Below are 124,688 nucleotides of genomic sequence, written 5' to 3'. Positions count from 1 at the left end.
AAGAGCCATTAATCCCATCTGATTATTAACTGCCCCCAAAGAATGCCTTGGATCAAGGTCATTATTGCTATTACAAGCCGTTTCGTTTATTTCCCTCTCCCCAGCACCAGCTAGTGCTTTTCCTCTCTGGTCTTTTTTCTGGTAACTGAATCCCTTTGTGGTTCTCCAACATGCTGCTGACGCTGTTCTAAAGAATGAATAAATGCCCAGCACAGCAGCTAAATCAAATTTGGCTTTGTGGGTGTGGGGAACAGAACATTTGTCACCATGTTTACATTCAAAATACCCACCCAAAGTTTCTGTGCTCAGTGGGGACTCTTTGTCCCCAAAGAAACAAAAGCAAACATCACTTTACACTTCTGCCACACCCTTGCCACTGAGCGTATTAGTATTGTCTATTCTTTCCACAGGGCTGTAAATGGGCATGGGGCTTTACAGACAAAAGACAACAGGGTCAAATTCTGCTCTCGTTTACACCATACTCCCGAGTATAATGGAGTTAATCTGGACACTCATGTAAGTGGAAAGAGAACGTGACTCAATGTTTCTGCCCCAAAGTTTACAACTTAAATTACAATCAGAAGAAAAGTAACAAGGGATCGTGACAAACACTGCAGTGGGGTAGGGAGAAGGGCACATGAGGGCTAAAGCAACAGAATCATGCATGTTATCAGGCTAGTGAAGCACATATGATGAGGGTTATAGGCTTCCACCCCACACACCTCCCTCTCATACCTTGAGGCGAAGATTCAGGTTTCATAACCTTAAAGAAGGAGTGAGTTTAAAAAGAAAATCAAAGAGGAAAAGGAAACTGTGGTACCACCATGATTTTGTCCAGCATACAGCTGCTCTCTCTCAGGTACTTATATGGCCCCTATTCCTGTGATATCCAAGCACCTCACAACCTTTAGTGTATTTAGCCTCGCAGCATCCCAGCGATATTGGGACGATATTTACCTCCATTTTACAGATGGAAACCAAGACTCAGAGAGGCTAAGTGACCTATCCAAGGTCACACAGGAAGTCTATGGCAGAGCAGGCAGTTGAACGCTGGTCTTCCAAGTCTTAGGTAAGTTCCCTTTCACTGGACCATCCAATTCCAATCACTCTCTGGGGTGATATTTAAAGAACAAGAAATAACTTTAGATCAGCTACCTGCAAGAATGAACTCCATATTTACTGCACCAGAGAGAGCCAGTGTGAACCCAAATGCCTGCTTACCCATTACTGCACTGCTCTGACTGCCCAAAGATGGTTGGATGGCTCTGCAGGTCTTTGGTTCCAATGAGTCTGTTAAACTCAGTGGACCAAATTCAGCCCTAGTGTAGTGGGGAGCAATTCCATCTTGAGCTGCACCTGCTTACAACAGAACTTGATTTGGCCCAGTGAATGGAGGATTAATTGGGCATACTGGTCACTCAGCAGGATGGCTGCCAGAGGCTCCTCAGGACCAAAATGTAAAACGATACAGGGCAGCACAGGGATCTGTACAAGCAACATTTTGTAGGAAGAGTTTCCATTTTGCCAGCTTCCCCCAGAGCTGGTGCCTTCCGTACAGAATATAGTTCAGCCTTTTCCTTCTTCCCTCCCTCTGTTGTTTTCTAGAGGTGGGGCTGAGTTTAGATCTGTGATTTTGGTCATTATAATAATTGTTAATTACTTTATAGTACCTGCAAAAGTGCTAGTTGCTTCTAAGAAAAGATCCCTACTCTGAAGAGCTTGCAGTCTTATTGTTGGACTGGAGTGATTAGAGACAATAAAGCATGCACCTAGGTGAAAGGGGAAGGTGTGTAAGGGTATGTCTACATTACGAAATTAGGTAGAATTTATAGAATGCCTGATGGGGCAAAAACATTGTCGCGGGTGGTTTGGGGTACATGTCGTCAGTTGCCCCTCCCTCCGTGAAAGCAATGGCAGACAATTGTTTCGTACCTTTTTTCTGTGTGGACGCCATACTGCTGTCAGCAGGTGGTGCAGTAGGACTGCTAACCATCATCATCGAACCACCGCTTCCACTGCAATTCTGCTCTCCTCCTCTTGTCGCGATAACGAATTTCTCCATGTTAGCTGTCATGGGCTTCTACTTCCGCTGCAACTCTGCGCTCTCCTGCTCACATGAATCCACCTCGCAGGTCCTCTCGTCGTTCTCTATAAACATCTATTCTCGTGACATCTGTCGTCAGCCACCGCTTCCGCTGCAACTCTGCTCTCCCGCAGACGCCATACCACAGCAAGCATGGAGCCTGCTCAGATCACCGCAGCAGTTATGAGCATTGTAAACACCTCACCCATTATCCTGCAGTATGTTCAGAACCAGAACCTGCAAAAGCAGATGAGGAGGCAATGGCAGCGCAGTGATGAGAGTGATGAGGACATGGACACAGACTTCTCTCAAAGTATGGGCCCTGGATATTTGGACATCCTGGTGGCAATGGGGCAGGCTCATGCTGCGGAACACCGATTCTGGGCTCGGGAAACAAGCACAGACTGGTGGGACCACATAGTGTTGCAGGTCTGAGATGATTCCCAGTGGCTGCGAAACTTTCGCATGCATAAGGGCACTTTCATGGAACTTTGTGACTTGCTTTCCCCTGCCCTGAAGCACAGGAATACCAAGATGAGAGCAGCCCTCACAGTTCACAAATGAGTGGCGATAGCCCTCTGGAAGCTTGCAACACCAGACAGCTACCGGTCAGTAAAGAATCAATTTGGAGTGGGCAAATCTTCTGTGGGGGCTGCTGTGATCCAAGTAGCCAATGCAATCACTGAGCTGCTGCTATTAGGGTAGTGACTCTGGGAAATGTGTAGGTCATAGTGGATGGCTTTGCTGCAATGGGATTCCCTAACTGTGGTGGGGCGATAGACGGAACGCATATCCCTATCTTGGGACTGGACCACCTTGGCAGCCAGTACATAAACCGAAAGGGCTGCAATGGTGCTGCAAGCACTGGTGAATCACAAGGGATGGTTCACCAATATCAACCTGGGATGGCTGGGAAAGGTACATGACGCTCGCATCTTCAAGAACTCTGGTCTGTTTGAACAGCTGCAGGAAGGTGTTCTGGACTTACTCTCCAGACCAGAAAATAACCGTTGGGGATGTTGAAATGCCTATAGTTATCCTTGGGGACCCAGCCTACCCCTTAATGCCATGGCTCATGAAGCCATACACAGGCACCCTGGACAGTAGTCAGGAGCTGTTCAACTATAGGCTAAGCAAGTGCAGAATGGTGGTAGCATGTGCATTTGGACGTTTAAAAGCTCGCTGGCGCAGTTTACTGACTCGGTTAAACCTCAGCGAAACCAATATTCCCATTGTTATTACTGCTTGCTGTATGCTCCACAATATCTGTGAGAGTAAGTGGGAGAGGTTTATGGCGGGGTGGGAAGTTGAGGCAAATCGCCTGGCCGCTGATTACGCGCAGTCAGACACCAGGGCAGTTAGAAGAGCACAGCAGGGCGTGCTGCGCATCAGAGAAGCTTTGAAAACCAGTTTCATGACTGGCCAGGCTACGGTGTGACATTTCTGTTTGTTTCTCCTTGATGAAACTCCCCCCACCCCTTGGTTCACTCTACTTCCCTGTAAACCAACCGACCTCCCCCCTTCGATCACCACTTGCAGAGGCAATAAAGTCATTGTTGTTTCAAATTCATGCGTTCTTTATTAATTCGTCACACAAATAGGGGGATAACTGCCAAGGTAGCCCGGGAGGGGTGGTGGAGGAGGGAAGGACAAGGCCACACTGCACCTCAAAACTTATTGAATGCCAGCCTTCTGTTGCTTGGGCAGTCCTCTGGGGTGGAGTGGTTGGGTGCCCGGAGGCCCTCCCGCCCTCCGGTGTTCTTGGATGTCTGGCTGAGGAGGCTATGGTACTTGGGGAGGAGGGTGGTTGGTTACCCAGGGGCTGCAGTGGCAGTCTGTGCTCCTGCTGCCTTTCCTGCAGCTCAACCATACGCTGGAGCATATCAGTTTGATCCTCCAGTAGCCTCAGCATTTCATCCTGCCTCCTCTCATCACGCTGCCGCCACCTATCAACTTGATCCTGCCACCTCTCCTCTCGCGCGTCCCTCCTGTCCTCATGTTCATTTTGTGCTTTCCTGGACTCTGACATTGCTTGCCTCCATGCATTCTGCTGAGCTCTTTCAGTGCAGGAGGACTGCATGAGCTCAGAGAACATTTAATCACGAGTGTGGTTTTTCGCCTTCTTATCTGCGCTAACCTCTGGGATGGAGATGATAGGGGGAGCGTTGAAACATTTGCAGCTGCGGGAGGAAAAAAAGGGAGAGTAGTATTTAAAAAGACACATTTTAGAGAACAATGGGTAGACTCTTTCACGGTGAACCAAGCTGTTAACATTACATAGCAGATGTGCTTTCGGTACAAGGTTGCCCCCTCCCACCCCAATTCTCTGGGATGATCACTTCACCCCTCCCCCCACCGTGTGGCTAACAGCTGGGATGATTTCTTTTCAGTCGCAGGCAAACAGCCCAGCAGGAATGGCCACTTCTGAATGTCCCCTAAATAAAATTTCCCTGTTTCAACCAGGTGACTATGAATTATATCACTCTCCTGAGGATAACTCAGAGAGAGAAAGAACGGATGTTGCTTGAATGCCAGCAAACACCGGGACCATATGCTGCCATGCTTTGTTATGCAATGATTCCAGACTACGTGCTACTGGCCTGGCATGGTAAAGTGTCCTACCATGGAGGATGGAATAAGACTGCCCTCCCCAGAAACCTTTTGTAAAGGCTTTGGGAGTACCTCCAGGAGAACATCACTGAGATGTCCCTGGAGGATTTTCGCTCCATCCCCAGACACATTAACAAACTTTTCCAGTAGCTGTACTGGCCGCGAATGCATCCCAAGTCTTCAGGTCAAATTAATCATTAAACACGCTTGCTTTTAAACCATGTATTATATTTACAAAGGTACACTCACCAGAGGTGCCTTCTCCTCCTTCAAGGTCTGGGAGCCCGCCTTGGGAGGGTTGGGAGGGTATTGATCCAGGGTGATAAACAGTGCTTGGCTGTCGGGGGGAATGGTTTCATCTTCATCCTCCTCCTCATCTTCCTTGTCCCCAAAATCCTCATCCCTGTTGCATGAGACTCCCCCCTTGCAGGAGTCCACGTACAGGGGTGGGGGAGTGGTAGGGGCACCACCTAGAATTGCATGCAACTCATCATAGAAGCGGCATGTCTGGGGGTCTGACCTGGAGCGGCCGTTTGCCTCTTTGGATTTTTGGTAGGCTTGCCTGAGCTCCTTAAATTTCATGCGGCACTGTTGCAGGTCCCTGTTATACCCTCTGTCCTTCATGTCCTTGGTGATTTTTTCAAATATTTTGGCATTTTGTCTTTTGGAACAGAGTTCTGATAGCACGGATTCGTCTCCCCATACTGCAATCAGATCCAGTACCTCCTGTTCAGTCTATGCTAGAGCTCTTTTGCGGTTCTGGGACTGCATGGTCACCTCTGCCGATGAGCTGGCCACGCTGGCCAAACAGGAAATGAAATTCAAAAGTTCCTGGTGCTTTTCCTGTGTACCTGGCTAGTGCATCTGAGTTGAAAGTGCTGTCCAGAGCGGTCAAAATGGAGCACTCTGGGATAGCTCCCAGAGGCCAATACCATTGAATTGCGTCCACACTACCCCAAATTCGACCCGTCGATGTCGATTTCAGCGCTAATCCCCTCGTCGGGGAGGAGTACAGAAATCGATTTTAAGAGCCCTTTAAGTCGACAAAAATGGCTTCGTCGTGTGGACGGGTGCAGGGTTAAATTGATCTAAAGCTGCTAAATTTGGAGTGTAGACCAGGGCTATGAAAGCACGGGTGAGGGAGCGATGAGTACTCCATTACTTACTTTTGGCAGTCAAGCCTCTTGGTAGCTCCATTTTTTAGCATAAAAATGCATTTTTGTAGGCATTGCTGCAGATGTGGGTCTTTAGGATTTACTAAAGCAATGCATTGATGAAGAGGTGGTGAACAGATTTGAGAAGGGCGTTCCAAGCATAAGGGGCCAGGTGGGAAATGACACAGAGAAATCTGTGAGGGAGGGAAATGAAAGGGGGATTGAGGCTGGCATCCATGATGGAATGGGGCATGTGCTCTGGGAGACATGAAAGGAGACCAGGTCAGAGCCACAGGCAGAGACTGCATGGGGCAGGGACTGGAAAGCACAGAGTTTGAATTTGATGCACAGTGTAATGAAGAGCCAGAAAAGCGACTCAAAAGGAGGAGGGAGGCAAACGTAATTGAAATGATGGGTGAGAAAGCTGCCGGATGGACTGGGGCAAGGCAAGGCTGGCATCAACAAAATCCCACCGGAGGAAAGGGCAGCCCAGCACATATAGAATCATAGAAGGGCAGGACTGGAAGGGACCTCAAGAGGTCATCTAGTCCAGTCACCTGCACTCAAGGCAGGACTAAGTAATAATGAGACCATCCCCAATAGGTGTTTGGAGGCTTTTCAGAACAGGTTAGACAATGATGGAGATTCCACAACCTCCCTGGGCAATTCGTTCCAGTGCTTAACCACCCTGACAGGTAGGAAGCTTTTCCTAATGTCTAACCTGAGCCGTCCTTGCTGCAATTTAAGCCCATTGCTTCTCAGTCCTATCCATCCCATTACAGACAGGGGTCAGCTCTGAAGCTCAGATCTGGGTCCTGGCCTCTCCATAGATGAATGGTGTTTGGATTCATGTTAAACCTGTAAATAACTTTCTTGATGGGTTCAGAAATGACCTTAGAGGGTGAACTCTGAGCATGTTGCCCTTTGCAGAACAGACGGGAATGTGAATGAAGGAGGAGTTGAAGGCTGCAGACATTTCCTGCTTTCAGTTTTGTTCTCACACTCACCTGGCAGTGCCCTCCAGAAATAGCCCGTGAGGCCCCATCAGAGCTATGTGGCAGGAAAAGGGTGGGGACTCCACAAGGAGACACCCTCACAACAAACCCCACAGAATTAATAGCAAGACCTTGAATTACCATGGGGTAATACCATAATTAAAACACAATCAAGATATAATTAAATCTCCCCTCTTGATATCCTAACAAATAATTCAAAGTGTGTATATGTGGGTAGGCAGATTCTAAAGCAAAAATAAAAGGAAAAAGGAGAGATGAGAAAAAAGTCAAAGTGCTATGTATGTGTGAAGTATTATTATCATGCCCAAATGCCTTCCATCTCAGGATCTCAAAGCATTGTACAGACATTACATTCATGCTCACAGCACCCCCGTGAGGTAGGTACATCATATTCTAGTCATTTTACAAATTGAGAAACTATGGTACTGAAAGGTTATATCATTTACAGTAAGACTGTAGCAGCCATGAATAGAACCTAGGAGTCCTGACTCCCATTCAGTCCCAGCTGTCACCATTAGACGAAAGTAGTTTTGCAAGCAGTTGAATGCTTTGTATATTGTTTATTTTAAAAGAAATTAATTAAATAAGAGTGACTATCTTCATGCACAGGTTATTCCTAAAAAACACACTAAATCAAGATGCTCACAACTCTGTAGCAAAGCAATGGATGCCACTACAGTACCATATAAACATACCCACCCAGGGAGCCAGACCTAGAACCCAAAACACAGGCCACCAGCGCTGGAGTTAAGTGAAATCTCCCTTAGTGGATAAGAATAGCAGCTTCCTTATTCTCTCTATGGGCCATAGAGAGCAACACAAGATCATGCTCACAGTCACACTCCTATATTAACTACGTCTCTATAGCCAGACTTTGCAGTTCTACAAACCCAAATATTGGGCCCTAATCAAACAATCTCACCAAGTCCCTTCAACGAGGACGTGTCAGCTAAGATTTTTTGCTGCACCTACAGTACACACACACCTGATAGAGGAGGACAAGTAGGCTCCCTAAATGATTGTCTCTCGTGTAAGTGAGGCAGGATGTAAATGTGTGTATCACAGCACAAAGGGCCAGACAGTGTGTTCTGGAGCCCATAAGGTGTGGCAGTGTTTCATAAGGGCAGAGGTATAAATGACTGGACAGGTACAAGGCAGGGCAAAATCAGGCCCAGAGAATATCACTCTGCAATAGACTCAAGGAATTGTTACCATTAGAGCTTTGTTGTCCTCCTTTTCTATAGAGGCAGGACACATGGTACAGTCTTAGGGCTGGAGTCTCCTCTCACACCAGCATTACATCGGTGTAACTCCACTGACTTCTGTGCTCCTGATTTACACTGGTCTAAGTGAAAGGAGAATCAGGCCTCACTGCCCACACATAGAAAAGCTGGCTTCTAAATTTCCACCGATGATAATAAAATGATTTGAGAGTCACACTGCTGGGGCAAATTTCATAGATTCATAGATTCATAGATATTTAGGCCAGAAGGGACCATTATGATCATCTAGTCTGACCTCCTGCACAATGCAGGCCACAGAATTTCACCCACCACTCCTAAAAAAGACCTCACACCTATATCTGTGCTATTGAAGTCCTCAAATTGTAGTTTGAAGACCTCAAGGAGCAGAGAATCCTCCAGCAAGTGACCCGTGCCCCATGCTACAGAGGAAGGCGAAAAACCTCCAGGGCCTTCCAATCTGCCCTGGAGGAAAATTCCTTCCCGACCCCAAATATGGCGATCAGCTAAACCCTGAGCATATGGGCAAGATTCATCAGCCAGATACTACAGAAAATTCTTTCCCGGGTAACTTGGATCTTACCCCATCTAAAAACCCATCACAGGCCATTGGGCCTATTTACCATGAATATTTAATTACCAAAACCATGTTATCCCATCATACCATCTCCTCCATAAACTTATCGAGTTTAATCTTAAAGCAAGATAGATCTTTTGCCCCCACTACTTCCCTCGGAAGGCTATTCCAAAACTTCATACAGGGATGAAAGATATTTAATTTGCAGAACATAAAAACAGAAGTCCCATTTCCTTTCTAGATTCCTTTTCATTAATATTTTAATTAAAACCCATCTTCTGAACAGACTGCATTAACGCAGAGTGCCTTGCAAATAGTGCACCAGATTAAATATAGCCAGCAGTGCTAATTGCAACCTAGTAAGCCAGTGAGGCTGTGGAAAGCTGTTAGTAATGTTAAAAATAGAGAAATCTATTCTTAGAGTGACAGCATGAGGGGAAATGGCTTCTACCTATGAAGTATAAAGATAGAACAAATGTTAGGCATTTACACTGGCAACCGCTACATTTAGGCTATTGGTGCAGAGATATATGCCATAGAATCATAAACATTAAAAATGGAAATGACCCCTTAGGTCCCATGCAATCAAGCCTCCTGTCCTGGCCAATGCAGAACTGTTCTCTACAGCATATGTTCTAGTGATTTCTCCAGCCTAGTTTTAAAAGTCTCTGGCACTTCCCTTGGAAAACTATTCCACAATCATAGGAGAAAATCCTGCCCCCTCCACCATAGCTGTAGATGGTCCTAGATGCAGCACAATTCTGCGGCCAGCGAGTGGAGACAGAATTTGGGGCTCTTCCACAAGGGATCTGCAATCACTGTGCATGCTCCCTGCCTGTCCCCATGCAGCATGGTTCAAGGGATGGGTTAGAGGTACACAGAGTGGTTAGCAATTGCCCCAGCAGAACGGGGACTGAGGAACAGCAGAGAACTCTAGCCTGGGGAAGGTTCCTTTTCTCTCAAACTTCTATGGAGGAACCCTGTATCAAATGCAGCTACTCAGGTTTTGCAGGCGGGAGAATGTAGCCATTAATGAGCTCGCAGACAGGATGATTTTCTCTGATATTCAGCCTAAATTAGCCTTCCCTTAATTTAATCCCATATACCTTGCTTTATCTCTTTGTACCGTGCTAAGGAATTCCTTTCCTCCCTTCATATTCTTTCAGATAGTTCTAGACAGTTATATCCTACCTTAGCTATTGTCACTTAGCCATTCTGTGCAAATGTAGATATTTGATTCTGTCTGCATAAATCAGTCCTGCCCATCCCTCAATCATTTCTGTTGTTCTCTCTAATTTTCCTCCTGTTTTTTTCTACATTTTTCTTGTAGTGACCCCAGAATTTGACTCAATATTCCACTTGCCATCTCACCACAGTCATACAGAGAGGGATTATAAATTGACTCTTCCATATTGCAATGTCTTTGCAGCGGTAGTCCAAAATTGCACCAGCCTTGTTTGCTGCCATATATTGCAAACTGAGCTCCAGTTTGCTCCCACTGCAATCCCAGCTCTCTCTCTCTCTCTCTCTCTCTCTCTCTCAGAGATTACTCTTTTCCCGGTTTACTTAAGAAAACCCTCTTCATTACTTGGAAAACATTTTTAGAACATGAAGATGAAATATCTTTCTCCAAAGACCTCCGTCTGCCTTTAGCAAACACGGTATTTTGCTCTTTTTCTAGCACAGGTTTTTTATTTACTTATCTGCATATGCACCATCATCAGAATTTCCAGTACCTGTGCAACACTGAGAACAGTGCTGATTAGTTAGCTGCAGTTGCTGTATCAGCAGAGGGTGCACACACCCACTGTGTTCTCATGTGTCCCACCAAAAACAGTGGCTTTTAAAAATATTTCTTGGTAATGGAGTGTTGGATTTAAAAAAAAACCCATACCTGACTCAATAAATGACTCTAACCAGCCATCCATAGGCCACAATTTTACAGACAGTTACATGCAGGTGGACCTGTGTCTCGAATGGAGCCCAATTAAGTCAACAGGGCTCCATACAGGCCCCAAGACATACTTATTGCATGCCTCTGATCCAATGCTCAGGAAACAAGAATGGCAGCATTAGTAGTAAAGATCATCAATTATTTTATGCTTTAAATTCCCACTCAGTCCTGCCCCTGTTTGAAACTGACTCACTTAAGGGCATGTGAAATTAGGTGGCCTGACAGGATTATCCTGAGACACATATGAAAGCTTAGTCAACATAGCTCTGCCAATGCACCTCAGACCAGCACTCCTCGCTATGCCAGTCTTGGCTACCCACGCAGCCCTGCTAAGACACTTCCACCCTGGCCTGTGGCACCCCTTCCTGTTGCAATCTTGAGCCACTTCTGAATAAAAAATACCAGTTGCCCCAGACCAAGGTGTTTTTGTGATTGTGTACAGAATTCTGAGGCCAAACTTGTTTTCACTTTTTAACTCAGGCTTCCTGAGTTGAAAATCTAGTCAGCTATTCCTCCGCCTCACTGCATAAGCCCCCAATCCTGAATTCTTGGACTCTCCTGCTGAAGAACACTCTCCATCCTTGTATACTGTGTTACACAGAAACATGGAATTCTACAAACTTGAAGCCTTCATCAGTGAGCTGAGGCCAACAAACTCATTTCACTTTCAACTCCAGAATGAACCTCACCACAGTCTCAGGGAGTTTATTATTTTAAACAACCCAATCCCCAGCTAACCAGCTTCAGAGTCTAAGTGGACCAGTATGGCACTCACAAGGATGATGAACATTTAGACAGGCATTCTGGACATCATAATCTAGTTCTTCCCTACCAGGCTCATAGGCAACAGAGTAACTGAACAGTGTTATAACTTATCAAGCATCTTCTGTGTACATGGTGGTGTAGAAAATGTAGAGGAAGACTCTCTAAGGAGTTTACTTACATTCCAGATATTAAACCATGAGCCTTGTCTTCAAATTGAACAGGATCATAAAGGGTTTTCTCCTGCACCCAGCACTCTTAAGGATTGCTGAGTAAGATGCTCGGGGAACAAGAAGAAGAATAAAATGCCTCACAATCAATTCCAACAGGCCATTTTCTCAATCTGTTTCTGTAAAAAGAAACCAGGTTGTTGCTTCATGTTAACTGTCCCATGAATGTTAATTTACTTAGTATGTATTGCACTTGTGCTGCTCAGAATGAATTATTACACCTCACGCTGTATGTTGCTCTGTGGGATTGTATTGCTAACAGACACACAAACAAACAAAAAATACTTTAAAATGGGATTTCTCCTGACCCCTGAAATTTCTAAAAGCTTTCTGTTCCCAGAAAACCAAGGCACTGTACAGTGGCAACCTTATCACCGTCCGGCTGGAGAACTGTAGTGTTTGAGTCCTAGAATAGAAGATTTTATTTCAAGAAGATGCAGGCTCCAGATTGTACCAGGGTAGAGACAGGTGGTGGGGCAAGGTCTGTGTAGCTTCAAAGTTTGTTTCTTTCACCAACAGAAGTTGGTCCAATAAAAGATACTACCTCACCCACCTTGTCTCTCTTTCCGGGACCAACATGGCTACATCACCACTGAATCTCTATTGTGATTCAGTAAGAGAGCTACAATGAAACTACAATCTCTGCAGTTTCTGTGTCAAGTCAGGTACAATACAATAAATTCTGATGGTTGGTTGCTGATTACCCGAGTAGTCTCACTGGCTTCAGACCCACAGAGCCAACCTGGGAAAATAAAACTAATCTCCGCCCAGAGTATACTTATAAAGTAAAAACAAAAAACCCCCAAACAAACAAAACTCCCAATTGCAGTTATCCTATAGGCTCAAACAAAAGCCTCAACTTTAGGCTGGAAGAAGCTGCTGACTAACCCCAGCACACGTGCGGCATTTCCTCTCCTAGTGCATCTGAAGGCTAAATTCAATTTTCTCTTGACTGCATCTAGTCATGATGCCTTTGATAGGCAGATAATGCATAGTAGCCCCACTGACCATCCTGTCAGGCAGGCTCCCTAATACCTAGCATGAATTCCCTTCTTCCTAGCTGGAGGCCATTGCTCTTCTGCCCCCAGCTGTCCGGCATGAATAATTCTGCTGCTTCCCTTCAGCCACTCAGATGTGCTGTTCTCTAAAGTGTGTTCCTACGGGCTGTCTGTACTCCCAAAAAACTCCCACTGAGGATCCCAAGTAGAGATGAAACTCCAGCAGCTTCCAGCTTTTCCCACCTTGTTAATTAAACCTGATGCTTTTAACCATCCTGCTAACATGAATGTGCTTTGCCATGGGCTGCCTTTGCAGCTACACCCTGCTCGGGACTACCTGAGATGTGCCTGGGGTAGTTTTCCTAGCACTGACAAAACCAGCAGACCCCACTTACTCCCAAATCTTCAGACAGTTGCTAACACCTCGCACCCAATCTCCATCATTTAGCCAAGCTACACAGGGCCCTGTGGGCCTGGTTCCTAAACTCCAACCCCACCACAAACGAGGAGCCTCTTCAAAAATGGGGCTGGACTGGGGAGAAGGGATACTTAGGCTGTTGCCACTACCAAGATGGCGGACTCCATGGCAATTACTGCCACTACCAAGATGGCGGTCAAGACAAGTCAGTAGGCGGGGACAGACGGAGCCCTTTAGCCAATGTCTGGTGACGACCTGGGGGCGCCGTAGCCAATGGGAGCGCAGGGCGGGCTGGTTGGCTGGTTGGTTGCAGACCCGGCGCCGTCGCTGAGGAGAAGGCGGTTGCGGCGCTCGGCTTAGCGGGGATGGCCACCAGCCCGAGCGGGCGGAGGGGCAGCCGGGCTCTCTCCGAGCTGCTGGGTAGGTGACCGCCAGGGGCCTTCAACGCCCACGGGCTGCCCCGGCCGGCGGAGCGGGCGCCCGAGGGGAGCGCTCTGGAAAGCGCCGCGTCCGGGTCCCCCAGGGGGCCGACCCCGCCCGCCGCCGCGGGAGGTGGGCGCGAGTCGCTCGGCTCGCCGCCGGGGCGGGGCTCTCCCCGCAGAGCCGTCCCGCGGTTTCCCGGCGCGGGCGGGCGGGCGGGAGCCCGTCTCTCCGTCTCTCCCGCCGGCTCTGCCTCGCTTCCTGAGCGCCACCTTTCCTGAACTCTTTATTCCCCCAATCCCTAAATGGCCCCCTCAAGGGCTGAACTCACAACCTTGGGTTTAGCAGGCCAATGCTCAAACCGCCCAGCTGTCCCGCCCCCGGATACCAATCCTGGGGTTGGATTCAATTCAGAGTAACCCTAAAACTGTCTGTGTCAGTCTCGCTGTAGCGGGTGCAGAAGGTGTTTTTGCAGCACCTGGAACAACCCCGCCTGTCTCATTTAAAAATAATAATCTTATAGTCCTCCTCTTTGTCTCCGTTTTGGCACAGTTGGCAGTTTCTGTATAAAGGGATCTGGTCCGGATTAAGGAGAGGCCTTGGGGATCAGAGGGCAGACTTTGGCAGAGCTGTAGCATTAGCCCACACTGTGTCTGGCTCTTGCCTATGTCAGCCATTCCTTTTCATCAGCACAACACTTATGCATTCTAGAAATAAAACAGCAGAAAACAGGCCGTTTAGTAAACCTTTAGTTTATTTATTTTTTTAAAATTTTCTTAGCAGGAAGAGTCAAGAAACAGAAATGCACGTTTGACAGTGGACAGGAGTTTCAGAAAGCAGCTGTTCACCTTCTGAGTTGCCATCAGAACTTGAATGACCTCTTGCTGGAGGTAAGACAGCTGGCAGTTTTGAATTTACCAGTCATATCTTGGGTTTCTGTAGAACCCTGCTGAAGTTTGGTCTCCATAGGTCTAAGGTGCATGTTGTGTAAGCAGAATATCTTCAGTAAGTGAACATGTGGGAAACCGGTGTAAAAGAAAACTAAAAGACTAGTGGTTTTCCTTTTAGCAATGAGATTTACATTCATTCTTTCTTTTATTACTGTGGCCTAAAAGTGCAGTTACGGTTATATAGAGCTAATTAAGATTTGAAATATGGTGGTGTGATGTTCCCCTCTGGTATTATCTGGACCGGTGATCTGCTCAGCCACTCCAATCCTTGTCTCTGGGAGCCAGCCTTACCCTGCTCTGCTGTGAGATCCCCCACTCCTGGGCTGTTCACGCACAGCCTCTGGCATATAAGTTGCTCCTTGGATTGTGCAACCCAATGACACTAGCTAATATCTCTGGTCCCAGACACAACCCTAGGAACCTCTGTCTTGCAGTGTCCCGTTATGCCCGCTGGACACTGCAAGCTTATATGAGTTCGTCAGTTTAACAAAGAAATTGGTATGTACCAGGCTTGTTATCCCAAGGGGAGCCTCTGATATGCTTTACATCAAACGTACTGCTTCAAGTAGAATAAACAAACAAATTTATTAACTACAAAGATATGCTTTGACTTATAATCACTTAAAATATACGTCAGATTTGGTCAAATGAAATAAAAGCAAAACACATTCTCAGCGATCTTAACACTTTCAGTGCCCTTACAAACTTAGATGCTTCTCACCACAGACTGGCTGATTGCCCTTCAGCCAGGCTCTCCCCTTTGATAAGCGCTTTAGTCACTTGGTGGTGGTGTCTATAGATGAAGGTGGAAGAGAAAGGAAGAGTACGGCAAACATCTCTCCCTTTTATCAAGTTCTTTCTTCCCTCTTGGCTTTAACCCCTCCCCCTTCAGAGTCAGGTGAGCATTACCTCATTGCAGTCCAAAACAGAACAAAGCAAGGGGGGGTGACTTACTCCAGAGTCCAACAGATCCTTTGTTGCTGCCTGGGCCAGTGTCCTTTGTTCCTGTGAGGCTGGGCTGGGTTTGTCCCATACATGCCCTAATGAAGTGTGAACTGCCCCTCTGCTCTTGGAGAGTTTTGCCTGGGCCTGTTTTAAGCCATGAGGGCACATGTTCAGCCTCATAACTATATACATGAAATTACAACCTATAACATTACTATAGCAACAATGCTCAATGCATCATGAGCCTTCCGAAGACACCTGACATGAAAAACTTTGCATTTGATACCACACAATCATATTATAAGGATGAACCTGGGGTGCAGGGTTTTCCCCTCAGGTACAGAATGTCACAGGTGGTAAATTACCCCATCCTCTTTGTTGGGATCAGAACTGGCTTCGTCTATTGCAGAGGTTCCCAAACTTTTTTGCTGAGCTCCTCCTTTGGAGATTCATGTCCCATGCATGCCCACCTCTTTCTAAGAAATGTGGTGGGAGGAGGGGTGCTTGGTACCCTTGCGGGAGGGGTGCCCTGTACTCATGGGGGGTGTGGAGGAAGGGGTACTCACCAGGTTGCAGTTGAAGACTTCTTGCCCTGCAGCGGTTGGGCAGTCTCAGCTGCTGGGACCCAGTTTCCTGCTTGTCTGGCTCCCATCCTACTCAGAATAAAGAAATGAGGCCACGTTGAAGAGCCAGGGTCAGCAGGGGAGCCAAAGCCTGTACCCTGTGAGCACTGGGCCATGTACTGACACAGCCCCTTTCTGAACCTGGCCCTTCAGTATGGCACTGTCCACTTCCCTTCCACAGGCTCCCTCTAGGAGGGGAAGCAGATGTGCCCAGGAGCCATGCTGAAGGGCCAGGGTCAGGAGGGGGCTCTGTCCAGCAGGGGGTCAGCAGTCCTGGGGTGCAGCCTTTGGCTCTCTCCTTGCAGAGTCCCTGCTGGCCTACCCAACAGAGGAGGGTAAGTGCCTGTCAGTGGCTGCTGTAGCAGTGAGGGACTAAGACAGGTAGGGAGCCTGGTCTCAGTAGTCAAGACCACCTATACAGAGTCCAATCTACTTCCCCTACCAGACAGAGCCCCATCCTGACCCTGGTCTTTTAGCATGGCTTGTTACTGATAATTCATCACTCCCTCCCCACCCCGAAAGGTGCACGCCCCGCACTTCAAAAGCCTCTGATTTATAGTGAACAGAGTAAAAAGTTATTGGAGATTATCAGCTTTCTCTTAATAGCCACCCATGATTCCATAATGTGACCGTCTTTATAGACGTGTGAGATACATGCATGCACGTCATGCCAAGTTTCTGACTTCTTGTGAAAAGAAAAGGAGTACTTGTGGCACCTTAGAGACTAACCAATTTATTTGAGCATGAGCTTTCGTGAGCTACAGCTCACTTCATCGGATGCATACCGTGGAAACTGCAGCAGACATTATATACACACAGAGATCATGAAACAATACCTCCTCCCACCCCACTGTCCTGCTGGTAATAGCTTATCTAAAGTGATCATCAAGTTGGGCTATTTCCAGCACAAATCCAGGTTTTCTCACCCTCCACCCCCCCACACACAAACTCACTCTTCTGCTGGTAATAGCCCATCCAAAGTGACAACTCTCTTCACAATGTGTATGATAATCAAGGTGGGCCATTTCCTGCACAAATCCAGGCTTTCTCACCCCCCACCCCCTTTTCCCCGGGGACGGACACACACACAAACTCACTCTCCTGCTGGCAGTAGCTCATCCAAACTGACCACTCTCCAAGTTTAAATCCAAGTTTAACCAGAACGTTTGGCGGGGGGGGGTAGGAAAAAACAAGGGGAAATAGACTACCTTGCGTAATGACTTAGCCACTCCCAGTCTCTATTTAAGCCTAAATTAATAGTATCCAATTTGCAAATGAATTCCAATTTAGCCGTTTCTCGCTGGAGTCTGGATTTGAAGTTTTTTTGTTTTAAGATAGCGACCTTCATGTCTGTGATTGCGTGACCAGAGAGATTGAAGTGTTCTCCGACTGGTTTATGAATGTTATAATTCTTGACATCTGATTTGTGTCCATTTATTCTTTTACGTAGAGACTGTCCAGTTTGACCAATGTAAATGGCAGAGGGGCATTGCTGGCACATGATGGCATATATCACAGTGGTGGATGTGCAGGTGAACGAGCCTCTGATAGTGTGGCTGATGTTATTAGTCCCTGTGATGGTGTCTCCTGAATAGATATGTGAGCACAGTTGGCAACAGGCTTTGTTGCAAGGATAGGTTCCTGGGTTAGTGGTTCTGTTGTGTGGTATGTGGTTGCTGGTGAGTAGTTGCTTCAGGTTGCGGGGCTGTCTGTAGGCAAGGACTGGCCTGTCTCCCAAGATTTGTGAGAGTGTTGGGTCATCCTTTAGGATAGGTTGTAGATCCTTAATAATGCGTTGGAGGGGTTTTAGTTGGGGGCTGAAGGTGACGGCTAGTGGCGTTCTGTTATTTTCTTTGTTAGGCCTGTCCTGTAGTAGGTGACTTCTGGGAACTCTTCTGGCTCTATCAATCTGTTTCTTCACTTCCGCAGGTGGGTATTGTAGTTGTAAGAAAGCTTGACAGATCTTGTAGGTGTTTGTCTCTGTCTGAGGGGTTGGAGCAAATGCGGTTGTATCGCAGAGCTTGGCTGTAGACGATGGATCGTGTGGTGTGGTCAGGGTGAAAGCTGGAGGCATGTAGGTAGGAATAGCGGTCAGTAGGTTTCCGGTATAGGGTGGTGTTTATGTGACCATTGTTTATTAGCACTGTAGTGTCCAGGAAGTGGATCTCTTGTGTGGACTGGACCAGGCTGTGGTTGATGGTGGGATGGAAGTTGTTGAAATTATGGTGGAATTCCTCAAGGGCTTCTTTTCCATGGGTCCAGATGATGAAGATGTCATCAATATAGCGCAAGTAAAGTAGGGGCTTTAGGGGATGAGAGCTGAGGAAGCATTGTTCTAAATCAGCCAAAAAATGTTGGCATACTGTGGGGCCATGCGGGTACCCATAGCAGTGCCGCTGATCTGAAGGTATACATTGTCCCCAAATGTAAAATAGTTATGGGTAAGGACAAAGTCACAAAGTTCAGCCACCAGGTTAGCCGTGACATTATCGGGGATAGTGTTCTTGACGGCTTGTAGTCCATCTTTGTGTGGAATGTTGGTGTAGAGAGCTTCTACATCCATAGTGGCCAGGATGGTGTTATCAGGAAGATCACCGATGGATTGAAGTTTCCTCAGGAAGTCAGTGGTGTCTCGAAGGTAGCTGGGAGTGCTGGTAGCGTAGGGCCTGAGGAGGGAGTCTACATAGCCAGACAATCCTGCTGTCAGGGTGCCAATGCCTGAGATGATGGGGCGCCCAGGATTTCCAGGTTTATGGATCTTGGGTAGTAGATAGAATATCCCAGGTCGGGGTTCCAGGGGTTTGTCTGTGCGGATTTGATCTTGTGCTTTTTCAGGAAGTTTCTTGGCCACCTTGATTACCATGCACATTGTAGGGAGAGTGGTCACTTTGGATAAGCTATTACCAGCAGGAGAGTGAGTTTGTGTGTGTGGTTTTTGGAGGGGGGTGAGGAGGTGAGAGAACCTGGATTTGTGCAGGAAATGGCCCACCTTGATTATCATACACATTGTGAAGAGAGTTGTCACTTTGGATGGGCTATTACCAGCAGGAGAGTGAGTTTGTGTGGGGGGGGGGGGGGGTGGAGGGTGAGAAAACCTGGATTTGTGCTGGAAATGGCCCAACTTGATGATCACTTAAAATAAGCTATTACCAGCAGGACAGTGCGGTGGGAGGAGGTATTGTTTCATGATCTCTGTGTGTATATAATGTCTGCTGCAGTTTCCACGGTATGCATCCGATGAAGTGAGCTATAGCTCACGAAAGCTCATGCTCAAATAAATTGGTTAGTCTCTAAGGTGCCACAAGTACTCCTTTTCTTTTTGCGAATACAGACTAACACGGCTGTTACTCTGAAACCTGACTTCTTGTGCATTATCTTGCGCTCTCAGGTTGGAGAAGGCATTTGCTTTTGAGGACTTTTATAGGTAGACCAGGTACTTCCTAGAATTTATTCTCTGGGAACTTTTGTTTTTCTAAGGAGTACTATAGAATAATCACCTTTTAAAAGGAAACTGACTTTTTCTAGTTCCTAACATTTTTTTTGTCACATTTTACCAATGGCATAGTGGAAGGAGCACTGGACTAGGACTCGGGAGACTTGGACTCTGTTCCTGCTCTGCCATGTACCTATTGGGTGACCCTGGGCAAGTTATTTTCCTGCTTTAGTTTCACCATCTGTAAAATGGGGATAATGATACTGACCTCTATAAAGCGCTTTGAGATCTACAGATGAAAAGTACTATATAAGAGCTAGGTGGTATTATTTAACATTAGTTTTATTTCAGTTGCTTCAGATTTCTAGAATGTTGCAGATGGAAGGTGCCATATAAAGGTAATATATTTATATACATGTACACACAGATTTAAAAGCCTTTATTTTGTTTCTAGGTGGAGAGTTCCAGTAAATCAACTGAACAGAGTGGTCCAGAGCCTCAAAGTGCTTTTTCAGAATCATTTGTAGGTGAGCGAGGAAGTATCTGTCCGAGAGAGATGGAAATGAAGTTTTCCTGACACAGTGAATTTCTACTTGTCATATGCCCTTAATTTCTTGTTCTCTCTCTGTCTGCTAGTTTGTTCTTCTCTGAAATAGATATATAGTTGTAAGTATATACTGAGCACCGTGGTTCTTTTTTGGGTAGAATGAGGACAGCAGCAAGCCACATTTCCTATTCCTGGCCTAGCTTGTAAAGTCTTACAGGGTGACTTTTGAACACCACATCTGATTGGTTCCAAAATTTCAGGGAATGCTCTAGGCATCAAGGGTAGAAAACTATTGCTTTTGGTGAAAATGGGACAATCAGAACAGAGAAACAAATGAGCGATATGCAGAGCCCCTGGCATCTGGTTAGTGGAGCTAGCAGCTTCAACCAGCTCTGTAATTGGCTTTGGATCAAAGAGCTGGTTGATGGCAGCCATTACCACATTCTTCCAAACAATGCCCCTCATTTTAGTTCTGCCAGTTCACTTTAAAAATGTTGACATCCTCTAAAGAGAGAGAGGAGGAGAATAAGGATGGGGAGGCACGAGAAGAATGGAGGCACACTGTGTCCTTGGCATAGTGGGGAAAAAGTATGGGAGCGCACTCAGACGTGGGAAGGGCGGGCAGACAGAGGCCCTGGCGTGGACGGGAGGGAGGAATGGGGGATTTAGCCCCTGACATGAGAGAAGTGTGGGGGGATTTCAGAGGGTCTGCAATAGAGAAGGATGGGAAGGAGCTTGTCAGGGAGAATGCAAGGAGCTCCTAGTGCGTGCAATGAACTTGGTGTACAAAAGCAATAAAGTGTGTTACCCCTAGTAGTAAATCCATAGGTATTTATGGGAGTACTTTGGTATGCATGTGAGAAGTGTAAGTACACAGCTGTAGTCAGTCACTTCCCTCAGAGCATCTTCAATCCACTCTTTTCTCATAGTAAGGTAGATAAATACCAGGGATGAGGTTGGTACCTGAGAGAGAGATCATTTAAAGATATAAAATAGTCTTCACTGGCATGTCTCTGCCCCCTAATTATAAAACAGTGTCCTATTAACATCCTGGCAAGATAAGTTTAACAGCCTGCCTAGTAAAATAATATCTTCCTAGTAACTTAAAATCCCAGGTTCTGTTGCAGATTTATTAATCTCCAAGAGGAAATGGGGGAAGTCATGTCACTTGGGACTTCTAAAAGTAGTCTGGCTAATCAGCCTTTTCTAAAGCATGAAAAAATTCCCTACATTAAAAACATTATTAGGATTGCAAAGCTGACCACTCAACAGTTAGGAAATTCCAGAATTAAGATTGCCTGTGCCTTCTTAATTTGGCCCCCTTATGTGTATGCATCATGATATGATTTTTGAATTATGTGATCACTGTCACAGTTCAAGGGCAACTGCACCAGTATTCCTTTTTCTTGATCTTCCAAAGGCACCCACTCGTCAGGGCATAGCTTCAAAAGGCTGGGTTTTGCATAAGCAGAGTTGGGGAATTTACATTAATCTCCCCCTACATTTTCCCAAGGAAAACCACTTAATACTTATTGTTCCAGGAGTTTATTCTTGTCTGACACATTGTTCAGTCTAGTCTCTTGAACCTTCAGGGCTCACATCTGCCACATTTCCCCCCTCAAGAGGTTACACAATCCTGTCCCACAATACATAAACAATTCATTTAATACATTGGACCCAAAAGATACTTAAACTTAATTCAATAAGATCGCCCAAGGATAATGCAGGAAACTGCCATGTTTGTCACATGCTATTTTTTCTCCGACCCCCTGCCTTATTCAGTGCACAGGCTGGATGGTACTCAATTAATGAGCAGCTATTAAATATTTTGTTTTACCCTCATTGTTCAATGTATGGTCATAGGCCTTTTTTACTGCATACTGTTTGAATCCTGCTGTGAAGATAGAATTAATAGCCTCATGGGCTTTTTCTCTGGTACTAATCGCTGGAGTACCTGAGTGCTTCACAAACAATAACTAGTTATTTTTCACAATACCCCTATGAAATAAGTTTTATCCCTTTTACAGATGGGGAGTTAAGGCAGAGAGAGATTAAGATCAAAAGCATGAACTAATTTTGGGTGACCAAATTTGAGAAACAGTGATCTTTTTTCAGAGTACTTAGCATTATTTTACACTTTATGTATTCAAGCACATCTCCCATTGCTAGTGACCACTTCTGAAAATTTGATTTAAGGAGCCACCCTGATTTCCAGTCTCAAAGTGTTTGAATCATATGATTCCATCCTTGAAAGCTATGAAGAAAGTCAGGCCTGTCAGTGGAGGGGTCCACTCAAGGGACAAAAACTAGAGTATGGCTTGCCCTGTAATTCTGGCAGTAGCCTTTCTTAAGTTTGTCAGATACTGACAGGTAAAGTCCTCTGACTTCTGAATATTTTGGTTATTTTCAAATTTTGTCCCTCAGAGACGAGCTCTAATACTGTTAGTCAGCATGCACTTTACAAACGAGATCATCACAACATCCCTTTTAGGTAGATGATGTTCTGTCCATTTTGTGGATGGGGGAAAATGAGGCAGGGAAGGAGATCAAGCGATTTACCCAAAGCCATAGATGGAGAGAGAGTTAGCCAGGATTAAAACTCCAGAGTTGTTGGTTCCTAGTCTAGTGCTCAGCCCACAATCCTTTGACACTATTAACTTTGCTTTGTGTTCCAGTCTCCATTCTGCAGGAGCAGGCCTCGAGGCTGGGAGTACCAATGGGAATCTTGTCAGCCAATACCACTGCTACCAACATTGAACAGATTTGCAAAACTTCCATGGAGTCCAACCAAGTTGCACTGTTGAATTTGGAGCAGAGAGTAAGAGGAAAATCTTTTCTTTTATGCCCACAAAGATGAACATTGGGAGGGAAAAGGCATTGTTAATGGTTATTTTTATTTTTACACTTTAAGCTCACTCTGCCTGGCCTCCATAAACGTATATGTAGTCCCCAAAAGATTTAAAAAAAAAAAAATACAAAACCAGTAATGGAACTAGATAGCTGATGGTTCATATCTGTATTTTGTAAAATCCTTAGAAATGGAGCATTCTTTTTCTAAACATGAAAGCTACTGAATTGACAGCCCTGGAAATGATGTCCTCTGTTTATCCATAGAGCTAGTACAGTGTGAGTAGTGGCTGTGCAAGCTTCTTGTATATGATTCTTCTTTAGTATGCCCCAGCCCTTCCCAAGAGGTTCATTTTATTGTGTCCATTGTTTAATTTTTAGCATCCCTGCTTGCAATTTTAGCGAATTATTGTGTTGGTTTGTGTGTGTGGACACAAGAAGCTGTACTGAGACTATTAACTCACTTCACCGAGGCCACTGAACAGCCATCAGGCCCTGGTGGTATAGGGTGACTCTTGCTTCTGATGCTTGAGTTCATGAATTCACATTGCTGTGCTGCCATCACTGGGTGAACAAAAATAGTTGGAAAGCTGTCCTGTGACAGTGATTACAGTCACTACTGACGTGGGGTGCATTTGAACTCATAACCCAAAGGTGAAAGGTTCACTGTCTCCTCGCCAATCAATCCCCTGATCCATTCAGTCACTAAAATTCAACAAATAAGGAAAAACAGGAAAATATTTTTATAATTATATGCAATATTTACTGAGGGGACTTTTTCCATTCCAGAAGAAATTGTCTTGTTTGCTTCAAACTGTCAAGGATTTGTTGGTGCACAATGCCTTCTGTCATTTGCTCTTCTGTCAAGAACTGTGGAAAAAGCAGGTAAGACCTCTGAAGAGAAATGCTGGTTCTGCAGACTGTAGGGACAGAACATTTAGATTATTTGAGTGGAACCAGTAGTGCATATTAAACTCTCTTGTTATGTATCCCCTGAAAGCAAGGGGTAACACTAAAATAGACTGCAGAAATCTAATAATCTGATTTCCTCCTGTTAATGGCCGATAGCAGCATGCTCAGGAGCTTATTGGTCCTATTTTTTGAAGGATGGTGGCCATTTTGCATTTCCCCGGGTGTCACCACGGCCTTTTTGGCACTTTAAAAGCATAATTCTGTCTTAATGTGAAGGAGCATTGATTTTTCCATTTAAAATATTTTAAAACTAAAATCTATTAAAGCTGTGTGAATTAATCTAAAAAGGCCATACATTCAGGGAAAGGAAGCCAATAAGGCTACCCTTCCCCCCCCCTAAATATTAATGGCTGTTTGATAGTGACTGCAACAGGTGAACAGGAGATGGCTTGCAAAGTAGGACAATATTTTAAAAAACTGTAAGCATTTCTAGCAGGGGAGGACAAACATTGGTAGCCTTCCTGGTAAAGAGTTTAACTAAAAGCAATAGAAAATTTTTGGTCATGCATCTTATATTCTTAATAATAGGTCTTCCTGGGTGTTTGAAAGCACTTTACTTTCATTCTGCTTCACAGTGCCTCTGAAGCATGCTGATATCTGGAATAGTAAATGCTCCTTTTCATATGCTATTGATTGTTTAATAACTATTTGTATTATAGCTAGTGTGTTATGTGGTTTCCATTTTTTTAAGCCACCTGACTGGCTTCTGCATTCAACTCTTGCCATGAGAAAAGGGAGCATTAGCATTGGCCGACTGGCTTTTGGCATCAAAGAGTGGTAGTGAATGTAAGCTATTACCTGTCATTCTGCTTTTTATATGAATGCTAGTGTTTGTGAAAAATGCTAGATTGACAGCACTGGCGACTGAGATCTATTTTTCCACAAAAAATGTACAACACAGACAGCAGCTCTGCAAGTTTCAATCCTTCTCTGTAGGGAAGGGTAATTTACTCTTAATGTCTGTCTACCTTTGGGTTTTATATTATCACTAGTGCTGTCAAGCGATTAAAAAAATTAATCACAATTAATCGCTCAATTAAACAATAATAGAATACCATTTAAATATTTTTTGATGTTTTCTACATTTTCAAATGTATTGATTTCAATTACAACACAGAATACAAAGTGTACAATGCTCACTTTATTTTTTTACATGTATTTGCACTGTAAAAAACCTAAGAAATAGTATTTTTCAATTCACCTAATACAAAGTACTGTAATGTAATCTCTTTATCGTGGAAGTTGAACTTACAAATGTAGAATTATGTAAAAAAAAAAAACAAAAAAACCTGCATTCAAAAATAAAACCATATTAAAATTTTAGATCCTGCAAGGCCACTCAGTCCTACTTCTTGTTCAGCCAATTGCTCAGACAAATAAGTTTGTTTACATTTGCAGGAGATAATGCTGCCCGCTTCTTGTTTACAATGTTACCTGAAAGCAAGAACAGGCATTCTCATGGCAGTGTTGTAGCCGATGTCACAAGATATTTACGTGCCAGATGCGCTAAAGATTCATATTTCCCTTCATGCCTCAACCACCATTCCAGGGGACATGCGTCCGTGCTGATGACTGGTTCTGCTCAATAACAGTCCAAAGCAGCTTTCTTTTTTGGTGGTTTGTGTTCTGTAGTTTCCACATCAGAGTGTTGCTCTTTTAAGACTTCTGAGAGCATTTGCCACACCTCAGATTTTGGAAGGCACTTCAGATTCTTAAAACTTGGGTCGAGTGCTGTAGCTGTCAGAGGATGTTGTGAAGGCCAAAACCATAAACATAGGGTTAAAAAAAAGAACTAGATAAATTCATGGAGAATAGGTCCATCAATGGCTATTAGCCAGGAAGGGCAGGAATGGTGTCCCTAGCCTCTGTTTGAGTGACTGGGGATGAATCACTTGATGATTACCTGTTCTGTTCATTCCCTCTGGGGCACCTGGCACTGGCCACTGTTGGAAGACAGGATACTGGGCTAGATGGATCTTTGGTCTGACCCAGTAGGGCCGTTCTTATGTTCTATCTTTAGAAATCTCACATTGGTATCTTCTTTGTGTTTTGTCATTTCTGCAATGAAATTGTTCTTAAAATGAACAACGTGCTGAGTTGTCATCTGAGACTGCAATAACATGAAATATATGGCAGAATGTGGGTAAAACAGAGCCGAGGACATACAATTCTCCCTCAAGGCATTCAATTACAAATTTAATGAACGCATTTTTTTTTTAACGAGTGTTATTAGCATGGAAGCTACATGGAAGCATGTAGCATAACAGCTACAAAAGTCCCATGCAAATGCCTGTTCTCACTTTCTGGTGACATTGTAAAGAAGTGGGCAGCATTGTCTCCTGTAAATGTAAACAAACTTGTTTGTCTTAGCAATTGGCTGAACAAAAAGTAGGACTGAGTGGACTTGTAGGCTCTGAAGCTTTACATTGTTTTGTTTTTGAGTGCAGTTATGTAACAACAAAAATTCTAAATTTGTAAGTTGCAATTTCATGACTAAGAGATTGCACTGCAGTACTTGCATGAGGTGAATTGAAAAATAGTATTTCCTTTGTTTAATTTTTACAGTATAAATATTTATAATAAAAAATATACACTTTGATTTAAATTATAACACAGAATATAATATATATGAAAATGTGGAAAAACATCCAAAATATTTAATAAATTTCAATTGGTATTCTGTTGTTAACAGTTTGATTTAAAACAGTGATTAATGGCGATTAATTTTTTTGAGTTAATTGCATGAGTTAACTGCGATTAATTGACAACCCTAGTTATTACCAATCCATTGAGGTGTCCATTGTTTCTTTAGAACGTAATCAGGATTATTCCAGGGATGTAAAGTGACCTGAATGATTTATCATTCTTAATTAACATTTCAAAAGTGGGTAGGAGAGAATAGGTCTATGGTAACTTTTTTTTTATTGGTATTTTATATATTACTGTTATGATGAGCTCAGATTTTTTCACACCCTTAATCTGACTAACAGTTTTTAATTTTCTTTTAATGTTTGCCCCTGGAAAGTTTGCTATTGTAAATGTTACCCACTATCATCTGACTGTAGCATTATTCCTCTTAGAATCCTCCCGTGTTGGAAGTTGTGTGGCACCTGCACAGAGGCAACATTGTTAGCTTGGGAGAGCTGCTGGAGAGGTAAGCAGAGGTTTATACGTTTGCAGATGTCTTTAGTCTCAAACATATAGAAACCTTATCTGGGATTAGTTGTTAATGTCTTTGCCTAAAATTTGCTTCAGAAGTTCTTGGCCATTAAAAAATAAAATTGGTCTAGAACAGGGATCTTACTGTGCATAAGCTGCACACTTCTGTCTTTACAAGGCAGAGTATTACAACAGAGTTATACCTTAGAGAATAAATTTACCTCTACGCTATAAATTGATATAGGACAGAAACCTTGATGATAGATTGAAGTTAGAAGTTAAGATATACTGGAATGATTGTGCTTTCTGATAGACTTTCAATAGGTCCCATTTTAGGAATCATGTAGCAAAAACTTTATCATCCTGAGAATTTACAGATTCAGTTCCTGTAGCAGTCAAGTGATTGAAACCCTGCGCAGCATCTTGCAAGTGTGTGCCACAGTGTTCTAATAAATAAAATCAAGCAATCCTTCAGAGGATTCTCTCGTGCTATGTGCGGAGGTTGGAGATTTCTTGGCTCCCCTGATGATGATATTGCTTTCTTTTTCTGTTACTGATACTGGGTGGGATAATTGCATGCGTTGCCTATTTTAATTAGTTGAACTTGGTTGGTTTTTCAATGTGATCTGAAGAAATCATCCACAGGATGTTAGGTAGTTCCTTCGAGACAGAAAAGCTTTTTTCTTACTGTTCTTTATGGATATATTTTTATGGTGGAAATAAATAAATAATTTAACATGAGATTTCAAGATCGGTTCTCTTTCTGTGGGCACATTCATTCTGAAATATTTTATAAAGGAAATAGAGCTTTCAGTTGGCACAACTTTAAGAAATAAATACCAGACATGGAGTCAAGGCGTGGAAGCATCTGTCCTCTCCTGAATGTGAGTGAATGTTAGTTGGAGGAAAAATAAATATCACAATAAAGAGAGTGAAACAAATCAAACCTGCTTTTGTTGTCTTCTCAGCAATTCAGACACCCCTGCTGTGGTGGAGTGGCTATGCAGCAGCCTTTGTCTGCTTTGTAAGCAGACAGACAGTTCTTCCCTGGATGTGGAGCTTTCTGGGCACATACTCTCAGGTAACACTTTGAGTTTAGGCATTTAACACAGTGTGGTCTTAAGTACTTAAACTTTAGAATCTACAACAGATATAATTCAACTTAGAACTTTAGGTATATGAAAACACAGTCTTCAGCTTGTATTCTTTTGTTATCTGTTTTGATGAAGAGGGCTACATTTCTATACTGATAAGGGAATTTAAGAAAGTGAATTCTTTGACTGTTAACCTGGAACCATAATTTTCTTTCTTTATTCCTTCATAACTTTGTTTTAATAATTAAGAGAATGTCCATTCCACTACTGGCCATGATATCATTAGAGTTGTGGTGGCTAAAATCTCCTGTTCCTCTTTCTTCTATCCTGTCCCCACTATTCCATTTGTCTTTCATCGCTTCTAGCATGTAGTTTTGCGCACAAATGTTTTATATTCTGTTACATTACATGTTAGTGACCTGAAGTTCATTTTTTTGACCAGCAAAGGGTTGTGGTGGTAGAGGTGTGTCACCAGCACTGGTTTCCTGCATCCTGATCATGTCCCCTCCATATAGTACCCATCATCCATTTGGCTATTTAAAAAAAAACAAAAAAAACCCACAAACCTAATACTAACCAGGATTCCATTTTATGTTTTCTCCTCTGCCCACCTTTTTGTCTAATTTTGTGCTTCTCTCCTGGTTCAGAAAAAGCTAATAGCTTGTTCGTTTTACTGAGGAGTACCAGTGAAATCTTTTGACCAGTGCACTTGGTCAGGTACTGCCAGGCAAACTGAGTTATCTGGTTGAAATTTCTGCATTTTCATTGTTCAAATACATGCATTCTTGAAAATTCAACATTCAGTCTGAGATTTTTGTCTGCACTGAGTGAATCTCTTCCAATAGTGGTGTGGGTTAATCCTCTTCCACAGATCTCCTCAGGCACAGTGGGATTTTTCTTCTGAGGAGGCTCACCTAGAGTGTAAAACTCTGAAGAGCCAATTATCTCTTCATGCATTTGAATCTGTAGCATAAGGAAAAGATAAATATTTTGTATAAAATGTGTAACAAACAACATATTGGCAGTCTGTTGTATTGATTGCATGACTCTGGAATATGTGAGTCAATGAACTGCCTATATATCTAAGTTCTTATATGGCCACTATCATTGAGGTATCTAAGCACCTCTGTGATATGTGATGCCTTTGGTCCTCCTGTATATGAAATAATTTTACCTCTAAAGAGATAGCAAGGTTGCCCAACACTAGGCTAACTTCGCTGTGTAATAAATGAAACTTTACCAGCAGTAACCCTTCTCGGAGACTGGATGTGTTCTTTCATTGTAGGTAAAAGAGAAGGCTGAAACAGTTGTTCGTTCTTGATTTTGCAGACTTTATGATTGTGTTTCTTCAGAATGGATTTCAGCAAACTTCAGATCCAGAAAAGAAGGTGGAATTCCAGAAAATCCCCCATGTAAGGGCAAAATGGTACTATTTATGCTTTTTTTTTTTAAGCACCATTGATATACATGGTGATCTATAGTACACAGAATAAGACACAATCCGTGCTGGAAATTGCTTACAATTTAACATCGACAGGACAATAAGTCAGGAGAGCAATCAGAGAGGTAAACGGTGAGGAGACCAATGCAGAGGTGATTCTTTGAGAGTTTATCATAGACCTTCCAGAACTAATTTATGAAACTGGCTTTATTTCAAAATCAATATGCTTTGTAAAGGTGATTTTTTTGGAATGATGAATTGTCACAGTAACTCTTTTCAGGGTCACCATTTTTTTTTCTACATACAGATTTTGCTTGATTGCTCTGCTTCCTTTCCAATGTGCAATGCGAAATACTGTGAAGTAGTAGAAAAAAAACTGGGAAATTCTATATATTGTGTTTATACTACAAATAGTTGTATGTTAACAGTTAATCTTTAAATTAGGAATTTTAGGATAATTTAATTTTTGAGCCAATATACTTACTTACAGCCTCCTTAAATGCTAAATGGTCTTAATTTGTTTATTTTAAATAGATCTGTTATGCTGTACTGCAAAAAATGTTGACATGTAAGTATTAATTATTTATAATTTGGGGCTTTGTGCAATTTACTAGGAATGTACTTTGCTAGACATACCTCCATTCTTTCCTGGGAGATTTCCAAGGGCATTAAGGAGCTGTTTACTAGTGATGGATTTCCTCTGTTGTGTTGCATCATGTACATCACTAGTCATTTAAGATAACTCTGATGCACTTTCCCCCATGAGCTTCCTCTTGTATTGCAGATAACCCCTTGTTCTTTTATACTAGCTCTCTCTGACTAAGAACTTTGAATTTGCATGTTTTATACAAGTGTCTTGGTGCTAAATCATTGTGACACCATAACACAGCATTTTTAACTAGCAGAATAACTTTTTGTAAAATTTGAAATATCTTTATATAGTGATGTGTTTAATGAGAATGAGCCAAGAATGAAACTTTGTAATTTAAACTGCATGTGTAATCTTCAAATCCCTGAATTTTCCCATGAAATCCATTTTGTGTTGGGCAGTCCTGATGATGATGCTGAGTGGGCAAGAATAGTAATGTCTGGATTTTCATCACAAATCACAATGCAAAAAACACCAAACAGAAGTCCAAAGCTTTTCTGATCAGCAGCAGATGATCTTCCTCACCTGTTGTTGTGCTGTCCACGCAGCTCTCTCTCTGCAGGGTGAGCACTCAGTCATTGCCACTGATGCTTTATAGACCTTTATAGACCTAGAGACCAGTATATTGCCCTAATCCTCACATGTGGCTGTCATGCTGTTGACCACTTGTTCCTCTGGTTTCTCAATGGCAATATAATACAGCCCAGAACTGTATATAAACTGCAGGGTGTTCCACAAAAGGGAAATAATAAGGGCTTTAATACTAATTCTTAAATTTAGCTTGTTTAATTGACATCTGTGACACTGCTTGGCTCTTTACACTTCAGTAACTAATCAACTGCCTTAAAGCAGATTTAGATATTTTATATAAAATAACTTAATGATTTAACAAAGACCTTGGTCTGGGGGAGAAGTGTCAGCGTGAGAGAAGCAGTGGGAGCATTATGCTTTATATTAGGTATACAGTGATAGTGAGCTCCTGTGTCTGAAGATCAGAGTGGTTTTTCTCCTCTTCCCTCCCCTAGTCTCCTCTATTTAACATTAATTTATTCCTCTTTAGGAAGGGAGAGAATAGAGAGAGAAAATAGCAGGGTCTGGCAGATAAGGAACAAGTATGGGGCATTTGTGTGTCTCCTGCGTCCGAGTACATTTCCTTTTAAAAGTGGGTCACAAGAGGGAACCCCCAGTCTTAATCAAAGGGCTCTTCCCTTAAAGCTCAAGAGTTCTTTGATTTCCCTTCAGTAATTTTGAGACTTTCAAAGATGTGATGGAGCAAGAAACGGAAAAGCTGTTTTGTCTACCACATTCACTAGAGCAGTGGTTTTAAATCTTTTTCCATTTATGGACCCCCTAGAAAATTTCAGATGGAGGTGTGGACCTCTTTGGAGATCTTAGACATAGTCTACGGACCCCCAGGGGTCTGCCGACCACAGGTTGTAAACCACTGCGCTAGAGTAAAAGATCAGCATTTAGTCTGGTCAATGAGAACTGTAACTTGATGGGCCAAGACAGTACTGGGTATGAGTTGCCAGTGCACTTCGTTGTCTTCGTCAACAATTAATGCAGTAGGCCTAGTCTTCATTTGAGTGTTACTTAAGGCTTGGCTACACTTGTGAGTTACAGCTCAATAAAGGAGCCCCAGGTGCCCTAGCTCACTACCCGTCCACACTGGCAAGGCACGTAGAGTGCTCTGTCTCCGCAGCTACAGCACTGCTGGTACTCCACCTTGGCGAGTGGAATAATGTTTGCTGCGCCCCTGCTGGAACACCGTGGTACCAGTGTGGATTCCCTGGTCCTATAGTGCGCTCTGATCAGTCTCCAGAAGTGTCCCACAATGCCTGTGCTAGCCACTCTGGTCATCACTTTGAATTCTACTGCCCTGCCGTCAGGTGACCAACCATCAGACCCGCCCTTTAAATTCTCTGGGAATTTTGAAAATCCCCTTCCTGTTTGCTCAGCCAGGTGTGGAGTGCTCTCAGCGAATCTTTCCAGGTGACCATGCCTCCACGCGCCAGGCGATCTCCAGTATGGAGCAATGGCAAGGGGCTGGACCTCATCAGTGTTTGGGGGGAGGAAGCTGTCCAGTCCCAGCTGCGCTCCAGCCACAGGAATTACAATGTCTTCAGGCAGATATCAAGGGCCATGGTGGAAAGGGGACGCACTGCAGTGCAGGGTTAAAGTGAAGGAGTTGTGGAATGCCTACCACAAAGCCCGAGAGACAAACAGCCTCTCCAGTGCTGCCCCTGCGACCTGCCGCTTTTACAAAGAGCTGGATGCAATACTTGGGGGCGACCCCACCTCCATGCCGAGTACCACCATGGACACCTGAGAGGCCAGTGCAACAAGGCAGGAGGAGGAGGAGCAGCAAAGCGGGAGCGAGGGTGCTCCGGCGGAGGAAGACACCCTAAAATCCGTAGATGCGTGCAGCCAGGAGCTGTTGTCAAGCCAGGAGGAAGGTAGCCAGTCGCGGTGGCCAATGCTTGGGGAGGGACAAACACCAGAGGAGGTTCCCGGTAAGCAGCTTTTATTTTGGGAAGGAAGTTATTTGGTACAGGCTCTTGGGATGAGGAGGGTTAGGGCCGCATGCATGCCTAGATGCGGAATAGGGCGTTGATGTGCTCTCTCACATCGTGGTAATTGGCCTCGGTAATCTCTTCAAAGGTCTCAGCCAGAACTTGGGCAATATGCTTGCGCAGGTTTTTCGGGAAAGCCACTGTTGTCCTCGTCCCAGTAAAGCTAACTTGTCCGCGCCACTGTGCCGTGAGGGGTGGGGAGACCATTGCTGCACACAGGCATGCTGCATATGGGCCAGAGCGGAAGCCGCATTGCAGTAGAAGACTCTCCCTTTCTTCCCTGGTCACCTTCAGCAGCGAGATATCTTCCAGGACGAACTCCTGTGGAAAATGTGGGGACAGTGTTCAGTATAGGGGCCCCCTGCCGCTGTTGGCTATCCCTAAGGCACAGAAACCCAGAGGACAGTACAGCCGTGAAACAATCAGTCATGCTTGACCCTGTCTTACTCACCATTTTGGGGCTCCCATGCTTTATGTGCGCTCGCTTTGGCACAGGCAAATTATGCTATTGTATAGACTGTGCTTGCCCTTGACTACGGGGGAATCATTGCTCTGTCTGGTGTGAACAATGCTGCCTCTGTTAAGTGTTGCATTTTACCTTTACAGATGCAACTTTGAGATCTCAGCCGTCCGTGTTATCAACGGCCGAGAGGCTGCAAAGAATCAGGAAGAGGTCACATAGAAGCAAAGGGGACATGCTGCATGATTTCATGCAGCATTCAACTAATGAAAATAAAAACGTGCAGGAGTGGCGGGAGAGTGAAAGGAGGGTCTGCCAGCAAAATGCGGATCGCCGGCACCAAAATACAGAGCGGGTGATAAGCATCATGGAGCGCCAAGCGGACTTGATCCAGGCTCTTGTAGTCAGGCAGGCGTAGCACTACTGTGCCCCCGCGCGTGCTCCTTTTCCCCACTTCCCCCCGCAGCCCTTTTCCCAAACTCTTCTGCCACCATGTCGCCTCCAAACCACTTTCCCCAACATCCGAGTTCTTACCGCTACCCATTGCCTCCAACACCTGTAGCTTTGCCACCCAGCCCTGAAAACTATGACCCTTACCCACTGCACTCAACCCCCATCACCATGCAGCGTAGCCATCCTGAAGTGCAGCATGCATTGCTCAGCACTCCAGATGGGACATATACAAATCCGTGATTGTACTGTTCCCCACCCCCTTGCCCTTTGTGTTTCACAAGCAGTTGTGTTGTGTTTCTTTTCAATAAATTGATTTTTTGGCTTTGAAAACATTCTTTATTATTGCATAACATAAAAGAAACCTTAGCCCAGGAAAGCAACAGGCACTGCAAGTCAGTGTTTCATATGTAGCAAACACAGATTCCTACTGCGCTTCACTCCCGTGCAGGGCACCACATCAGACATTACTGTTGGCTTTCAGCCTCAAATTGCTCCTTCAAGCCATCCCTAATCCTTGCAGCCCCGCGCTGGGCCTCCCTAATAGCCCTGCTCTCTGGCTGTTCAAATTCAGCCTCCAGGTGTTGAACCTCCAAGTTCCATGCGTGAGTGAATCTTTCACCCTTCCCTTAACAATTGTTATGGAGGGTACAACACGCGGATAAAACCGCGGGGATGCTGTTGTTGGCCAGGTCCAGCTTCCTACACAGAGAGCTCCAGCGACCCTTTAAACAGCCAAAAGCACACTCCACAGTCATTCTGCACCGGCTCAGCCTGTTGAACCTCTCCTTACTGCTGTCAAGGCTCCCTGTGTAGGGTTTCATGAGCCACGGCATCAAAGGGTAAGCGGGGTCTCCAAGGATCACAATGGGCATTTCGACTTCCCTTACGTTGAACTGCTGGTCTGGGGAAAAAAGTCCCAGCTTGCAGCTTCCTGAACAGGCTAGTGTTACAAAAGATGAGTGCATCATGCACCTTTCTGGGCCAGCCTGTGTTAATGTCAATGAAATGCCCACGATGATCCACAAGTGCCTGGAGAACCATAGAGAAATAGCCCTTCCGATTAATATACTTGGAGGCTAGGTGGGCTGGTGCCAGAATTGGAATATGCTTCCCATCTATCGCCCCTCCGCAGTTAGGGAAACCCATTTGTGCAAAGCCAGCCACAATGTCATGCACATTACCCAGAGTCACGGTTCTTCTGAGCAGGATGTGATTAATGGCCCTGCAAACTTGCATCAACCTGATTCCAACGGTTGACTTCCCCACTCCAAACTGGTTAGCGACCGATCGGTAGCTGTTTGGAGTTGCCAGCTTCCAGATTGCAATAGCCACCTGCTTCTCCCCCATCAGGGCAGCTCTCAATCTCGTGTCCTTGTGCCGCAGGATGGGGGTGAGCTCCTCACACAGTCCCATGAAAGTGGCTTTTCTCATCCAAAAGTTCGGCAGTCACTGCTAGTCATCCCAGACTTGCATGACGATGTGATCCCACCACTGTGCTTGTTTCCCAAGCCCAAAAGCGGCATTCCATGGTGGTGAGCATGTCTGTGAATGCCACAAGCAAACTCATGTCGTTTACATTACTTGAGTCGATATTGTCGTCGGAGTCCTCACTGTCACTTTGGATCTTAAGGAATAACTCAACTGCCAAATGTGATGCGCTGGCGAGACTCATCAGCATACTCAGCAGTTCGGGCTCCGTTCCTGCAGATTGAAAGGGAAGACAGAACGCACAGTACAAAAACCATTGAAAGATGGCACCAAATGTGGATGGAAGCAAAGGGAATGCTGGGATGTGAACTGATGCATCACGGGGCGTTGGGACAAGCCACAGCTCCAGAATGGGAAGAGGTGCTCTGTGGGATAGCTGCCCACAATGCACTGCTCCCAGTGCCGCTGCAAATGTGGCCACGCCAGTGTGCTTGCAGCTGTCAGTGTGGACAGACTGCTGTGCTTTTCCTACTGTGCTGTACGAAGGCAGGTTTAACTCACGGCGCTCTACATCTGCAAGTGTAGCCATGCTCTGAGTAGATATAACATGGGAAAACCCCAGAGTTGGGACTGACAGGGGGGAATTAACAAGCAGAATTCTGCTTTCTCTTTAGTACAGTGAGGAGAATCAGTCATCCACTAAAGAATAAGTGAATATATGATCTTCTAGCATAAACTACCTTCCTCCATGCAGAATCCTATTGTCTTTAGTGGGACTCCAAACAGGTGCAAGGATCTTCACTAGCACGTCAAACTTCAGAATCTAGGGCACTAGGGTTTGGAAATTAAATTTTCATTTATGTACATCTTTAAATGGTTTAATTTCTAGTGCATGCTGGGGAGCCTTTTAAAATGGTTCAAGGTTAGTATTAGTAGCTTCTAAGCCTTTGTGTTACTTAGAGAAATTTTCATAAGAACCAAGCTCTGATGAATGGTTTCTGCTGCCCATTTCCCTAATGGGGTCACCTCCTTAAACGGTGCACAGGTTGCTTGTTGAAAAAAGAACAGGAGGACTTGTGGCACCTTAGAGACTAACAAATTTATTTGAGCATAAGCTTTTGTGGGCTACAGCCCACTTCATTGGATGCATAGAATGGAACATATAGGAAGAAGATATATAACCTACAGAGAACATGAAAAGGTGGAGTAAGAGGCTAATTAATTAAGAATTAGCCTCTTACTCCACCTTGTTATCTTCTTCCTATTTATTCCATTCTATGCAGCCGACGAAGTGGGCTGTAGCCCATGAAAGCTCATGCTCTAATAAATTTGTTAGTCTCTAAGGTGCCACAAGTACTCCTGGATTTTTTGCAGATACAAATTAACACGGCTGCTACTCTGAAACATGTTGCTTGTTCTAATTAGTTCTTCCTTGTTTAATGACGGTGTTTTTTCCATCTTTCTTTCTCTTCCTTTGATTATTTGTGCTTTTTTTTTTTTGTTTTTATTTTGGGGGATCAGGGGTACTTGATGCTGTTGCTAATGAAAAACAGGAAGATTCTTCTAAATTACAGGCTGTGAAATGCTGGTAAGAAATCTCCTCCTGTGAGTATTGTCTGTTTTTCCCACTATTGCATGTCTGTTTTCTATAGACATAAAAATTATAAAATGAGTATATTTTAACCTGTTTACAAATAATTTAAAAGTATGGCTACTTATTTTTGGCATTCCCCTCCCTCATCAAATATATGTATGCAAACACTATAGACGATATCTGCAGAAAATAAATGTAAGTGTAGTAAAGTATATTTTGGCAATATAGGTGCCAGTTCTGAATTGTATGATATCCCCACAAGGCATTCTGTGACTTTCCTGGCAGTTATTCCTACCCTAGTTCTCGTCTTCCTGTCCCCTGCAGCTTCCATCAGTTCAGATCTCCTCCCGAATTTCCTGCTTCCAGACACCCTTAGTCCTGCTTTGATCCTATTCCCAATTAGCATTCCTGCTATGCATCTTTCAGTCTTCAGTCCCAGCCAGTGTTGTTGTGTAAAGCTGATAGTTTGAGCAGAATACACAGTAACCTCTTTTTGTATGTATTATAAAAACTGTCAGTTTTCTTCATTTTGGCAGTTTGACTGGTGAAAACAAATTTAAAGGGAAAAATAGTAATGAACTGTACTCCATATATCGTGGATCGTGGCTCCCGTTTATTGTTCCTGAACAGTTCTTTTGTTGTTTTTCATTTGTAGGCTGAACATATTCACTGTGACAATGTACAAAAGCACCAACTTTCCAGAGTCTTTGCAACAGTTCTTCATTCACACCCTGACTGAGATTCTTACCTATAATCCTTTGTTGAAAGGTAGGAATCAAAGAAGGAAAGGCTAGCTCTTCATGCTGTAGCTAGTGCATCCATCCTTGGCTGTAATGTGATACAGTTATAGGAAAAAATTGAGTTCTAAGTGTACAATAGAGTCGTCGTCGCCCACCTCCCCAGGGCTTGATGTCACTTTTTTGTGTGTGTGGTTTATTTTCTATTGGCTTACATCAAATGTTAAGGCAGGAAGGCTGCTGGTCTTTGGTGCCTACTCTAAAGCATGACTTGTCCAGGAAGAAATACATTTGGACTGCAAAGCACATGGAAAATAGCCCCATTGAACTGTGGTATGGCACTGCTTACCTGCTAATTGGGAGAAGTTTACATATAGTACTAAATGCAGGCTGTCTGTTAAAGTGTGAGGAAAGGTGGTGAATCACTGTCTGAAATATATCTGGATGCCTGATTTCAGGGAGGTTTCATGTTTTTATACCTGATCTAACTACTGGTAATAATAAAACTTGTTTTCTTTCCTGTGGACGCAGCATCTGATGCCATACATATGCAGAGAGAGTGGAGTTTTGCAAGAACCTGCCCACTGCTTACTACCTTGTATCGCAAAGTATGTCTGTCTCCCAAGATTTGCAAAGAGAATATTGTTTATATTTTTGCAGATCTTCAATTTCTGAAAACTTTCACTGCTTGATGTATTAAAATTGGTTTAAGAATATATTTACTCCAGTTCGTATACTTATTTTTCTTGTTGAAATGCTAATAATATACTTTAGATTGAGATGGGACTTCTCAAGAACAGTGTATTTCAGTCACAAAATCTGAGTCCTCTAATAGAGGTAGGCAACGGTGTGGTGGAAAGAAAACATAGTCGTAAGATTTTGTTTGTTCTGATTTAATTTTGTACAACTATGTGTGGATAAAGGAGGGAAAATGAAAGTAAAAGCACTCATTTAACAATAACAGTAACTAAAAATAAATAAATAAAGTAAGTGCTGGGCGCAGGGCACTTGGGTTGTTTGGTTTTGTTTGAAGGACTTGATCTTGCTCCCACTGAAGTAAATGGGAGAATTGCTGTTTGTTGTAGCAGGAATAGGGTCAAAAAGGGCTAGGGGTCTGGGAATCTGGTGCGTTGGACAGGTAGCTTTGTCTGAAAATAAGGCAGAAGGGAATTACCTTATTAATGAAGTCAGGAGTGTCCTGTGAGAAGAGAATCTGAGTGGGTTTCACTTTAGTGCCTGGTTAGAATGCATAGCTAAAGAGATTCACTGTTCCTGTCTTCCAGCTGTTTGTGGCATTCAGTGCAGAGAAGTTGATGTGTCATTTGCAGCAGATTCTGGAGACTCATGAGGTGAATTGGCAGCATGTGCTGTCCTGCTTTTCTACATTGGTAGTCTGCCAGACTGAAGCAGAGCAGCTGGTTAAAGGTACAGAGGGCTGAGAAACTTGGTAGGGAACCTGTGTGCATTGCTGTGTCTGGATTTCCAAATGCTGAACAGTCAGCCATTATAATATTAAATTTATAATATCTGCTTTTAGATGGCTTCAGACATTGTATAATTGTCTGCTGTGTTTATAAGGTAATAAACAGTTCAGGAGCTCTGCTTTTCCTGTTAAATATTCCAAGTTTCACCTTGATGCACGTGCTACATGCTATGACTTTCCCATTTCTCAAATTTTAAATTCAGCTCGCTGTGGTTATGTGATAACCATCTTAATTGCTAACGTGGTTGGCAGGGTGTTCCAGAGTCTGACTTCTGCCTTCACGTGTGCATTTGCAATGTGATACTAGTAGGTAAACTCCATTTTTCTGAGTTTCCTATTGTGCATTCAGTTGCTGTATTCTGTGCAGTGCTTGGAGCCCTGTAGAGTCTAAAGGATTTGTTGAATAGCAAAAGTGCCTTTTTATTATATATGAAAAGATGTTAAGATAGAGTCCCAAAGCCTCTCCCAAATTTGAATCTGTAGTGTAGTATTATGTGCTGCCCCTTGTCCCTGTTTCCCAGACCTCTTTTTTTTCCCAGATAATTGGCTGCATTTATTGTAGTAATATTCCAACACAGTTGCCAAGATTCCATTAAGTTTTTACCACAGATATTTAGTGTTTTGGGCCTATTGTTATACCTTTTCTAGACCTACTGAGCAGTCTGCTGATAAAAGCATTTGAGAATTACGATATGGAAAACATGATCACTGCATTCTTGATAGCTCGTCAGGCTGCCCTTGAGGGTCCTGCTGTGTTCATGCCTTATGCTGAATGGTTTAAGGTAAGACTAAATAAGGACTAACTGGGAATGTTATTCCTTAACTGAAGAGGAAGTGTGTACAAGGGAGACAGTTGGAAAGAATGAATTGATATAAACCTGTACAAGAAGATCTTAATTTTAGTCAGTCAGCCTGGAGTAGAAATAGAGCAACAATTGATGATACTGTATATTATTAGTCTTAAATATTGCCTTTGTATTTACAAATAAATTGCTTTTTTAATCAGTCTAGCTTTCTCTGCTCTTTCCTTCCTCCCTCCCTAACTCCTCGTTGGCTTTTCCATTTATTGGTCAGAAATGTCTCTCCTTGCACAACATTTGTTACGATCATAATTGAAATCATCATTAACACAAGTTGTAGGCTAGAGAAATGCATGTGTAAGATACTCATGTTTACGAAAAATGTGTGTGCAGTTTTTGTAATTGCATGTGTTGATCAGTTAGGATAATTGATCATTTGCTTTTACAGTTGTTGTAAATGTGTATGTAATTTACGCATACAAATTCTCATGCATTTTTGTACATGTAAATTGTCTTGAAAGGTCTGAAAATATGTCCTGAAGCTTTTGATGGTGAAATATTTAGGATTTATTGAAAAGTGAAATGATTCTTTGTTTTGTGTGATCTTAATAAATCAATATATTATCCCTGTAATGCTTAACTGTATCAGAACAAAGATATATTTCCCCTGTGTAGAAACCGGTGCATTTGCTGTTGCAAATCCTTCAGTATATCACCTCATTTAACTATCTATAAATGTTCTCTTGAGAGAGCATTAAACCAAACTTTGATATTTACTGTGGTAGATTTTCCGGCAGATTGATTTATTTTTTTTATAAATAGTATCCTTTGAATAACTTTTTGCAGAAACACTATCTGGGCAGATAAGATTTGTAGGGTATTTGGGATTTCTGCACTAAGTGTAGCAGGGTGCAACGGTAGTAATTTTATCAAGCCTGAAAGATAATATTCGCATTTTCCCCCTTTCAGGTTTCCTTTGGCAATGCCAGTGGTTACCATGGTAGCAGTAAGAAGGCTTTGGTCTTTCTCTTCGAGTTCCTATCAGAATTGGTTCCCTTTGAAGCACCCCAATATCTGAAGGTGAGAAGCTTCTTATGGAGATCATTTTCTTGTGGGGCTGTTAGGGGTCTGTTCCAAACTGCTTCAGCTTATCAGACTAAGGTCACATGGCCCTTGACCGGGCCAGATTATTATTATAACTTTCAATATATACCTGAGAAGCAGGACCAAGTTTTCTCTGTAAAATAAAGTAGCAGAGGGTTCTTTTAATGCTTTGACACAATGAAGAAAGAGTACCTTGGGACTAAATTAAAATTCATGGCAATTTTTTATGTGGAAAGATTTCCTTTGCCATGTAACTGGCTTTTCTGTGAGCTCTTAAGCAGGCAACAGTGCCTTGTCATTGTCTAGCTTCAGAGCTCCCAGGAATCTGTAAGGAGATGTATCAGAAGCTGGCTTTTGTATGCTGTCAAAATAATAAACCATTGCTTTGAATTTTACTCTTTAGGTCCATATAATGCATCCACCTTTTGTACCAACAAAATACCGTCCCTTTCTCTTGGAATATATCACTCTGGCCAAAACCCGATTGGCTGATCTCAAGGTTGGTGAAAAACATTCTCCTCCACCTGAAAAATCCTTTTCCATCGGAATATCAGTTGCTCTGTGACATTTTCCTTTTTCTTGTGACTTACAGGTTGCTATTGAAGACATGGGGCTCTATGAGGATTTATCTTCAACAAAGGAAGCTGTGCAGGTACTGGAGGATTTTCCAGGATGACTTCCAGTAAATTATACTTTTTGTTACTGTGGTAACACTTCTCAGTACAAAATTACACAGCATTATTGGCTACATGCAAAACTATGCAAAATATCAGCTCAGTAAATAAATAATTATTTTTAATTTTGTATAGCATCTGTTTGTTGTAGAATCTACATGACTCTCACATTTAAGGGGAATAATCCATGGTGGGAGAGAGTTGTCTACAGACTGCAGTTTTATACTGTTTTGTTTAAGATATATTTTGAATAATACTAATCAAAAAGGGAATATTTGGCTTGATCCTTTTGAGTCACACTTTATTCTATATTTTCTGTATTTTGATTAGTTAGTAATGCAATAGGATATACTGATGGAATGTGGAAATAAGTAAAGAAACTGAATATATTTTACAGTGCATGAAATAGGGCTCTTGTCAGTGGTGCAGCAGCTGAGTACATTGGTGGTTTGTCTTAGGAGGATCAAATTCTATTTAAATCCCTAGTGAAAGGGTCATCTAGTTTCTTCCTCATCTGCACTAGATATGTTTGCACACTGGGAGATTGCCACAAGTTGTTGCAACTTCATGTGATTAGCCGCCTGCTTGAGAGACGCCTAGATTGCCGTACCCTGCATTCTGTTTAGTTCTAGCCAATGCAATTAAGTGAAAGTTTATGAGCACTGAATTCAACCCCAAAAGCCAAAGCACATGAAATACAGAAGATAGAGCAGCCTTATCAGTATTCTTGCACTGTTACTCTCCATACCAGCCTATTTCAGTTATGTAGTTGCACCCTTTGTCTCTGTGCTGTAAAAATAAGACCACCATTACTAAGCATGAAAGAAAAGACAAGAATGATTTACTCTGTTATGCTAAAGACTTTACTATGCTGTTCCCTCCTTGTCACCTGCATGAGCCAGCCCCAGAGCCAGGCACTTGAAGATGTTGAAAAGGCCATTCGGATATTTGAAAATACAGGGAAGATCCCAACAAGTGTGATGGAGGCCAGGTATGGTATCTTTGTAGAAGTTTCTCAAAAGATTCTGTTTCAAGAGCACATCAAAGAAAAAATAAGAGAAAAGTTTAGGATGGAAGCAAAGAAGCACTTAAGAAAATCTTGCTAATTTATCCAGTGCTACAGTAATCATCTAAGCTCAGGCTATTTGTGCAGATGATACTCAGAGGATAAAAAGGCCATGTGCACACAGAAGGGAAGGCACTAGTTCCGTTATAAAGCCATCTTTTGAGGATGTTTAAAAATCAAGAAACCAATGTCTATAAGAATGCACTGTGTGAAAAACCCAGTGTTTCATGCTATGAACTAACTGGGAATTTGGACTCTATCCTCTGAGAAGCTAACAGGAAGGAAACCCCACAGTAAGAATAGTTAACCTGGGAATGGTATTTCTCCATTTTAAATTGCTGAGTTTTTATGGTTAATAAAGTTTGTTCTGGTTTTTAACTGAAGGAACTATACTCAAATATTCTTATTTGTGTAGCAAGCAGAAATCACTCCTAAGATATTAACGAAATTGCCCTCTGTATTTAGTTGCTAATCTTTTCCCCTTCTGTTTCAGTATTTTCAGAAGACCCTATTATACTTCCCACTTTATTCCTGCTTTACTCATGCCACGTGTGGTTAGTATTTTTCTTATCCTTTCATTTGGAAACATATTTATGGGTAGTAAATGCATTTCTGACTTGGCTGCTTTTTGTTACAGCTCCCTGAAATTCCAGACTCGCGCATCGTTTTTATAGACTCCTTAAAGAGGTATGAAAATAAAGCACATGAGGCAAAGGGAGTTTCTGATTTTCTGGACTATGTGTTAGGAATGTTTGACTACAGAATCAGGTTATCTGTGGTTCATGCACTGACACCTTGTTTGCAAAATGGTACCTACTAGCTAACCTCATGGATAGGATTTCTCCCCCTCTGAGACACCTGGTTTCAGCTGGCAGGTACAGTGCCTTGCTGCTGGGGATGGGTTTGCTGCCATGGCAATACTTCAAGATCTGCCTTTGTTTTGTCAGGATAGTGTCTAAGGAGGACATATTCCATGTTAAGGACTCAATCATTCCTGAATATTGACTGTTTGATATTTTCTTGCCCAGTGGGAATAAACTTGTTTTAAAACTAGTAACTTTTCTGTAGCTGACTTTAACACAAACATTTCTATATGAATGCCTCATTTGTAGGCATTCAATTGTCTCTTAATTCCAAACTATATCTAAGACTTAGGGCTTGTCTATATGGTGAGATAATGCACTGTATGAGGGTGTGATTTCTAAAGTGCACTAACCTATTGAGCATTAATTGGTCCTTATAGACCCTGCCGGTATTCTTTAATATAGTGCTGTCTGAAACAGTATTACGTTAAAGTGCGCTAGGGAACGCTTAGTGTGCACCAGCAGGGTGTACACGGACCAACTAAAGCACGTTAGTACGCTTTAGAAATCACACCCGCATAGAGCGTATTACCCCACCATGTAGACAAGCTCCTAGCTGCATGTTACAACTTAAACTGATATAATTGATCTAATCCTGCTATAAACACTGTAATGAACATTTAGTATTGTTTACCTGCCTATCAACTGTTTGGAGGTCATACAATCTTTGATCTCAGTCTTGTCCTGCACTTGAGATGAGTGCATGCTCTGTCCCATAACTGCACTCCCTTTTGTGCACTCTTGCCCCCACATATTATATAATACTGCTAATCTCTAGTGTGCAACTATCTTGACCTTATGTCAGATCATAAAAATGTTGTCAAGTGCAGTGTCTGCTTTAGTGTTACTAGTCTATGGGGGAAAATTCTTGTATGAAATATAGTTATGCACTTACTTTAATGAGTCTGAATTCTGTGGTTAAATGGTGTAAATGGAAAAAAACCTTTCTCTTACTGCAGAGCTGACAAAATTCCACCAAATTTGTACTCCAGATATGTCCAAGCTTGTCATTCTTTGAAAGAGAAACACTTACAAGGTGAGAAATATAGGTATTTACTAAAGCATTAGTTTGTTAGAGCAATGAACCAAGATTAAACATCTGTTTTCACTGATGCCCTTTTAGATAGGAATTTTTCCAAGCATTACAAATCAGATTCTTTCCCTATATATAGACAACAGTGATTGGAGTTTTATTAATACATAAAGCAAAATATATTGTAGTTTGATTCTGAATTTTATTAGGGTGGTGTTTGTATTAAATATATTTGCTTGGCTACCTACCATCCAGGGTGATGGGTGTAATAAAAATGTGTAGATAAATAAATGAGTGATCTTTGCTTTTCTTTAAGACTTTATTGGCCTCTGGATTTCCTCCTCCCCAGCTTCTCTAGTAGTCAGGTGTGTACATATAATTCTGGTGAGAATTTTGCTGGTTATTGACAACAAGGAGATGCCCTGACAGTTGTTGCAGGATTGTCTGTTACCTTTCTGTTTGTACAAGTGGACGATGGATGCAACCTTGTACTCCTGGGGGATAGTTCCTTGAGTCCACATTGACTGGAAAAATTCAGTCAGTTTCAGAGCCATGTGCAAGCCTCTGGCTTTATAGACTTCTGGTATAGCATCTACTCCAGGTACTTTACCATTTGACAGCAGGTCCATCACTTTTGCAGTTTCAGTGAGCGTTGGGGGATCAGCAAGAGATATGTTCATATCAATCTGGGGCAGTTGATCAATTGCCTCCTTGCTAATCATAGAATCCTAGAATATCAGGGTTGGAAGGGACCCCAGAAGGTCATCTAGTCCAACCCCCTGCTCAAAGCAGGACCAATTCCCAGTTAAATAAATAAATAATAGATGCTTGATATGTTGTTAAACTGTTCTGTCCACCTTTACTGTATCTTTTCTTTGTCAGTGAGCAGTGTGGTACCATCAGCACTCAGTATTGGAAATGCTCCTGATGATTATGGCCCATAGATTGTCCTTAGAGCATCATAGAAATTCTTCATACCATTGCTGTTAGCATAAGACTGTCTCTCATCTGCCTGGCTGCTCAGTCATCAGTTTTGCATCTCTCTAAGTTTGCGTTGGACAATCCTCTTGATGTTGTTGAAGACTGCCTTGTTAGACGTTGAAATGCTGTCTCCTAAACAGGCCTTATGGAGCCGATATTTCTCATTCAATAGTCTCCCTTTGTCAGTATTGTTTTCATCAAACCAATCTTGATGTTTATGTGTGATGGAACTGTGGCTATTTGATGCATCTGAGTACATGATGCCGAATTTTCCTTGATGTTGTTAGTTTGCATCAATTGTTACAAGTTGCGCAGTTCTTCAGCAAAGGCCTGTTTCACATTCTCCTGTTTTAATTTGGAGACATTAAGCTTTTCGGGTGCTTTCTTTTACCTTGTAGTCTTCCACTAGGATGTATCTGGATATTCAGCTTGAAGACTATAAGCCTTTGATCAGTCCAGCATTCTGCATTTCTCATGGCCTTTGTCACGCTAACATCCTGTCTATCTCTTCTCCTGATGATGACATAGTTAATATGATGCCAGTGCTTGAAGCTCAGATGCATCCAAGACCTCTTGTCACAGTTTAACAGGTGGAAGACTGTGTTGGTGATGTCTTTTTTTGTGTGATTTTTTTCGACTGCTGTAGCAGGATCCCCATCAGCTGCAGTACTCTGACCAGGGTTAAGGTGAAGCAGAAAATGTTTAGGCCACCTGCTGAATCGCCTTATGCAACACATTGGATAAGTTTCAGAGTAACAGCTGTGTTAGTCTGTATTCGCAAAACGAAAAGGAGTACTTGTGGCACCTTAGAGACTAACCAATTTATTTGAGCATAAGCTTTCGTGAGCTACAGCTCACTTCATCCGATGAGGACTCCTGCCTGAGAGACAGTGTGGCTTCAGGAAAGGATGCAGGATCATAGACATGGTGTTTGCAGCTTGTCAACTTCAAGAGAAATACCAGGAACAGAACTCCAACCTGTATATGACTTTCATTGACCTGAAAAAAGCATTTATTATAATCAGTTGGGAGGGCCTTTGGAAGATCATGGCAAAATTCATTTGCCCAGAGAAATTCATCACAATGGTTCGGCAATTCCATGAGGGCATGGTCCCTTGTGTTATGGATGATGAGTCATCTGAACATTCCCAGTCATCAATGGAGTCAAGCAGGGCTGTGTGTTGACCCCAGTCCTCTTCAGTATGAGGTTTTCTGCCATGCTTACAGATGCCTTTTGTGATTGTGACACTGGGATTGGCATCAGATACCGGACTGATGGCAAATTTTCAATCTGAGGAGGCTACAGATAAAGACACAGGTACAGGAAGTGACAATTCATGATCTTCTGTTTGCTGATGACTGTTCTCTGAATGCCGAATCTGATTCTGACATGCAGCGGAGTATAAACTGTTTCTCTTCAGCTTGTGATAATTTTGGTCTCTCAATCAACCTCAAGAAAACAGAATGATATACCAGCCTGTGCGAGGAAAACCTTACTATCACAGTGAATGGCGAAACCCTTCAGGCAGTGAACAAGTTCACCTATCTCAGCAGGACACTGTCATGTGCAATTCACAGCAATGATTAAACCAATGCCAGAATTGCCGAAGCAAGTGTTGGCCTTTGGCAGACTACATGCAAATGTGCGGGAGCGCAGAGGCATTAGTCAACAAACAAAACTGAAGTCTACTAAGCCATTATGTTGCCAACTATGATCTATGCATGCAAAATGTGGACAGTGTACAAACGCCATGTTATGAAGCTGACTCACTTTCACGTGGGCTGTCTGAGGAAACCAATGAGGATAAGATGGCAAGACCAGGCTCCAGATATTGAGATTCTCATATGGGCAGGTATTCCAAGCATCCATTCTCCTTGATGAAATCACAGATGAGATGGGCATGCCATGTCACCAGAATGTCAGATGAACACCTGCCAAAGATCTTTTAGGGTGAGCTAAAGTAGGGAAAGCACACTCAGGGAGGCCAACAGAAATGTTTCAAAGACTCAACATTTTGACATTGACCCAGATATTTGAGAAGATCTTGCCCATGATCATTCTACCTGGCGAAGTCTCATCCATACTGGAGCTACAGTCTGTGAGCAGAGGAGAACCACTGAAGCACAGCAGAAGCACCAGCAGTGTAAATCTCACAAGAGCAGTATGTCCACTGTTAGCAAGAGATGCCACTATGGGTTACTTGATTAAGTGTGCCACAGAGAGTTCAAAGCTCAAATTGGCCTGATCAGCTACTCATGTGTTCACAGAAACCAAACCAATCAGTGATGTCTTGGTCATCTTCAAACTTGAAGGATGAACAACAACAAGAACACAATGGCACATATCGCTCTTTAGAGTAGTGGTCATTTGGATATCACGTTTTAAAAATCTGGTGGCTGTCAATTTGCAAATGGAAGAGTCTGCAGAGAGGTATATGTATTGTTACAGTTTCTACTGCAAATCATTTTCTGTCCAGAGAAAAAATTTTCCCATCTAAATTTAAACTTTATCAGCTGTCTTTGTGGTGATAGACTGCAGTTCCATGTTGCGGAGCCTCAAGAAAGCAACTATATTAAGTGTCTTTTTGGCTGAACTTGGTAATTTTATTGCTATAGGATTGATCCAAACTCAGCCAGGTATTGGCTCTTGGAATGTGAGAGCATAGGACCGTCTACAGTGAATGAAGCGCACTTGTGGCAGACAGAGTCAGTTGCTACAATGGCAATTCCAAAACCATGTCTAATTGCTAGGTCATATTTAGCAAGCAGGTAGTTGGATTTCTGCTACCCTTTGGGGGGCAGGGAGACAAGACCCATGTTCTGTACAGGAGCAGGAATTGAGGTTAAGGAGCTGAGGTAGAGATACTTTATTGGATTTCTGTACCTTCTTACTCTTGCCACCATTTTTAATTCCTTGCCAAATCTATATATGAATACTTGCTGTGATTGAGAACGTGACTTCTAAAGAGCCATCTATGTGGTTCTGTAAAAATCATTACCATAGTGTCTTCATCTCTTCTTCTTCAGAGACTAAGTGCTCTCAGCCCTGAGTAACATAGTCCTCACTAGTCTGCAGAGTGAGAACCTAAGTCCTGATCTTCTGCATGACAGTACTTCATCCAGGCTTTGTTGTGGTCCTGCCTTTCAAAGGACGGGATAAAGTGCATGCCCAAAGAGAAGGGGATGAGAAATAGATCTGAAAATGTAACAATTACAGTTGCCAATCCACACCTGTTTGAGGTGGGTTTAATTTAAGATCCCATCACAGCCATCATGTTGGTGCTATTGTAAATTTTTGAACGGACTCTCTTATGTATTCTCTGTTAGCAAATGGATTTTCAAAACACTAACATTTTAAAATTGGCAATATCTTCAAATACGAGGAAGTTTATTTCAAAATCATGAAGTAACGCAGGTCAAACTAGCCCGGGGACTGGCAACTTTTGGTCAACACATCCCTTGGCCCACACCGCTTCTCACAGCCCCCATTGACCTGGAATGGCAAACCCGGCCAATGGGAGCTGTGATCAGCCAAACGTGTGGACGCTGCAGGTAAACAAACTGTCCTGGCCCGCCAGCAGATTTCCTTTGGCACGCGGCCAGTCAGGGTTGTCAATCTCGGGACTAGCTAATATGAAACAGGAATATTTTACAAGTGTGCTCAAAAGTTTGTACACAGAAAATAACTCCTGCTAAAACCACTTCAAACATGAAAAAAGTCTCACAAAGAAGCAGTAGCTATATAGGGAGGTTTCAACCCCTTTTGCGTAACATGAAGACACAGATGCTGTTAAATACCTGATATTCAGCTGCTTAGTGTCCTCCTGGTTTCCAGGAGATGCAGAAGTACTAAGTGGTGACAATTGTGCAGGTCTCTGTGATCAAAATAAAAAGCTTGTAAAGAATCATTTGAGTTGACAATGACCTCTAGTGGCTCATCCTAGTTAATATTTTCTACATCATAGTAGAACTGATTCAATAGGGCCTAAATCAACCTTGGTGCATGTGACATTATCCAGGGTTCAATCTGTTGACTGTTGAACAGCTGTGTCCCCTTAATTCTCTAGCCTAGGGTGCCTCTTGCATTGCTTTGCTGTCAGAACATCCACTCCTGGCCTGTTTGCATAGCCTTCAGCATGCAAATTCACTGCCATTTAAATACATGAGAATCTGACCAGTCACTCATGAATTACTTACAGGGCAACACCCTCAAATTCCCTGTCCCAGCCTTGTCCCCCAGAAATGTCTTGTACTGCTCAGTACCCTTCTGAACAGTACAAACTCATAGAAAGTCTGTCCTTTCTTCAAAGGAAAATGATAATGCACCAGCCTTGTTATCCCTAATAGTTTCCTATACGCTTTAATCCAATACCTAATTTAACAAACTAAAATAACTTAAAAACAAAAGGTTTTGTCTCACCATGTGCTACAACAATCTGTATTAGCTGAAAAGCCTTCCAGCTAGAACCACCCCACCCCCAGTTCAATTATGCTTTCTTTGTCTTTTGAGCATTGTAGCTGCCATGAGCAGATATGGGAGGGGGAGAAGAGAGGTGAAGTGGAGGCCACGGTCTCTCATTCTTATACCACTCTCCCCTCTTTGAGGATTACCCCCAGCTAGTGTGTAGGTGACAAGCTGTCTGCTGTGGATGAGAGATTTGAACTATCCCTGTGATTAAATGTAAATTTCTTTTTTACACTTTTTCCCCCTGCTGGAGAACGGCTGCTTAAGCAGGTGACAAACTTTTAACATCTGGCTGGGAGTTGGTCTGTCCTTTGTTCCTGAAAAACTGGTTTGGGCTTCAGAGTAGCAGCCCTGTTAGTCTGTATCCGCAAAAAGAAAAGGAGGACTTGTGGCACCTTAGAGACTAAAAAATTTGAGCATAAGCTTTCGTGAGCTACAGCTCACTTCATCGGATTCATTCAGTGGAAAATACAGTGGGGAGATTTATATACATAGAGAACATGAAACAATGGGTGTTACCACAGACACTGACAAGAAAAGGAGTACTTGTGGCACCTTAGAGACTAACCAATTTATTTGAGCATAAGCTTTCATGAGCTACAGCTCACTTCATCGGATGCATACTGTGGAAAGTGTAGAAGAAAGCTTATGCTCAAATAAATTGGTTAGTCTCTAAGGTGCCACAAGTACTCCTTTTCTTTTTGAGTTATTTTTGGCTCTGTTAACTGAGACACTGTTCCTATCTGCTGAACATTCAATGACAAACTCTACTTGATGGTTTCTAGGGCTGGACTATTCTGAATTGAAATGTTGCTGGTGGCAGTGTCTCTGTGGTGACAAGTGGGAACTTGCCTTCTTTTGCAATTCAAACAAAATAAACCCAATGTTCCCAGCTGGAGATTTTTGTAGAGTTCTTGCTTTCTTGTTTGAGGGGAATCTGATTACTTAGCGTTTAACTTGGTATTTCTGGAATGTTTTCCCAGCCTTGCTGGGAGAAAAGACACTTTATAGAATCACAGAAATGAAGGGCTGGAAGGGACTTTGAGAAGTCATCAAGTCCAGCTCCCTGCACTGATTAGGAATAAGTAAACCTAGACCATCCCTGACAGGTGTTTCTCCAACCGGTTCTTAAAAATCTTCAATGATGGGGATACCACACCCTTCCTTGGAAGTTTATTCCAGAATTTAACAATCCTTATAGTTAGAATTTTTTTCCTAATCTAACCTAAATCTCCCTTGCTGCCAATTAAGGCCATTACTTCTTGTTCTACCTTCAGTGGACATGGAGAACAATCCTTCACTGCTCTCTTTATAACAGCCCTTAACATAGTTGAAGACTGTTCTCAGCTCCCCCCTCAGTTGTCTTTTTTTCTCAAGACTAAACTTGTCAGGTTTTTTTAACCTTTCCTCACACATCAAGTTATCTAAAACTTTTATCAATATTGTTGCTCTCCTCTGGATTCTCTCTCCAATTTGTGCACATCTTTCCTAAAGTGCAGTGTCCATAACTGGACACCCTATTCCAGCTGAGGCCTCACCAATGCTGAGTAGAGCAGGACCATTACCTCCTGTGTCTTCCATATGACACTCTGTTAATATACCCCAGGATAACAGTAGGGACCACCTAGCCAGCTATTCCCCATTTTGTAGTAGTGCATTTGATTTTTTTTCCTTCCAAGTTGTAGTGTGGTGTAATACTTTGCACTTGTCTTTATTGAATTTCATCTTGTTGATTTCAGAGCAATTTGCCAAGTCTTTTTTTGAATTCTAAACCTGTCCTCCAAAGTGCTTGCAACCCTTCTGCATCTTGGTGTCATTAGCAACTTTTATAATCACATTCTCCACTCCACTATCCAAGTTATTAATGAACATATGAATAGTACTGGGCCCAGGATTGACTCCTGTGGGACCACATTAGATATACCGTCCCAGTCTGAGAGAGAACCATTGATAACTGTTCTTTAAGTACTGTCTTTCAAACAGTTGTGCACCATCTTATAGTAATTTCACCTAGACCATATTTCCCTAGTTTGCTTATGAGAATTTCTGGAGGCTGGAAGAAAAGGAGAATAGTAAGGAAAATATGAAGTAAGATTTCTTCATTTCTTGGTTCTGAAAGTTAAGTTCCTTCCTGAACTAGACATAAATTCATAACTGACTAGTCAAGTGGTACAATTATTTACTCCTGGGGGAATTCTGAGCCAAAACATTAAAAATTCTGCAACAAAAAATTAAAAATTCTGCGCACACTATTTTCAAATTCAGCAAAATTTTGTGTATTTTATTTGTCAAAATAAGACAATATAATCACACTAATTTCAATTATTTTTGGTCGTTTATTTCAAAATGTCTGTCAGCAAATATGTCTGCAACAATACAGACGACAAAAAAGATTCAGAAAATGTTTTTTGACAAATAGATTCCTTACTGGGCTTTTTAATACAGAACGCTGAGTAATAATTCATTTAAACTACCATACAGAACCATATTTCCCGCACCCCCCAGAAGCAGTGCAAGGCTGGGGGGAGTCGGGTAACGGAGGAGCTGAGGGAGCGGGAAATAATTGCTGGGAAGGAGCCTGGGTGTGAAATTTGACAGTTGTTGGGTATGTGTGGGAAAAGTATGGAACAGGTTTTTTGGGGGGGCTGGAAGGAACTGTTAGGGAGCTTCCCCCATGCAGATCCTGGATGATCCCAAGCCTTTCCCATTCAGTCAGGCACATGTGTCCCTCCACCCCTACTCAGACACCCACGTCCTCATGTGTCTCTGTGCCCCCACTCAGCCACCCCTTGTCCCTATGTGGTCCTGCACCCCCTCCCCGTCACCATGTGGCCCTGCGCCTCCACTCTCATTCAGCCCCTGCCCCAGTCTGTCCTCCCCCACTAGCTCTTATGAGCCCCTGTCTGACCCCCCCCCCAGCACCCCCATGCTGTCTGTCTCCCCATAGTCCCTCCCTGTTTCCTGACCTGACCCAGCTGGCACAGTGAAGAAGGCATTCTTTCTCTTCCCTAGCATGCTGGGAGTGGCTGCTGTGCTCTATCGCCACAGCGTCCTCTGTTGGGTAAAAGGAGGAACTGCAGCAACTTTTCAGCAGAAGCTTTTTTCTGGGGAAAAAATTAAAAATATGCACGGCTCATTGATTATGCACACACAGTAGTGCAGAATTCCCCCAGGAGTAAATGATTTTGAGGATAAAAATGATTCTGTACATTGTGGCAGATCCATGTTTTATGTATATATATACACCATTTTATATCCCAAAGTGAATTCTGCTTTCACATTAACCCTAAGTAGAGATCAGAGAATCATTGCTTTAGGTTTTGTATATTTAAAGTGGTGGTTCCACTCTCCCAGCTCTAGTGAGGCCTCAGCTGGAGTACTGTGTCCAGTTTTGGGTGCCATGCTTTCTCCAATTTGTCCACATCTGAGTGTGCACAGAAAGCAACACAAATGAGAAAAAGTTTAGAAAACCTGACCTATGAGGAAAGGTTAAAAAACCTGGGTAGGTTTAGTTTCAAGAAAAGAAGATTGAAAGGACCTGATAAGTCTTCAGCTATGTTTAAGGACTGTTATAAAGAGGACTGTGATCAACTGTTCTCCATGCCCACTAAAAGTAGGACAAAAAGTAATGGGCTTAATCTGCAGCAAGGAAAATTTTGGTTAGATTTAGGAAAAACTAAGTACCTAGAATATAGGTTACTGAGTGAGGTTGGGGATTCCCTTTCATTGGATGTTTTTAAGAACAGATTGAACAAACCTCTATCAGGGATAGTCTAGGTATACAGTAACTCCTCACTTAATATTGTAGTTATGTTCCTGAAAAATGAAAAGGAGTACTTGTGGCACCTTAGAGACTAACCAATTTATTTGAGCATAAGCTTTCGTGAGCTACAGCTCACTTCATCGGATGCATACTGTGGAAAGTGTAGAAGATCTTTTTATACACACAAAGCATGAAAAAATACCTCCCCCACCCCACTCTCCTGCTGGTAATAGCTTATCTAAAGTGACCACTCTCCTTACAATGTGTATGATAATCAAGGTGGGCCATTTCCAGCACAAATCCAGGGTTTAACAAGAACGTCTCGGGGGTCGGGGGGGAGTAGGAAAAAACAAGGGGAAATAGGTTACCTTGCATAATGACTTAGCCACTCCCAGTCTCTATTCAAGCCTAAATTAATAGTATCCAATTTGCAAATGAATTCCAATTCAACAGTCTCTCGCTGGAGTCTGGATTTGAAGTTTTTTGTTGTAATGTCGCAACTTTCATGTCTGTAATCGCGTGCCCAGAGAGATTGAAGTGTTTTCCGACTGGTTTATGAATGTTATAATTCTTGACATCTGATTTGTGTCCATTTATTCTTTTACGTAGAGACTGTCCAGTTTGACCAATGTACATGGCAGAGGGGCATTGCTGGCCCCTGATGGCATATATCACAGTGGTGGATGTGCAGGTGAATGAGCCTCTGATAGTGTGGCTGATGTTATTAGTCCCTGTGATGGTGTCCCCTGAATAGATATGTGGGCACAGTTGGCAACGGGCTTTGTTGCAAGGATAGGTTCCTGGGTTAGTGGTTCTGTTGTGTGGTATGTGGTTGCTGGTGAGTAGTTGCTTCAGGTTGCGGGGCTGTCTGTAGGCAAGGACTGGCCTGTCTCCCAAGATTTGTGAGAGTGTTGGGTCATCCTTCAGGATAGGTTGTAGATCCTTAATAATGCGTTGGAGGGGTTTTAGTTGGGGGCTGAAGGTGACGGCTAGTGGCGTTCTGTTATTTTCTTTGTTAGGCCTGTCCTGTAGTAGGTGACTTCTGGGAACTCTTCTGGCTCTATCAATCTGTTTCTTCACTTCCGCAGATGGGTATTGTAGTTGTAAGAATGCTTGATAGAGATCTTGTAGGTGTTTGTCTCTGTCTGAGGGGTTGGAGCAAATGCGGTTGTATCGCAGAGCTTGGCTGTAGACGATGGATCGTGTGGTGTGGTCAGGGTTTCTGAAAAATGTGACTAAGTGAGATGATAAGCAAATCCAATTTCCCAATAAGAATTAATGTAAATAGGAGGGGTTAGGGTCCAGCGAAATTTTTTTTGCCAGACAAAAGGCATTATATAAATTTTAAACAAGCAATTTAATACAGGTATTAAACAGGCTGGCAGCCCCCCCATCAGCTTCCCTATGTGCGCACCACCACCGCCTCCCGCCCGCTGATGGACCCCGCGGATCAGCACCTTCCTTCTGCTCCCCCCGCCTCCTGCCCACAGCAAACAGCTGTCTTGAGGCATTCAGGAGGCTGGATGAAAGAGTGAGGACGCGGTGTGCAGCCTCCCCCCTCCCTCCTCTGCCTCCTGTCCACGACAATCAGCTGGTTTGTGGTGTTCAGGAGGGAGGGGGGAGGCTGCGCGCCATGTCCTCGCTCCTCCCCACAGCCTCCTGAACACCACAAGACAGCTGATTGCCGCGGGCAGGAGGCGGGGGGAGCAGGGGGAAGGCACTGATCCGTGGGGTCCACCGGAGGGCACATAGGGGGGCTGCCACCCATGGACAAAGCAGGCAGCCAAACAAAGTTGTAGGGCAGCATTACGCTTCTTTAAACAAGCATGTTCTGAAATAGAGCAGGGACATAAGATCAAAACAATGTTAAGCAAGAGGATGTTAAGTGGGGAGTTACTGTACTTGACTCTGTCTCATTGTTGGGGGATGGATTAGATAACCTCTTGAGGTCCCTTTCAGCCCTATATTTCTAGTATTCTAATACAGACAAATAATATAGACCATCTCTCTCTTCTATTTATATAGATGGATCAATAGAAATAGAGACTGACCATCTCAAAGAGCCTGTTGAACAGCTGAAGGCTGAACTGGATGAACTGATCATGCTGATCACAGACCAAAGCAAACATGATGGTATGTGGGGAGGCATGTAGCAGTTACTTTAAAATAAAGTTCATAGAAGGCCACTAAGAAAGTGGCTAATGCTAACAAAAACAGCAGTGTTATGCTTTTTGCCAAAGGTGGTTGAGGACTGTAACCTCTCTGATTCATATAATTTCTTCAGGTCTGATTTTTTTTTTTTGTTTTGTTTTTTGAGAATGTCTAATTAGTTTCTGACAGTTAAGCTTTTAACTTAAAAGAATAAGTCAGTAAAGATCCCGAGACAACTCAGTCATCTCTGTCAAAAGGTTGGGGGGCACCCACCCCTACTCCTGCATTTGTGCTCATAAAAGCTGTTTGGCAGTGCAGTATTGGAGACAAAGGAGCTGCCATTGGGATACTCTTCCTCTGATGGAAGATGAAATATGGTTCTTGTCATAAGTCTCTGATGGGAGTTAAAGATCCCATTAATTTTTTTTCAAAAAAATAACTGATAATTATTGTGTCCTGACTACCATTCTTCTGATCAATAAAGTAAGTTATAATGTACCTAGCACTGTGTGAACTATGACAGAATGCCTAGTGGATGCTCCATTGCCTACACAGTTACTACCCTTGTGCTACTATCTAAAGTGCATTGAGATACCTTAAACTATGAAATACATTCTATGAAAACAATTCTAAATGGCAGTCAGGATGGGTGCCTTGGTCAAGCTTTTATGTATGGTGAAACCCATCATCCCAACAAATGAAAGATGCACCTGCTGAAACATAATAAATAAAATAAAACTTAGTGATTTGGAGAACAGTACATAAGTTTTCTGGTTGTTTAAAAATTTGGGATTCAGTATTTAACACCCTAAACATCATAGTAATTTATTCCTAAAGATGTAAATATGCCCAGCACTCTATAAGCAGGTTGGTAGGAACATTTGAGTTTGTTTTGAAGAGGATGGGAAGCTCTCTACTTTTGTGACAGAGGCCTTTAGATAATGACAAAGTGACTTATCTTTCCCTATCCCTCAGCAGGGAATATTCTGTGTCTTAATCATTTCCATATACTTGAGGCTTGAAACTCCTGAAGTGATACCAAGGAGATGCATTGCAAGGCAGTAACGTAACATATTTGGTCTGAGCTGGAAATGCAGGAGTTTCATCCGCTCCTTCATTCTAGGCAGCCATTTTGGATGTTTCCAAGCCAAAAGATGTAATTTATTCTGCATTTTGAGCACATCAGGAGGGAAAATCTCTTTTACTGCTTTTCAGGATTTTAGAGTCTCTGGTGCGAATTTTAAAGGCAGTGAATGGGACATACACTCCTTCCTTTTCCCCCTTACATTAAAAATTGACATCCATCAACCTTGGAAATGGAAGTGTTCTCTTAATTCCAGCTCCTTTCTTACCTTTACGCTTACCCACTCTGGTTTACTTCTTCTCATGCTGCTCTTTCCTGCAGCTGTGCCAGCCCAGATTGCACTGATCTCTGAGAGACTGATGACTGTCCTGGGACATCGCAATAATGAAAATGAAGCTGCATTCTTCAATTCTCTGATCCAACTTAACATTTGTTCCCCAAAACTTGAACAGCAGGATCAGTGTGTGAGTATTGTAGAGCCTGAAACAATAAGCAAATTGGGTTGATTGAATAAATTTAAATACATGTGCAGTGCTTGTCAAAAGCTTTGTCTATGAAGAGCAGTAAATGTATTACCAATCTGTGCATCTTGCATTGTTCTACAGAGAATATAAACTTATATTTAGCCTTTCAGAAATCTTTGGATGTCTGGTGAAGAGACCTAGGAGTGTACTGTATGCTATGTAAATCTTTCAGATGGGATAGGCTTTCTTTACAAGACATATATATATATAACAAAGCGACCTTTGGCGGGACACTACTGAAGGTATCAATTCAGGACAAATTGCTTAGAGCAGGGCAGTCACAGCCCAAGGCTGTGATGCATTCACTACTAAGGCACACCAAACCAGCCAAACAGAGGTCTTCGGTTTTACTCCACTGGCTAACCAGAAGTCATACAAGCAATTTCCTCAGACGCTCCAGTTTCCCAGTATCACCACCAGCACCAGTCCTTATGGGGATGAATGGTTATGAAAACCAATATCCCAGTAAAAGAAAAAGGGTTCTCCCAATCCCAAAGGACCAAGCCTCAGACCCAGATCAATATACCGGTTAGATCTTACCCACAAATCACGCTGTTGCCAATCCTTTAGAATCTAAAGGTTTATTCATAAAAAGAAAGAAATATAGATGAGTTAAAATTGGTTAAAATGGAATCAAATACATACAACAATTGCAAAGTTCTTAGTTCAGGCTTGATGGGATTACTGCTGATTTAAACCGATCAAGTCTCTGGAGTACAAATATCCCAGCTTGGATGGGTTGTTCAGTCCTTTGTTCAGAGCTTCAGTTTCAAGCACAGTTCCTCCAGAGGTCAGAAGCAGGATTGAAGACAAAATGGAGGGGTTTCCAGGGCCTTTTATATCTTCTGCCATGTGGAAGGACCCCTTTGTCCTTACTGTGGAAAATCACAGCTGCAAGATGGAGTTTGGAGTCACATGGGCAAGTCACATGTCCATGCATAATTCAGTTTCCAGGCAGGAGCCATTGCTCACATGCTACCTTGAAAGTTCCCAGGAAGGCTCCTCAGATGTGGATTGGAGTCTCCCAAAGTCCATTGTCAGTTAAGTGTTTCGTGATCGGGCACTTATTCAGAATAGTCCTTTCTCAAGAAGCTGACCAAATGCTTCACTGATGCTTACTCTGAATCAAACACACTGAGATACAAGTACATAGCCAATATTCATAAATTCAAATACAAAAATGACATACACATACAGACAGCATAATTATAACCAGCAAGTTACAGCATAATTATAACCAGCAAGTTACAGCATAATTATAACCAGCAAGTTACAACCTTTTCATAGACACCTCACTTGACCCCCTTTGTACAAGATTTGGCGCAATTATAGGACCTTGGTTGCAACAATGATCTATACGGTCCCAGTTCATGTCGTTAACATCACAATATGTCTGGACATTAATTGGGGGATATAAAACATTCCTGGGTTTATAACACAGGACTTTAATTTCAGTTTCTTGACACCAGTGATCTGGTGTACCTATTATAAACATTAACATGTTTTCTTTAAGATTGTGTTGGGTAATTGTATGTATGTCTATGCATATCCTAAAACTAAATCTAGAGACAAACTCCACAAAGTAGAAATGAATTATGTTGTTTGTTCCAGGTCATTGATCTTTTACTGACATCCTTTTGCCAGAATCTAATAGCTGCTTCCTATTTTAACCCTCCTGACAGGTAAGATGCATGCTATACATGCAAGCAGGACAAAACTGTTTAGTGCCCTGTAATACCTGCACTGTACAAGGGTCTGTGAAGATCCCCTTGTTGATGATGCGGGATATATCGTACTGGTGTTTTTAGGCACTTTTATCCTGAGCCGCTATGATGCAAAAACTAATACTTTGATAGATGAGAGTAGAAACACCATGTGCTCTTCCATTCTCATTGAGTCTTCTTGAAATAAGCTGCCCACTATGTGACAGCCCTTTAAAATATCCCTCTGCTCTGTCTAGTGCTGCCTTTTTGTAATACTAACACCACGTTGTTTCTAAAGATGGGATTATTAAGAGGGGGACACTGGAGCAAAGTTTCTGATTTATTTTTTTTATAACTTTTTTGTTGAAACAAATCAGACCCCAAGAAGAATATTTTTCTTTGCCTTTGTACATAAGACATTAAAGTGTCTTCTGGGTTATTTTTGGTACATCCAGAGCTGCTCTAGGTCTAGGCATCCCTGCCATTAGCCTTAGGGCCATCTCCAGCATTAAATGAATGAAGCACAAAGCTTAGTGCTGAAGACACAAGATCAAGAGAAGAATACAGCATTTTATTTTTTCACTTTGATCTTAAACCTGTGCATGCCTCCCTTTATTTCAGAAATTAAATATATGTTTGTACTGACAAATGGAAACTGTGAGAGTATGACTTGACTTTCACTGGGCTTTACCTGAAGTTCCTCTTTGGAAGAAGAATGTGGTGGTTTAGCTCGTGTGTGTGTTAGCAAAAATTTTATAAGTGTTATGGTCAAAATAGTTCCTTAAAAAGTAACTTCACTGGCAACTTCCAAGCTGCCTACAATCCTGTAACCTAAATGGGGTGTGCTTTTGGCAGCATGGCAGTGCTGAACAGTTTTCTCACCACAGTTTAAATAACTATCCTGAAAGAAGACCCCTGTACCTGCAACAGTCACCTTTCTGTGCCCCTCAGCAACCTTCCTCTTCTCCAGATCTCTCTCAACAACTCTTCTTTGACTTGATTGTAAGCTACATAAGGCTGGGACCTTCTGATTTTTACATGTCATATAGTGCCATGCCCATATGGGGATATATAAATAGCATTTATTATAGTGCTGAATTGATTATATTGATGGAGTGATAGTTGTGTGATGCATTTACACTCAAAGGTGCTTCAGATGCATTCTGTTTAACCATTTCTAAAACCCTCTTCTATATTAAGGATAACAGTGACCTTTGGCAGTAACATGATCACATGGCTTGTGTCTTCTGTAGGCAGGGGCTCTGTTTGTCTCTGTTTGTGAAGATGATTTGTGGGCACAGGCGTGTCTTACCTGCCCTGTTGACTAGGCTCTGTCAGCTTATTTATCATCAGGTTAGTTTCCCAACATAAAGAAATTGATGGTAACCATGTGCTTTGGCCTCATCTCTCCACATGTATACTGAGTACCTGTCTGTACTGTACTATATGATGGAGGGATTTCATTAACTTGTAATTTTCCAAAAGAGTTCTCATTTTTAACAAACTTTTCAAACCTGGTCTGAGAAAATTCAAACAATAGTGATTCTACAGCAATGTTAACTTGGCCACATTGCTCATTTATGATGCACATTTAACAACATGAACTGAAATATACATAATATGCAAATATGTACATAAGCAGAAAAGGTGTAATATGGTCAGATTAACTCTTGTATTTTCAGACTTTTTAATTTTTAACTATACAGCCTTGTGCGTTTAATGTATAAGGGGGAGGCACTGTTGTTGAATTAAAAGGAGCACTTGTGCATTAGAAATACTGAGTAAATGCTGTATCAGCCTCAAGACCATTTTTGCCCCCTCTAATTTTCATTCTGAGCTGGTGCAGGCAGTATTACATGCTAAGTAATTTTTCAGACCACAGCTCTCAGTTCTGCAGCTAGATTCCGTGTTGCATCTCTGAGGAGGCACAGCACAGAAGGTCCTTCCAGGAAGAGGATCGTGAGGGGGGGAAAGATGGCTTTATACTATATTTGTGTGTCCTGGATTCTGGATCAGTGCAGGCCATTTTGTATGTTAAAGCATTCCTGCCTGTCCTGGCAATCCCCTGTGCTACAAGCTGCAAGGGGGGAGGCAGCATAGAACTCTGTATAGATGCTTTTATGCTTTCATATGTTCTATGCTTTAGAATGGATATATTTCCCCAGGAGCTGTTAAAGTCCCTTTATTGGAGTGATGTAAAGGGGTTGTGATGTGGCACCTGGTGCAGAACTACATATCCACCACCGTTACCAGCCTTAGTCAGCTTTTAAGAGACAGTTGAGACCCTGAGCCTTTCTAAATACCTAGGTGCAAGATCCAGAGCTATGCCTCATGCGTTCATTGTTCTTATTTTTTATTTTTTTAAGTGTTTCCTTGTGCTCTTTCTTTTAAGTGCTCTTCACCCTGTTGTACTGAAAGGATTAAGTTATGAGGCTGATAAATAAATCTAAATGCCATAGAATCTGAAAAGCCATTGGCCTTTAAAATTCTGCAAGGATGTAATTAAAGTTAGTTACGCCACGTTACTGTTGTAGAATTCTCTTATTTCTGCTGTAGAAGCTAACCAGAAACAACTTCAGAATTTCAGATAAGGAGGAAGTTATCTAATTTAACTGGTGCCTTCTATCTGCTAAATTGTTCTTTTGCACTGAATTAGTCACTGGATAGTTGCAGTATTCTGCCTCTTGATTAGTTTGAGGTTCAGTTGAGACTTGCTGCTTTGTTACAAATGCTATGCATCTTTTCACTGAGCTATTTATTTGTTTGGCTGCAGGGTCCTTCCCTAAATGATGCTCATGTTTTAGGACTAGCTGCCTTTATGATTCATTTAAATGAATCCAAATCTTTGATTCCTGAAGTGAACATTGGATCCAAGGTTGCCTCTGCAAAGGGCCTTTCTGTTACTGAGTACTGGAACCATTTACTTGTTTGCAGGACAGGGGAGTCCTTAGCCTTCTGCATGAGGTGAGTTTCTTTCTTTGTCATATGCTAGGTTTCCCTGTTTCTAGGGATGACTTGGATTTGGCACAGGCAGGGATATGGAACAGTACGTCCTGTCATGCAATAGATTCCCCTCTTACAAATGTGTGGCACTCACACTATTGGTCATGTTAGTATTTAGGTTTAGAACGTTTTTATTTGAAAATGAAACTTAAAAGTAGAAACTTTAGACAAGATGTGCCCCAACTTTGCCCACCAATGGGCTGCATAAGAAATTTGGGAGGAGCCCAGGGATTGCATCTAATTGGCATGAATTAGAACAGATTGAAGCCGCCCTCATCTTTCAATATTAAGGTGTGATCCATGAAAATTCCAGATCCTACCTGGCCTCAAATCAAGATGAAACTTTTTTTTTTTTTGTTGGCACTTGTGGTCTTTGCAGCCTACACCCCCATATTAAAAATTAGGGTGGCTCTGGGTCAGCGCTGAATTACACAAAATAGGACTGCAGTCTCTCTCCCAGGTATGTTATGATTTTATTCCCATCTTTTTCTAGACTTCCTGTGCCAGCCTTTGAAATGATTTAGTAGTTACTTTTAACTCCTTGTTCTTTAAAATCCATTGTCATAGCTCACACAGTGTTCCAATATGATTACACTGTTGGACTAGGTGGTCACTGGATATCATTGCAGTTTGTATTTAGACAATTTTGAAGCATGATATCCTTGGTTTTTACTTGGCCCTGGACGCTCCTGGATGGGAAGCAACAGCAGTGGAAGATGGGGCAGATATGACAGATGAACCAAACCAAATAACTGCTCTCTTTCTTCTCTCAGGTTTTGTACTGCAGCAGTTGCTTATTGTTTGTGCAAGTTTCCTTCCCTCTCTCATGATGATTTATGCAACTTGCTTCCCTCTGGCCTTATAAAAAAGGTAACCGTTTCAATAAAAAAAATCTGTTGCCATCACTTTTTGAAAAGGCAGTGCCACTGGAACGGTCTGTCGCAGGTATCTGTACTGTAACAGGTTAGCACTAATTGCAGTATTTATCCTGAATCCTTTATGGGAGCTGCCTTAGCTCTCTGCGTATTCATTCCATAACGCGTACAATATTATGTAGCCAACTCTGTTTGCTTTCTTGTTTCCTAACAGAGCATTGGAAGGTTTAAAAGTCTAATACTACATCCTATCACTTTTTTGTCCCGAATGCCATGATTTTCTTGATCTAATCCCGCCCCGGCCCCCTGCCCATCGCCCTCCCTCCACACACACAACCTATACATTCTTTATTACAGTTTTGGATTTTTGTGTCAAGTAGCTGGGTAGCATGAGGAACAGCTAAACCAATGTAAATGAGCCGTTTTAGTTCTACCAAGTTAACTCCTGGTCTGTTTGGGAGATTATTAGAGAGGAGAGTAACAACAATACTGTTCCAAGTCTAAGGACTGGACTCATGAATTCTGTGTTTTAGGGCCTGATTTTTAGTGACACCTCAACTTTGTTTCCACTTGCGCAAACACATTTTTGCCAAATAATTGAATAACATACATTTTTGGCAGAGTTTCCTTGTCTCTTTCCACACTCACTATTTTACGTAATTGGTACTGCACAGAGGCTTTTTTTCATTGATGGCAATATGTAAGTTTCTACTTTCTTTATTTTAGTTACAGTATGTTGTGCCACGGCTGAGCTTAGAGGCTCGCGGAATTGGCCGTGAGGAGGAAGCACCTGAACTGTCCTGGAGGTCCCTCTCTTGTCCCTCTGTAAACTACACGAAAACCAGCCTCTGTTTATGGAAGCAAACGTGCTTCCAAGAACTCTTGAAGGAGAAACTATTCCAGGTAATAGTCCCTACCCTCATACCATAACGTTAACTTTTCAGATCTGTGCTTTGGGATTTCCCAGCATAGATGCAATATTATTACTCATTAGCAGCAATAGCTGCTCCCTATAAAAGTTTATTATTTAGTCAGTGTTTGTACAACACTTTGAAGATGTGTACAACCAAATCTAAGCATTAAGAATTATCATTATCATCATCCCCATATGTTAGCCGACGGCCAAGGATGTTTGGTGAGGTGCCAGCTATGCCCGTTTATACCATCCGTGACTTTAACCACTAGGACGCACTGTCCCTTCGCGGCGGGCAGCCCGGGCTAGGCTGATGGATGCCCCAAGGTCCTAACCACCCGTGACTTTAACTGCTAGAGCTCAGAGCTCCTTCGCAGCGGGCAGCCAGGATTGACTGACAGGTGCCCCAAGAGTTTGCCCCGTGGAGGCGGCACAACTCAACGCTAGGCTCTTAGTACTCTCACCTAATGGCCAGGCTTTAGAGCCAAAACGGCTGAGGTTCTTTAATTGTGTTGGCTGCTTTACAGTAAACCAGAGAAAACAAGTCAGACTTATGCACAAATGGTTACCAAAATTTATTAAGCTAGATTCTAATCATGTGGTTACAAAATTGCTAGTGCCTACTTATTTAAATGTAGAGATGTTACACACACAAACAAGTTACAAAACTGAAGCCACAATCCCAAAGAAAGAAAACAAAGTATAGAGCTCTATTTCAAAATATGTGTACACTAAAGATAGGAGATCAGGTGTGGGTGCTTCTTACCCTCCTTGCATCTCTCGATTCCAGCGGTGCCAAGCCAGGATCGGTCACTCAGTTCCGCGGAAAGACGAATAAGGGACAAGGCTTAGGGACCCTCTTAGCTGCAGAAGCCTTGGGAGGCTGTCACTTATCTGACCAGCAGATAGATAGTGAAAAGCACTCAAAAATCATGGTGCTGTAGGTCCCCTACTTATACCTCTGTACTCCTTTATTCTCTTTCTCCTTTCTTATGCCAAATTGAGGCTGGTCTGTCTGGGTGACGCCAGCTTTCGCAAGAGTAGTTTACACTTGCAAGGGAGAGAAACAATAAGTGTCGACTACTGGACATTTCTTTTATCAGGGTAAATATTTTCCCACCTAGGATGTTGGTGTGTGTGCATCACGCTATTTAGTAGGGGCTAAGAGCCATGTCTGTCACAGGGCCTCTGCCTGCTGTGAGCTTAATCGTTGTATCTGCTCCCAGAGGCACATTGTAGCAGCACACCTGTGCTTTTCACAGCTTCAAAGGCTGTGCTGGAATATATGTTAAGTACCCTGTTCCGGCTTGCTCCTGTGTTTCCAGCAATGCTGGTCTGCGGGGGGGGGGGCTGGCTGTCTGGCTACACCATAACCTGCAGATAGGAGAAAAGGCATGAGGCATTTTGGCTTTATAGAGAAATTGACAAAAAGTAGAGTAGGATATAACATGGTAATGCAGGAATAGTACCATGGAGGCTTATCAGTTATAACTGTACAATAAATATATTTATATCTCAGATGTGTGCCTAATAGTTTAATCCTTTATAGAAACAGATCTATGAGAAGGCCCAAATTTTTGAAAATGCTCATGAACTTTTCCTGGCACCCAATTTAAGTGCATGCAATTCCTTGAAGTTCTCATGAACATTGGTTACAGGTTTTTTTTAATTGTTGTTGTTTTCTCCTTTGATTTATATTGTCACATGTTCCATACTGGTGTCTAGATATTCAGAGTATGGGCACTTTAGAAGCATTAAAGATATGTGTACTTTTAGTAGTCTTTTTGAAAACTAGTGGTGGCTTGGTTTAGATTTGCTAGGAATGCTCGAGGAACAGAAATGTTCTTGAGACTAAATGGGAACTGTTAATTTCCTCTGCTGCCATGTGAGAGAGAGAGAGAGAGATCTTTGTAATTTGAGAGAGGGTGGCTGAGCTCCTTTTGGTAACCTAGCCATAGAAGTCATGTTTCCTTGCTGATCTGTTCTTTTATTGTGCTGAATCTCTGCGTTTTTCCCAGTTATCTTTCCAAGAGTGGCTGCTGTTTGAGCTAGAAGTCCAGCCTGAGAAGGATATCCTTTCTGCTTCTGAAAGGTAAGCGCAGAACGGTCCTGTAAAAATGGAAGTAGTTTGAAATGCATTTCCAGTTAAGTCAGAAATATTAGAGAAGCTCCTAAGCCTGGAGTTTGATGACCATGTAAATAAATTGTCTGGCTTGGGGCATGAACTCCTAATGCCCCCACATCTTAAACAAGAGCTCAAGGTATGTTAGATCTGATGGGTTTGGCTTCCCTTGAGGAAGTTATCCAAGGTAACCGTTGACCTCCACAGAATTCACTAGAACATCTTTCTATCTCGGGACTTTCCCATGCCCAGAAGCAAGAGATGGTTGTTACAGGTCAACCTGCAAACACTATATGCCCAGCATTGTTATGTCTCTGGATTGTTAAAAGTCCCTCAAGGGACCTGTTAGTTTTTCATCTGTTCCTCTAGGGGCAATCACTTTCTAGTTTCATATAGATTTATTATATATGCAGGTCTGTGTGGCAACCTTCTTTTTGCCATTCCATTTGACTTGGTGTACTGTGTTCTCTTTAAAACAATGAACAGGAAGCACTAAAATTCTTTGATATGAATCCAACCTTCCATTGTTCAATATTGCAGGCACGACTTCCATTACTGGGCGTTGTACCAGTGGTATCTTCCAGCAGCCTCTGCTTCTGGAGGCTGTGATGGAAACCTGGAAAAGGCATGTGGCATTCTTATTGGTACAATTCTGGATTTCTCCCAAAGGTACTTTACCTCACATGAATACACTTGCACAGCAGTGACAGTTTTACTGTGAATATGGAAACTAATAAGGTAGAGCAGCATTTGACTCTGTACCTACAGCATAGTTAGGAAAGGTTTATATGTTGGGTTTTAATGCACACATAGAACCACCTAATTCTAGCTGAGTCTCGTTGACTCAAGCCAGAGCAATGTCATAGAATGTTGCCCCCACACGTCTTCATAATGGGTATGTTTTGTGTGTGTGTGTCAACGCAAGAGTTGTTTAAACATTTCATATTGCTATAGATGTGCATGTTTACCCAGTGTTTGATTTCCTCAGAAACTAAATTCTGACTTCCTAAGTCAACCATCAAATTATGTTCTTGTATACGTCTGTATGAATAGAGCATACATTCCTGTACACCACAGTGAGTTTCCACTATCATTAAGACTTCTTTAAAAAAAAATTCTAATTTTAAAAAATCTTATAAATCAGGAATCTCAAACTCAAATCACCATGAGGGCCACATGAGGACTAGTACATTGGCCCAAAGGCCGCATCACTGACACCTTTTCATATAAAGGTACAACCCCCCAAACCTCCTGGCCCTGCCCCCACTCCACCCCTTCCATGAGGACCTGCCCCCACCTCCCTCCCTTTCTGCCAGAAGCTTTTTTTTTTTTTTTTTTTTTTTTTTTTTAAATCCCCTAAGCATCTTTTGATCTCAGCCCTGGCCTTGGGAAGAGGAAAAACATCCTAATTTGGATGGTGCCAGCCAGGTAGCCTCCTTCTCTCCATTGATGGCTCAGCCACTGTTGTTTGAAGTGGGTACCGGAGAGACTGTCTTATCTGTGTCATTGTTCAACTCTTCCTGGGGTCCTTAACAGCTCCTCTTTACAGCCTCCTTTCATTTTACTATATGCATTCAGTTAGGCATAAATATAAAATTGAACAGGGAAACCAAGTTACATAATGTTAATGAGAAATAATGCAGACGTTTTCCCAGTTTGTTACAGATAGGGTCACTGAATATATAACTAACTAACTAACAGGGGTAGTCATCAGGAGTCTCTCTTAATTCCAGGTCAGAGTTGGACAACCGTGGCCAGTTGGAGAAGTCAGAGTTTTCCGTTCATAACAGGACAGTCAATCCTGATATTCTCTGCAGATTACAGGTGATTTTAGATCATGATACGAATCCATATGCCAGATCCATGAATTTGGCATGACAAAATCTTTTCTAAAATTTCAGTGTATGGAAGACAGACAGTCCTGTTTTTAGATATTATGATTGGTGCTCTGGATAACCAAAGATAGATCAGTCAGAATATTTTTTCCACTGCTTTAGTGTGTTAATTCACATGCCCTTAAGGCATTAGAACCAGCCAGCCTTCCTTGTTACAAGCTGTGAGAAAGAAACAAAGCTTCTGAAAATGTGCAAGCAGCCAGTCTTGAATTCTAGACGATGACAGTTTGCATTACATGTTGAATTACGTTTACAAAAGTGGAATTCTGTTATAAGAATTGATTTTTGGCTGTTCGCTCACCCCACCCCCATTTATTAATATACCTACATGCAGGTCCTTGAAGTAGAGAGTTTCCCAAATTAGCCTTGCAGAGAAGCAAGGGCTCCATCTTGCAAAGATAAAGTGAGTTCTACTAGGCATTTTAGGACCATGGCAGCTCTTCTATTTGTAATTGGTTCTAATTAGCTGTCAAGCTAGTCAAGTTATATCTCTGCTGCAACTGACTAGTATTCAGAGGTACAAATCTATCTTTCCGCTGAAGACATCAAAGAAACTAACTTCCAATCTGATCCTTCCTGATCCCACAGATCAATATAAACAAAACAGAACATACACAAGCACTCTTGGAATCTGGCTTTTGGAAAGTGAAATGTAATCCATATAGCACCTATGACGAGATAACTGGCTGGCTCTGTGGATGAGGGGAAAGCGGTGGACGTGCTTTAGGTGAAGCTTTAGGTGAAGCTTTAGCAAAGCTTTTGACACAGTATTCTTGCCAGCAAGTTAAAGAAGTATGGGCTGGATGAATGGACTATAAGGTAGATAGAAAGTTGGTTAGATTGTCGGGCTCAACGGGTAGTGATCAATGGCTCCATGTCTAGTTGGCAGCCGGTATCAAGTGGAGTGTCCCAAGGGTCGGTCCTGGGGCCGGTTTTGTTCAATATCTTCATAAGTGATCTGGAGGATGGTGTGGATTGCACTCTCAGCAAATTTGCGGATGATACTAAACTGGGAGGAGTGGTAGATACGCTGGAGGGCAGGGATAGGATACAGAGGGACCTAGACAAATTGGAGGATTGGGCCAAAAGAAATCTGATGAGGTTCAATAAGGATAAGTGCAGGGTCCTGCACTTAGGACGGAAGAATCCTATGCATCGCTACAGACTAGGGACCGAATGGCTCGACAGCAGTTCTGCAGTAAAGGACCTAGGGGTTACAGTGGACGAGAAGCTGGATATGAGTCAACAGTGTGCCCTTGTTGCCAAGAAGGCCAATGGCATTTTGGGATGTATAAGTAGGGCCATTGCCAGCAGATCGAGGGACGTGATCGTTCCCCTCTATTCGACATTGGTGAGGCCTCATCTGGAGTACTGTGTCCAGTTTTGGGCCCCACACTATAAGAAGGATGTGGAAAAATTGGAAAGAGTCCAGTGGAGGGCAACAAAAATGATTAGGGGACTGGAACACATGACTTATGAGGAGAGGCTGAGGGAACTGGGATTGTTTAGTCTGTGGAAGAGAAGAATGAGGCGGGATTTGATAGCTGCTTTCAACTACCTGAAAGGGGGTTCCAAAGAGGATGGATCTAGACTGTTCTCAGTGGTAGCTGATGACAAAACAAGGAGTAATGGTCTCAAGTTGCAGTGGGGGAGGTTTAGGTTGGATATTAGGAAAAACTTTTTCACTACGAGGGTGGTGAAACACTGGAATGCGTTACCTAGGGATGTGGTGGAATCTCCTTCCTTAGATATTTTTAAGGTCAGGCTTGACAAAGTCCTGGCTGGGATGATTTAATTGGGGATTGGTCCTGCTTTGAGCAGCGGGTTGGGCTAGATGACCTCCTGACGTCTCTTCCAACCCAGATATTCTATGATTCTATTATTCTAATCACTTCAGACACTGAATAATCAGTAAAACTGTTTTCCACTGAAACTGGGGAATCAAACTTCAGAGGAATGCAAATTTAGTAGAGTATGTTTTGCAAGCACCAATGTGCTTTACAAAGCCTAAAGAAACAAAGTAAGTTCAGAAGAATAAGTTGGAAGCTGCATGCTGGATAGATGTAGCGTTCAGAAGGGTGAACTCTCTCACTTCAGGGGTTATTGAGGAGTTCTGTCACTTCATTGTGTGTTTATCCCGGGCTGGGATTTCTGGGCACTTGTGCAGTTGCTGTAAATCTAAAATCATCTCAGTCACTGATACCGTGGGGTAAAAGAGGATTTGAAATGCAGATTGATGTAAAGTTATGAAAAATTTCTTTCTCCCATCCAGGAAATGGTACTTGAGCTAGGGTCTAGGCAGACTTCACCCACTGGCTGCTGGAATGACAAGGGACACTTCCTATTCAGGATTTTCCAGGAAAGGTTAAAAACTATAGGAAATGGCTCTGCTGTCGGTGAACGGCTACTGAGGCAGCAGGAAGTGCTACTGCAAAAAAGGTAAAATACCAACAGGATGCCAGAATGAGAGAAACTCATCTGATAAAGCTACTTTCAGAAACTCAACTACACAGCACAACAGCAATGAAATAATTGTACATCCATTTTCCTAAGGGGTGATAATTAAGGTGGGAATATATATGTTTACTGGTTTAGTGTGGTGATCTTGTGGAGTGAGGTGTTTATTCCCTAACGACCCCGGTATTTGAGCTCTCACTAAACACAACACACTTAGCCAAAGGCTGATCCTGATAGCAGTCCTAGGAATTCAACCTCCTGGACCTGCTATTTACAACCATCACCTCTTTAACAAGCTTTAATTCCCACTGGGGATGAGAAGGGAACTTCACCATTTCTAAAGTCATTGTTTCTGTGTCTTGAAAATGCTCTGAATATTTTATTGAAATACCAAATCCGTTTCTGGCCACGTGGAAAAATCCCCAGTGAGTAATCTTTACATTTCCTGCTAGCAGATGTTTAAGGAATTGAGTCTTGGAAAGTTCTCTAAATTCTACTGAAAATCAAAGTCAGGCTTAATATGACCTGACTGCTGTTCTGTACTCTTCTTGACTGCATGTTTTTAAATTTTACTTTAGGATTCTGTTGTGTCTCCCCCCATCAGTTCTCATCATGTGTCGAAGAGGAAAGAAAATGACCTTGGATTGTGAAGATTTCTTTTTTTTTGTAAACACTGAGCTGGTGTGTACAATTTCCCAAACAGTAGCAAGTTTGGTAATTGCTCTGGATAGGGGTCTTAAACTTGAGAGTAGGGAATGGAGAAGGGATCAAATATCATCATACTCGAAAGCAGGAAATCTGTCATTGTGTGGGAACTTCAGACAACCTATGCTTCTGATGTTTTTGGCACTCCAGGAGATGTCCAGATATCTGGAAAAGTTTTGTGGTTTTATGAACCTTGCCAATGACTGATACTATAGTATTTCTCTGTGTGCTTTTTCTCTGCAGCAGAATGCACTCAGAATATGTTTGTCTGGATTCACAATGAATATATTATGCTGATGAGAAAGGGCTCTTTGGAAATACAATATAAAGATTTGGTCTGATGAAGTCATCTGCCACTTTGTTGGATGTAGTGAATATCCCACAAATGGGTGCATATCTGAGTAAAATCACTGATCAGCAGTTTAGACTTTTCACCTGCAGGGTGATGTGTTAACCAATTTGTGAACAATATATTCAGTTTTGTGACCTTGTTTAAGTCAGGTTGAGTAGAGTAAGTTGTACATTTTTAGATTTTTTTTTAGAATTTTAGAAGGTGGAGTCCTTCAAGCTATACCCATTTTATTTTTTTTTATTCCATTCCTCAGTTATAGGTCACTTGTTATGGCTCCTGGAGCCTGTCAACAACATTTCTTGTTGCCATTAGAAGAGTCGTTAAGAGCATTTGAAGTATAGAAATCTGCAGCATTCTCTGGTGGCCGGGAAGTGAGAGACTGAGGCCTAGTCTACACTGGCAACGCTAAAGCACTTGAACGTAGCTTGTGTGGTTGTGGCGCAGCCCTGGGAGAGAGCTCTCTAAGGGCATGGCTACACTCGAAACTTCAAAGCGCTGCCGTGGGAGCACTCCCGCGGCAGCGCTTTGAAGTGCGAGTGTGGTTGCGCGCCAGGTCCTGGTGCTCCACCTCCAGGAGGGGATTAGTTTAGAACGCCGGGAACGCGGCTCTGTTTACACTGGCGCTTTACAGCGCTGTAACTTGCTGTGCTCGGGGTGTGTTTTTTCACACCCCTGAGTGAGAAAGTTGCAGCGCTGTAAAGTGCCAGTGTAGCCATAGCCTAAAAAACCTCCTCCACGAGGGGCGTAGCTACCAATGCGGGGAGCGCAGCTTCCCGTGCTGGGGCACTGTCTACACAGGCGCTTTACAGCGCTGTAACTTGCTGCGCTGGGGTGGGGGTGTTTCACACCCCTGAGCGAGAAGGTTGCAGCGCTGTACAGTACCAGTGTAAACAAGCCCTGAACTTGCATTCCAGGGTTGGTCTTCGCTACAGGGAGATCAACGCTGCTGCAATGGATGCAGCAGGGATCGATTTTAGCAGGTCTAGTGAAGACCCGCTAAATAGATGGCAGAGCACTCTCCAGTTGACCCCAATACTCCAGCTTTCTGAGAAGAGTAAGGGAAGTTGACTGGAGAGCATTTCCTGTCGACACAGCGCAGTGAAAACACCGGGGTCAGTCAACTCCAGCTACGTTATTCACGTACCTGGAGTAGCATCAACTTACCCCCGTAGTGAAGACAAGCCCAAAGTCTCTGATTTCCCTGACACCTCAAGGCATATGGCACCCTGCCATATATATATGGAAATTGAGACCCTATCATAAGCTAATTTTTCATCTTTAAAACCATGAGATATTTTGAAACATCTTAGTATTTGACACAAAACAATAGCTTCATAATGGTTGTGCCATCAGCTTCTGGGGGGTCTCTTCCTTTTATATTCTTCTGGTATTAGTCAGCTGTATTTACTTTACTTGGCTAAATGATCCCTTGCAAACCACCTATATCTCTGTCCCTGCATAGGTGGAGCAAGAGAAATCCACTCATCCAAACAATGTCACTCTGCCTAGAACCAGTTCTGTCTTCTACAGTAGGCAATAAGTAGCATTATCTGTGTTACTTACTGGTGATAGGAAATTGCAAAGCACTGTCTAGTGACTGATGTTGCTTCACAAGAGAAATGAAGTCCTGAGTGGGGGCTCTAAAGGGAGCAAGTAACTGGGCTTTCGGAAAGGTTTATTCTGTACTGTCAGACCTATCCCTATTGTGAAGTATTGCCAAAGGATTGTAACTTTTTTTTTAAACATTTAACTCTCTATTGAGTAAACTCTTGTCTGTCTTATTCTGTTACAGAGGAACATTTGTTCCAGAGGATGTGCACTCTCCTATGACATCACAGCTCACTTCTTAAGGGTAACTGCTAGTTTAATCTTTCCCCTCCATTTCTCTCACAATGCAAAGACTGAAATTGTTTGCAAGGAAACAATTTGCTGACTTTCACACTAGGACCATGAGCTGCCACAATTACTAGAACTGGAATGTGCATTTATGCAGTGGTTTTGAGAAACCAAAATAGGAACTTGACATTTACATAAAGTCCACAAACAAATATTCTGAAATGTGGCTGTGGAAGAAGAGCGATGGATGTAAATATTGTATTGGAATTGGTGAAACCTGTGAGAGATTGGTCTGCAGGGGTTGAAGTTTTACTGAAATATTATAATTTTTAACTAATTTTTCACAATAGGAGAAAACTAGGTTCAGGGTAGGTTTGTGGGTGTGATTTTCCTTCTGAATAATGCTGACTCCTACAGCTGGTTTTTATTAGTTGACAACATGGGTTTGAAATGTATAGGAAAGATATATTATTTTGCAGTCACATTGTACTTCCACTTCTCCAGGGTCTGTTGAATGCCAGTTTGGATTATGAGGAATCAGCACAAGGGATTAATGATGTTTTGAAAACATGTCGAACCAAATGTCCCATTATCATTTCTTCTGCAGCGGTAAATGTTCTTAATTATATTTCCTATTTTAAGTACTGGCTCCAAAATACAATGCCAACTGTAAATTAGCTTAGAATGTGATGTGTAGGGGGTGTTATGGGAGATGGAAGGGAATATTTTATGTATTGCTATTTCGGTTAATTTACAATAAGACGTTAGTTACATTGTCTTGACACACATAGGTACGTATCTTAATACAAAATTAATAAAATTCAGCAATGTATTGCATATCATTTCCTTTTCCCCCCAGAATTATTTAGACACAACTGTAATGTGTGTGTGTGTGTATGTGTATGTTATCACAGTTCAGGGCAACTGCACCTGTATTTTTTCCCCCAGTGGTCCAGCAAAAGCATCCACTCTGAGGCATCTGGCTCCCCAGCTGTTGCCTTTTTTTTTCTTTTTTTTCCCCCAATCTCAATCCCTTCTGACCAGGGTATTTCCAGGCTGCAAAGTTCTCTGCTTTTGCTGTGTTATTCCCAGCAGAGAAGGCTGCCCGAGCACATCTGTTTATCTTCTCTTCAGAGACTGATAAGAGTGATGGTCAGCTGTTAAGTTCTTCTTCAAGTAGACGCAGCTGTGTATTACACTTAGGTGTGTGCACTCCCAATGCACCAGTGCAGAAGAATTGTGCCTCCCAGTACTCATAGAGGGGTGGCACTCATGCTTCATGGCCAAAGCCCCTTCCCAAGCTATATGAGGCTGTGACTCAACTCCCTTCAATTCCTCCTTACCACCCATGGTAAGAGTCAGCTCTGTGTGCTTTTCACCTCACAATTCCTCTATTTTAGTGACTAATTTGTTTCTAGTTGTATATAGTTAATTAGTATCCTTAATATAGTATGTGTTAGCTTTAGTTTAAGTATTTCCTTGGTGATGCCCTCACCAGGATGTCATGCTGTCTGGAGTGGTTTGCAACCATGAGTGCCAACCTCCGGGCAGACACCCCAAACTGGTTGTATGTTCTATAGTTAGATTTCACCAACCAAGTAACAAGTGTGAATTCCTGAAGCACTATAACAGTCTTACTATGGATTCATAGACCGTCCCCATAGGTATTCTAGTCTACCTTGCCACCCAGACAAGCTGGACTTAGTGATAGGTGGTTGCTATGCACCAAAGATCGCAAAAGATTCAGGTTGCTTCCAGTCCCAAGAGACCAGTCACTTAGCCCAGGTCAATTTGTACCTCAGCTCTCACACCAAAGACAGCGCTTGTAGCCAGTCCTATAGTAAATTAACTAAGGATTTATTAACTAGGAAAAAGAAATGAGTTATTTACAGGTTAAAGAAGACAACATATATACACAGATGAATGAGTCTGTGGTTCCAAAAGGTGACAGAGTTGTAATCTCTCTGCACTGAATGTCTTTTAGGACTAACACAGGTTGACCTTGGGGATTTCTGCTTCTGTTTCCTGGCTCCAGCCGTGTAACAGTCCAGACAGCAAAGAGAGAGAATTTTCCTGTGTCCCTGTTTTTATTCTTCTCTTTCAGCATTCAAGCTGATGATATGGGCTTTCTTGCATGTAACACCTTCATGGGTCTGAGAGGGCCATTAACCACAATGGCCCATTTAGTTTTGATAGCCCTCCTTGATGGGCAGTGGACATTCCACCTGACTGGGTACACAGGTTCAGAGCAAGCATTTTTACAATTACAAAGCAAAACTTATATATCACCTTATAGAATGGGATCCAGATATTACAAGTGAAATTAATGCATTCAGCAACTTACAAGCATTTCATAATCTGAACACTAAACACATTCTTATAAGTCTGTATTGCAAAGGTTTCAAATTACTCCTGAAAGGTATAGAGTAAAATTTAGAGGTCTCGGAATGAACAAGATGAGTCAGAGAGAGTGTGTGTAAATTGCGTTCCCATGAGAATATGGGCCAAGGGGAAGAGGGCAGAGAATTAGGGCTAGTTTGATCTCTTTGCCCAGAAAAAGTTCTTGAGCATGTGTTATGAAGAGATCAGATGCCATATGGCAGTGGTTCTGATCCTATTTACCATTGTGGGCCACAGCCAATACTACCTCCTATGGCCCTGAGGATGTCAGATGGGCTGCAGCTCTGTGCTGATTGGGCTGCAATCCGGCGGCAGGTTGAGAACCACTGCTATATGGGATAAACCCCTGGATTCTGTCCAAAAAGCAGCAGATCTTGCTGATGCTTATGTGCAAACTAGGGTATCCAGTGAGCACAAGCCCAAAAGAAAGGGCAGAAGCCTGGTATAAAGGGGAATCCATTTTATCCCTGGTAAGGAGGAGGGTTGCTTGAAGCCCAGGCATGCACATCCCCAGAATTGATCCCTTCCTAGAAATCACTCAGACCCTCTATAGAGGAGAATGGTCCAAGAAGGTGTTCCCTGTGTGACTCCCCTGAGCACATGAGAAATAATGGCCCTAAACCAGTGGTCCCCAAACTTTTTCAATTGCATCCCCCCAGGAACCATGGCAGGGGGGTTAGAAGTGACTGGAGGAGGGGAGCTGCTGCTCTTTCCCCAGCCCCTTCCCTGGTGGCAGAGGCCAGTTACTGCAGCTAACCGGACTTTGTGTCCCGGCGGCTGGAGCAGAACTGAGGGGCAGAGCAGGGCTGAGTGGCACTCCCTCTGCACCCCCAGGGAGCTGGCCCAGGCTCACTGCATGCCCCCCCCTGAATATTTTTATGTGCACCCCTAGGGGGAGTGTGCCCCAAAGTCTGAGGACCACTACCCTAAACTAAAAGAAACTAAGCCCACATCCCATCCAACCCAGATTAATTAAACTATCTTTAACCTAAAGGTGCCCCCAGGCCCCTGATTAACTTGGAGGTGGACATGAAATTTATTGAAGTTGCAAGATGTAAATGGCAAAGAATGCCTAGTGTGGCGAGAGACTGGGGCCCAGGTTTCTCTGGTTAGGGAAAGCATGGTCAAAAGAGAATGGCATGGCATTGGGAAGATAAAAAATTCCTATACCTGTGACTAAGGTACATTTGGAGTGGGAAGGTTGAGAGGGCATCCTAAAAGTTAGGATGTTGGATTGTGTATTTCAACAGAAATGCTGGACTATGACTAAAACTGTTAAGATTGTAATCCATGGTAAAGAGGAATACGGTTCTGTGACCTCTGATGGGAATATATAAAACCAATCATATTAACTTCTTTGGGGTAGGAAGCTAAATGTTTTCTAGGGTAGGGAGAAGAATCTCAGGACAATAGAGAGAGCTGGCGGTGGGGGGGTATAATTAAGTTGTTCTCTGTGTATCCTTCTTGACTATCCTACAAGTATAGGATTTCCGTGTTTATAGCCAAGTATCTCAGTGATTTCAGCATTTCTACTGTACTGTTATCCTCTGAAAGGTATACTATTGCTTTTAGCCACTTTTTTTTTAATTTGTCTGGGAATGTGTTGTTTAAGTAGTAAATCAGAACCTGTTGGAGGCTTTTATAGCATGTTACTATCCTAATATTCCACAGATGATTCCAGCTTTGTTTATATGACTCAGGAAAAGTGAGATGGTGGGGGAATCTTGTTTTGTTTGTGGAAGTGTTGTTACAAGGCTGGAACAGAATTGTGGGACGATGACCGATGGTTATGCAGGACAGGGAAGGTGGGAGAAGCTTCTGAATTTCTGATATACAGTGCAAGCTTGTCTTTTTGCCAGTAGTCCAGAAACCCATTAGCACAAGTAAATATTTTTCCCCTGTGCCTAATTCTTCCGTCAAGTTTCTATTTGCTGCTCTGGTGCTGATGCCCATGTCTATAGCACTTTCATGTAGTTTGTGTGCTGATTATCTCTCCAGGACAGCTAGGCCTTGAGCTTCTTAGGACACTTCCTGCTAAGGCAATGTGAGGGTACTGATGGAGATGCACTGCCACAAAAGACCTTTCTATTGGTAAAGATTTAATGACCTTGCACTGCTTCATCTTTGTAAGACACCTTCTGCTTATTTATCTACATACAGTTCCGTCAGCCCAGATCTATTCTTAAAACAACAAAAGAAACCCCAAGACTCCGATAGCCACCTGGCCAACGTGGCTCACAGACTTGACCAGAGATCACTAAAAAATATAAACCCTTATTTTTAACACTATAAAAGCACCCAAAATATTACATACAAATTGGTCAGTTATCTAAAATCCCACACACTTAAAATAAAAAAGTCACATACAGAAAGCCTTCAGAACACAGATATACCATGAAAATAGCCACAGGCATCAGCCAGAGACATCGTCCCATGTGCCTCATGGGAATGACGGAGTAAGCAATCAGAAATAAGTAATCCAGATGCAACCGCATCATCCTCTGTATGGCTGAAGGTAGGCTGAGAAAAAAACATCCCTTCTCAGAGTGACTCCTGTTGTAAGAAGCAGGAATGGACAGCTAGCACCTTGCGGATTAACAAACACAAGACCACAGAATTGCAAAGAAGTATCTTCAGGAATGTTCTAGATGCGGTTCCTCCTGGCCCATCTACCAAACATATTTACCCTGGTCTCACTTTGCTCACTCCCTGGGCTGTGATTGCTAACTTTCTTGGTTTCCAACGTTCTTCCAGCTGTGGTGGCTGAGGTTGGAGCCGGTGCTTTGCTCCCAGTGGAAGAGGCTGTTTGGGGCTCCACTTGCACAGGAATTGCAGAGACTGAGGAAATGCCAGCATTCTGCTACTAGGTAAGTCTGAGGATCCTGAATATCAGATTGCAGGCAGAAATGAGAATGCACTCAAAGCAATGTATCTTTCTGTGGAAAAATGAAGTGTGCGAGCCTACTCTCTGAAACAGATTGCCGGACTTTCCGCTGGCACTATGACATGCTAAGGGGGACAGGAGATTTGCAGGACAGCTTTATACATAGATTCATTTATGGATTTTAAGGCCAGAAGGAACCATTATAATCTCTTAGTCTGGCCTCTTACATAACACAGGCTAGAGAATGTCACCATTTCATCTTGGGAGAGTGCCAAGCAGTCCAGGAAAATATAGATCCTTTGTGGAATAAAGCAGAAGACAAGAGTTATTGTTAGACAACAGAGACAGGAAAATAGCCTTGTGCAGTGGTGGTGAGTCAAATGAATTGACATCATAGTGCCCTTTTCACCCCTTGATTTGGAGTCCTCTCTCTGATCCTCCTACTTTTCATGAATGCTCATCTTGGTGCTATGCTGCACATCGGTTGACCCTCCCGCAAACACCTCTACTCCTTCCTGTTCAGGGTACTGCAGCTTTACTGATTTAAAGCAGTAGGTGGGCAGAAGTGGGAACTCGTATGTTTGACACTTCTAGTTGATGGCCCTTGTAGGCAATAACTGGATGCTCCCATTCTGATAATCTTACTAGTCCTAAAAGCTAAAATAATAGATTTTTGAGTTAGAAAGTTTGTGACTGAACCATCCCCAGACCTGACCTTTGGGCAGATGGGTTTGGTGTGGCCACAATCCCTTGGTCAGATGTTTTGGAGAACTGCCTATATGTAGGAACAAAAGTTGGGGAAAAGAGGTCTCCCAGGCAGAAAGACCTTGTCTCTTGATCCCTTACTCTATTGTGGCCTTGACTAGAAGTCCTGATTTCTCTCCTTGCTCTCACCCATGGGTATCCCTCTCCTGAATGATTACATTGTTTTCATCTCCCAGCTTCCTCTCTTTAGAAGCAGAATTTTCCCTATCTGATACACCCTGGATTTCTGCGGCCTTTCTACACTTCACTGTTCAACAGCAAGCAGCGCATGGAAGAATGAGAGATGTGCTGAAGAGAGTGGGGTCTGATACAGAGCAGGCAAGATTAGACATCTTTAACTCTTTGCAGTTCTCTATTTGCAATTGTTCTTAAACCATTAGTAAATATAAACTTGATTGTATTTATTTGTAACACTAAGAGAAATAACTGTCCACTGCTATTGTCTTGTCCCTTGTAAACCTTGTTGTTAAATCTGGTTTCTGGGAGGGATGTGGCTATAAATTCCTGCCTCTTCCCCCCAAACCCCATGGGTAAAGTGGTGTCAGATCTGTATAACTCAGCTTGTTGGAATTTTCTGATAAGTGAGGAGGAGAAAGACAATTCTTCCCCACACACTCCAAAACCAAAAGCCAGGGGAGAGTGCTGAGAAGATAGTTGGAACCACTGGGGCTGCAGGTCTCCTGCCTGTTTAAGGCAGCATTGGTGCAGTCTGAAAGGAATTCCAGCTTGGCCTGCTCAGCTAGGAGGTTGATGGCTGAGAAGTGTACACAGGACATGAATAAGGGCACTTTCTGCAATGCTGAGAGGAGAGCCAGAGAACCCCTGAAAATTGAGTAGATCCAGGAATTTTCTCACGGGTGGCTGCCATTTTCCCCAATTAACTCAGTGACCTTTGTGCACAGGGACTGTCATGGGGAGGGGGAAAGGAAATAGCTGCACAATCAGAGCAGTTGAGTATTTTTTTCAGGGGAAAGGTGGTGTTGTTGCCCCGACTTTTTTTTTTTTTTTATTACAGAGCCTTCTCCCAATGCAGGGAAGTTCTTGGAGAAATCTTTTTATGTTGACAATTTGCATTTCAAAATATGCAACAAAATTATCCCTGTACAGGTAGTAACTTACATGAGTGGGAAATAAGCAGTCCTGCCTTTTCCTGCCATTGGGTCAATGATTACTACTATTGCTATTTATGTACGTTGTGGTAGCTCTTAGAGGCTCCAGTCAGGGATGAGAGCCCCGTTACCCTGGGTACTGACCACACATGAAATAAAAGAAGACAGCTCCTGTCTCAAAGGTCACAATTTAAACATATGGCGAAGACAAACAGGAGAAAGGACAGGGTAACAGTGCAGTGACTGAGTTTGGTTAAATGAATAGCAGTCAAAACAAACTAACTGCCTAGCCACTGATCTAGGGTCAAATTCTCCTCTTACAGCAGGACAACTGCCCTGACTTCAGTGGAGTTGCTCAGGTGTAATGTGAGAAGGACTTTTTTTCACGGTGTACAGGGTTGGCACTGTGCTGTGCAGTTGGAGAAGGGTAAACTATACTGTTATGTGAAGCTGGAGCGTGGTGTTTGGATCAGTTAGCCCTGTTTGGGAATGAAACAGTGTGGAGTAAATTTTAGGGGAGTTCCATACACCTCATTCACATTTAATCCTGGCTTGTTAGCAAATTATTTATATTTTTGCCCATTCTGTCTCTCTGGGTCTGTTGGATTTCAGTGGAGTTAAAAGGTGTGCTCCTGCTTTTTCCCCTCAGATATCCTAGTCTGTAGTGTACATATGTTGTACATAAATCTTTTTGGCTGGTTCAGCTGTCATATTTCTTAGAAGGAAAGAGGCCTTATTTGAATAATGGTACAAGTGAAAACCAGGGTTGGTCTTACCCTGATCACAAAACCACCCGAGTTTTACCTGAATGGCACAGCCCCAGAACAGGAATAATAGGCCTGTTGGATGGTAGGACTGAGGGCACTGCCAGAGGTAGGAGGGTGCGTAGCATGTGCTTGCAATATGCTTTTGCTTGGGCAGTACTTGCTTGAAGATTACTTATCTGTGGATGTGGGGAAGGCTGTCAATTATTTTTGCTTACTGACTTTCAATGAGCCTCATTCCTGCTGTTAAGAATTATGTGATTAATATGGAGTTTTGCCAGAAGAAGAAATGGACTCTGGCTTCAAGACTTCCAGTCACTGCGACCCTAGTTTCACCAGCTGTGTCAGCTCCCAGAGTGCTGTGCAGGCTTGGGGCCCTCTTGAGCCACAGTCTTCCTGGAAAGAATCCCGCTACCTGTGACAAAGCCAGAAAAGCCTTGGGACATGTTTGGGGGGCTTACTTCATGAATGGAATATACACATTTCAAGTCAATATTGATGATATCAATAATATGCAGCCTTTTTCACTTGTAGCTCCTAGTGTGTCTGCTGTTCTTTTCACTCATGGATCTCATCTTCACCAGATTAGCACCAAAGGTAAATCTAATTCCTGTCTCATTAGACTGTATGGGTTTTAAAAGGCTGGCTTGCCACCTAAAAATCCCTTAGGCCAGCACTACCAAGCTTGATGGGATCCTCCTGCTAGAGGAAGAAGTAAGGAATGTCCCAAGAAGAGCATGATGGAAGTCCTTGCTCTCTCCTGCTTTGCTCAAAAGCCAAACACAGCAGCCCTCCTTTAATTATGACACCACCTTCCCCACCATGTTAGTATTTAATATTTGTCTTTCTGGCTGACTCACTGTTTTCAAACCTCCCATTCAGTGGACTTTATACCTCACTCCCCTACTGCTTGAACTAATACAAATAATGCTGCTTAGCTTTTGTATAGCATTTTGCATTTATTATTGGTCACTTTCCATAGGGCAAGAAATAGACATGGCACTTTACAGGAGATAATGTCCCAAAGAGGGAGCAGAATCCCTGTCCTGACAATCTAACAACGCAGACCAAACAGAGAGGTTAGGGACCATCGCAGCTGGATTACTTTGTGCAACAAGGTTTTGGGGATTTCTTTTTAAGGGAAGGTGTTTGGCAAAGATTGATCTGAGAGGCTGTTCCAAGCAGAGAGGTGATGTGAAAGGAGGCTTGGAGACAAACTGGTCAGGAGAGAAGCATGAACTCTGGGAGAAGATGGGGTAGAGCTGGAGAATGCTGTCTATTAACTAATGCCCATAATACTCTGTGAAATAAGTGGTGACATGTTCCCCCTTTTAAAAGATGCTGCGGGGAAGCGACTTGCCCAAGGCTACATGCTGAGAACTGCCTGGAAATGCTTTGGTCATAGGCTGGTCCTTGCTGTTACTTTTTCTGCAGCTTTTGATAACCACTGGTTACAGCATGCTTTCCGCCTTGGTCCAGGGTGATCTGAAGCCTCCTGCGTTAGCATCAATGCATTTGTCTGCAGAGAGGTGGAGGAAGAGGCTCTGTCTGTGCCTTTAATAGTACGAATGCTGCCACTGACACCACTTTTGATAAACCTTCACCATTACTGGGGCAGTTCTTTGTCTGAAATATAACCGCAATTCAGTCCGGGGTGTGCATGCTCTTTTCTGAACTACACAGCAAGGGACAGAGTTTCAGAAATCTTTGGAATGGTGCCTGGAGATCCTCGGATGCTTGGAAGAACAAGGCGTGTCCTGGCTCGCTCTCTTTCACTCAGCAGAGAAAGGTGCGTAGAACTCTCCTTCCCAACTTATGGGAATGCAAAATTTGGTACCAGGTGCTTTAAAGGATTACCTTTTGGGTCTGGTGAATATATTTGTCTGAAGGAGCCTCCCCACACTGTAAGCAGCACAGAGAAAACCACCCCTTGTGGGGCATAAAGAAACGACTCTAGGAGTCTACGTAGTAGCACTTTGATTTCTATCAGCTGCTGTGTCGAGGCAGGAGCCCAGTGAGGGGTTGCCAGATCTTCACTGAATGTAATAAATTGCTGTTTAGAGGGAGCTGAGTCCAAACAGCTTAAACCACACAGTAGCTGACAATCCATATGAATAAGTTACACAAATTCAGTACTGTGCCACCTGCTAGAGACAGGCTTGAAAACCATCAAGCACTCTTCCATGAGAGTGACCTGATCCAAACTTCAGATTATGCACAGTCTCCAGCTGTTGCCTGGAAGGCACTATGCCCAGCATTTGCACTGCTGTAGAAATATCTGGAGAGACCCAATGATGATCTAAGACATTTTACCCTTCTCCTGTCTTTGGATATTGCAGACCGTGGACTGTATCAAATTCTACACAGTGCTGCCTCAGACCAATACATCAGCCTGTTGCCTATTGCATTCTACAGGTAACAACAAAAAATGTTAAGGGAATTGTTTATGGGAGAAGAAAGTGGTTGGTTGCTCACATGCCCATTTCTAAACATGTCTAAGCTCGACTCAATCACAGAACAAGTGTGTGTGCAGGGAGAGAAATCCTAATGGGATAGTGTGATAGAAAAATTTGATTGCCATGAGTTTGGGATGGCTGTATTACTCAATGGCAAAGATACTGCACCCAACATGGCTGTATTGGCCACTTCAGGTGTAGCCAGTGTCTTATTGGTGAAACAAACTGGTAACTTGCAAAGCTAAGAACACTTGTAACCCTCTGAAAGCTAATGCTACTTCTGCTTGATAGTCCATGAAAGCTTTCCCTGCTCTCCAGGATGTTCTTGCAATCTTACTGTTTTCATCAACTCGGCAGAACTATGATTTCCAGATGATATAATTCCATCTTCTCTTGCTAGAAGTGTCCATTCACACTTCCCGGTGTTCTGAGGGGTGGGAGTAGTGTCCAGTGCTGAATACAGCACGTCTGATAGTGAAATCCCACATTCAAGGTGGTGAAAATGCTGGTTGTACCTTTGCCCCTAATGTGTTTAAAGATGTATGGTGAGATGCTGTTGAGGTGCTTCCTCCTGCACTGTATTCATTCTATACCTTGTGTGATTCCCTCTAGCCTTATCCCCTGCTTTCACCAAAACCTACTTAACAGAGAGCAAACCTTCCTTTATGTTGCTGTTGACATGTATACCCAGCTGCTTCGACTCTACATAGAAGGGGAGAATCCTCGGAGATCAGATCAGGGGGGACAAAGCCTACCCAGCGTGAAGCACGTGAGTGGCGTTCGTTCTCTTCTCTTACCTAACTGAATTTTACTTTGAAGGCCTCCTAGCCATAATACCATTTATTCACTTGCTTGTACAAAGTATATTTACTTTTCTTAATGGCTGACATACCATTGATACTTGTACAGTACCTAGTCCAGAGGGGCTCTGATATTGCCTAAGGCCTGGAGGTGCCATAGTCATACAAATAATTGTCAGTGTGGCATATAAGAACGATCAAGTTGGAGTGCCATCATAAAATAGACATGCCCATTAACCTTGCTATTAGAGGACCTTAGAGTGCACTTTAATTTTACATGTGGTGAAGTTATCTTCTAATCTGTAAATAGGATAAATTAAAGTACCTAAGCCACTTGTAAAAGTGAACATTCTTTTAATAAAGATGAAAGTGAGGATTTCAAGTGACTTTGCTTTCTGTCTTGAACCTGATGTCTTTTCACTAGGTGGATTCTTTAGAGGTGTTAACTAAGGCTCGTCAATTTCTGCTACATTCAATTGCACGGTGCCCTAAAAACAGCTTTGTACATATACAACAGGTATGCTAAATCCTCCTCCTTCTCGCTTTTATCAAGTCATTGTAAGCTCCTGCCTACCCTCCATTTAATGTCTGCGTGCATGCAGCCCTCAGTCTTTTTTGCAAGACTAATCAAGAACTAGCACTGTCCCCAAACCATACAGCATTTAAATGCCACTTTCATAGTACTTTTCTGGTAGTACAGATCCACTGTTTGTGCGGAGTCGGCTGTTGCCTGACCCCCAAACCATGCTGTCTCTCTTCTCTAGCGGAGGCAGGCTGAGCTGGTGCTGATCTCAGGTTGCTTTGAAGAAGCAGTAATGGGCCTCTAATACCAGTTGTTTTCTTTTTCCTCCCAGTTACTGGATCCCTGTGAAGAGTTTGACCCAGAGGTGAAAGCTGCCCTCTTCCATTCCTGGAAGCCCAGTGTAGCTGAGGATTTGTATGATGAACCAGTCCTCTTCTGAGCGATACTGGTGGAAAACTGTAGCTAAGGCAAGGGCAGCAGAGAAAGACGTGTCTAACTCTGCAGCTGCAGAAAGTGTTTACTAAGATCATTTTTGTGGAATCCAAAGAAATGGATTGACAGGAAAAACTATCAGCTGTTCTCCATCTTTGTAACCAGGACTACTTGATTCAAATTACTTTGTAAATAATTTATTACAAGCAAAACCTTGAAGCTCTTGTTAATAATAAAAAGTAGGTTAAATTTTTCTCTTTAGACTTGCTTGGGGAATTGTAATTTTAAAAAGCCTTGTTTTAAGTCACTCCACTGTCCCATATAACTGTAGACCCATCTGAATAGGAACTACATACATGCCTGCAGTTTATGCAAATACTTAACTGATGTGGTACAACTTGGTTTCTATCACCACGTGGGGAAGCGTAGAACACCCAGTTCCTTTACATTCGATGGAGACTGTTTAGTACAACACTGCTGAAATTGATCTAAGCATGGAGAATCACAGCACAGTAAAAGCTTTTTTTGTTTCTGAGCAAGCTGAAGCTATTTCCACTGAGGTGGGTTTTTTTTGTTGAGAATCTATTAAAATGTATATTAAAAATTCCCACTCTGCTGAATGGTTTATACAAGGCTGGATCAGTACACACCTCCAGCAGCCCTTCAAGTAGGCTCCTGTTGCGCAGTCAGTTCTGGTTTTACAGCCTGGCTTTCCACAGTCCCTGAAGGATTCAACATGAGAATTTGCTCAGGCTCCAGTGGCTTGGCTTTGTCCTGAGTCTGGGTCAGAGGATGCACCATGGACATGTGGACATTAAGGTTATGGGCCTTTTCAAAACGCTTTCCACACTGGTCACAGGCAAACTCCAGCTCGGTCTCAGCTTTGTGTTTGGTCATGTGATATTTGAGAGACGCTCGCTGCCTGCACTGGAAACCACAGATTTCACATCTGGAAAGCAAAACACAATTAGAGCAACACTACAGTGGCCGCAGCAGTTCATCCCTAGTAAGAAACTAGGGTAACTCCTCACTGAACAAAAAGGCTTCACACCTCAAAAGATTGTATTAAAAAAAATCTTCTGTTCCTGCTCAGCAATAATCTGGGTAAATGGGTTTAGGAATATGAAGAATAAGATAGGTGACACCGAATACTATTTCAGCAGAACATCTCTTGTGCATGGGGCGGGGAAGATACTGGAGCAGCACAGTACAAGAAATGCTAAGCTACTGAAGGCATCTCATTCATAGATTCCAAGGCCAGAAGGGACCATAGTGATATAACACAGGACATAATGTAGGAATTATGGGGAAGTTCTATCTTTTAGAAAAACATCCACCCTTGATTTAAGAAGTGCCAGTAATGGAGAATCCACCACAACCCTTGGTAAACCATTCCAATGGCTAAATACCCTCACTGTTAAGAATGTACACCTTATTTCCAGTCTGAACGTCTAAGACAATGGCTAGAAGTTGTACCTTTCTCTGCTAGATTGAAGAGCCCATTACAAAATATTTGTTCCCCATGTAGATAATCTAGTCATCCCTTAACCTTCTCTTTGTTAAACTAAACAGATTGACTCAGAGCTCAGTCACTACAAGGCACGTTTTCTAATCTGTTACTCATTTGCAGGGCTCTCCAATTTATCAACATGTTTTTTAAACTGGGGCTAGCAGAACTGGACACAGGATTCCAACAGCAGTTGTACTAGTGCCAAACAGAGGTAAAATAACCTCTCTGTTTCCCTGTTTATACATCCCAGGATCACAGTTAGCTCTTCTGGCCACAGTGAGCACTCATGTTCAGCTGATTATCCACTACACCCCACCAATCTTTTTCAGAGTCACTGCTTCCCAGGATAGAGTCCCCTATCCTGTAAGTATGGCCTACATTTGTTCCCAGATGTATATGTTTATATCTATATTAAAATGCGTATTGTTAGCACCCAGTTTATCAAGCAATCCAGACTTCTCTGAATCAGTGACCTGTCCTTATTACTTACCAATTTTTGCATCTACTGGGAGCTGAGGCAACACAAATTAGAAAGCTTGAGAGTGAGCCTGCAAAGGGAGTGCAGTGGGGTGGAGCTCAAAGGAATCTTGGAAGCAGATAACTGTCTAGCTAGTTTGACCAGTAAAGGGAGACTCACAATTGGTTCAGATCATGATTAGTCACAAACCCAATGTACAGCCAGGAAATGTCTCCCTTTAGTTACATCACCTCCCTGCTGGTACGCTGAGAGGGCAGAGAAATCCCTACACTTCCTAGCATAGGCAGCAGGTCCACCAGGACTCTGTTTTCCAGTCATGAAAGGACTTCTTCCAGGCCCTAGTTTATTTGAACTTTTCTGAACCTGACTTCAGAGAAGTGTCTCTAAATGAATTCCTTACCTTGGCTTTCAGAAATGTGACCACTACCTAATCTCCCTCAACTTCCAATCTGCATTTTCTGATGAAAACGTCAACATCTTACAGTAAGATTCTTGGATGGGGCCTTTTTCTAAACAACATTTAACTATACACTCCATGACTAGTGGAAGGAAACCATACAGATTCCACATTATGGTTTTCAGTATTCTTTAATCAAAGTGCTGCAGGGTTTAGGAAGACTGAACAAATAGGTCACACACACTTTAAGAAGCTAGTAGGGCTTCACATTTTAAAGGGGTCTAATCAGTGACCCTGTCTATTCATTTACTTTATTACACCACTATGATGTGTATAAGGACCAAAGTGCACTTACTGGAGGGGCTTTGCTCCTGAATGGCGCATCTGATGGACTGAGAGGTGTTTACGTTGTTTGAAGGTCTGCCCACATTCATCACAGATATAATTCCGTACCTCTGCAGGGAGAACAGAGATGGTGAAGGAGTCACTGGCACTGCTGACACCTTAGCACCTCAAATGTTGATACACAGAAGCCCATGTTTACCGGAAGCAATTTAAGCTAAACCATGAAGTTCCTTCACTAGCACCTGATGTGGGAAATAGCTCAAATCCTCCCAGAAGATAGCATAGCCTGGGGGCCTATCAGTATCAAACAAACAGTGGAAAGGTGGGGAGGGGTGTTAAGCAAATACCACAGTGACAGGGCAGTTTCATACCCAACACAAGGTCTTGGCACAGTGAAGTCATCATCTTGTTCTTGCATAACACCCTCCCTTCGGTTGTGAGCAGCCACTGTCAGCAGGAAGTACCTGTATGAATGAGTTTCACATGGCGCTGTAGGTACCGATCGATCATGAACACCTTGTTGCAGCCAGGGTGGGGACAAGGCCTCTCCCGCACTTCTTCATGATGCTCCTTTATGTGTTTCTAAAAATAAGGATTGGAGACAGGAGTCTTTTATACCCTACTAGGGGTCAGAAGTTAGTTCACACTCCTAATCAATAGCTTACATAGCACAAGCCAGAAGGCTCAGTGGCAAAAGTCAGCAATGCAGGCCTACACATCCCAGCTAGTTTCACTATATGAAACAACTCAAGCTTGCATCCAAGCCTGAAAGTCCATTGTTCTGTAGGACTTTAATAGAACATTGTTAAACAGTCTTTCCACCAACATTAGGCACAAAGCAGCTCATTTAGCCAGCAGCATTTCCAAAAGGGCTCCCCAGCAAGCCAATGGCTGAACATCAGGACACAGCATGCGTCAGAGACCAGTTCCTCTTTCCACTTGGAATGGAACAAAGACCTCTGACACTACACGGGTCACACAGCTGAACTATTCACTTTGACCTACCCCATCCCCATCGTTCAAGAGAAGGGAACAGAATGCCCAGATACCATTCTTAATTCTCTACTCACATGAAAGGTGTCTCGTCCCCCTTTAATAGCTCACAGCACCTACACTGGAAATAACACAAGCCACATGTTAATTCTTAACTTACCTTCATGCCATCGGCCCCTCTGTACACCGCTGTGCATCCCTGGTAAGGACACTTGTAGATGGTAGGCAGCTCCTCCCTGAAAAACAGAGAATTACGCCAGTGAGACTGTGCTCATCTCAAAGGGTCTCATGCCTCCTTGCTCAGTTCAGTTACCTTTCACATTTGATCTTTTTTTTCCAGCCTGGCTTTGGTCCTGGCTTCTTTCTTATTTTGGGCTCTTCAGCCTTCTTCGCTTCTTTATTTTCACTCTTTTTGTTGGACCCCCTATGGCAAAGAACAACAATAGAAAGAGATGAATGAGAATGTTTGATATTTCATTTTTATTTAATTCAAGTCTAATTTCAACTGAAATGGCCCAACTAGCTCAGCCATTTAACCTGAGAGTAGCACAGTAAAGGTCTAGAGAAGCACACGTGCTCTCTGCACATGAGTGGGGGAGGAGGAGGAATGCAGCCCCTGATAGATCACATTCACCTGCTGTGCAGCTCAGTGAATCATTCTACTGAGGCTCCGTAAATCACATCTCTACGTGCCAACAGGTTAGGAAGGGAGTGAGGGAGATGTGGAAAGTTTGAGTTCTGGGTCATGTGAGAGAAAAAAAAAAATTTCTTCCCTTGGTTGGCCTCCCCCATCCCAAAAAAAACCAAAGAAGTGGGTCAAGGGACGCTAATGCCTATGCTATACCTATTCTGTGGATAAACAGAGGCACCAGAACCAAGTTCAGTGTTTAAAAAAGCCCCTTACTTCTTTTCCGGATAAGGCTCAAAGGAGTCATCTGAAGATTGCAAGGTTCTCTTATCATTTTCATCTTCACTCAAGAAGTCTCTGAGAAAGAGAAGAAACTTTATTATACATGGTTTGGATGAAACTTCAGCACTAACACTCCAATTTGCTGGTTTCTTTAGCAGACATCAATATTTGTTCTTTAATCTCCTGCACAAAAAGTTATGGCAACTGAGGTGCAAAACAGTCTCTTCCCACATCATCTCTTAAAGCAAGAAAGAAAACCACATGCCAAGGAACACTTGAAACTGCAAAATCTACTACTTTGGAGACTACAGCACAGCAAAAATAAATGAGTATTGTAATGAGAAAAAAGTCTGGCCATGCAGTTAAAGAGAATTATTGGAAGTTGTAAGAGTGGAATTGTCACAACCAACCTCTGCAATAGGACAGGCAATTTTGCAGAGCAAGAACGTAATACAATTGTTCTGACACAAAGTTAATTACTCTGCAGCTCATTCCACATTCTCCTAACAGCAGCCAATAGGCTTGGGCTTTTTATCCTAGTTATAGAAACCAAAATAATCCTGGGGTTAAGAAGGAGACGACAGAGCATTCTGGCATCTTCTATGTAAGATTTTTCAGGCTCTCAGCTACATTTTGTAATTAGGCTTGCAAATGGCAGGTTAGTACTTTTGACACAGAACAACTCTACTAAACGGTCACTTATTTAGGAACTTTACTTTAGACACCCTCTTTTGGGAATCTTGACCGAATCTTCTTTCACTGTTACGCGGGGTTATGATGATCGCAAAAATTGAGAGGCTCTAAGTGTCATTTACTGCCACTCAGCAAGTTCACATCAAACACGCTCCTTTTGTAAGTAAAGACAAGATTTCGCTAAGTGCAGTCCGATATCTGACAACCAAGATGGAGTCTCCTTTAGATATCCACACCAATGACTATTCTGGAATCCAGACTCTCAGTAGCTGAGAACGAACGAGAACTATGAGAACGAACTATGAGACTGAATACGAAGCTAGATGGACCTGCAGTGCTGGCAACCATCTCACCAGACCCAGCACAGAGCTGGGCAATACCAAACTGGGTCCTTGAAAGACATAGGGCAGCTCTGCTGGGAAACTTTTTCAGAAGCTGCTAAAACATCTATCAGGGACTCCAAATGCCATTTAAAGAAAAATGGGACACAATTAGGAAAAACAAATCCGGGGTGTCAGCTCAGTGAATTTTTATCAAGATCACTACAAAAAAAGCAGTCTGCCAGATGCTGGGTCCAAGGGAGGAAGGGGGTCTCCCATGACCAGGTCACACTGGAGAATGAGATCCCCTCAGCTGACCATTTTCATGCTTGCAAAGAACATTTAGGCTATTTTAAACCCACTCTTCTCTCACCCCTCAGAAAGGTCACTGAACTCGTCTTTTACCCGCTCATCCGATGTTGAAGACAGAATCTGCTTCCCACTCAACTGTCCTAGGAAATAAAAGAGAACGCTGCGTATTACAAACAAAAAGCAGCTAAAAGAAGCCAGCAAACATTGAAGAATTCACTCATAGCAGCTGGCTACGTACACTCTCTTTGAGGATGGGTTAACCACATATGCGACTGCAGAGCTTTATAAGACCTGGGGCCTTCACCTCCTATACTCTAGGAACTGTTATGGATCCTTTTTGCCCAAATGCCCATATAAACACCCTTGGTTCTGACCCATACCAGTTTCTGATTTGTAGTTGTAATATATCTGAGACTAAGCAGCTTTCAATTACATTTCCTCTTGTCAGCCCCAGGAAGTCTCACTCACGCCTTTTTCAGATGCATGATCCAGAACACAAGGTGGAGTCACCCAAACCCACCTGTTTAAAGTCAGGAGATAATCCCTAGTGGTGTCACACATGTCACCTTGAGAAGGGACAAGAGATGAAGGTGCCAAATCAGGCCTACAGGGTGAATGGAAGCAGCTCTCTTAACACTAAGTACTTACTGGTCCACTGCTGGAATCATGCTGGAAAGTTCCCCATGAATGTCTGAGGGCAGTGACCAGGCGCTCCCTGGTTCACCACACACCTGCTGTGGTGCTGGAGAGGGAGGAGGCAAGGCCATCCACCCAGCGACCCACCTTTTATTTATTAACAATGAGGGAAACTATGGTAGTGTAGCACAGGAGCGAAGAGCTAACAACTGCACTGAACTGTACAAATGGTTCTCTCTAAAACACCTGCACACGATTCATGGAACAGCCTGGGAAACACATACAGAGCGCTCCCAGATTGCAGAGGAGCCGTCCTCCCCACCAAGGCCCATTTCGCTCACTCTGCACTTATCATCTGGAATCTCCACTGGGGCAGAAGCAGGTCTCATCCCCATCAACAGATGGGGAAACTTGGGCACAAAGAGGCAAAATGACTTGCTCAAGGCCACAAAGCAAGTCCGTGGCAAAGCCACAATTTGAATCTAGGTGCTTCTGGCCCCCAGCCCTGTGCTCAGAGCCCAGCTTCCACGGTTTATTTTTAAGTACACTTCCTTTTCTGCAAAGCTCAGTTTCTAACATCAACATGGACTGAGTTTTAGGTGCTTTCGATTGCTGTCTATGCCATCCTGGAGGACCACCCATTCCAGAGGTGATAGCACTGTCAGAAAGTTCTGCATGGACCCAGCCTCCGGGTCTGGGGAAAAGGGCCTTCACCTTCCCCATACTGTTGGAGGTCACTTTTTAGGCAAACCTCTTACCTGGGGGACTGCTCAGTGGAGAGGCTGACTGGGGCAGACTTTTCTCCTGGGAAGGGACTGGACTGTCCTGTTGTGAATGAGATGAATTCCTGCTCTGTGGCAACTGATTCTCTGCGCTTAGTGGCTCTGATGTGGTCCCTTTGTTTACTGGCTGCTCGCAAGTGACTGTCCTTGCTGGGGCAAGCTGGGGCCTGGGAGCAGAAGCAGCCCCAGCATTGTCTGCACTTGCCCCGTTGTCAGTCAAACGCTGTGCTGTGCTCTTGTTCCATTCCCACGTAACAGACAAGGCATTATCGACAAGCACTGTGCTGCAATCAGAATCTGTATCCATAACATAGTCATGCCCATCTCCACAGCCCCACACGGCTCGAATTATCCCACAGTACTCGGAAGATAACACACTCTGCAGGCTTGGCACAGACTGGCAGTTCCCCGCATGGTTGTGGGTCCACGTAACCAAATTATGCAGGCACTGGGGGCTGGATGTGATCAGGTCTACTGTTCAAAGGGGAAAGAAGAGCATGCAAGCAGTTAGTCGCTTTGGCAGTACCAGGCTGTTGGACGGTGCTTACCCCCACTTGCATAGCATGGTGATGGGTTGCTCTGGTATCTATCTGCCTCTTTATGCCATGCCCAACAGCTAAGCTGAACCATTTAAAAACATCTGAAGAGTGTGGCTAGAAAACATCCAGAGTTGATGGGGAAGCTCAGGCAGGCAGAGGACCCAAAAGCACTTTTTAAAAGAACGCATCAACTGGAATTTAATGGACTGGTTTTAAAAAATAACCTGATAAATCAGGAATACTACAAAGCTGTTTTCTGCTTCTCTGCTGGCTTTGAGGGGCTTTTGGGCAGGCCCAAGAACGTGATGAGATATACTCAGTCCCAGCCCTCTTCCCCTCTCTGTGCGCCTTGCTGCCTCTTCAGCTGATGCCACTCCTGGAAACCCCCTTGTGTGGAACCTGCTAGGAGAGTGAACAGGCGAGATCCCAGAGCACTGCACGACCCAGGAAGTACAAAGGACCATGAAGAAGTGACACTGGCTAGACACACACAACTGTCAAATGCACTAAAGGAACAAACTGAAGGGAACTTCTTTAAATGACCAGATTTCAAGTTAGTGGCGTCTGTCTGAGTGTCCAGTCGAAAACCCCAAACCCTTCTTCGACAGTATCACAGAACAAACAAAAAATAGTTCCAAGTAATTCTGTACTGCGCTTACCCAAACAGGGGGCTTCTGTATCTGGCTGTGGCTGCACATCACCGCTCCTACACACAAGACAAAGCAGCACATGAAGAATCTCTTCCAGGGAGACAGCAAGTCAGGAACACAGTAGCAGCTAGAGACAGGGCAGTAACAACACTAAGGTATCTAAACGTGGCAGTAGCAGCTAAAGGATCACATGCTGTCTACAGAGAAAACAGATTCAGCCATTAGCTGTTTACAGCTGCTAAAAATACATACTGTCCAGGGAGTTCAGTGCCTGGAAATTCCACAAGTAAACTAACATATACAAATATACAGAAATTTATGACTTAAAAAATGAACGGGAATAAAAAAGCTCAACACATACTTTCCTTTTGACTTTATATGGCCTGTGGGAGACGCATTCACCCTCTGAATAAATGTTTTGAGGATGCTGCGACATTTGTAAAACTGGGCATGGCATTTCTTGCAGACATATTGCGGCAGAGCAGGATCTTGTCGGACTGCTACCCCGACCAGTCGCTGAAAATCTGTGAAGAACACTTGATCCACACGTCGCTGCTTCTCTGAGTTCTCTCCTGTTACAGGGACCTTCCCGAAAGCATTCCGCAAGCTCCGGGAGGAAAACTTCCCATGGCAGAGTCGGCAATACCCTGTGCTCAGGGCTCTACCGATTCCTAAGTAAGAAGGAAGGATGAAAATAAGTCAGTTCTTACAAATGTACAGGGACTGTCGTGTGTTTGTACAGCACCTAACACAACAGGCCAGACATGGTTGTGGCCCTTTGTTGTGCAACATTTGTACTGTGCGAACACCTATGACTTCACTCTAAGCCAGTGCACTGCCTCAAGAGTCTTGGGTGCAGAGCAACCCGGGCACTCCTTCACTCCAGCCCAACATCAAGGTAGTCATGCCTGAGGAGTTAAAGGAACAGCTGCATTGGAGAAGCCAGCAACCATTGCTGTGTAAACCTGTGTTCAGGACAAGCAAGGGCACCAGTGAAATGGGATTAAGCAGCATGATGGGACACAAACCTCCCCCTCTAGAGTTTGTCAACCCACAAGGGATTACTTCAAAGTAACACACCCCGCCTGCCTAAGGACTGAGCAGCCTGCTGGCCCAGCACCATGCCCGAGTGTGACTCTCCGACCCTCCCATGGCGGCCTACTGCACTCCTGCTGAACTACCCTGTAAAGAGGATTTCAGTTCTGCCCTTACACAAAGTGACAGTTACTAACTGGCAGCAGCAGTGACAAGTCTCTCTCAAAAACTAACTCCTCCAGGGGGTGGGTGACTACGATGCCACTGTATCCACTTACTCCCCAGCTGCATACAGACCACTGACTGACTTCTGTCCACATGGGCTTGCCCGACACCTGACCCAGCAAGGGAACACATAAGAAATTTCTGCCCACTGACCCTACAGCACATGCCTCTGAGAAGCCAGTGCAACATTTCAAATCTTAAAGCTTCACAGTGCACAGCCCCCAGTGTGCAGTAGACACAGAAACCAAGCACTGATCACTCAGGCCCTAGCCACCCTGTTAAAGTTAACAGCTGTGCTTAGCCCACTTGACAGGTCAATAATGTCAGTGTCCAGAACCCTAATAACGGCATTTGTGGAAAACTGGGTTAATGTCAGTGCAACAGCGATGTCATCCAGCCAGAACCAGAAAAGCCCATGGGCCTTCCCCAACTGGTCAGCCTTAACCTTGGCCTCCCTACACCCTCCCTGCACTACAGCTTCTCCTCCTGCCCCAAAGCCCCCACCATGCTCAGCTGAGTGCACAGCCGTTTCACAGGCTCGGGGGTTTTGTACGGGGAGGGCAGTATGTACCAATGAACGCTAGGAGGGGGACAGGTGGGAGCTGCAACCCCTTCTGATACCAGGGAATCCAAGCAGTCACCTAGCCCATTCCCCTCACCCACGTCTGCACTGAAGAGATGACTGCCTTGAACTGCACAACGCTCTGCAGATGGGGAGCAGCACATGGCCGTAAAAGCCCTCCCTGCTCAATTCGGAGTGTCTTTACAGGCAGGAGAAAGCTCAGACACTACTGATGGCTTTTGGTAGGGTTTTATCATTAGTTATATTACAAATGTTGCAACTTGACTTCATGTGCAACTGTCTCTGCTTTGAAAAGAATGTTTCCCCTTCAAACAGGCAATGTAGCGGTTTTAGGCACAACCCTCAAGGCGCACACATCTGTACAGGTTCGTACAGAATCAGTGCGCTCTCAAAGGCCACTTGTCTGCGGCGTCCAGTGCTGGCACTTCAGAACAGCCCACACGCTTGGCGGAGCGCACTGTCAGGGAGAGCTCGTACTTCCCCCCCGGAGCGAGCACCAGCTCACGCCCGGAAGCAGGGCGCTGATAACACTTGTAATTCGCATCCCGACTCGCCTCGCTGCCAGTGGAAACCTTTCATATCCATCGCATAAGGGGCGGGGGCGCCTTTAAAGGCTGAAAGGGTTAGCCAGCCTGTGCCCCAATGAGCTCATTGTATTCTGTCACACTAATCAGTGGCCGTGACTTACTGCGGACTCTACATTTCACTTGAACAGACAACTTCCTAACGCTGCTTCTTTCCGGCAGATTTCTAATCCCACAATCTGGACCAGGCACTGCTATTTCCCCCACGTCTCTCTCTTCTTCCACGAAGGAGTGCCGCCCTGCCAGCAGCTAAACCCCTCCAACCCTCTTCCCAGGCGGGCCCCACGCACGTCTCTTCGGAGGAGAAGGGACAGGGGACGGGTGTCCTGCCGCTTTCTGTGCCTGGAGTGACAGTCGCCCACGGCTCCTCCCCTGCTAGCAGAAACCGCGTTTCCCGGGCGAAGGAGCCCGGGCCCCGCCGCCCCGAGCTCCGGCTGCCGCGCAGGGCCCAGGCGCAGGGCTGCTGCTCCCGGGACGGCCCGGCCCCGGCCCCGGCCCCGGCCCCGGCCCCTCTCCCCCACTCCTCCGGGCCCTGCCAACTCCGCGGCCCCGCGGCCCCGACCCCGGGCCACCCTGCGGGGCTAGCGGGGCCTGCCCCAAGGCCTCCTGCGCCCTGGGGCCGGGCCCTCCTCGCCCGCCGGCTCGCTCCGGGGGGTGGACGGAAGCAGGGCCAGCCGGGCCGGGCACGGGAGGGCTCAGAGGCCACGGTGACGGGCGGGGCCAGACTGCCCAGAGGCGGCCCGGAGACCGGCCCCCCCAGCCCGCGGGGGCGCCAGGGCTCAGGCCCGGGGTGGGGGAGGGGCGCGGGTCGGGTCCGGTCCGGTCCGGTCCCTGCCCCGCCGGCACCCACCTGCCTCCTCGGCGCCGTCCTCCGGCTCGGGCGGCGCCGGGGCCCCGCGCGCCCCCGGCCCCGCCCCGGCCGCCGCCGCCGCCGCCGCCTCCCGGGCAGCGCGGCCCCGCCGCCCGCTCCCCGCCCGGGGCTCCGGCCTGCGCCCGCCGGCGAGGGACAGGAACCGGCCGCGCCGATCCCGCTTCATCGCCGCCGCCGCCCAGGGCCCGCTGCGGGCGCCTCCCGCCTCGGCGCTGGGGCTGGCGGGGGCCGCGGCGGGGGCACAGCGGCCCCTGGCGGCCCGGAGGAGCCGAGCGCAGCCGAGCCCCGCCCCACGCGTGTCCCGGCCCCGCGCCCCCCCCGTCCTCGTGCCGCCAGCCCGGGGGGGGGGGCGGCTCCAGGGGGCGGCCGCCGCATTCGGTCGCTTATCTCGGCCACCCCGAGGGCGAGGGATTTCCGCCCACGACAAGGTGGATCCTGCGGGATTGGCCCCACGCACGGCCCCCGCGGGGCAGCGGTTTGAGCTGGCGGGTGCTGTGGCCGGGGGGCGCCCACCGCGCGCTGGGCTCTGGCCCGCCTTGGACTCGGAGACCTGAGCCGACCCTTCCGCCCGCGGCTGAGTTCTCCCTCCCCGCAGCCGGCTGGCGTGTCCTGCGTGGAGGGGCGTTCCGCTGAGCCCGCCCTCGCCCCTGTACAGCCCCTTCCTCCGGGTTACCAGCTGCCGCCGCGGGCCCGGAGCCTCCCTTCCGCCTGGGCGCTTCTGGAAAGGTGGACGGAGCCTTTTACCCGCCTGCCTCCGGACAGTCCGGACCCCTGACCGGGCCCCCGGGGTCTGTCCACGCCCTGAGGCAGGGACCAGCTCCCCGTGTTTGTCCGGGGTGCCCAGCACGCTCTTGCAAAGAACCAAAGGAGGGGGGTGGATTTAATAATAGTTTTTCGGATGGTCTTTGAACTAACAAAAAGCTTTTTGGTCTGGTGTGTGGGTACTGGGCTTCTTGTCCTGGCTCTGCTGCAGACTCCTGAACGTGGGCGAGTCCTTCCACGGATCCGTGCCTCGGTTTCCCCTCTTGCGGAACGGGGCTCCTGATCGGTCACTACCCAAGGGGGCGGAGGAGGGCTGCACGGATAAGCCCACGGGGGTCTGTGGGGTGCTCGGACACGGCCGCACGGTGCAGTCTGGGTAGCCGCCGCGGGCTCAGGGGAAAGGGAAGCCCCAGCCCCGCCGGTCGGGCGACCTAGACGGCTCCCCAGGGAAAGCCGGGGGGGGGCGGGTCCCCTGAGGGGCCAGCCCTGGCACAGCTCGGACCGGCCGGGCTCCAGCCCGGCCGCTCAGCGCTAGCTGCCCCGCAAAGGTGCCCGGCGCTGCACAGACCAGCCCGGCCGCCACGAGCCCCCTCCCGGCCGGGCGAGCCTGGCGGGAGGCGTCACTGAGCATGCGCAGTAGCAGCATGGTCGCTGCTTGCAGCTGCGGCTCAGCCCCGGCCCCGGCCCCGCGGGCTCCGAGCGCAGAGGGGCCCGGCCCGGCCCCGGCCCGTCATGGCCGCCGGCGGGGACGGGGCGGTGAAGCCGCTGCAAAGCGCCATGAAGCTGGCGGCCGCGGCGATCGAGCTGGACACCGGGAACCGGCCGCGGGTGAGCGGGGCTGGGCGGCGCCCCCCGTGTCCCGCGCGTGGGCCCCGCTGTGTCCCGCGTGGGGGCGGCCTTGTGCCCAGCGCTGGCACGCGGCTGGGGGCGGCCTCGCGGGCCCGGGGGGGGCGGTGCTGGTCCACGGCCCCCCCGTGTCCGGGCTGGGGGGCGGGGCCCACGACACAGCGCGGGGCTCTTCCCACCCGTGATTGCACCGGGGGCTGGGCGGGGCTTTCCCTGCCGCCCGGGGGGGCGCCCGGGCCTGGTTGTGTTGGCAGCCGGGAGGGGCAGGGCAGGGCCCCAGGTTCCTACAACAGCCCTTAGCTGGTGACCTCTTGCTAGGCGGGGGGTGCAGAATTGCCAAGGCCTCTCCTGGGAGCAGACCCTGCGCCCAGGTCTGGGGCCTGCCCGGGCCTGCCCGTGGGCACTCGCTGTCCGGTCTCTGTGTTGGCCTGTACAGGGCGTGTGGATGGATGACAGGGTCTGCGTCTCCGCTTCTCTCGGGTGCCTGCTGCAGGACGCGGCGTGCTCCTAGCGCCGGGGGGCTGGTGTAAGACGTGACCACGCAAGGGGCTCTCGGAACCGGGGGGAGTGAACCCTTAGATTCCACAGTGCTGGCGCTGTACAGAACCCTGTGAGACTGGGGTGTGGGGACCCACCACCTCCCCCAGCCTTTCTCCCAAAAGAGGCCCCCCCTGCACTCTCTGGGTTCCTTTGATGCGCTTCAGCTGGGGGGTCGGCTGCACAGTGGGTCAGGCCTGCAGGTTCTGTGGCTCTGATTTCTGGGTGAATGGGTGGGCGGATGGTGCTTGGTACAGGTGAATTTAGTAGAACCAGCTGCTCCTGAGCCCCGCCTTCTCTGTCCCTTCTGGTCGATAGGAGGCCTACGTGGAGTACCTGAAGAGCATTAGCTACATTTCCCAGGCCCTGCTGGAGGAAGCAGCGAAAGGTACAAAACGGCTTTGCCTCTGGCTAAAACGCTGTTCTCTCCCATCCTCCGAAGGGTGGGTCACTGCCTAGTTACCCCCTTGGAGGCACTCGCCTGATATTTGGACGGAGCCTCCAGAGATTAAAAGCTGTAATGAGAACCCCCAGCCTGGGAGTCTGCTTCAGCAGGGGTGGGGCTCTGTGGTTTAACCCACAATTTAATGACTGTACAAGTGAGCTGTGTGAGTTCTGTACACCTCCCTAAAGAAATACAGCCAGGCTGGGACAGCTCTCTGGCACGGAGTAGCTGTCTCCACGCTCCAGTCACAGCTGCCTCATTCCTCCAGCCACCTGGAAGGTGGCCGGGATTGTGTGGGGGTGGGCAGCGGACGATGTACAGTCACGTGCCTGGCAGTGTTGCTCTCTACCCACATGCACGCAGCAGCATCCCTTGGTGGAAGGGAACTGCGGACCCTCAAGATTCCCACTAGCAAGCAGTGTCTAGCAAAACTTTCCAGCACTAACCACCAGACTTGCCACTTCCCTGGTGAAAAGCAGACACTGGACTGCTTTTCCTTCACTCTCCGAAGGCTTCACAGCCCTGAAACATTCATTTTCCTTCATGGCCTGACACCTGTCCCCTGGGCCCGCTGTGGAGTTCTGGGCTTTCAGGCAGGCCCTGTGTAGTGCAGCCGGTTTATGCACCGTCTGACTGCGTGTATGTGCCAAGGACTAAAGGAATGAGGAACAGCTTCACCTTGTTGGCTGCCTCTGTGCCGGAAACACAGATAATTTAGTTGGTGTTGGTCTTGGGATGATTTAGTTGGTGTTGGTCCTGCTTTGAGCAGGGGGTTGGACTAGATGACCTCCTGAGGTCTCTTCCATCCTTAATATTCTATGATTATATAACCATATTCAGTCTTCACATAGCCGCAGTCTGGACGAGTGGATCAGCAAATCCAGTAGAACCCCAGAGTAACAAACCCCTCGGGGATGGAGGCTAGCCGTGACTCTGAAATGTTTATAACTCTGAACAAAACATTATGGTGGTGGTTCCAAAAATTTACAACTGAACCTTGACTTAATACAGATTTGAAACTTTACTAGGCAGAAGAAGAATGCTGCTTTTAAATGAAAGAAGCACAGAAACAGTTTCCTTACCCTGTCAAATCTTTTTTTAAACTTTCCCTTTATTTTTAGTAGTTTCTGTTGAACACTATACTGTTCTGTACAGTGTTTGCTTTTATGTGCCTCTGCTATCTGACTCCATACGTCCAGTTCCAAGTGAGGGGTGTGGTTAACCGGTCATTTCGTAACTCTCAGGTTCCACTATACCTGCCGAGTCTGTCAGCAGAGCACTGGGGCACTCTGCAGCCAGGAAAGGGTGCGGCCTCCCTGGGTACCTCTTGCAGTTTGCTGGACCCAGAATCCTCTGGGGCCCTGTTTGGTGGCACTGGTGGGGGCCTCTGGAGGCCGCGCCACGTCGTGTGGAGGGTCCCAGCTTGGAAAGTCTCTTGCCTTAGAAGGCCCTGGAGACAGGCAGGCTGCAGTGCTCAGGGAACACTTCCCCTTGCGGCAGGCCCTGTGTCCCAGCTGGCCAAGGAGGGTGGGGCAGAGGACAAGCTCTCTCTGCCTGTTGGTTATAACACAAAGCAGCCCATGGGGAAAAGAGAGCTGATGCTGGTTGGAGGCCTGGGTGGGTCAAACTCGCTCCAGCACCTTCCTGTCTGGGAAAGGAAACCCACTGACCCCACCCCTTGCCTGTGCCAGGTGGGAGCGATGCCATGACACCCGACACCCCAAAGATGCTGAAGCTCGCTGAGCAGTGCTTGGAGCGAGCCAAGTCCAGCACCGCTGTGCTTGGTGAGTTGCCCCTGGCCTCAGGGTGGAGACGGGACATGGCCTGCTGGGCTGAGCTCTGGGGAAGGAGGTTGCTTGGGGCACAAAGCACCTGCCTGTCACCTCTGGGAGCTGGGGCCAGTCTCTCTCCGGCAGACACACGTGGTTGCAGAGCCACCACATGGGCTATTGACCCAGGGTGAATGGGATGGCCCAGGCTAGCCTGCTGGGCCCCCACCCCCAGGGAGAGTGGGTAGGTCTGCCAAGGTCAGGGGAGTGGCAGCAGGAGGTGGCTGACCTGGATCTGTAGTGGCGGAGGGAGAGGGTGGGTTTCATTGATTCTCCCCCTCCCCCCACAGCAGGAGTTGGGAGCCTTTGGAGGCAGAGTCCCCAGGGAGGGGAGACTGGTGCTGGCTTCCAGCAGGAATGCAGCATTGCCTGCTTTCCTTGCCTCTGGTGCTGACCCCAGAGACCCGGGAGGCAGCAGGGCAGCAAATCCCTGCCAGTGTCCTGTTCAGGTGCCCATTCTGGAGACCTCTGGGTGCACAAAGCAGCTGGGGCTGGCTTTCCTGGCCCTGCTGCTCCCAGGCACTCAGCAGCCCCGGCTTTTCCTGCCAGCCTTCACTACTTGTAGTAACTTCTAAACAAAACACCTGCTTTGACCCACATCTTCCCCCAACCCCAGGGAAGGTGAAGCCAGCAGCCCACGAGAGAGGCCCCAGCCCTGCTCCCATCTCTAGGCACCGCAGGGTCTTCTCAGATGAGGGGGGGAAGCTGTCTCCCTTCCTCCCCCCGGAGATCTTCCAGAAGCTGCAGATCACCAAAGCTCAGGGCACTAAAAAGTAAGTGAGGTGGAGCTGGGGAACGTTGCGTGGAATCTCCCCAGCCCTCCAGGGGCTGCAGGCTGTGGGGGCTGTGTGTGGGCGAAGAGCCATCTCTTCCCAGTGTAACCATGTGCCATAGTGCTGGCTTGGCCCAAGCAGGGAGGTCCGGTCCTCTCCTCTCCTCTCCTCTCCCTGTGTTCCTGCTTCAGGCTAGCAGGTGGCGGCTGCATAGCTCAGCCATTCCTGAGGCCAAGGAATTGGATGCTGCCTGCCGAGACCTCCAGGCCATGCCCGGGATGTCCCCAAAGAGCTCTGGGCTCCCCCAGTTTTGTGTCTTGCCTCCAAGGAGGATCTGGGTGCTGGTTTTCTAGCAGCCCCCCTCAGAGGTCAAGGCTCCCAGATATTCAGGCCTGAGGCAGCTTGGCAGGGGGAGTTCTTTGGTACATGCCATTCTGCCCACGCTGAGCCACCAGATTCCAGCTGCCTGCGTGGAGCCCGGCTGTGATGCTGAGGGGCAGGACCTCAGGCGGGGGCTTGGGAGATGGGGTTTCGTTCCATGAGCCCCTCCTGCCAGGGGAGTAGTTTCCTCCTTGGTGGAAGAGAACGTGGAGGTTCCCGGTGCAGGGTGCTGCTGCGCCAGGTGAGGAAGGGAAGAATTGTGTGGCCTTTGAGCCTGTCCAGGTTGGGTCAGAACATGGGTGAAGAGAGACCCGGGATTGTCTCATGCAGCAGTCTCTTGATCTGCTTTCAACTACCTGAAAGGGGGTTCCAAAGAGGATGGCTCTAGACTGTTCTCAATGGTAGCAGATGACAGAACGAGGAGTAATGGTCTCAAGTTGCAGTGGGGGAGGTTTAGATTGGATATTAGGAAAAACTTTTTCACTAAGAGGGTGGTGAAACACTGGAATGCGTTACCTAGGGAGGTGGTAGAATCTCCTTCCTTAGAGGTTTTTAAGGTCAGGCTTGACAAAGCCCTGGCTGGGATGATTTAACTGGGAATTGGTCCTGCTTTGAGCAGGGGGTTGGACTAGATGACCTTCTGGGGTCCCTTCCAACCCTGATATTCTATGATTCTATGATTCTGGGCAGGGCTGATCCAGGTCTCACGCTCAGTGCGGGGCCAGGGCAAGTAATTTCGCAGCTCTTGTGTCCTCCCAGGGAGCTCACCCCGCTGGAGGAGGCATCGCTGCAGAACCAGAAGCTGAGAGCTGCTTACGAGGCCCGGGTGGCACGGCTGAACCCCAGCCAGGCTGTGCAGAAGACTTCCCTGGCAAGTGGAGACCGCCTGGCGCGGGCAAGGAATGGTGGGGGAGGCTGGAGCCCAGCCAGGCTCCACAGGAAGCCTCCCAGCATGAAGCATGGAACAGGCAGTTCTTTCATGGCACATCCTCTGTGCTTTCCCCAGGGGCTTCCCCTAAGTGGAATGGGTACAAACGCCAGCCGGAGGCTCTGTGAGAGCAGAGTGCTGGGGCCCAGATCTCTGGTGTACCAGTCCCTGCTGCGTGGCAGCCAGGCTTCTCCAGCTGGGGCATCGGGAGAGCCACATTCAACAACATGGCTCTGGGTCAGTCTTAGCTGTGGGAGGGTGGGTGTGAGCTGCTGGAGAGCACAGCTGGGATGGCTGCTTCTTCAAGAAACCAGGCTCCCCAGTGCGGGGATGGCCCAGGGGGTTCCCCTGCCACCTACAATGCCCTGCTGTCAGAGTGCTGAAACGGGGGGGCTGCAAGGGGATCATGGATCAGCGGAGCCCAGACATAATGGGGGGTAAAACCAGAGGACATTCCCCCCACCCTCCCTGCCCCACCTGCTTTGGAATAGCCTGCAGTTGCTGCTGCCTCAGAGCATTCTGGGTAGTGGCATGTAAATGAGCTTGGTTTCCAAGTCGCTGCCACAGCCCCTTGGCCCTGAAGAGGGGCCTGCCCAGCCAGCTGCATGGCCCTGGGCCCTGTACCACCAGGTGCTCTTGTTTGCATGTCCTTACCCAGAGTGCCCTGCAACTCCCAGCCATCCAGGAGCTGCATCGGGCTCTGGGAGCATGTGCAAAAGTTTGGGCATTTCTGGGGTGCAGCCAGTTCCTTTCTGAGCACGCTGCATGTGACGGATGGCCTGGCCCATGCTCTATCCCCCTTCACTCGTGCGCAGGGCTGACGTTCCAACAAGGTAGCGGTCACAGCGGGCTTGAGGGAGTGCCAGTGAGGCCTGTCTTTGCCTTGCAGACGCTGACCCTTCAGCGGCAGATGATGGAGAACCTGGTGATTGCCAAAGCCCGGGAGGAGACGGTATCTTTCCCATCCTGCCCCGGCAGCAGCACGGCTCCCCAAGCACAGAGCCATGGTGCTATTTTATTATCGAGAACAGCAGGGGCAGGGGCACAGGCTCATGCTCTCTTCCAGGGAAGAGTTGGGTTAGCAGGTCTAGAGCGTTTGCTGCCTGGGGGGCAGGGGGAGGAGAAATTCATCTCCTGGCGCAGAGGGTCACCACCTGGTCTGACTCCCAGGGGAAAGGCTGGGAGATGGCGCCTCTTAGAGGTAAACCCAGCAGCACTAATGCCATAGTGAGATTGGATTGACTCTGCGAACGGCGGATCGAGCTGTTAAGCAGGAGGGGTGTCTGCAGTGTGTCCCAGCCAGGGCTGCTGGATTCCCCCGGGGCCCCCTCTCAGCCCGGTCACGGAGAAGCAGCCATGCCTCCCCGCTCTCCATGCAGGGCTGCACTATGGTGTCGGTGGGCCCCTGGCCCTGCCTCAAGGGGCTCCGGGTTCTGCCAGGCGCTGACTGCGGGGTGACGTTTGCTTTGATGGCCTCTGCTCACGCGCTCTGTTGAGCCCCCAGCCAGAGGCGTGTGCCTCTGAAGCTGGCTGTGCCAAGCTGCGCCTGGCCGGTAGGTTCGGGACTAGCCCTGCCCCTGTGCGTGGCAGCGGGTGGGTGGAGACACAACTGTGGAGCCTTGACTCGGCCGTGCCCCAGCTTCAGAGGAAGATGGAGGAGCGCAGGCTGCGGCTGCAGGAAGCTGCCAACAGGTGAGCAAGGCCGGGGTTTGGGGAAGGGCCCCTTGTCCAGGGGCCTTTCCCGGGGCGGGAGACCCAGCTGTGGTGGGTGAGGAACGGAAACAGCAAAGCTTCTGTTGGTTAAATGACCCCCCTGCTGGGGAGAACTCCCCCCCTCTGGCTCCCCTCAGCCAGCCCCAGGGACTCGGGGAGGAAAGGCTACTTGTTTGTGGCAGTGCTGGAGAGAGGGATTATGGGTATGCTCGTTTGCATGTCATTACCCCACGTGCTCGCCCATCTCGTAGCTCCCTCCAATGGGAGCAGGGCTCTGGGAGAGGGGTGAGAGTCTGCAGGGCTGCCTTCTGAGTCCTTCCCAGCGCTCTAGTCGAGGTCTCCAGCCCTGTCTCGTTTGGGTTCCCAGCTAGTGCCAGCTACTCCTGTGCCGTAGAGCGAGCAGAGCTGACGTAGAGTCAGAGATGCTCTTGCGTGTGCCCGCACACCCCCCCCACTTGTGCCTGTCCCCCTCCCAGCTCAAAGGTAGGCGACCATGCCGCTAACATACCTCTGGCCTGGCAGCGTATGCTGGTGCTCAGCCCCGGCTGGCGTTCAGGTCAGTTCCCAAACTTTTGGCCTGCTTGCAACATGCCACCTGTGACCTCCCTGTGCCCCTTTCCCTTCCTCGCTGAGAGCGCTGTTTGGGCCAGCCTTCGGGTGCAGCTCCGCGAGTGAGCAGCCCTGTTTCCAGACGCCTGTTCCAATTTGGATGGGTCCCTGCACCGTGGCCGGAGCTGGCTGGGCTCTTGAGGTGTCTGCTGTGGGTATTTCTAGAGTTGGCACCCTGCAGTCTGCCCACCTGGGCGGCACCCAGCCCTGGCTCCAGATGGAAAGGCAGCAGCGGGTCTCTCAGCCTGCCATGTGGTCTCTCTTGGGCAGGAGGTTCTCCAGCAACATCGCCCTCACCCCCGAGGAGCAGGAGCAGAGGGTGCTCTATGCTGCCATCCTGGAGTACGAGCAGGATCATGTGAGTACTGGTGCGGCAGGGCCCTGGGAAGTGGCTCTGGCCGGTCGCTGTCCCAGGAGCCGCTGGACCCTGAAGTGTGGGAGGCCGGCCTGCCTGCCTGCTGGCTCTCAAGCCGTCTGCCGGGGGCTGCCGGAAGGGGACAGGGAGCTGGGAGCTAGCCCCAGCGAGGCCAGGCTGTGGTGGGGGTTACAGAAAGTGCCCAGCCCCGATGCAGGCGTTCTGGTCTCCGTGGCCGTGGCAGCAGGAGAGGAGTGGCGCTGCGGCTTGGCTCCAGCAGTCGAGAGGGCACAGGCCCTCCCTGCTGTTTGACTGCGTCTGGGCAGCAGTGCCTTTCTGGCCAGGGCCAGCTCAGGAACCAGGAGGTACCGTGTGCTGGGGGGGCCGTGGCCTTGCTGAGAGGGGTGGGGAGCGCTGGGAGCTTTGCTGGGTGGGAGGGGTCAGTTGTCTTTTGGGTGGCCTTGTCCAGGGCTCCCCCGGTGGGAGCCGCAGCCTCAGCTGCTCTCTGCTGCTGTCCCCCTCCCAGGAGTGGCCAAAGCTCTGGAAAGCCAAGCTGAAGAAGAACCCGACAGATCTCTCTCTGGTGTCCGGCCTCATCTCCCACCTCCTCAGGTAGCGGCTAGGGGGAGAGCTGATGTGGGCCGAAGGGCCCCCTGCCCTCTCCCGGCCAGGGTGATGGGGGCTCTGTGCTGGGGGGTGCCGGCTGGCCCAGAACATGCCTGGGCTGGGTGCTGTGTCCTGCCGAGTTGCTCCTTGGCTCTCCCAGCCCCAGCAGAGGGGGCAGCTGCCCAGACAGTGACGGGGGGGCTTGCCTGGGGGTACAGCGCGCTTGGCCACAGAACTCCGCCCCTGGAGGGAGGCGCGGTGGGCTCCCGGTGAACCTGGCATGGGGCAGTGCTCCCAGCCACGTGGGTCAGCAGCTCCCGTTGTCCTGGCCGCCCGGTGCTTCCCAGGTGACAGCAGATCCCCATGGGACGGCCTCGAGCGCACCCCAGGTAAGGCCTGGCTCCTCTCCCCTCCCTGTCTTGAGCATCTGCCCTTTGCTTCCAGCTTCCCCGAGCACCCCATTCCCCAGCTGTTGACGAAGCTCCAGCATGCGATCTACAGCAGGCTCTACCCCATTGTGAGCCAGAACCTCGCTGACCTGAGCACCGCTTCCAGGGGCTTCTCCTCCCTCTCGCTGGATGCTGAGGGACTGTTAACCCCAGCACCTGGGGGCCGGAAACTGAGGTCCTCCCAGAGTCTGTACTGCATGGCCTCCGTCCAGGAGAACAAGGTGAACTTGCAACACAGCCTGTCCACGGCGCCCCTGAGCGAGGACCTGGCAACAGAGAGCAGCCTGCAGGAAGGGACGGCTGCCCGCCTGGCCGACAGAGAGAGCTCCTTTGAGGACCTGGAACGGTTCCTGGCAGCGCCCGAGAGCTGGCCCACTGGCCCCCCAGCGGAGCCCCAGGCCCCAGCTGAGAAGAAGGCCTCTCTGCAGGAGCAGCTGAAAGCCATCGTGAAGGACATTCACAACTCAGTGGGTGAGGGGCGTGTGGGGAGTGGTGGGAGGGGTCTGGGTATCCGAGGAGGGGAGTGCGGATTGTTCCAGGGCTTTGTCCTGGGGGAGGGAGAGTAATGCCACAGCCACGAGGACAGCCCAAAGTGCAGGCCCCGGTCAGTGTACCCTCGCGGTCAGTGCAGGCCCATCGCCCATAGACCTAACGGCCTGTGCTATGTCCCAACATGCAACGCTCTGCCCTGCTCCATGCTCAGGGCTGGAGCCTGTCGGGAGGGTGAGGACGTTGGAAATCTGCTCCAAGGGTGGCCTGCCTGTGCCCCCGCTGTGGGGCTCCTCCTTGGTTCTCAGCTGGACAGAGTCCCCTTTGGACGCTCCGCAGAGGGTGGCATGGGCTGCCCGGCCCTCCTCCACATGGGGCGTGGAGGAGGCCCAGCGAGTGAGGCAGTTGTACAGGGCTCTCCTAGCGTCTCTGGCACCTGCGGTGGTGGGCTCCTGGGAGCCGCTGCTGTCATGCTGGTAGGACTGGGAGCCAGAAAACCGCCTCCTTGGTCCGCTCTGACGCGTTTGCTTCCTGCTCCCCTGCCCCTGCCCTTCCCAGGTCGGATTGTTGCAGGCTCCTGGATCTATCCTGGGCAGGGCAAGTGGCACGGTGTTGCTTCTCCGTGACGAACGCATGCAGACGCAGCGTGCATTGCCGGGGGCCCCGCCCCACTCGCCCTGTCAGCGCCTTCAGGACAGCGATGGCTTGGTGGTCCATGGCCAGCCTCTTTCCCCGTACTGCGGCCTGAGCTCCCTTTCCCAGGGTCCCAGCAGTGCTTGGAGATCCTGACCCAGCATGCTGCCTGTAACACTTCCTCCCCAGACAGGCTGCTCTCCCTGGCCCTGCTGGCTTTTGAGGGCCTGAACACTGCCTCCTCCAAGGACCAGTGCCTGGCGCGCATTGAGGAAGCCTTCTTCTCGCCTCTCTGGGCCCCCCTGCTAGCCCTCTACAGGTACCGCAGCTCCCCTGCTCTCCGGCCTTGCCCAGGGCTCTGCCGGCCTGGGGCACTGGGATGGCAGAGAGTGCGGGGCATGGAAAGGGATGCTCATTGTGGGAGTCAAGGCCCAAGGCTTTACCCACCTGCGAGGTGTCTGCTGGGGAGAGTCCAGTTCTCCAGACCGAATACTCGGGGCTTGTGCCGCTCCACATGCAGAGACGTGGAAAGGCCAGTGGTGGCTCTGGTGGGGCTGCTGATCCCTTTCCCACGGACAGCGTCCGTTGCTGCAGGGAGCAGGTGGCCGGCCGTGGGGTTTGAACCCGTCTCCGTGCATCGACATGGAGCGCGGCGCGCGGGGCCCAGTGCTCCTGGCAGGCGTTGCGCCTGTATCCAGGGTCAGGTTGGCTGCAGTCTCTTCCCTCCCTGTCTGAATTCAGAGCAGCCCGCAGGCTCCTAGCGGTACCAGGGCAGCCCTTGGCTGGGCAGAGGTCAGATGCGCCTGGTTTTCTAGCCCATGCCTGTTAATCCCTGGCTCCCGTGTGAGTGGGGCAGTCAGCGTGTGTGTGGCCTCCGCTGCGGGCCCCAGGGAAGGCAGTGCCATTGTGGGGCCTGGCTGGTGTGGGGAGGCACCAGGCTAGTGTAGGGCAGGAAGAACCCAACACGTAGGCTCCCCAGCCCCATGGCCGGGAAGTTCCCAGCAGGGCACGTGGGCGGGATTTAGCAGGACTCTGGGAAGAGAGCATCCTGCCGTGCTCTCCACCTCCTCTCTGCTCTGCACCCTGCAGGAGGGTCTACCAGGCCCGGGAGGTGGCCCTGTCCAGGAGCATGGAGCGCCACAGGAACATGCCCCCTTCGGAAATAGGAGTCTCCGCTAACCTCTTCCCCCAGGACAGCAAGGGCCACACCGCAGGTTCCTACCCTTACAGCACGGCGGTGCAGGAGCTGGGGCTGATCCTTCTGGAGAGCTGCCCGCAGAGGAAGCTGGAGTGCATTGGTGAGGTTCGCTCTTTCTCTGGGGTGCAGGCGGGGGCACCTGTCTAGTGGGACTCATGCCGCTCGCTGGGAGGAGCGGAGAGCTGTTTGGTTACACGATATCGGCTGCTCCTCATTTCTGTCTGCAAAATGACCCTCAAAGAAACAAGAAAGACGTGGACTCCTTCCCTAGTGGTGACCCCTGTGGCAGCAATGGCTGGAGTTGCCACAGGGATGGTAGAGAGGAGACCCGTGTTCAGTTCCTTGCTCTGCCACAGATTCTCCACATCTCTGCCATGGGGGTAATGGCACAGGGAGGGGAGGGGAAATCCGTTTGAGGTTGCCAGGTGCTCGGATGCTGGTGCCATCGAAGTACTTAGGAGAGTCCGGGAACGAGCTGTGATGGCGACCGGGCCAGCCCGCACGGTGGGGAGCAGGAGGGGAAGTTACCGTGAGACAGTGTGTGTGAAGACTTGGGCTCTCGAGACCCCATACAGTAGCCGTCCTCTCTTCGCCAGGGTTGGGAAGAGATGTGGGCAGCTGATCGATCGAACCCTGGTGCAAATGCAAAGGGCGGGTAGATACCTGGATCCCAGGGTCTGCTCTTGGCCCCAGCATGGCCCAAGGAAGCTGCTTTGCCATCCCCACTTCCTGCTGCAGTACAAGCCTGGGGGGCCTTTGGATGCAGGCAGCCCCCCTGCCCCCTTCCCCCGTGCATGTTGTCACTAAAGCTCTGTGGTTTGCAACTTGCAGTACGAGCCCTTCGTGTCATCTGCGAGTGTGCCGAGGAGTACTGCACTGCCCGGGAAAGCTGGCCCCAGCCCGGGTCCGCAGCCATGTGAGTACAGCCTGGCTCCCAGGGGGACACACCAGAGATGGACACATGGTAGTAGGGCATTGAGCCCAGCTGGAGGGGAAGGCGGGGGGCGGCAGGGCAGTAGAATCTAGCATCAATGGAGAGGAGTTGGGGGGCAGCTGCAACACTTGAGCACGCCCAGTCCAAGCCCCAGAGCTCTGTGCACCCCCAGGGCTGGAGGAGCCTGGTGGGTTCACACCAGACACTCCTCCAACAAGTGACGAGCCCAGGCCCCTGCCTGCAGGAGATAGCTGTTGGTGAGCTGCTTTGGGGGTGTTACTCTCTTCTGGGCCGGCCTGGGGGTTGCTGCTCCCTTGCTGCCGGGCTAACCTGATTCTGTGGCCCACTGCCCCGTTGGAGGGCAGGTTCCCTGTGGCTCAGTCTTGTCTCTGGGCTGCACCGGGACTGCTCTGTGTGAAGTCAGATCCTGCCTGTCAGCCAGGCGTCCGTGGTCTAGCTGCAGCTTTAGCAGGGCTGGGCCTTGACGGATAGTTTCCGGCAGCGCCTCCCGCCCCACGCGGCTTCTCCTGCTGATCCCAGGCAGAGCTCGGAGCTCGGTCTGTGGCAGGGACTCACTGGGGCCAGGGCTGGCAATTAGCGAGCTTTGAATCTGTCACTTGGACTTAGCCAGCCAGCGGGAGACAGGGAGTGAGAGCAGGGATCTGAGTCCCAGCAAGGCGCGGACGTGGGGACCAGCGGCTCACTCCAGTTGTAGCTCTCGGGAGGAGGAGGGCGCCAGGTCTGTCAAAGGCATTGAAACGGAAGGAGGGAGACAGGCTGTGACTCGGCTGCCTTGTTCGAGAGGGGCGGGGAGGGGGGGAGGCAGGAATAGCTGCAGCTTCTGCTCCGAGTTTGGACTGGGACCTCTCCCCATGAAGTGAGGGGGAGCGAGGAACGCCAGGCTGAGGTGCCGGCTGTGCGGGGCTGAACCCACCCGCTGCAGCACCCAGAGGTGGGGAGGAGACTCCCTGCACTTACTGCTGGGCTGTTTTCCCTCCTTAGTTCGCTGGTCGTGTAAAACGTGCACCAGCCAGTGTCGCTCTCAGCCGCTGCCCTGCTGCGGCTTGGCCCGGCTGGTCCTGCTCTGCGCTGCCTCACCCGTCCCCAGCTCCCTCTGGCCATCCCCAGCCCGTGTTCCTGTTCGGCTCCGCTTGCCAGGCTGTCACCGTTGTGTGGGCCCACCGGGAAGTGCTGCCCTCGGAAAGCTGGCAGCCTGCTGGCGTGTGGCACAGACCACCCTGCCCAGCGACGGCTCTGTCCCTTTCCGCTCCCCGCTGTGAGAGCAGCCAGCAGAGAGGCGTCGGGCTGGAAGGGAGCTGGAGAGGTTATCTAGGCCAGCCTACCACGCTGAGGCAGGGCCACACGTCCCTAAACCTTCCCAGACAGGTGTTTGTCCAGCCTGTGCTTAAAAAGCTGGCCCTCCAGTTTCAGTGGGGAGAGGAAAAGCCAGCTTTCCAGCCCCCTGTGCTGCACATGAGCAAGGGCCCTCTGGGGCGAGGGTCCCCCTCGGCAGAGTCCGCAGAGCAGGGTCCTGGCACTGCTGCTGGGAGGGGGAGAGTCTCCTGCTGTGGGGTACCCCGGGATGCATTTAAACCTCTGCCCCTGGGGACGGCTGGAATGTAACCCTTGCTGTGTGGGGCTGCGGGACCTGGAAGCTGAACTCCTCGAGTCAGCAAAATGCGCAGTGGGCTCTGGGCTTCGTTTTCAATCCCACAGAGATGAATAGAACGGATGTTCAGACACCTCCCCGCGAGCTCCTGAGGCTGGGCCAAACGGCAGAGACCTGCTGTAACTTGAGGGCCTGCGGCCTCCCCTGCTTGCCCCCACAGCTCTTCAGGAAGTAGCAGAAGTGAGAGACAGGCCAGGCCTGGTTCTCAGCTGCACTGGGCTGGGGACTGCACATGGAAACGCCCAGGGCCAGCTAGGCGAGGCAGCAGGGAGCTCTGCAAAGCAGCCAGGCGTGTGCGCCCTGAGCCCAGCTGGTAGGGTGACCAGACGTCCCGATAAAACGGTCGGATATTGCGGCTTTGGCTTCGTCAACTCCGGCTGTGTTTGTTTCTGTTTTGCTTCCCCCACGTGTCCCGATATTTTCTTCTCTTCATCTGGTCACCCTACCAGCCGGCCCAAAGCTTCTCGTCCAAGCCGTCATGGCCGTGCTGCATCCTTTCCCAGGGCAGCCGGTAGGTGGCACCCTCCTGCTTCATGTTGCAGCTTCTGCCTTCACACCCACACCCCCTTTCCCGTGGTACAAAACCCTGGCGGCTGATACCGCAGGAGACCCTTCCTGCTGGGCTGTGGTTGCTGGAGCCCTGGGCAGCTGCCTTGCCCCTCTCATTCCCCGTGTTCCACCCTATGCCTGTGGTTGCTGTCCATCCTGGCTTCTTGGGGGATCCTCCTGCGTCCGTCGTCTTAGGAGACGAATGATCCTGAAGCCCCTTCAGGGGCCTGCGTGCATCGTCGTGCTGCGCTGAGCTGGCCCGGTGCTGTGGGGCAAGGAGTTCGTTTTCCCTGCCTGTGCCTTTCTTCTGGTTTCACGCCCCCCCCCCACCCTCCCCAGGCCTCTCTGCTACAGTCACACCTGGTTCCAGCCCTCCGTGTTCCCCCACGGCCTGGTTCTGGCCCTCCGTGTCCTCACAGCTAGCTGGTGTTGGCTCTGACCCTGGAGGCTGTTCTGTGTCTCCTGCTGGCTCTGGCTGTTGGGCTCCCTGATGGAAGCTGGCAGGGCTCCTCCCCAGGATGGCTTGTCAGTGACCGATCCTGATTATTGCTGCCCGTGCCCAGCAGGACCCAGGGACCCTAGCCAGGGTGATCAGCTTTTGCTGTTCATTAATCCCTTGTTGGCTGGGGATGTCTGCCCCCCTGAACCCCCAGCACTGTACATTGGGCGGTGCTCCTGCCCCTCCCCCCCGGGCCCTGCACTGTAGCCTCTAGGAGCTGGGAGACTCACTGTGGGGCTTGCAAACCCCCCCCACTCGCCCCCCGCTCTCCGCAAGACTCCCAGGGCTGCAGGTAAGGCCTGGGCTCGCTCTGCCCTGCCCCGGCTCGGCTCCCTTCCAGCTCAGTGTTTGGGGTAGGGGCAGTGAAGGCTGCCTGGGGGGCCGAGCAAATCCCTGCCCAGGGCTGGCGTCCGCATCTGAGAGCGGGCGTCCGTGCTTGTCGGAGAGTCTCTGAACGGGAGAGCTGCAGGTGTCAGCATACGCTTGCTAGGTGTGCTCTGCCCAGCCCCTTGTCCGGCCGGCAGCACTTCCTGCCATTCCAGCCCTGGGTCCCCTCTCCTCTTGGCCAGTGCCCCTCAGTCCTGCCCTGCTGCCCCGTGAGTGCCCCCATGGTGCCATTCCAGCCCTGGGTCCCCTCTCCTCTTGGCCAGCGCCCCTCAGTCCTGCCCTGCTGCCCCATGAGCGCCCGCATGGTGCCATTCCAGCCCTGCAGCATCTAGTCCTAGGCCCTGCCCATACCTGTGCTCCCAAGTCAGGTGCAGTGACCCCTCTTCGGCCAGTCCCAGACACTCCCCCTCTACAAAGGGGTGAAGTTCAGAGCCATCCCTTTTCCCTTGGCCACTTAACTCCAGTTGAAGTTTTTGCACCAGTGGAGAGGGGTTTTTGAAGTGCAGTTTGAAAGCAGGAGCGTTCCCTGTTCCCATGTCACACTGACTCACCGTCCCGGGGTGGCGTACAGCAGAGCGGTGAGTGCTGGGGGGGAATGGAGTCTGCTGGCAGTTACCCACGGCATGTGTCACTGCTGCCAGCCAAGCCCTGGTGATTCACGAAGCCGGGGCCTTCACACCTAGTGAGCATGCCAGCTGCACCTGCGGCATTCACCACAGATCAGCCACTGTCCGGCCTGACAGGAACCGATGGTTCAACGTAATTACAGCTGCCCAGTATCTGCAGGGACGCCCCTTGTGGTCTTGCTGCTTAGCCCTCGCTAACCTGGGTACTGACTGCTGCTTTAAAGTGACAGGCATGGGCTGCACTGGGAAGGGGCCCTTTGGCCCAGCTGATCTGTGCTCTCCAAGCATCCCCTCTGTCCAGTGGGGCTGGAACCGTGTGTACAGTGCGGGTCCTGAGAGCCATTGAACCAGACGAAACCCTGGATATGATGGAAACCACATCAAGCCAGGGGTGCAGCCGTCCCCCTCGTTCCAGCACCTACGCCTCTGTCCTGCCTGCTCGGGTTTCTGCTGGGCTCCTTTCTGCCCCTGCGTTCTGAGTCTCTGCTGGCGATGCCGCATGGAACAGAAAACCCGGCTGGTGTGGTTTCCGGCCGGGCTGGCAGTGTTGGTGCTTGGGGAGGCTGAATCTCGTGTTGTCCTTCTCTGGCCCCTCCCTCCTGGGGATTGCAAAGCACTTGGCAACCCAGCGCCTCTCGCAGCACCTCTGGGAGGAAGGTAAATAGTCTCCCCAGATAGGGAAAATGAGGCACGGAGAAGGTGGTGACGTCCTGCAGTCACACAGAGGGCTGTTGGCAGAGGCCGGCACAGAACCCAGGCCTCTGCCGGGCCACGCTGCTCCCGTCCTTCACTTCTGAAGTCAGTGCTCTGGGTCTGGATCTCCTGTGGGAAAATCCTGTTACCCATTAGAGTTGGTAAGTTACCTTCCCTGTCCTGCTGCCCCTTGGCCAGGCTCCCCTCTCCTGACGGTGACCAACTGCAGCACACAGGCTCCCAGCAGGCCCCCTGCTTCACCTGGAAATGCCTTGTTCGCTGATGATCCGCCTGCAGTCGATGGCAAAGGCACTGTGGCAAACCCTCCGCCAGCCGGAGAAGGACCTGCCGGGGTGGGGGGGTGTCAGCTCCTTTGGGAGACTAACTTGATGCTGACCTGCGACCTGTGCCCCCTACAGTGGTGCCGACGACCTCTTGCCCATCCTGTCCTACGTGGTGCTGAAGAGTGACCTCCCCCAGCTGGTCGCAGAGTGTGCGGCGCTGGAGGAGTTTATCCACGAAGGGTAGGGACGGGAAGGGGGGATGGGGTGGGAATTCCTCCTGCTGCCTCGGTTCCTTTGGCACTGCTGGCTCTGTGCGCCACCCATTCCGGACTAAATAAAGCCGACTCTGCGTTTCCGGGGAGTTAAAGCCCTGGCTGCTCTGTGCCCCATCCCAGTAGGTGATAGGCCAGTGAGTGGGTGAGCTGGCCCTCTTCCTGTGGCAGCTGGGAAAGGGCTGGCACCGGAGCGGGGGTGGGTGGAGAGTGCTGATATGGGAAGGTTATGGTCTTTGGGAACCTTGCAGCAGATACTTCCTGCCCTTCCCCAACTCCACTCCTTCAGCCGGGACGCTAACCAGAGCAGGGCACCACCCACAATTCCCCTCTCCTGCGCTGCTTTGCCTTTCCCTTGGTGCTTATTCCCAGCAAGGCCCCTGGAGATTTGCTGTAGGCTTCACCACCCGTTGGATCCCCCAGTGTCCCGTTCCCAGCAGCAGCCACTGCCTGGTGCTAAGAACTGGGGAGCAGAGCCATATTGTGTGTTTGGGGCCAGTGGCCTCTTCTCCCTGGGCAGTGATGACAGCCTATCACCCCTCTCGAGCACCCTTCCAGCTACGCTCTAAGGGACCCGGCCGTTCAGCTATGTCGCAATCGCTTCCCTCCGGCAGGGGGGCAGAACCCATCACAACACAGGACCAGATCTAGCTCTCGCCTGCCCTTCAATGTGAAGCTGCAGGGAGAACTGAGACATAGGGACTGGGCTGGGTGCTGGGGCCACGTTGCTGTGGGAAGAGCTGTCCTGGAACCGCAGCTTCCATCCTGTGAATATTTCACCTTTCGGAGAAAGTGCTGGTTCCAGATTGGAGCGAGGTGCTGGGTGTGAGATTCTCTGCGGGACAGACCCATCCAAATAGAGTCTGGTTTGGAAGCACCAAAATGGAGCTTTTCAGAGATTTCTGTCCCTGGCTCCGTGGCCCGTATGCTGTGCTCCCTCGGGAGCTGCCGCAGAGCCAGGAGCATGGGGAGGAAGGGAGCCTGGGCAGGTGGGCTGCCTTCATGGCGTCCGCAGAAAGCTGGCTGTTGGAATGGAATTTCCTGCAGAATGTTTTGGTTCCATGAAATTGGCACTTTCCAGTGGGTAACTTTGCACCAGCTCTAGCCAGGGGCTCTTTAGTGGCAGCTCCCAGCACAGGCTTTGTGCTCCGTCCAGGCTCTGGTTCCTTTCCCACAGCATCCGCTGGTGCTGGGTACTCGACAGCATCTCGTCCTGCAACACCCAGGTGTTCCTTCACCTTGCAGTGCCCTGCGCTTCCTTCTTAGCCTGAGATTTGAGTGCCTAGAACCTCAAATTGCTTAGACTGCGTCTCTGCTGCCCGGGCTCCCTAGGCCGAGCCTGCCCCAGGGCACAGCTACGGTGCCCTTGTGGGTAAGGCACTGGGCTGGGACTCAGCAGATGTGGGTGCAGTTCTGACCCCTGCCACAGACTCTTAGGTGACCACGGGTGAGTGCCATAACCCTCAGGGCCTCCATTCCCCACCTGTAGTGCAGGGAGCCCTGTAAGTACTGGAGAAAGTACACCCTAAGCCCATCGGTCCCCCTTCCTCCTAGAAGAGTGGTGACCTGCCTCCTACGTAGGCTTCAGCGCTGCTCCAGTTTGGGAGCCGCCCCTGCTGGCACCACTGAAGAGGGGAGTCTCCGAAGTCTGGGAGGCTGGACCTGCCCTGCCACCTTGCAGCTGCGCTGAGTGGTTTGGGGAGCTGCTTGTGTGGGTGAGGCTCCCTCCGACTGCGCATCCCCTCAGGAATCCCCATGGCGAGGAGAGAGGAGCAGTGACCCTGCCCGTGCCAGTCGCAAAGGAAGCGCACTCCAGAGGCTTTAGAGACCCCTGTAGAAATATGGCAAACTCTGTGCAAACCACCCCCTACTCCCCGTTCACGCCTGCTTTCCACGGCTGAGCTGAGCCAGCAGTCTGCTGCCGCGCCCTGATGTGTAACATGTCTGAGCAAGGCATGAGTGTCTGGGCAAGGTGGGCAGCCCGACTGCAGCTGGCAGGGCCCAGCTGAGCCCTGATGGTACAGGCCAGGCAGCTGAGACAAGCATGGGGCAGCCTGGGATGTATTTGAGAGGGAACTCAGCAGAGGAGGTGGCTGGTCCCCGCCCTAGAGCTGCTGCTGGAAGAGTCCTTCTGCACTGCTGCTTTCACAGGGCTGAGACCTGACGTCTGTGCCACCCCTGCGAATCCCCCTCCCCCTTCTACCTGCAGATCAGATTTTCAATCCCTCCCCTGCAGCTCTGTTCCCTGCATGCTGAGATCCCGGAGGGCCCCAATTGGGCCATGTCCTTGGTGGGGAGTGGCAGGGGGACCCCAGGCCCCAAGGAGTTAACAGTGCTTTCTCAGCATGGCAGGGGAGGGAGGGAACCACGCTGTTGGTGGCCCCAGGAAAGCAGAGCAGGGGATTTCTGTATGCAGCGTGTCCTCCTCACTCCTTTGCACGTCCCACTGCCCAGGCACTGAGCGATAACCCAGCAGGCTCTGGCTCTGCACGGTCAGGGTTCCAGGCAGGCCGCCTCGCCACGGCAGAAGCTCTTGCCTGTTCCTACTGAGCCATCCTTGTGATCCTGTTGGCTCCAGTCAAACCGGCTCCTCGGGACAGGGCCTTGCAATTAAAGGGGCTGCAGAATAGAGGGGCTTTAATCTCTCTGATGCTCTCACCGGTCCCCCCGGTCCTTTGGCAGCAGCTGTTGGGCTTGTCATGTGCAGAAGGGGTTGGGAAGAGCAGGCCCTGGCAGTCGAAGGGGGAATTGGTGGGCTCAGAGGACACAGCTCGGAAGGATGTGGGGCACTGACCCCTGGCAGGGCTGCATCCAAAGGTGGCTGAAGATGCCTCCTTGGGAGTGTTCCAGCGATGTGCCCCCACTGAGCCATTTGGGATTCAGGGTTCCCATCCTTCCAGAACCCTCTGACTTCGCAGGATTCCCTGTGGGCGGGAAGAGGCCTGGCCCTTCCGTGGGGAGCGCTCTACTCTCAGGGAGAATTTATTTAAATCATCGATTTTAATCATGATTTGTATCTGTACTTTTAGTTATTTTCCTAAAGAAAGGTTGATTCTCATTGGTTGGTAACCATTGAAACATGCTGATTTGCAATTAAATATAGCCTTTATGCTAAATTTGGTACTGCTTTTTGCTAATCAGGAGAATGCACTGTATGTAGAAACATTTATCTAAGCACTTATGTAGCTTAACTTGCATTCATTGAGATTTTTCATTGTTAGGAAATGGTGAGTGATACATTTCTGATTTACTGGATGATTAATATTTTACTTGTGATTTGTGTCCAGTTCTGTTTGGATAGAAATTCAAATTCAATTAAAAATCCAATTACAAAACCTGCATTTAAATTTTTTAAAATTTAGTAGAACTTCCATAACCGTTCTGGAGACATAAGAAAAGTTATTTGAAAAGTTGATCAAACCATGTTTTGCATTTCACACTAACTGATTTGATACACAAAGGAAGTATTGTCTGCAGCTAGTAAACTGAAGAGATTGTTTCCTTCTAGGATGATAGAACTAGTAGATCGCATCCTCTCACACCTGCTATTTTTCAGAGAACGGAAGAGGAAAACAAGCTTTCCTGCTTTTTCAATCCCGGCTGGTTTCTTAACTTTGAATGAGCTAGTCACTGAACTGAACGAGTTGAATAAACTGACATAAACACAATATTCTCTCTGCATCTGCAGAAGAAGCTGCTGCTGTCAAAACCTGGTTTAGCCCTTCCACAAAGTCAGGCTCCAGGAGCTTAGCCAGGGACTTCCTCCAGTTCAGGGCTTTGACTTTCTTTAAAACTGGGCAGCAGACACGTATTGCTTCATATTCCATTTAATGTAAATGATTGTAACAGATGATAATAACTGGAGGCCTTAACATAGGTTGTCGATTTCAGATTTAATTTTAAATGGGTTTATTTTTCAAACAGAACCCTGTATTTGCTGTATCCCCTGCTTGGCTGTTAACCCAGAGCACTCGCCACCGGGATAGTGTGGAGGCCAGCGGTCTGGGAAAGAGAGGGGAGGGCTAAGCTTACCCTCTGCGGTGGCCTTGGACAAGTTGCTGCCTCTGTGCCCATGGGTGGGACGGGGTGATCGCTCTGGGGCATGGCGAGTGCATGCCGTGGAGGCTTAGTGCTCGCAGTGGAAAGGGGTCAGAGCTGTGCCTGCAGGACCAGGTGGGTGGTGCGTGCCCCACTAGGAGATGGGGTGGGGCTCTCTCCAAGGTGGGTCATGCTACTGATTGAAATCCCTTCCTGCGGCTTTCGGGGTGCCCTGATCTCTCTTGTTTCCATGCCAGGTACCTCATCGGCGAGGAGGGTTACTGCCTGACGTCCCTGCAGAGTGCTCTGTCCTATGTGGAGTCCTTGCACGGGGGAGTCCTGGTGAAGTAATGAGGCTTTGCATCTGCCTGCTGAGCAGATGGGCCCTGCCCTGATCACTCAAACCCCTCCTCGGCTGGGAGATGCAATGGACACATGTCTTCCAGAGACGCGACATGGGGCCAAGGGGCCCGACTTGAAGAGGAAGGACCAGACATTCCCCCCTTCCCTACCCCCCTTGTCCTGCCTGCTGTGAAGGGCAGGGCATGTTCTGTGCAATGTTTTGGGGTGGCAGTGGACCCGGGGTTGCTGCTTGGGTTGCTCTGCACCCGTCATGCTAACTGTAACCACTACAGAGCGAGAGGAGAACGGCCCACGGGCTGCTGACGGGATTCGACCGGTAACTGCTGCTGCTCGGGCCTGTATTGATGCTTTTTAGGAGCCTCTTTGCTGCTTTTGTGCAGGGCTTCCTCCAGCCTCCCCCTGGAGCACAGAGTACAGGGGCGGGGAGGGGGCCTGCAGGGGGCAGTTACTGTCCCAGGGTCCCATCCCCCAAGTGGGGAGCTCTCGGCCCGGACAGCTGCCCTTGCTGAATCTAGGGAGGGCTTTGAGCTGAGCACAGGGTCTCCTTGGGGGCCACCAGACCTGGCCCGTTTTGTAGCCTCCAGCAGCTGCCTGGCCAGAGTGAGTGTTGGCTGTTGGTGAGGGAAGGCCTGGGACAGGTCCCAGCTCTGTGACCCCCTCGGCTCGAAATTTGCTCTTCTGCCTGTTCGTGCCCTGTGCGGCCACTGCAGGGTCCCTGGGTGCTGCCTGGAGCCAGCTACTTCCTGGGTGCTGCAGCGTCCAGCCTGGGCGGTTTCGTCCTCAGTCTAAGGGACATTGCCACCGTGGTGCCGGCACCAAGCTCCTCGCGGCTGCAGCGGTAGGGTCTGCTCACCCGCCCCCTGGGCTGCACCCGCGTTTGAACTGTGTATTTAATGTGTGTGAGAGAGAGAGCGAGCGAGCGGTTGTGACACCCCACAGCTCAGCTGCTGCCCGAGGAGCCCTCTGGGGCCCGTACTGGAGTCCGATTCCTCCTGGACGCGCCAGCCGAGGCAGAGCTAGCGTCTGTGCACACCGATCGGCCGTGGAGCCTGAGGCTAGTGTGTGTCGGGGGTGGGGGGCAGCATGTTCCAGCCCCTAGAGGAGAGTTGGGCAGAACCCCTGTGTGTGTTCTCCGTGCACGGCTGCTCAGTTCTGACCAGTCAGCGGCTTGAGGGGCAAGGATATGGCACCGCTACCCCCCAGGCTGGGGAGTGCTGTGTCCATGGAGAGCTAGGGCTGCAGGGCAGCGATTTCCCCTGCCTCAGATGCTGGGCTCGTTTTGGCTGGAGCTTTAAATGCTACTGATCACAGGGCAAAATCCCTGCTGATGAAAAACTACTGGATTTTCTGGAGTTACTTGAGATCCTCCCTGAGGCGGGCGGCTGAGCTGGCCATGGTGCCTGTGAATGGGGAGGTGAGTGGAGAACCTGGTGTGTCACCCAGGAGCAGTGTCGGACGGTCCGTGCCATGCCAGCTCCCTTCTGGCTCCCCTTCAGGGAGATTGGAGGCAGGGTGGTGGCACCGCCTGGCTGCGCCTCTACATAGGAGCCGGAGGGGGGACATGACACTGCTTCTGGGAGCTGCTTGAGGTAAGCGCCACCCACAGCCTGCACCCTTGACCCCCTTCCGTGACCCAACCCCCTGTCCCAGCCTGGAGCCCCCTCCTGCACCCCAAACTCATTTCTGGCCCTACCCCAGCACCCACACCCCCAGCTGGATCCTGCACCCAACCCCCAATTTTGTGAGCATTCATGGCCCGCCATACAATTTCCATACCCAGATGTGGCCCTTGGGCCAAAAAGTTTGTCCACCCCTGGTATATGGAGACCTTGGCCTGCTTCACACCATGGCAAACACCACTGAAAATCCTTCTGACCTTGTGTTACAGAGACAAGACAAGGAAAAGCAGATAAAGCCTTGCCCTGGAAAGTGTTAACAACATCCCCTGTTTGCTGTCCCTGGAGAGCTTTTAGCTGCCAGAGCTGGGGAAAGGAGTGAGCTGAGCTGGGTGCAGCCCTCCTTGCTGCTGTTCCTGTTCTGTTTCTTAAGGAGACAAGACCAGACGAGCATGCACAAGGGGAGGGGAAGGAACAGCAAAGAGACAATGCAACTTCTGTCTCCCATGCTGACTTCTGATAACCTCGCTGGTGGGAACACATTGGTATGGCATACAGGCTGCACAGCTCCGGCAAACTCGTTCCAGCATCAGGCTGGGCGGGGCACTGCTTGTAGCTGCCTCTGGGCTCCCAGTGGTGTGGCAGAATATACAGTCTGGGTCAGCTAAGCCAGGCTGAGGGGAAAGGAGAGAGAGGAAAGAGAAGAAATAAGGTGGGGAAGCAAAAGGACCCCAGTGGGCGGGGGTGGGCAGGAGATGAATGCTCACGTCCCAGGTGGGGGTTGACCTGGCCCAGGCTTTGACGTTATCTGGGTCCCTGTCTCTGGCCTGGCCTGGTCAGGGTGTCTCTCTGGATTAGTTTGACAAATGCCCGGGATCCCAGGAGACGGGGTGGCAGCCGTGATGGTGAAGCTCGTTTAGGTTGCTAATTTTTCTCCCCAATGTGTCTTTAAGGAGCCCCAGGAGGTGGTGGACAGCATAGCCCATCCCCTCATTATTCTGTCTGCCAGTTGGGCCGAGTTTCCTACACACCAATTTTGGTTCCCTGATTTCTGGTTCCACGTGTCTCGTTCACCAGGCATGATCTTAACATGATCCTTGAGTTACAGCAATAGGCCTCTTGGTTAGACTGACTCGGCCCTTCTGTCTCCCATTGCGCCTTTTCCCACCACCACCTGTTCTAGGTGATTGTGAGAGCTTAGAACTCGTGCACTTGTCACAGCTGAGCTCACCGTGTGGGTCCAGTTACCCCAGCGGGGGCCGATCTGCTTCACTCCAGGAATCCGCTCCGCAGCTCCTGGGGCCTGGACTCCCAGGTGCTCACATGAGAGCGTCTGAGCCATGATCACCCCCCCCCCCCGCCCCCAAGTGTGTCTTGGGAGCCATCTTGTTCCAATCACTGGGCTGGCTGGTAGGACTGGCGCAGCTGTTTCCCTTCATAGAGCCCTGGGCTTCTTGGGCGGGGGGAGAGCTGGGGCCACGCTCAGTCAGCTGGGGCCTTTGCACCATGCTCAGCTGGAGCAATGGCTGACCTGTGCTCCTCTGGCAGCTTCCCTATGTGGGAAGGCAGGAAACAATGGGAGCTGCCTGACGCCCTCTTGCATGCAGGGGGAACCTCCACCCAGCATGGTGTTTGGGCTGCCGCAAGAGATTTCTTCTGTTTCGAAGCCACCTGCTCTAGCCATTGAAGGCTGAGCAGGTGGCTGGTTGGGGGCTAGGCTGTGTGTGCAGCAGGGTGTTTTCTGTCCCTGCCATTCACTGCTCCACTCTCTCTCTCTTTCAAGGCTGCTTTGTTTTACTGTAGCATCTTCCTGCGGTGGAGGGATTGTAGCGTAATAAATGTGGTTGCTCCCCCCTGGTGTGTCTGGGCTGGTTCCTCTCGCCTGGGTTCCAGGGCGTGAAATCAGAAGTGAGGAGGGAGCTGCAGCCCCAGCTCCATCCTGACTGACCCTTGGGAGCTGCCCTGGAGAAGCAAAGGATGGAGTGGGCCTGGGAAGCTAAAGCCCCTGTCCCCCTTTAGCTGTGGTGTTGGTGGGGCAGTTGTGGAAGCTCGTGGTCCTGTAGCAAGAGGACGTGGCAGGCTCTGGGCACTCAGGCTGGTACCCCGTTCCCTTTAGCAGCCGCCCTGGGTGGCGGAAGAGACGCCTGCAGCTGCATGACCCAGGGAGAGGAGGGGGCGCTCGCTTGCCAGGTGCAGGCAGAGGTGTGTTGAGAACTCCCTGGGAGAGATGGGACAAGAGCGTCCCTGTCTTGGCAGCGGTGGGAGGACCGAGCTCGTGGCGGGGCTGGGCATGGGGAGGCGAAGCTGCCGCCTGTCTCTGATGGTGAGCAGCGAAGCCTTGGGGCTGGCTGATGGTCTGTGCTAGGAAGAGGCTAGAGACTAACAGGGTGGTGGCTACAGTGTCATCATGCAGCATTCTATAGCCTCGCCTGGAGTCCTCTGCCTGGCTTTGGTTGCCTTGTCTGCAAAGAGCCGAGGTGGGGAGAGAAGGCAACAGGCCTGGGGTCTGTCCGGCGAGGAGCCAGCCAGCCGGGCTCTCAGTTGCCCTGTGCTGTAACTCAGTGATGCGAACAGGGAGTGCAGCATACAAGGACATCTTTTTCCATGTGACCCATGGAACTCGCTGCTGCAGGATGTTAGAGGCAAGTAGCTTAGCAAGAGTCAAAGCTGAGCTTAGCCATTGACAGGAGCACCATGGTGCCTGTGGCGAGGTCAGCGAGGCTAGGGAAAGCAGGGGCCTTGCTCCTCCTGCTCGTGGAAGAAGCCGGCGGCCAGGTGGACTCAGGAAGGAAAAGTACAGCCTTTGGGGGATAGCGCTGCTGGACGGGGACTGCCCTCCTTCCCCTAGAGCATCCAGCATTGGCTGGGCTTGGAGACGGGCTGCAGGCTGCCTGGACCAGCGCTGTGCTGTGGTGTGGGACTGCCGGCTGTGTGGACCCCACTCTGTGCCAGTGTGACGGGGGAGCTGAGCTCAGGGCTGCAGCCAGAC

General features: G+C 47.3%; 3 protein-coding genes across 21 annotated transcripts; 2 read left to right on the top strand and 1 right to left on the bottom strand.

The window, feature by feature from the left end:
• The first annotated feature begins 13,343 nt into the window (after window positions 1–13,343).
• FANCA (FA complementation group A) lies at window positions 13,344–85,606 on the top strand. 8 transcript variants are annotated; one of them, XM_073308252.1, is made up of 43 exons: window positions 13,345–13,463; window positions 14,247–14,353; window positions 19,869–19,941; window positions 22,637–22,779; window positions 23,598–23,693; window positions 26,861–26,934; window positions 27,908–28,020; window positions 29,363–29,445; window positions 30,009–30,042; window positions 36,559–36,625; window positions 37,287–37,399; window positions 37,900–37,976; window positions 38,652–38,793; window positions 39,500–39,633; window positions 40,621–40,731; window positions 41,159–41,254; window positions 41,348–41,407; window positions 42,332–42,420; window positions 42,989–43,049; window positions 43,133–43,182; window positions 44,318–44,394; window positions 55,626–55,733; window positions 57,157–57,299; window positions 58,971–59,041; window positions 60,316–60,415; window positions 61,836–62,026; window positions 62,839–62,935; window positions 63,667–63,843; window positions 65,872–65,945; window positions 66,516–66,644; window positions 67,709–67,799; window positions 70,143–70,309; window positions 70,906–71,008; window positions 73,177–73,236; window positions 73,725–73,829; window positions 78,375–78,487; window positions 79,446–79,587; window positions 81,677–81,739; window positions 82,826–82,931; window positions 83,482–83,557; window positions 84,211–84,367; window positions 84,823–84,915; window positions 85,253–85,606. In XM_073308252.1, exons 1-43 carry the CDS (start codon window positions 13,409–13,411, stop codon window positions 85,358–85,360), a joined length of 4,329 nt encoding a protein of 1,442 aa, XP_073164353.1. In that variant the 5' UTR covers window positions 13,345–13,408; the 3' UTR covers window positions 85,361–85,606. The 8 variants fall into 8 exon arrangements, with proteins under 8 accessions (XP_073164355.1, XP_073164353.1, XP_073164352.1 ...); XM_073308251.1 differs by having other exon boundaries at window positions 14,244–14,353; XM_073308253.1 differs by lacking the exon at window positions 66,516–66,644 and having other exon boundaries at window positions 14,244–14,353.
• Window positions 75,057–97,758, bottom strand: ZNF276 (zinc finger protein 276). Of its 5 annotated transcripts, XM_073308284.2 has the most exons (12): window positions 97,196–97,440; window positions 94,280–94,589; window positions 93,928–93,974; window positions 92,706–93,203; window positions 91,373–91,451; window positions 89,981–90,061; window positions 89,390–89,500; window positions 89,237–89,312; window positions 88,548–88,665; window positions 88,094–88,193; window positions 86,004–86,302; window positions 75,057–78,801 (listed from the first exon to the last, which is right to left on the bottom strand). In XM_073308284.2, the coding sequence occupies exons 1-11, from the start codon at window positions 97,380–97,382 to the stop codon at window positions 86,017–86,019; spliced, it is 1,893 nt and encodes a 630-aa protein (XP_073164385.2). In that variant the 5' UTR covers window positions 97,383–97,440; the 3' UTR covers window positions 75,057–78,801; window positions 86,004–86,016. The 5 variants fall into 5 exon arrangements, with proteins under 5 accessions (XP_073164385.2, XP_073164384.2, XP_073164387.2 ...); XM_073308283.2 differs by lacking the exon at window positions 75,057–78,801 and having other exon boundaries at window positions 78,962–86,302; window positions 97,196–97,758; XM_073308286.2 differs by lacking the exon at window positions 75,057–78,801 and having other exon boundaries at window positions 78,962–86,302; window positions 93,108–93,203.
• Window positions 97,585–123,553, top strand: VPS9D1 (VPS9 domain containing 1). 8 transcript variants are annotated; one of them, XM_073308278.2, is made up of 15 exons: window positions 97,585–97,942; window positions 99,680–99,749; window positions 101,498–101,590; window positions 102,252–102,408; window positions 103,549–103,660; window positions 104,607–104,669; window positions 105,357–105,409; window positions 106,205–106,397; window positions 106,921–107,006; window positions 107,445–107,920; window positions 108,761–108,890; window positions 109,661–109,869; window positions 110,601–110,685; window positions 115,546–115,650; window positions 119,978–123,553. In XM_073308278.2, the coding sequence occupies exons 3-15, from the start codon at window positions 101,512–101,514 to the stop codon at window positions 120,069–120,071; spliced, it is 1,842 nt and encodes a 613-aa protein (XP_073164379.1). In that variant the 5' UTR covers window positions 97,585–97,942; window positions 99,680–99,749; window positions 101,498–101,511; the 3' UTR covers window positions 120,072–123,553. The 8 variants fall into 8 exon arrangements, with proteins under 8 accessions (XP_073164379.1, XP_073164375.1, XP_073164373.1 ...); XM_073308276.2 differs by lacking the exon at window positions 97,585–97,942 and adding an exon at window positions 98,616–98,806 and having other exon boundaries at window positions 106,310–106,397; XM_073308273.2 differs by lacking the exon at window positions 97,585–97,942 and adding an exon at window positions 98,616–98,806.
• Window positions 123,554–124,688: the final 1,135 nt, after the last annotated feature.

The sequence above is a fragment of the Lepidochelys kempii genome, chromosome 12 (assembly GCF_965140285.1).
Source record: "Lepidochelys kempii isolate rLepKem1 chromosome 12, rLepKem1.hap1, whole genome shotgun sequence".
NCBI classification, from domain to species: domain Eukaryota; kingdom Metazoa; phylum Chordata; order Testudines; family Cheloniidae; genus Lepidochelys; species Lepidochelys kempii.
Note: the sequence above shows the minus strand (reverse complement) of the source record. Positions and strands in the feature narration are given on the sequence as shown.

Bases quoted from the DNA above. Each gene is read 5' to 3' on its own strand.
- FANCA (XM_073308251.1), top strand. From the start codon at position 13,409: ATGGCCACCAGCCCGAGCGGGCGGAGGGGCAGCCGGGCTCTCTCCGAG. The intron at 40,732-41,158 runs GTGAGAAGCTTC...TTTACTCTTTAG, and splicing joins AAGCACCCCAATATCTGAAG to GTCCATATAATGCATCCACC. The intron at 82,932-83,481 runs GTGCGTAGAACT...TGGATATTGCAG, and splicing joins CTTTCACTCAGCAGAGAAAG to ACCGTGGACTGTATCAAATT.
- ZNF276 (XM_073308283.2), bottom strand. From the start codon at position 97,382: ATGAAGCGGGATCGGCGCGGCCGGTTCCTGTCCCTCGCCGGCGGGCGC. The intron at 91,452-92,705 runs GTAAGAGGTTTG...TTTATTTCCTAG, and splicing joins TCCACTGAGCAGTCCCCCAG to GACAGTTGAGTGGGAAGCAG. The intron at 86,303-88,093 runs GTAAGTGCACTT...TTTGCTTTCCAG, and splicing joins TCAGGAGCAAAGCCCCTCCA to ATGTGAAATCTGTGGTTTCC.
- VPS9D1 (XM_073308272.2), top strand. From the start codon at position 98,608: ATGCGCAGTAGCAGCATGGTCGCTGCTTGCAGCTGCGGCTCAGCCCCG. The intron at 102,409-103,548 runs GTAAGTGAGGTG...GTGTCCTCCCAG, and splicing joins AAAGCTCAGGGCACTAAAAA to GGAGCTCACCCCGCTGGAGG. The intron at 109,870-110,600 runs GTGAGGTTCGCT...TGCAACTTGCAG, and splicing joins GAGGAAGCTGGAGTGCATTG to TACGAGCCCTTCGTGTCATC.